General features: G+C 37.3%; 6 protein-coding genes across 11 annotated transcripts; 2 read left to right on the top strand and 4 right to left on the bottom strand.

The window, feature by feature from the left end:
- The first annotated feature begins 2,278 nt into the window (after positions 1-2,278).
- LOC105864564 (rho GTPase-activating protein 20-like) lies at positions 2,279-67,109 on the top strand. Of its 6 annotated transcripts, none has more exons than XR_012919011.1 (12): positions 36,660-36,740; positions 45,398-45,559; positions 49,296-49,405; positions 52,562-52,751; positions 53,340-53,454; positions 54,568-55,016; positions 55,201-55,332; positions 55,768-56,428; positions 56,783-56,923; positions 59,315-59,494; positions 62,368-62,491; positions 64,542-67,109. XR_012919011.1 is itself a non-coding variant. In XM_076002616.1 (9 exons), exons 2-9 carry the CDS (start codon positions 4,692-4,694, stop codon positions 45,418-45,420), a joined length of 786 nt encoding a protein of 261 aa, XP_075858731.1. In that variant the 5' UTR covers positions 2,279-2,837; positions 4,689-4,691; the 3' UTR covers positions 45,421-45,506. The 6 variants fall into 6 exon arrangements, 3 of the variants coding, with proteins under 3 accessions (XP_075858731.1, XP_075858730.1, XP_012607990.1); XR_012919010.1 differs by having other exon boundaries at positions 36,667-36,755; XR_001151091.2 differs by lacking the exon at positions 36,660-36,740 and adding an exon at positions 43,844-44,262.
- A 13,180-nt stretch (positions 67,110-80,289) lies between these two features.
- Positions 80,290-81,223, top strand: LOC105864539 (olfactory receptor 10D1B-like). The gene is given in 2 exon segments (XM_076001421.1): positions 80,290-80,847; positions 80,849-81,223. Coding segments are annotated over 2 exon segments (933 nt in total).
- A 5,403-nt stretch (positions 81,224-86,626) lies between these two features.
- Positions 86,627-87,574, bottom strand: LOC105864538 (olfactory receptor 8B3-like). The gene has a single exon (XM_076001333.1). The coding sequence runs from the start codon at positions 87,560-87,562 to the stop codon at positions 86,627-86,629; it is 936 nt and encodes a 311-aa protein (XP_075857448.1). The 5' UTR covers positions 87,563-87,574.
- Positions 87,575-104,174: 16,600 nt separating this feature from the next.
- LOC105864537 (olfactory receptor 8B8-like) lies at positions 104,175-105,110 on the bottom strand. The gene has a single exon (XM_012752470.2). It carries the CDS (start codon positions 105,108-105,110, stop codon positions 104,175-104,177), a length of 936 nt encoding a protein of 311 aa, XP_012607924.1.
- A 6,527-nt stretch (positions 105,111-111,637) lies between these two features.
- LOC105864528 (olfactory receptor 8B3-like) lies at positions 111,638-112,408 on the bottom strand. The gene has a single exon (XM_012752463.3). It carries the CDS (start codon positions 112,406-112,408, stop codon positions 111,638-111,640), a length of 771 nt encoding a protein of 256 aa, XP_012607917.3.
- A 10,259-nt stretch (positions 112,409-122,667) lies between these two features.
- On the bottom strand, positions 122,668-123,619 carry LOC105864529 (olfactory receptor 8B8-like). The gene has a single exon (XM_076001334.1). It carries the CDS (start codon positions 123,617-123,619, stop codon positions 122,672-122,674), a length of 948 nt encoding a protein of 315 aa, XP_075857449.1. The 3' UTR covers positions 122,668-122,671.
- Positions 123,620-135,061: the final 11,442 nt, after the last annotated feature.

Consider the following 135,061-nt stretch of genomic DNA (forward strand, 5'->3'; position numbering starts at 1 on the left):
AGCTTAGCTAAAATTTAATTAATTTTATTGATTTCTTAAAAGAGTCAGATTGTGTTTTTATTGATTTTTTCCTATTAATTGTTAATGTTCTATTTCATTCATTTATACTTCATCTGTATTACTTCTTTCCCTCTACTTACTTTTGGTTCAGTTTTCTATTTCTAGGCTTTTAGGGTAAGAATCATTGTTTATTGATTTTAAACTTCTCTAATATGAGCATTTAAAATTATAAATTTCTATCCAAAAACTGCTTTACCTAAATTTTATAATGCTCAGCATTTTTTTTCAGTTAAAAAATATTTTCTAATTTCCACCATGATTTATTTCTCACAACTGGTTTATTTAGAAGTGTGTAGTTCAATTTCCAAATATTTGGAGACTTGGCAGAGATCTGTTCTCAGTTTTTCATTTAATTCCACAATAGTCAGCGAACATATTCTGTGTTTTCAGTACTTCTAAAGTTATTGAAACTTGTTTAATGTCCCAACATATAGTCTATCTTGGTGAATTTTCCATGTGTATTTAGAAAAACAATCTGTATTCTATTGTTGAGTGAGATTTTCTACAAATGTCATTTTGTTCATGTAAATTGTTAATGTTATATAAGTCTTTTATGTTTGTAACAATTTTCTGTCTACTTGTTCTATCAATTACTAAAAGAGGAGTATTGACATCTCCAACCTGAGTTGTAAATTTTTCTATATCTTTTTTCAATTCTGTCAATATTTTTTAAAATTAAGATATTTTTAATTATTTGGTGCTGATACAGTATCTTTTTAATTAAAAATGAGACAAATCTCTTTGTACCTTTTGAGGTTTCCTTTTAATCTACATGCCTATATTATCTGTTTATATAGATACAGAATGTATACATAGGGACATAAAACTGCACCAACTGGATCCTAGCTCCTCTTTCCCCAAAGGCATCAATATTTCATTTATGTATTTAAAGTTCTGTTATTAGTTGGGTACACATTTTGAATTGCTTTGTGTTTAAAAAATCTCTAATGATCTTTGTTAATATTCTAAATCCTGAAATCTACTGTGTCAGAAGTTAATATATCTATTCAAGATTTCTCATGATTCAATTCTTATATGGTGAATCTTTTCCCATCCTTTTTAAAAAATCTATCTTATATTTAAAGTGTGATTTTATTTAAACTGCATAAAGTTGGGTTTTGATAATTTTTTATCTAGTGTAACTTTTTCTGTTTCTGATTGGCATGTTTAGACTATTTATATTCAAAGTAATTATTGAGTCACGTCTACATTTTTGGTATTTGCTTTCTACTCATCCCCTCTGGTCTGGTGTTTGTTATGTTTCTCCCCTCTTTTCCTGCCTTCTTTTGGATTGAGTACTTTCTAATATTCTCTTTCATATTCTCTGTTGGATTATTAACTGCATCTCATTTTGTTGGTGGTCGCTAATAGCATTGACAATACGTAACTGTATTTTATCAAAGTCTATCTTGAATTAATATTGTAACACTCTAGGCATGATATAAAGAGTGTACTTCCATTTCTTTTTCCATCCTTTTTGCCATCATTGTCACCTATTTTATTCCACCATGTTATACTCTCCATAATGTGTGGTTCTAATTTTTGCTTCAAACGACACATTTTATTTTAAGGAATTTTTAAATGAAATAAGCATTAGTGATTTATATTTAAGTTCCTTATGGTGATCATGAAAATGCATCTCTCAGATATACTACTTTAGGAAGTGCAAATGACTGATGACCCCTGCCGCTGCACTCTGAAATCAATTATGACCATATTTGTGCTGGTGTAAACGTGTGCAGAAGCCAGCCAGGGTTACCCGGACAGGCTAGCATTCAGGATTGCACCGGAGGTGAGGCGATGCTATGGGCTCACACATCTGCACAGTCACTTCAATGAGCAACTCTATCCCGAGGCCTGGGGGGTGGTGTTGGGAGGCTCCCCTTTGCAGTCCACTGTATGCGAGGCAGGAATCCTACAACTCCTCCGCTCAGGGTGTGCGCCCTCGCCCTCTTTCCGCCAACGCACACGGCCCAGGGGCGCCTTCCACAGAGGACATGGCGCGGAAACACCGTCGGTAGCTGGCAAGCTCCGACCGCTGCACTGAGGACAGAGACAAGAAGAGGGCTGCAGGGGGCGGGGCCCGGGGCGGGGCACCGAGGGGCGGGCCCAAGGTGGGGCGGGGCGTGGTGCTGTCTGGCTGTCCCTACTGTGATTGCCTCCAGCCAGCTTGCGGAGCGCGGGCTAGGCCCAGGGCGCCAGGGGGCGCGCGCCGCCTGCAGGCTGAGTCCTCTCCCTGCCTGAACGCGGCCGCCTCAGCCCGCGCGCCCTGGGAGTGTCGCCGGTGGCACGAGGCTCCCGCACCAGGAAGATACGGCCGTTAAGCTGGGCGCGTGCCTTCTGCTGCCGCGGCCCCCGCGCTCGCCACAGCCTCGCGCCAAGCGAAGGACGCGGGGGTTTAACGCTCACAGCTCGCGGCCGCGCGTTCGTTGCAGGACCTCCCGCATTCTCCCGCACTTACCCACCGCCGCGCCACGGTTTCCCGCGTCGCTCCGGTGCTTCTCGCGTTCCCTCGAGTTCTCCCTGTGGAGAGTTCGGATTGTTTTCTTCCTCTAGGAAAGACCCCGCAGCCTCCCAGCCGGCTTCCTTCAGCCGCGGGATCCGCAGCCCGGCTCCTCCCTGCGAGGGCACCCGGGCTGGGGCGGGACCCGGTTCCATCCGCGCTCGGCCCTCGGTCCCCGAGGTGGCCTGGGCGCCACTGCCCCTCGGCGGGGCCGGCACAGAGGTCGTCAGGGCCGGCGGCGTCCGCCCCTGAGGGACAGCCGGCGCTGACGCAGGTGGGCGGCCGGGCTGCGCCCCGGGTCAGCCCCTCGCCCGGCCTGAGGCGCCGCCGCTCCGCGTTAATTTGGCGGGGCGGGGGGATGTGAGGGTCCCGCGCCCGAGTACAAACGTCCGGATGACTCTGGGTCTCCCAGGTGGTGGTCAGGGTTGGAGGTGCGGACATGGGATGCTAACTGTGGTCACCATGGGAACACGGAGGCTTGACTCAACGTAGACCCAGGCTGGGCGGGGTCAGTGTGCTGTGGTGGGTGGCGGGTGGGACAGCTGAGGAGGGCGTGGGCCCTGGGGGCCCTGGCCCCGAGCTGCTCCTCTGGCCTTGGGGACTCAGCGGACCGGGAGGGATCCTGGCGTTGGCGTTGGCATGGCCTTGGGGCAGCACCCCTGCTCCCTGTCAAAGCTGGGAGGAGGGATGCAGCAACAACTGTTAGAGTTCCTTTGGGGTAAACAGCCAGAGAGCAGTGGGAGGATTCCAACCTTAGGTTTCTCTGGAAGGGTCGCTCTCTTGGGAATTGATTTTCATGTTTCCAGCCAAGTCCTCTCCCTCCCCACTTCCCAGCATAAGACATTCTGATATTTGGCCATTTTTTTCCTTGTGGTCCTGGTGGCATTTATATCCTATGGAAACTATTTGAATATTTCTTTTATATGGATTTTTATTCACTTTTCGGACATGCTACCAAACAGTGCCCCTCAGCTGCTGAGCAAGCATTTGTAGCTTGTACAATGGTTGAATGGGCCAAAGGCTTAGTGTTGTTTTTAAAAATAAAACAACACTAAGTGTTGTTTTAAAAATAAAAACAACAAAATAAAAGTGTTTTAAAAATAAAATATCTTGAATTAAAAAAATAAAATAAAGCACTGCCTTTATAAATCATGTAATGGAATAGAGACACTGAGCCAGCTAGTTAGTTTTATATGCTTCCTACTGATAGCAACGTCAACTTACCATGCATGGCTGGCTTAGGCTCCTAGACACTGGGTGAAACCTCTGGCCAGGGTAAGGTGAGAGGGTATAGCAGGAAGAATGGCTTTAGTGAGACATCCTATACTCCACTCATGGCTGTTTGTGATTATAGTGTTAGTTTGATCAGGTATCTCTAGTGTTTTTAGAGGTGTTAATTGCAGAAGATTGAATTTAGAGAGTAATTATCTGGATTATTCAAGTTGAATATAACCTTAATTTCACTGCAAATTGTAGGTCATTGGAAACAGAGAGTCTGAAATATATTTATATACCACCTACAAAAAGAAAACTATTCTTTTTTAAGGTATAGCAAAAAAAAAAAAATCTATTTGGAAGGAGGGATTCCCAAATGTGTGAACATTTAAATTTAAAACAAATGTGAAGATTCATTAATTTTTTATGTGAGAACTAGTGTCATGTCTTTGCTTTAAATGTTTTTTCCTCCCCTTTACTTGTCTTTCCTTGAAGGCCCGTTTGGGACCTCTCCTGCCTCTGAATTTGGATAATGCCTGCTCTGATGACACTTTGTGGTATAAATAAGAGAATCCATCTCCAGCCTTGAGCATAGGGCTGGACTCGTAATCAGCAATAATAATGGTTATGATAGTGTTTTTCCCAAATACTCTGATCAACATTTAACCTCTTTATTCTCTGACCATAAAAAAAAAATCACTGCCTATACTACTTTTTTACCCTTTGTATCCTATTTTTTTAAATTTATATTTTAGATGATGTACTTTTTTACCTGCACAATGAAATTGTAGGCCCCTTCAAAGGCTAAGATGGGCAATACAAAACTTGTTGAATTGGATTGAAAATCAACTTTTGCTTATCTTTTAATTATTTTACAAACCATATGGTTTTGTTTATTTTTCATCAACAGAAAATGAAAGGATCAGTGAAAAGGAAGAGTGTTTCATCTCTTCTCTTCCATAGAGCCCTGAAAGAACAGCCTAGTACCAGCATGTAAGTGCAAAGCTTTGTGCTACACATCTGATATGTGCATGGAACTTTATATTAGCTGAAGAGTTTTTCAGATCACATTTTTTATTTGTGGGGCTTTTTTGTTTGTTTTCCATGAGCACCAGCATTCTCTGTTTTTGTCATAGAAAACATGACTGCTGTCCTAAGGTTATTTAATGAGACGTCTTCTTTGTGAGAATCATACTGCCTTTTAGAGCTGGTGTGTAAGCTTGGTTGGTTTAAAACTGATTCAGTATCTCATATCACATAGTACATAAATATGCAGGTTCCATATTTTATCAAAGTATATTTATAGAAAAAATTAGAAATCAGAATACTGAAAAATGAATGTTGTTATACACAAAATATTGCTTATTTTTATCATAAGGTGATGCCTGTGCATGAATAAGGTAATTTTTTCATAATTTTAGATATTAAAAAAGATAACCAGATTGGGGTAATAAAAATAGAATATTGGTTTCTTTTAGATATTATTGGTTAAATTAATGAAATTTAGAGTGGAAAAACAGGCTAAATATGTAATAAAGTGGCCTTTTTACCTATTGTGGCTAATACTATTTCAATGGACATTGTAAGGGTCTTTTATAATGTGTAGTAATTTAATGGATATACAATTATTAATTTATTCATTCATTTTAAATGCCATTGTTAACTTGTAGCATTTTTTATGTTCAAATGAATCCTGTGATGACTTTCTTCTAAGCTGTGAATCCTTTCATGTAAAGTGAAGTCTTCATCTTTATTTGAAGTGAGAATATACCTAGAGCTATGATATTTTTGGGAACAATGTGCTAATTTAACATAAAATCTATATGAAGGCATGGAAGGTTTTTAGTGCCACAGGAGATTTTATATCCAAATTCCATTTAATGAAACTTATCAAAATACTTAGGTCACTTTCTTTCTAATACTCAGCAAGACCTCTCTGATCAGTACTCTTTTTGACTTGTCCCCAGAAAATATATTCTTTAGTCACTGAGTTGATTAGGAAATGTAAACTCCTTTTAATAAGTGCCTAATGAAAATTTAATTAGGAAGATAATTTCTTAGACATTTTCAAAGAAAGGTTACAGAAATTAAATACTACATGAAAAAAATCAATGAATTAAAATTCATGAAATTTTAAAGCTTTTGTCAAAAACACCATGAAGAAAATGTACCTGGCAAGCAGCAGATTAGGAGGAAATATTTTCCCAAATTCATACATGACAGAGCACTGTATACCATCACAACGTGCCCAGGATTCATAAAAAATTCCTGTAACATGGTAGATAACGTGCATAACGCATAACTCATTTTTGTAAAAATAATGAGCAAAATATTTGAAGACATTTTACTGATAAAAATGCACAAATGGCCAGGAAGGACATGACAAAAATTAGTCATCAGAGAACTATAAGTTGAAATCTTAATGAGACGCCACTAGACTCTAGACTAGCTAGAATTTAAAAGACTGAAAACATCAAATGTTTTTAAGGTTGTGGAACAACTGGGACTCTGCTATTGTGTTGTAGGGAATGTAGAAGGGTACAGCCACTTTGGAAAACTAACTAGAAGGTTTATTTTTTTTTTCTAAAATTAAACATACATGTATTTCTATGACCCAGCAATTCCACTCTGGGATATTTACCCAAGAGAAATGAAAACATAGGTTACAAAAAGACTAGTACAATGTTTAATAACAGTTAAAACTGGAAACATCCCAGGTGTCCATCACTAGAAGAATAGATAAACTCTGGTATAATTATACATTGAATACTGTTCGGTAATATAAAGGAATGGATTATTGATAAATGAATTCCAAAAACATGCTGAGTAAAAGCCATCTTACACAAAAGAGTACATACTCTGTAGTTCCATTTATATAAAATTCTGGAACAGGAACAACCTTCACCATCACTCAGTCATAAAGATACTTTCCTATGTGTTCTATTAAAATACTTATTATTTTGGTTTTCACATTTAAGTCTATGATCTATCTCAAATCATTTTTGGTTTATGGTACTGTGTTTCCCCAAAAATATGACCTACCCATAAAATAAGCCCTACCAGGATTTCTAAGCATTTGCACAATATAAACCCTACTCCGAAAACAAGACCTAGTGATGGGTGTGGCAACACAGCTTATCTGCACAACCCATGCATTTCTTCATGGGGCAGTAAAGAAGATGAGCAGCCCTTCTCATCTGCCCCATGAGAGCTCTATTGCTTGACATGAGTGATTGGGGCTAATGGTTCTAAAGGAAATAGAGTTGCAAGAAATTCAGGATGGAATTTGAGGTTTGGAGAGTTAGGATGATGTTCCAGAAGAAGACGACTTAACTATATTTGAATAAATGTAGATTATTGTACCGTACTTAAAAAAAAATAACACATCCAGTGAAAATAAGCCCTAGAGGTCTTCTTGAGGAAAAATAAATATAAGACCCTGTCTTATTTTCAGGGAAAAACGGTATAAGGTAGAGGCATAGGTTCATTTTGTTTGTCTAGATGGGAAAAACCTTCAGGGGGAAATAAATCAGAATAATGGTTCCTTCCAGGGTGTTGGAGTGGGGATTCACTAGTCTAAGGAATGTGAGGGATTTGGGCACTGATCAAGCAAAAAAGAGACGATGATGGTACAAGGTTGCATGAAAAAAGAAGTTCCTCATCACATGAGACTGTCCAGAGGCTTATAATAAGGGGCCACCATCTTAACAGGAAGAAGGGAAGAGAATTCTTGAAGAGAGGAGAATCAGAGAGGGTATCTCTGGAGATTACATGTCCAGGTGATGTTGCTCAGTAGTGAAGAATGTCTGGATCAGAAAGTAGTAAGGGGCAGTAGCAGCTTGGGGTCTCATAACCACAGGTTCTCTCTTATCAGTGGCCAGCAGATGCTGGATCTAGTTTTATGGAGTATGCAAAGCAGGCAGGCTGTTAGTGGATACAAATCTTCTTGTGTGGGCTGTTTCTCAAATGACTGGGTACGTAAAAATTTGAGTTTGGCACCAGTGAGCTTTTGAACTAACAGACCTCAGCCTGCAATGAAGAAAGAATTCAGGGGTCAATCCATAGAAACTACATTTTCTTAATTTAGGTAATGACCAGAAGGGGGAATTCTTTTGAGTGATGATAATTTCCTATATCTTGATAGGGGCTTAGATTACACAGGTGAATACATTTGTCAAAAGTCTGTGAATATCATGCTTTTAAAATGGCTTTGTAAAAACAGGTCAATAAATATACACCTAAGGCTTGTATGTTTGTGCATTTTGTATGTAAATTTTATATTAAAAGAAAAATCTAAATATTGAACTCTAGTTAATGATACACATACTGAAGTGTTTAGAGGGAGATATGTACTGCAGTATGCAGTTTACACTGAAATACCAGAAATAAAATAGATTGATAAATAGGCCAGGTGTGGTGGCCATGCCTGTAACCCCAGACCTTTGGGAGGCTGAGGCAGGAGGATATCTTGAGACCAGGAGTTCAAGACTGGTATGGTTAGCATAGCAAGACCCCATCTCTACAAAAAATATTTTTTTAAAAATAGCTGAGTGTGATGGCATATGCTCGTAGTCTCAACTACTCAGGCAGCTGAGGTAGGAGGATCCTTTGATCCCAGGAGTTAGAGGTTACTGTGAGCTATGATCACACTACTGCACTTCAGCCTGGGTGACACAGCAAGACCCTGTTTCTAAATAAATGAATGAATAGTAGGATACATAATTGGATATGTAAATAATAAACCAGCTACTATAAAATATTAATGTTAAAATCTATGTCGAGGTATACATACATGTGTTTATCATAAAACTATTTCAACTGTGCTTTATGTTTCAAAATTTTCATACTGAGGTGTTAAAGACTGCTGTGTGAAGAATACACTGGGGGACCAGTGAGGACACTGCCGTTGCATTAAAAAGCTAAAGTTTTATATTTCTTGACCAACTTTAAGCTATCATTTTATAAAAACTTGGTCCTATATTTTATCATTTGACTAATGATCTGTGGAATTTGATCTGTTACAGGGAAAGGCCTTCTACTGCCATGAACACCTGTGCATTTCTGTCAGCATTTGGCTGCTCCAGTAGGACTCTGCTGATTGATGGCCTGGTGGAGCTCAGAACAGGCCTGCAGAGGAAGGAGCGCCATCTTTTTCTCTTCAACGATCTGCTTGTTGTGGCCAAAAGCAAGTAAGTGGACTGCACAGTCTCTCCTGGTTATCATTATAAAATTTCATTCCCGCTAACAAAGATACCCTTTCTACTCTATGGTTATTGTAAGAATGGCCTCTGTTACTATACCTAATATGTGAAGTGAGTATTACATTTGTTTCTTTTTTTTAAAAAAAGTTTCCATTTTTTATTCATACAATAAATGTTCATGTAGGTCCTGTGCCATGCCCTGAACAAATGTAGGAAATATAATGAAGGATGTGATGGGTATAGTCCTGCTCTTTGGTAGCTTACATTCTAATATGGGAGCTTACCTTCGTGTGTGTGTGTGTCCGGGGGGGGGGGGGGTAGAGGACAGATTGTGATTAGTGCTATGAAGAAAATGGGGTGGTGGGTGAAGTGAAAGATGGGGTATATGGTAGGTATCTGTAGTCAGGGGGAAAAATCATTGAAGGATGAAAAGCAACCAGCCATTTAGATAGATAATGGGAGTATGAGCGTTCTAGGTTGAGAGAACAGGTACAAAGGTGATGGGGAAAGCTTGGCCCTTAGAGGACTTCAAGGAAGGCCTGTGTAACTGGGACCTAATGAGCAAAGGAAAGTGATAGGAATTATGATTAGTGAAGTAGACAAAGGTTAGCTCGTCAGGACCTTGTAGGCTGTATTAATTATCTATTGCTGTGTAACAAATTACCCCCAAACATAACAGCTTAAAACTAAACATCTATATTTTCTCTGAGTGAGGAATCTGTGGTGTTTCACTGGGTAGTTCTGGTTTATGATCCCTCATGAGGGGCCTCTAGCTTATTGGGCAGGGTACCAGTTATCTCAAGGCTCAACTAGAACCCAAGAAACCACTTCCAAGCTCACTCGTGTGGGTGTTGGCAGCTGTAGTTCCTCATGGCTGTTCTCCAAAAGCTTCCTCACCATCTGGATCTCTCCACAGGACTGCTCATAATGGCAGTTGCTTCCTTCAGAGTGAACAATACAACAGTGTGAAAGAGAGAATAGACCATTGAAATAGCACCCAAAATAGAAACCACAGTATTTTATAACCTGATTTTGGAAGTAGTGTACCATCATTTCTGACGTATGCGATTGGCCACACAGACCAACCTTGGCACAGCATGGAAGAGAACTACACACTGTATGAATATCAGGAATTAAGGATCATGGGAACCATGCTCCTTAGTATGCTTAGTACCACAAAGGCTATCATAAAGACTTGAGATTTTATTCTGAAGGCTTTTAGTTGGGGGAGTGGTAGAGTGTGATTCTTTTTTAAAAAATATGATTCTGGCTCATGCTAGTTAGATAATGCACCAGAAGGCAGGCAAGAGAGGAAGCAAGGAGACTAGATAGTAAGTTGTTAGTGGTCCTGATGGAGATAGCGAGGGCTCTGTCTGAGGAAATGACAGGTAAGAGGAAGGTACAGACATGTCTGGAACGTACTTTAGAGGTACCCAAGAGGATTCACTTGCTGCTTAACACTAAATACCAGTGCACTTAATACTCAGCCTAGAACATGGTGGCTGCCGCTGGCTCTGTTTCCCATTGTCCTTATGTATGAAACATCAGCAAAGATAAAGGTATTTTAACAAATCCAGTCTCATGAAGGAGATTTTTAGTCACTAGAGAAGAGTAAACATGTTTTTCTACTACCCACACTAAACTGGTAAATATTACACTAAATATGGTAATATTTATAGAATCTTTGCTGTTCTTTATTTTTTTATTTTAGTGTATTATGGGTTACAAGTGTTAAGGTAACATATATTGCCCATGTCCCCCCTCCCCCCTCGAGTCAGAGCTTCAAGCGTGTCCATTCCCCAAACGTTGCACATCTTACTCATTTTGGTTGTATATACCCATCCCCTCCTCCCCCCTCCCACCCTCCCGACACCCAATAAATGTTACTCCTATATGTCCACTTAGGTATCAATCCGTTAATACCAATTTGCTGGTGAGTACATGTGGTGCTGGTTTTTCCATTCTTGAGATACTTCAATTAGTAGAATGGGTTCCAGCTGTATCCAGGAATATACAAGAGGTACCATATCACCATTGTTTCCTAAAGCTGAGTAGTATTCCATGGTATACATATACCACATTTTATTAATCCATTCATTAATTGATGGGCACTTGAGTTGTTTCCACAGCTTTGTAATTGTGAATTGTGCTGCTATAAACATTCGAGTGCAGGTGTCTTTTTCATAAAGTGACTTTTGATCTTTGGGGTAGATGCCCAGTAGTGGAATTGCTGGATCAAATGGTAGATCTACTTGTGTCGCTTTGAGGTATCTCCATATTGCTTTCCACAGAGGTTGAACTAGTTTGCAGTCCCACCAGCAGTGTAGGAGTGTTCCTATCTCTCTGCATCCACACCAGCATTTGTTGTTTGGGGACTTTTTGATAAAGGCCATTCTCACTGGAGTTAAGTGATATCTCATTGTGGTTTTGATTTGCATTTCTCTGATAATTAGAGATGTTGAATATTTTTTCATATGTTTGTTGGCCATTATTCTTTCTTCTTTTGAGAAGTTTCTGTTCATGTCCTTTGCCCATTTTTTGATAGGGTTGTTTGATTTTTTCTTGCTGATTTTCCTGAGTTCTAAATAGATTCTAGTTATCAGCCCTTTATCAGATGTGTAGCATGCAAAAATTTTCTCCCATTCTGTGGGTTGTCTGTTTGCTATCTTGACAGTTTCTTCGGCTGTGCAGAAGCTTTTTAATTTGATCAGGTCCCATTTATTTATTTTTGTTGCCGCCATGATTGCCTTTGGGGTCTTCTTCATAAATTCTTTGCCTAGGCCAATGTCTAGAAAAGTATTTCCAACATTTTTGTCTAGAATTCTAATAGTTTCACACCTAAGGTTCAATTCTGTTACCCAGCATGAGTTGATTTTTGTGAGAGGTGAAAGGTGTGGGTCTTGTTTCAGTCTTCTACCTGTGGCTATCCAGTTTTCCCAGCACCATTTATTGAATAAGGATTCTTTTCCCCAGTGTATATTTTTGTCTGCTTTGTTGAAGATTAGTTGGCTATATGAGGATGGTTTTATATCTGGGTTCTCTGTTCTGTTTCACTGGTCAATGTCCCTGTTTTTGTGCCAGTCCCAAGCTGTTTTAATGACTATAGCCTTGTAGTACAGTTTGAAGTCTGGTAAATTGATACCTCCTATTTTGTTTTTATTGCTAGGATTGATTTTGTTATACATGGTCTTCTCTGGTTCCATACAAAGTGTAAAATTATTTTTTCTATATCTGTGAAAAATGATGATGGTATTTTGATAAGGATTGCGTTGACTCTGTAGGTCACTTTGGGTAGTATAGACATTTTAACAATGTTGATTCTACCGACCCATGAGCATAGTATATTCTTCCATCTGTTTACGTCATCTGCTATTTCCTTCTTTAGTGTTTCATAGTTCTCCCTGTAGAGGTCTTTTACCTCCTTAGTTAAGTATATTCCAAGGTACTTTATTTTCTTTGTTGCTATTTTGAAGGGAATTGAGTCTTTGATTTGGTTCTCACTTTTACTGTTGTTGGCGTATATGAATGCCTCTGATTTTTGTGTATTGATTTTGTATCCTGAGACTTTACCAAAGGATGCAACAAAAAAAGAAAACTACAGACCAATATCTCTTATGAATACAGATGCAAAAATTCTCAACAAAATCCTAGCCAATCGAATCCAGGTGCTTGTCAAGAAAATAATTCATCACAACCAAGTGAGCTTCATCCCAGGGATGCAGGGATGGTTCAACATACGCAAATCTATAAATGTAATTCACCATATAAACAGAAGCAAAAGCAAAGACCATATGATCCTCTCAATAGACATAGAGAAAGCATTTGACAAAGTTCAACACCTTTTATGGTAAGAACGTTATACAAAATAGTCATAGATGGGGCTTACCTAAAAATGATACAAGCCATATATGACAAACCAACAGCCAATATCATACTGAATGGGGAAAAACTGAAAGCATTCCCACTTATGGAAGAAGACAAGTTTGCCCAGTATCTCCACTTCTGTTCAACATAGTGCTGGAAGTCCTTGCTACAGCAGTCAGACAAGAGAGCAGAATTAAGGGTGTCCAAATGAGAGCAGAAGAAATCAAACTCTCACTCTTTGCTGATAACATGATATTATACCTAGAAAACCCTGAGGATTCAACCAAGAGAGTCCTTGATCTGATAAATGAATCTTTGTTTTTTTGCATTAAAGTTATTCAGTGCCATAAATAAGACATGGGCAAGGGTAAATAATTTTGCAAAGCGCTATATTTAATGTGATTGGTATTAATAACAAGAGAAACCAATTATTTATTGGTATCTTATTATATCTTAGATATTATTCTGGAGACTTTAACCCTTATAACTATTCTATGAGGTGGATATTTTCCTCATTTTAGAAAAGAAATTGATACTCTTCTCAATTCTGTACTTGACTAGTCTACAAAAAAAAAAAAAGATATTCATACTGAGAGAAATTAAGTGACTTCCTCAAGTTCACAAAGTAATTAGTTGAAACCACCATTGAACCTAGATTTATCTTATTACAAAGTCCATTCTTTTAACAAATATGTGTTCTGCTGCCTCTACTGCTGAACTCTTTTTTAATGGATTTCATAAAAGAGTCCTCAACCATGTCATTTTTCAACATTAATTGAGTCTTTATGATTAATAAAAGGTTCCAACTAAATACTCATTTAGTAAGAATTGGTATAGAATGCTTAGGAACTCTTCAGAGTTAAAGATGACATAAAGATAATAAAACAGTTTCAGAATATTTTCAATAGAAGTGATACATACAAATGTAGTTTTGCGAGTGGTTATGATATTTTGAGTAATACAGTGAAAGAAAATTGGTTTTTGTTTTTATCTAAGCTTTCGCACTTGAACAAGTCTACATGAAGATCTAAGTAGGGAGGCTGTTAGCAGAAGAACAAATCATTTTTAAAAAAGTTCTATATTTAAATATTATTGGATGGGTTCTATTATATATGCTTGGTGTTATAACAGGAAAATCAGAAAGGTCTCATTTAATTTTCCTAGCAACCCCCCAAGGTAAGAGTTGTTTTAGATGTTGAACACTGATGCTGAGGGAGGTTTGTCATAGACTAGCAAATGACAGAGCTGGGGCTTGAACATAGACCTTAATTCCAAATGCTGGCTCTTTCTGTCTTCCTTACCACACTGTACTCCTTAGGTGCAGAGCTTAGTCCGGAGGTAGATACGCAGACAACAACCAATTTCCTGAACTTTAGGACCTTAAAGGCTACTTACTTGTAACATACATTCAACTCTTAGGGAAGAAGATATTTTCCTTCTTTTTTGGATTTTTTTTTTCCTTAGCACTTATGGTAATATTTAGAGAACCTTTGTTTTTTTTTTTGTTTTTTTTTGCCTTAAATTATTTATTGTCCTGTATACTGTTCACGTCTAAGTGGTTTTTATGTAACCTACATTTTGGTAAAAACATTTTATAAAGACAATTGTTTTACCACTAGAAAATTGCTGTGTTTTAGATATATTGGCAAAATTTGTGCCCATTGTCTACTTTTATAGCTTTTTATTTTAATTGTCCCTCACATAGGGTTACATCATTTTTTCCCACATAACTCTGTGTCCACTCTAATGTTTTTATGAAATGACAAAATTTATATCAATTGATGTACATGCTGTTATTTATGAGATTCAATTCATGTAAGATTATTTTAAATACTTTCTACATCCATTGGGGATATTTATAAGTTTGGGTGATCTATGTTATTTTTTATGTTTTTGGCATAAACCCAGGACCCTTAAGATAGAAAGGAAGATGGATATTTGAGGAGATGATGATGATGGTGATGATTAAATCCTGCCACCTTACAACAATTTCGATAATGTTTTGGGAGTGTCTTACATGATCATTCTCATAGCAAATATTTAGGTATATTCACAGATCCTTCTTAATATGAAAGAACTTAATTTTTTTCCAAAATAAATAGCAACCAAAATGAAATAGGTTCTTGCAATACCAAAACTGTGTTAATCCTTACCCTTGGATAAAGAATCAAGTGGTATCCTAGATCAATTAATTTGTTGAAATAATCTGAGACCAGTGCTTGGTCTTCATACTCAGCCATGGAGAAAAGGGGAGACCTGAGTTCCTTATTATGTCAGCTCATCTTTAGACTTTATTTGGAAACTGATTTCAGTCCTTGGGTTGGGCCTACAGAAGTAAACTCAAATGGGATAGATAATTGACAAGCTGTCACATATTTATTTAGTCAAACTAAGGGAATTTTAGTAAGAGAATCATAGAAAGGGTGTTAAATGCTCTCTTTTATTGGCTAACGTATTATATTTGCTCTGCTTTGTGCTGGATTTTGACAATGTTTGCTGAAAATTGTTTTGAATTTATTATTATTTTCCATACTAAATTAGGAAAGTATTAAAGCTGGATAGGGCCTTGGGAAAAACTTTTATATTCATTAGGAAGATAAGTTATTTTTCCAATAAAGTTATGGCTTTCCTTTATAAAAATAAGATATATTTTACAAGCATTACTTTTTTTAGAAAGAAGTTAGTAGCTGATAGGGCACCTATATGGAATTTACAAAAAGGAAATAACTATAGTTACCTCACACCCTCTTAAGACATTACTATTTTAATATTTTCTGAGAATAACCAATTAGTAAATAATACTGAGTTCTTTAAGGTGAAAAAGATGAAGTTAAGTAAGCTCATTTACAATAGAATTACCATGAGATACTCATGGAATATACCATGATCTCTACCCGAAAACATATTTAATATGACATCTCTATCTCAGAATGGGAAAAAAGTCTCCCTAAAATCCTGTGTATTTCAATAATTTACTGGAATTCCTTCCAGTGTGCAGATTGGAGAATAGGAAAGGAAACTGTATCTGTCACATTAATAAATTTGTACTAAGGACTACTTTGTAGAAATAAAGGATTTATTTTTAAGTTTTTGAAAATGTTTTCAGTCAGTTCACATTAGATTTATATTTTTTTAATTTCTGTTGATCTAATATTATTGGAAATAGTAATAGTCATTCCATTGGAGCCAGTTCATATTAAAATTATTTTTTTTTAATTTCTATATTATAATACTATAGGAGATTGAGAGTGACAAATCTGAAGAAGTACACTATGACCCCAGGAAAGTACATTTCAAAATTCAGCCTTTGGAATACTTGTTTTATATATTTTCCAGGCTATCCTTCTGATTTTATGTATATAAATGCTCATAATTTTTATCCTCCAACCTCCAAACAAATAGCCCCATGAGAAAGCCTTGTAGCTCTGGAGAGATTTAAGAAAAAGTAGGCTAAAGAGAAAAGCCGAAGGGAACTTCATGGAAAGACACTTTCATCAAAATGCTTCATGGGAATGGCAACATTCAAGGCTTTTTATCGATGCACAGTGCTTTATGTTTATGCTTTATGTTAAGAGCATAAATAAGCTCAGGAGCCAACACTGCCCAAAGTCAGAGTCTAGCCCTGCCTCTGGCTGTTTGACTTTTGACAAATTAATCCCTCTGTGAATCCATTTCCTCATAAATAAAATGTTTGAGTTTTAAACTAAATAATATGTGTAAAGTATTTATAACAATGACTGGCACATGGTAAATTCTCAATAAATAGTAGCTATTACTTTTAGTATAGGAGAATGGAAGTCATTGTTCATACCTGTAGACAGTTCCTTGCTTTGGGCATCAGGGGTGGCACTTTATTGATCTAGGAAAAGGATCTTTGGGATGACTTTTTTGCCAGGTCAGTATATGGGGATGTTTCCACATGATATCTGAAGTATTCAATGTAGATAGAGATCTGCATTAGAAAACAAACACAAAGTGTGTGAAAACAAACATACCTTTCCTTCCAAAAAATTTCTAGTCTTAGTTTTATATTACCTAAATAATTGGCATAACAAAATAAGATTCACTCTGTAATTGAATCTGTTTCGTGAAAAATCTAATGATTTTTAGCAATAGGGTAAAATATATTAAAATAAAATACAGAAAGAAGCCATTTTGCCACAAGGCATTTTTCTATTACACTTAAATGTAATAATGGTAATTCCTGTGGGAATCACAGACGAGTCTTTGAATCTAGGTTGTCCTTCATGCGTATTTCCTGCAATATCTTTTTCATCTTATAAATCCCACTTAAGAGTTTTAGCCTTACTATTCCATGAATCAGAGGAGTATTAGGGATGCTTCTATACATGAGGTATCTTTGATTTTATTTTAGCTTTTCCACAAATGGTTCCAAATGGTAGGAATGACCTAAGTTTCCCTGGGCATTCTTTTTATCCTACTCAGTTCCTTCCATTAAATCTCAGTTCAGTATGAGCAAAAAATCTGTCAATTAGCTCAAGAGATATGATGGTCTCCATACCAGGAGTCTAAGGTATAGTAGGAAGAAATTGTCCAAAAGGAATTTCACTGCTGACTAAAAGCAGATCCCCTTCTGACTCCCCAGTGATAAACATTGATTGTGTCAAACCTACTCTCTCTCTTAGGTTCTTTTTTAGGCTACATTTTTTCAGTTTTAGCCAGAATATAAGGGAAAATGGTTGAACAGAATCTTAAGAAAGGAAATTTAAAATAATCTATGCTTCTAAACCCTAGAAAATCTCCTAATCACTCAGTTGAAAATGTATTATAAATTCCTCTAGTTAATTACAGGTTTTTTCAGTGTATCTTTCTTAAAGTGGAAATTTTATAAACATCTCAATAAATCATGTATACTTTTGTTTTGAGCCACTCCAGTCTTTTTGTAAATAAGCAAGTTATAAATAATAAATGAATTAATTTTTTATAACAGCAGTAAATTTAAAAGTAGGCTTTTGATCCAAATGCAACGCTCAATGTATAGAAAAGTAAAATGGCAGTTTATGGCTATCTGCTGCCATACATGCAGACATGAGGAATAAAAGCTTCACCAAATGTCTTAAAGGCCTTCTTGGTCCAAGGTAGTCTACTATGTTATAATTCACTGTGTTAGCCACTGAAGATAGAAACAATGAATAAGATGTTTATCACAAGCACAGAATCTTCCATACAATTTAAGAAACAAAGTAACAGGAGGTCCTTTTTGGTTTTTATCTTTCTAGGCATAAGAATAACTTGAAGATGAAATACAAGATTAAATTATCTGACATGTGGACAGCAAGCTGTGTCGATGAATTGGGAGATGGCAAGGGCAGTGCTATGAAATCCTTTGTCTTGGGCTGGCCCACTCAGAACTCTGTGGCCACTTTCAGGTAAGAATGACAGCTTGTCCTGTATTTACCTTGTTTAGCTACTATGGTGATTTCTGAGAAGAGAGAAAAAATTTAAGCAAATTTTGTTCCCCAAATTCTTAGGAGGAAAATATTTTATTCTAATGGTTTCTGAAGTCAGTGACTCATCTTTTGACACATACACGCAACCAAGATGCTCATGCACCTTATGTTTCTCCCAAAGAGCTTTTTGTTAAAACCTATGAAAATTAATAGTAACCTTTGGGAACTCTTGGAGTCATTTGCCTTGGTTTGACCACTGAGTTTTAGAAGGGCTCTACTGAAACAACTAGGGGGATGAGAACTTACAGGAATATGGAAGGAGAGTAGACTGGTGGTCACATTTTTTAGACTCCCTCTCCAACCTCCCCTTTCCTAATGTCTAGGGATGTGTTTGAAATATTGAGCTTTTGAGTCCTACCAGTCTTTTCAAACCACTGAAATGACCTTTACTGAAACAAATTTGATAAAATAGTCCAAGTAAGGTTGGATAAGTGGTTTATATCCAAAATTTTATAAAAAGTAATTTATCATCATACAAATAAAACTAATGTCATGAAATACTGGATTGCCTAAATTGTGTATCAGGTTTTGGTTTAGTATCTATGGAGTGTGACAATCAAGAGCATACTTAATATTTTAAGGAGTAAAAATTGGTTTCCCAAGAGTCACTTGTAGGTGGGGATGGGGTTGGAAAATGTATGAATAAAGAATTTTTGTCTTTTTATGCTGAACATGCTTAATTGGCACTTTACAGTTCAGGGAAAGCATACCAAATTCACCCCTGTGCTTTTGAGTAACTGTGCTCCAACTCCAGTACTAGTTTTATTCTGAAAGATTTAGTGTCCATTGCATGCACATGATGCATTTTCATTCTGCTTCTCTTCCTACCGACACGAAACTCTTCAGGCATCATCCTAAAGCCGGTTAGCTAAAATTTTCCAAGCTGTTAATCTCTATTAAAAGACAGGCATGTCATTAAACTCTGTAAACATGCCTGAGATTAATAACTACTGTAACATGCCTGTAGTAACTTCTGTAAACATGCCTGAGATTAATAACTACTAAAGAAATGGAGCCCTGGATTCTAGTATAGAGCAAGGGGAAGGGATAAATATAAGAAGATTACACAGATCAATCTCTATAAATTAACCTGACACATTTCATAATTTGTTTATTTTTTAAAGTAATGTATGCTATACGTTTAAACAACAGAACACCATATAGCAGTAAGTATGAAACTGCATGTGGTGATATTTATAACATAATGTTAAATGAAAGAACCCTTACTTAAAATATTATATACTGTATGATTACATTTACAGAAAGCACCCAAACAAGCAAAACAGTTCTATGGTCTTGGAAGTTAGGGTAGGGGGAACCCACTGGCTGAAAGGAACATCAGGTGACCTTCTAAGGTGATTACCTGTTTTATAATCTGGGTGGTGGTTATGCAGGTGTGTTCAATTTACAGAATTTCTTTAAGCGGTACAGTACAGCTTTGTGCAGTTTTCTGTATACAAATTATATGTCAATTACTAAGTGTCTTAAAGGGGTAGTTTTGTTTAACTAATTTGAAAACGTTAATGGGTCTGAAGAAAATGTCTCATCTATTTTCCACACAGGGCTTTGCTGAATAAATCCAAGATTTGACATAAACCTAGAAAATTTGAACCTAGAAAATCTTTTTTTAGAAAAGATAAGAAATGAAAGATGGAAGTTGCATGGTTAGTGGTAAAAAAGATGTAATGTGCTTTCTGATGGCCAATCCTGAGACATTGCTTATAGAGAAAATTGTTAAGCAACAAAGTTAGAAACAAATTGCAAATATTTATGAAGTGTATTTTGTTGGGAAAAGACAATAAGTAGGGTTTCCAATTTCTTTAAAGAGATTAGAAATACGGTTTTAAAAGCTTGTAAATGCCAAGACCATACAGGAATAAAGTTAATTTTATTTCTAATTTTCAGAATAAAATGCAGCTGTGACATCAGCAAAAAATATTAATTAATAGTAGTTTAGTTGTAAATGGATTAATCTTAATCAGGTTATTATAATTGAGAATAAGATTTCTATGAACTCATTTACTAAATTATAATTCTGCTGTACGTATTTAAAAAAATTCTCCTTAATCTCTTTAATCTCAATATTAAGCATACTTTCTGTTTATATGGCCCTTTATACTATAAAAACACTCTGAGAGAGATAATTAACCCAGTTTCACAGATGTGGAAAAACCAAATGCTGAATTCCAAATTAAGTACCCTTTCCACTATAAGAGCTACCACTTACTGGTATGATACCACTTGTAGAAATGCAATTGAGTACAAAAGAAGGTCTGTCTTGGATCCATCCAGGAGAATTTAATAAACCTACTCCTGACTCTGTAATTTTTCCAAAGGGGCATTATGACCATGGGGTTCTCAGAACAAAGTTATGCTGAGCTTGCATCTTACATGTGCAACTACATCAATAACAACAGGCTGTTTGTATTTTCATCTGGATTGACAACATTAAATATGTTAGCATGAGTAGCATATGTGATTTCTGTCTTCCATTTTCTTTGATTGCAGTTGTTTGGAGCAAAAAGACACATGGCTTTCTCTCCTTCAGAGGTATTTTTTTCAGTATATGTATTTTGAATTTGTAACCTGCAATAAATGAATTAAAACTTTTTCTGGCACCATCTGGGGGATAGACATGGTTCAAGCTCTGACTTGGGTGGGGCAAGGGCAATATATGTAACCTAAAACATTTGTACTTCTGTAATATGCTGAAATAAAACAACAACAACAACAACAACAACAAAACCTTTTCTGCAGAGATGGGCCCCAAGTCATTCCCCTCTCCTTAGTAAAAATTGTTCATTTGTCCTGAAAATAAGCTGCTGTTTAGATTGTTCACTATCTGCTACTTCCTATAAATAATGTTCTTTCATTACATGTATTTCTTACTTTCTAGGAAGGAGAGCACTGAGGTGTCATTAGATCATTTTAGGCAGAAATTAGTCAATAATATCTTCCACATCTTTCTGTTGTCTTCAGTTTATTAACTGGAGCTAACAATTTCCTCAAAGTATGTGTTAAGTTTCCATAATGCAGGGTTTTCTGCTGAGCACCTCAGAAATCAATTACTAACCCTACCATTGAGCATATGGAGTAAAATGATATACCAAGCCCTTTTTACTAGACCCATAGTTCTTCCCTCCTTCCTGAACTCTCCACCTCCCCAAACAATGGGATAGTCAAGATTTACACTCTATTGGAGAGAGATGAGAAGTAAAAGGTCATTGTTTTGGTTTGGCCTTGTAAAGTGTTTTATATGCTCCTGTTCTTATCAGCAAGGTGTTGGACGTGTCCAGAGAAGGCAGGGAAGTTTTTTTTGTTGTTGTTTTATTTTTATTTTAGGATATTATGGGGGTACAAACATTTTGGTTACATTTTATGTCTTTGCCTCACCCAAGTGAGGATCAGGCATGCCCTTCCCCTCTACAGTGCTCACCACGTCCATTAGTTGTGAGTTTACTACTCCCCCCAACTCCCTAATCCCAGTAGAATATTACTACCCTGTGTGCACCATAGTGTCGATCAGTTAGTGGAAGGCAAGGAAGTTTTAAGGGTAAAACATTACCTAGAGTTGCCTTCACCTGCTTGTGCTCCTCGAACCTCACTTGACATGGAGGTCCCATTCTTTTTTGTGCCCATGCCTACTGTCCTGCTGTGGTTTTTTTAAATTCCCTTTCAACCCATAGTGTAATTTGATTTTGCTGAGTCTTCTCATCTGTCTTTAAAAATAGCATATAAGTACATTGAAAATATTAGCAAAAGAGATTGATTTTAAAAATAAGCCATCAGCAAATTCCATCTGACTCAGTGTTTGCATTTGATTAGACACATCGATCTCGAGAAACAGAAGGATCACCTGAAGAGCATTCCCCTCAGAATCTTCACTGAGGACATGGGGAATTGTGTCCATGTAAGTGCTTGTAAGCAAGAAAATTAATTCCAAGTCCCTGCATTAAAGCAGAATACCATAGATAAAAAGAGAGAATGACAGGCAGACAGATAGACTGTGTATATGCTGTGCAAGGTAGGCATTTAGAAATGCCATAGGGGGAAAGTGCATTTTCCTAGGTATATATATGTCTTTGTATATATGAAAAGTAAACCCTAGAGAAAATGAAGCAATAGAAATTCATATTAACTATAATATTTGGCATGTATGCTTGGAAAGAACACTGCTTGTGAGATGTCTCTTTCCTCCCTCTGGCATGAATGTTTCTCTGAATCTCATTAGTAGCAGCTACAGAGACTTGTAGTAAAGCTGTCTCCATAATGAGGTATTTTTAATTATTATTAAGCATTTTTTCCAAGCTGTCACTACTTAAGGAAAAAATGGTTTTGAAAAGTTTATACTTTGGGTTTTTATGGATTGAATTTCTCAAGCTATAGGGGATGATCTGAGAAAGTTGACATTTTTAAGGGATCAATATTTTTCTGCCTCATAGTTTTATCACATTGGTCAAATAAACATTAAGAGTTTAACCTTATTTATTAGGTATAATGGATGACTGACTGATATTGTAGCACAAGATCCAATATGTTATTGATAATAAGATAGAACCTTATGGGTATTTTTATGATACTATGGACTGTCATACTTCACAGCAGCTCTAGATCACACAGAATAGATTTGTTTGTGCAAAAATATATAGTGCAAAATTTTTATGTTTTTACCAAAAGCAAAATTTATGGAAATATTCTGACAAATGCCTGAATGCCAGATAATCACTGTTTGAGGAAAATATTCAAATTTTGGTGGTATGAAACAAGAGAGGTCTTTTGTAGCAAAATGAAACATTGTTGTTTCTGCCTGCTTTGATTCAGTTGTGGTGGCAGTTGGTTACATTTAGGATTGTCATGGAAAACCCCCTGAATTTTTTTTAACACCTTCTCAGTGTATGGAAAATGTGTGCTTGAGAAAGGACTGATGTCCCACTCTCATTTTGGAAAAGACAAAAGATGTGATCAGGTTGGGTGCTCTGTTTTTATTATTAGTACCCTGGGTAAATCAAGGATGATGTGACACACTCTGTCCTTTGCTTGCTGAAGCAGATTTCGTGGCTAGAGTCTCTTTCCAGGAGCCCTGCTTCCAGAGATATTCCCCCGAAAAGATTGCATGTGTGGGAAGTATTATCTTCATCCTTTGGTTCTGCACAACCTGTCAGTGAATTCTGTTAATGTGCAACAGAATAGCCACATGTTCAGTTTTGTCTATTTATTTTGTTATTTTTATTAGCCAAAGATCATTATCTGCTGAAATTCATTTGTTTTGTCTACCAGAAAGGCATGAGGAAAAATATACTTAATAGAATTACAATTTTGAATGTATGTTCCCAGTGCTAAAAAAAATATTATCTTAGAAACTAGGTAATTGGGAGAATAGATTCTTCACTTTACAAAAGACTTCATGAGAGTGTTTCTTTAAATTAAATGGAAGTGTTTTTAAACTTTAAAGAAAATGAAGAAACCCTTATTGAAATTAAGTCTTAAGTTAAAGCCTAGTATGTAACATACCTCTGACACTGGTAGAAGACAGATACTGGGTTGGGTGGTCCAAACCTTCCCTAGTTGGGCTCTGAGACAATTTTGCATAATTCTTGTGGCTGTAAGGAGTACAATTTGAAATTAATGCATTTAGAATACTTTTTTAAAAGTTAAAATTCATTTAACAAACCATTTTTAGAGGCAATTTGTCATGTCAAGTAATTGTCTCATAGGGAAGAGATACTATTAATGGAAGGATAATTTATACATTTTCCAGTGGGATTTCACTTGGCTTTGTTTTATATTTTAAAAAATATTTCTTTTTTGATAACATAACATTGTTTTATATTTAAGTAATGTCTTTTGGAATAATTCAGCAGCCTATATAGATATCTAAGAATCTTGCTAACTCCTTTTCTGCTTTTTGCAAATTGTCTTCTTAAGTAGCAATTCTCACTGTAGTTTAACACAGAGCTGTCATAGGTAGATTATATAAGATTCTATGGCAGAGGTGGTAATAAAATTGAGCTTTCTGAAATTTTCAGTTCTTTATTCTAGACTTATTTTAAATCTTTTAAAGATTTCAGCAATGAAAATCTTAATAGCCACAGTATCTGACATGTAGAAAGTACTCAATAAATAGTGATTTTTAAAAATTCTAAGCTTTAAATATTAATTATAACCAATTACATTCAGTTTTACCTAAACAGACTTTATACCATACAAAGAGATAAAACAAACAGACTTTATACCATACAAAGAAATAAAACCCTGTACTGTGAAAACAATACTGAGGAAAAAAATAGAGATTCACCTTCTCCCTTCTTTTATTACCCATTACATTACAGAAATACAATTATTAAAATGAGGCAGTGGGCCAGCCTCAGTGATTCTTCTTTTTTTTTTTTTTCCACTTGATTGGAAGCTAGATCCCTATACTCTCTCTTTGAAATATATAATATATTTATATATTTAGCATATTACGTACTTGCTTAATCTCCTATATTTTGTGGCCCACATATCTTTTAATTTAAGAGAAATTTTTTATTCAAAGGCATAATTTATAAGGAAATAAATCTAAATTATAATCATTTGTGTTCTACTTAAGTCTTGTGATTTACTCTTTCCATAAGAAATTAAGACGTGTCTTTGGATAATCATTTGACAATAATTATTTCTTCACCTGATTTCAAAATCTTTTTTAGTAACTGTATTTCTTATTTCTTTTTTTCCTACAGTATAAAACTGTCACAGTAAAGAACACAGACAGAGCAAATGAAGTTATCCACAAGTTATTGTCAGTGCTAGGGGTAACTGTAAGTTACTCTGCTAGATAATCTTAATTAAAAACAAACATTGATACTTTAAATTCATGGAAATATTATCTCTTTCATCATAAGGCAGCTTCTATTAGAGATACCAGTCATATTTTATTCCCCAAAATGTAGAAATTAAGGGCAATGAGCTTTAATATTAGCTTAATATATGGGTGCTGTTCTTCTCTTATTTTAAAACATATGTTAACTGAAAACCATAATGAGATTGGACTATAATTTTAAATGATAATTGCATTTTTATTGTATATACTACATACCGATACAAAAGATGTTTTGGTTTAAGATTCTTAAGAAGAAAGTTTCAATCTCCTCTTTCCTTGCCACTTGACATTATTTGACTTCTCCTCTCCATCTAAATATCCTATTATTATCCCAAGACTCAATCAGTCTGAGAAGTATGGATTCTGAAGGATGTGCTTGGTAGTAGAATTTTTACATAAAATCACATTTGCTGGCTACAGGTCCTGAGAGTGCAATGGCTAGTACCTCTAATAAATTGGTAAATAAGAAAGACAAGCTTTGCAATTAGATGATGGATTTTAAAAGCTTTAGTATGAACACCACAGTCTTCCCTGTTTTGCTTTTAGCTTCTGTCCAATTCTATTTTCTGGGATAGAGGTGAGTTTTGTTGAAATTTTAGTAGTAGAGAAGATTGAAATGTTTGAGGATATGGTAGAGGAGAGAGAACTGGAAGGTTCTTTTCATTGCTTCCCTACCAGTTATATAAACACCATACAATGCGTATTTTTATTAAATGGACTGACTTTCAGAAGGATGGAAACTAAGGGAAGGACTTTAAAAACACTATTCCTTGAATGAGATTCTCTATAAATATTAAAATAAGTACACTATTAGTATTATGTGCCATGACACATATTTAAAACATTCCATAATATTATTAATTGTTTTTAGATTTGCTTGTACACGGTGCTGTGGTGAGCCCTTAAGAATTTAGGGCAATCAAAATTTCAAATAAAAAATCAAATTTCTTTATTACATTTAGTAACATTTCAAATGTAATTAGGTGTATATACACTGAGTAAAGCAGGCATGTCTGCATTGAATTCTAACCTATCTACATATATTTTGGAAGAGAGCAATAGTAGTTTTAGGGGCAGGGAGAGAGATTAATGATATGATTCATTTTCTTATCTATGTCTTTCCTTTGGATAAAATGATCAAACTTCCCAACTCCCCTCTGCCCCCCAAATTGTATTAATTAGTAATTGAGACTGTTTGGTTATACCTGTTCTGAGGGATTGTTATGATGTTTTCAGATAATACATAAAAATGAAACATTTTTATTAGATTACTCTTCCTATTTACCATAAAAATTTTGGCTAGGGGATGGGGCAAGGATGCAGTGACAAACTGGGAAGGGAAGGGGCGGTGGTTTGTATGGTATTCTTCCTAACTAGGACCCTGCATTATAATCATGGCAGGGCCATGAGTTTTAATCAGAAATTAAAAACTAGGATATGACATATTGCCAATAAATTTATTTGTTCTAGCTTCATTTAAAAGATTTTTGTTTGATCCCTCCTAGGGGATTCAGCAAAATCTGTATAATTTAGTGTTATTTCTTTTGAATGGGATGTAGCATGTCGCTAAGTTATAATTATGCTAGTGAACAATTTTATTGTTGTCCCTGATTGAGCCTATTCTCTAGATAGATCTCTTGTCCTTTCTGTCCCCAGGACTGGACTTACCCAAACTAAAGCCAATGCAAACTGTGCCAGCTACCTATCTCCTCAAAGCCTCTTGGTCATTCTTCTCCTGCTCAGAAGCAGCTGAGCTAATCATCAACCTTTGACATTTGACTTTTAAGTCATAGACACAGCAGTATTTGGGGCTTTCTAGATAATAAGGTTGTCTTTGTAGGGGCATGTTGGAAGTTAAGTCCAATATTCTCTGAGAAGTCTGGAGAAATAAGAGAAGTCAGGAATCTAAAGAAGAAATCAGCTTTGTAGAACCAGGGACTTTTTTCTTCCTTTGTAAAAGGGCCTATGATTTCACATTCCATGGGCTACCTATCTAGTGAAGGCTGATTTCATTGCAGATTGTGGATCCCTAGCCCTCACTGGAAGGAAAAAGGCAAGATTCCTCAGTTCCATATTGAGGAATGGGAGATTGGTTGCAGGAATCAGCACTTCCATCTTCAAACACCATAACCACCCTCATGAACCTGATTAACATTTATAGTCTCCAGGATTTTCTTTTGCAAAGCATAAACATGTCAAAATATGTCCTTATTCAAGCACCAACTGTGAAAGATTTTTTGAGACCTTTAATCCTTTTTATCTTCAAGGGTTCTGAGAGAGATTACCAGTTATGCATCAATTCAGGAAAAGAAGAAGCATCATACCCACTCATTGGTAAGGTTTCGCAAAAATTTAAGTAGCTTTGATTGTGTTTTAATTATAATTCTAATGACAATCTGTCATATGGTCCTAAGCTGAAGTACTATTAAATAATCTCATGATATTCCTTTAATAAATATATATCAAGTGTTTACTATGTGCTAGGCAAATAATATCTCTTCATTCAAGCAGTTCACGATATAGCTCAGAGGAGAAATGTAAATTTTCCTCCCTGCCTTTTCACTTTACCAAGCAAGACCTATCTTGCCAAACTTTTAAAAAAAATTTTCTGTAAGAAAGCAATATGTAGTGGTATTTCTTTTTCCTATTTTTCACATTACCTTTATACATTTATTTTTCATACTCAGTTCTTGAATAGCCTGCTCCCTTTCCTAACTACATGTTGCTTCTATGGAAGACAATCTCTAATCCAGTTATGCATGTTAATCCACCAATGGGTATGCAGCACCTGCTCTGTGCCCAAATGTGCCCAAATTTAGGCATCATAAAGGAAGTGAGATTAACCCATTTGCTATTTCTCTAGCCAAAATTTCCAGCATTTGTTTTGAGGAATTATTGGTAAGTAGGTTACACCTCACCTTATTTAAATAATGTATCTAAAAATGTATTTCTTGATCAGTATTTTATTCAGTGTGGTGAACAGAATTAGAACAATTACAATAAGGGACAGTATCTGTAGCAAATCTTGAGATGATGAAAATGATAATATTGATGGTGATGACAATTTCTGTTAACAATCTTAAAAGGCTTACTACCTGCCAGAGATTGTACAGAGCATATTATATGCATTATTTCATGTAATCCTTTCATTTATCTGTGAGGTCACTACTGTGTAATTTAGAGTGTTTCAAGTGATCTGAGAAATCTAAAACCAAACTTCTCTACAAAATGTATATGCTCAGACTTAGAATATAGAAATGCATTTAGTATATGCACAGGGCTGAGGACAAAGTCAATGTCATTTCAGGTTTGTTTTTTTTTTTCCCCTCTTCATACTTTATTAGAATAATCTGCTTATGCATTGATTTGTTGTTTTAGGTGTGTACATTATCATGGTACAAACATGCTGCAATTATGAATACCTCAACTGTGCATTTTATAATAGATGATAGAATAAAATTAAATGTTCTTTTTAGCTCTTGTATTTTAAAATATTGCAAAATAGTCAGTTAATCTACCAATATATAGGAACCTACATTAAGGACTATGTTATTTCTTTTTTTTTTTTTTTTTAATTATTTTTTTTATTTTGGTATATTATGGGGGTACAGATTTTAAGGTTTCAATAAATGCCCATTTCCCCCCCTCCCCCCAAAAGTCTGAGTCTCCATCATGACCATCCCCCAGATGGTGCACATCTCACTCACTATGTATGTATATACCCGCCCCCCTCCCCCCTCCCACCTGCCCAATACCCTATTACTGTAGCACCTATGTGTCCACTTAGGTGCTACTCAGTTAATACCAGTTTGCTGGAGAATATATCTGGTGCTTGTTTTTCCATTCTTGGGATACTTCACTTAGTAGTATGGGTTCCAGCTCTAACCAGGAAAATATAAGGTGTGCTATATCACCATTGTTTCTTAGAGCTGAATAGTACTCCATGGTGTACATATACCACATTTTATTAATCCATTCTTGGATTGATGGGCATTTGGGCTGTTTCCACAGCCTTGCAATTATGAATTGTGCTGCTATAAACATTCGAGTGCAGGTGTCTTTTTTGTAGAGTGTCACTGGATCATTTGGGTAGATGCCCAGCAATGGGATTGCTGGATCAAACGGTAGATTCACTTGTATCGCTTTAAGGTATCTCCATATTGCTTTCCACAGAGGTTGAACTAGTTTGCAGTCCCACCAGCAGTGTAGGAGTGTTCCTCTCTCTCCGCAACCACGCCAGCATTTATTGTTTGGAGATTTTTTGATAAAGGCCATTCTCACTGGGGTTAAGTGATATCTCATTGTGGTTTTGATTTGCATTTCCCTGATGATTAGAGATGTTGAGCATTTCTTCATATGTTTGTTGGCCATTCTTCTGTCTTCTTTAGAAAAATTTCTGTTCAAGTCCTTTGCCCACTTTTTAATGGGGTTATTTGATTTTTTCTTCCTAATTTTCGTGAGTTCTAAGTATATTCTAGTTATCAGTCCCTTATCGGATGCATAGGATGCAAAAATTTTCTCCCATTCTGTAGGTTGTCTGTTTACTTTCATGACTATTTCTTTGGCTGTGCAGAAGCTGTAGTTTGATCATGTCCCATTTATTTATTTTTGTTGCTGCTGTGATTGCCTTTGGGGACTTCTTCATAAACTCTTTGCCCAGGCCGATGTCTAGGAGAGTGTTTCCAACTTTTTCCTCTAGAGTTCTAATAGTTTCATATCTTAGGTTTAAGTCTGTTATCCAGCGTGAGTTGGTTTTTGTGAGGGGTGAAAGGTGTGGGTCCTGTTTTAGCCTTCTACAGGTGGCTATCCAGTTTTCCCAGCACCATTTATTGAAGAGGGATTCTTTTCCCCAGCGTATGTTTTTGTCTGCTTTGTCAAAGATGAGATGGCTATATGAGGATGGTTTTATATCAGGATTCTCACATCTGTTCCACTGGTCAATATTCCTGTTTTTGTGCCAATACCATATTGTTTTAATTACTACAGCTTTGTAGTATAGTTTGATATCTGGCATATTAATGCCTCCCATTTTGTTTTTGTTGCCTAGAATTGCTCTTGATATTCGGGGTCTTCTTTGGTTCCATACGAAGCGTAAAATTATTTTTTCTATATCTGTGAAGAATGCTGATGGGATTTTAATAGGTATTGCATTGAATCTGTAGATCAGTTTGGGTAGTATAGACATTTTGATGATATTGAGTCTGCCAATCCACGAGCATGGTATGGATTTCCATCTGTTTACATCCTCTGCTATTTCCTTCCTCAGTGTTTCATAGTTCTCCCTGTAGAGGTCTTTTACCTCTTTGGTTAAATATATTCCTAGGTACTTTAATTTCTTTGTTGCTATTGTGAAGGGAATTGAGTCTTTGATTTGGTTCTCAATTAGATTGTTGTTGGCGTATATGAATGCCTCTGATTTCTGTGTATTGATTTTGTATCCTGAGACTTTACTAAATTCATTGATCAGTTCCAGGAGTTTCTTGGTTGAATCTTTGGGGTTTTCTAGATACAATATCATATCATCAGCAAACAGTGAAAGTTTGTTTGATCTCTTCTGCCCCTATTTGGATACCTTTGATTCCATTTTCCTGTCTGATTGCTGTAGCCAAGACTTCCAGCACTATGTTGAACAGAAGTGGAGATAGTGGGCAGCCTTGTCTGGTTCCAGTTCTAAGTGGGAATGATTTCAATTTTTCCCCATTCAGTATGATGTTGGCTATGGGCTGTCATATATGGCTTGTATCATTTTTAGGTATGTCCCTTCTATGCCTATTTTCTTAAGTGTTCGTATCATGAAAGGGTGTTGAATTTTGTCAAAAGCTTTTTCTGCATCTATTGAAAGGATCATGTGGTCTTTGTTTTTGCTTCTGTTTATGTGGTGAATTGCATTTATAGATTTACGTATGTTGAACCATCCCTGCATCCCTGGGATGAAGCCCACTTGGTCGTGGTGGATTATTTTTTTGATAAGTGTCTGGATTCGGTTAGCTAAGATTTTGTTGAAAATTTTTGCATCTATATTCATTAGGGATATTGGTCTGTAGTTTTCTTTTTTTGTTGCATCCTTTCCTGGTTTTGGTATCAGAGTAATATTCGCTTCATAAAAGGTGTCGGGGAGGTTTCCATTCTTCTCGATGTTGTGGAATAGTTTCTGCAAGACAGGTACTAGTTCTTCTTTGTAAGTATGGTAAAATTCAGGTGTGAAGCCATCTGGACCGGGACTTTTCTTTTTAGGGAGATTTTTAATTGCTGTTTCTATTTCAGCTGTTGAGATTGGTCTGTTCAGGGAATCTATTTCTTCCTGGTTGAGCCTAGGGAGGCTGTGTGTTTCTAGAAATTTGTCCATTTCCTCCACATTTTCCAGTTTGTGTGCATAAAGATTTTTGTAGTATTCATAAATTGTATCTTGTATCTCTTTGGGATCAGTTGTGATATCTCCTTTTTTATTCCTGATGGAGCTTATTAGAGATTTCTCTTTTCTGCTTTTCGTTAGCTTAGCCAACGGCGTGTCAATCTTGTTTATTTTTTCAAAGAACCAACTTTTTGTTTTATTAATCTCCTGAATAGCTTTCCTGTTTTCAATTTCGTTTAGTTCTGATTTGATCTTGTTAATTTCACTTCTTCTGCTGGGTTTGGGGTTGGTCTGTTCTTCTTTTTCCAGCTCTTTGAGTCGTTTCATTAGATTGTCTATTTGTGATCTTCTTGCCTTTTGGTTATAGGCATTTATGGAGATAAACTTTCCTCTCAGAACTGCTTTAGCTGTGTCCCAGAGGAGTTGATAACTTGTCTCTCCATTGTCGTTTTCTTCATAGAAGTTTTTTATTTCCGTCTTGATTTCTTCATTTACGAAGTAATCATTTAGTAGGAGGTTGTTTAATTTCCACGTTTTTGTGTAGAAATGTGAGTTTCTGTAAGGGTTGATTTCTAGTTTTATTCCACTGTGATCTGAGAAGGTACATGGTATGATTTCTATTTTTTTAAATTTCTTGAGATTTTCTTTGTGTCCTAGGATATGGTCAATCTTAGAGAATGTCCCATGAGCTGATGAGAAGAACGTATATTCAGTGGATTTTGGGTAGAATGTTCTGTAGATGTCTGTCAGACCCAATTGTTCTAGAGTTTTGTTTAAGTCCATTATTTCTTTATTAATTTTCTGTTTGGAGGATCTGTCTTGTGCCGTCAGTGGGGTGTTGAAATCCCCGGCGATTATGGAGTTGGTATTAATCCATTTGCTTAGCTCCAGTAAGGTTTGCTTTATGAATCTGGGTGCACCTAAGTTGGGTGCATATATATTTAAAATTGTTATCTCTTCTTGTTGGACTGTGCCCTTCACCATTATATAATGACCCTCTTTGTCTTTTACTACTTTTGTTGGTTTAAAAACTAAATCGTCTGAAATTAGAACTGCCACACCAGCCTTCTTTTGGCTTCTATTTGCTTGGAATATTGATCTCCACCCTTTTATTTTTAGTCTATGTGCATCCTTGCAGGTTAAGTGTGTTTCCTGAAGACAGCATATACTTGGCCTGTATTTTCTTATCCATTCAGCCAGCCTATGTCTCTTGAGTGGAGAGTTTAAGCCATTCACATTTATTGAGAGAACTGATAGGTAAGGTAGATTACTGATCATTCTGTTGGGTTGGATGTTGTTGCTATGATTTCTGTCTTGAGCCATTGTAATATCTGGCATTTAATATCTTTGGGTTTTGGTTGTTTTTATATCCGTGGATTATTATTATGATGTTCCGTGCATAACGCTGTTTTAAGTACTTCTTGTAGGGCTGGTCTTGTCTTGGTGAATTCTCTGAGCCTTTGCTTGTCTGAGAATGTTTTTATTTCTCCTTCATATATGAAGCTTAGTTTTGCAGGGAATAATATTCTAGGCTGGGCATTGTTTTGTTTCAAAAGAGTGAGAATGGGGCCCCAGTCTCTCCTTGCTTGTAAAGTCTCATTAGAGAAGTCTGATGTTATTCGAATTGCCTTTCCCTTGTATGTCACTTGCTTCTTTTGTCTTACAGCTCTTAGAAGGGCCTCTTTAGTTGATACTTTGGTCAGTCTGATGACTGCATGACGTGACGTCTTCCTGTTTGCATTGAATCTCCCAGGGGTCCTCTGGGCTTCTTGAACTTGTATATCAAGATTTTGAGCAAGGCCTGGGAAATTTTCCTCTATTATATCTTCAAAAAGCTTGTCCAGCCCTTGAGTGTTGTCTTCCTCCCCTTCGGCTAAACCTATGACCCTCACGTTAGGTTTTTTCACATAATCCCACAGCTCTTGTAGACTTTGCTCTTTTCTCTTGTTTCTCTGCTCTATTTCTGTGACTGATTTATTTAATTGGAGGGTGTTATCTTCAAGCTCTGAGATTCTTTCTTCTGCTTCATCTACCCTGTTCTTGAGACTTTCCACTGTATTTTGTAGTTCCTTGAATTGATTCTTCATTTCCAGGAGTTCGGTTACACTTTTCTTCAATGTGTCTATTTCTTTTCTCATATCCTGGAGACTTTTTGTGGTTTCTTGGTGGTGGTTGTTGAGTTGTTGTTGCAGCTGGGTGAGTGTTCTTATGTTCCACATACGAAATTCCTCTTCTGTCATATTGGTTGCCTGATTTTGGTCGGTGTCCGTTTCTAGGGGGCTGGTGCTCCTCTTTGGGGGTGTGTTTTCCGTTTGGTTCTTCATATTTCCTGAGTTCTTTCGCTGATTTCTTCCCATGTCGATCAGTTGTTGTTTCTTTCCTTAGGTTATTGTTTGGGTATTCACACACCTTGTTTAGTTTCTGAGGCGTTAGGTGGTGCCTGTGGGTGAAATTGGACCACTCCCTGTATATTGAGTCAGTGGGTGCCGTGGAAAGGCTGTGCAAGATGCCGTCCCTGTCAGTAGGTGGCGTTTGCTTGGAGGAACAGGCTATGGTGTTGATTTTGAGTCCTGTTATCAGCTCTCGTTCTGGGCGGAGCTGGGTTGGGTAAGCCTGCCTTCAGGCCGTTAGCAGGGGTCAAAGTTCTGTTCTCTGCTGTCAGGGCAGGGCTGGAATGGTCCCGCTCAGCCAGAAAGTCTGGGTGTGGGGGTGGGGCTGTCTGAGACCCACAGTCTGCAGCAGGCCTCGCTTCTTTCCACCCTCCCCAACTCCGCAGCTACTCCTGGGCCTCTGCCAGCAGGCCAGACCACAAGCCACCAGGCCTCCCCGGACTGTGATGCCGGCGGGGAGGTTCCCTGCACAGGAACGCCACCTGGGTTGGGCGCACGGCCTCCTCCTGGGAGGCGGGTTGCCCTCTAGGACGCCGATCCGCCCCTGGAGGCACACAGACCTCAGTAGGCTGTTCACGTATAATCCTTCTGTGCCCCGGGCAATGCTAGCCCTCGGTGCAGGGGATCTGGTCTGCAGGTCCGACCTCTGGGTCCCAGAGTTCAAACTGTATTCCCACCAGGGAGAGGATTTCCGGTCCTAATTCACCCACAGGGAGCCCAAGCTGGGTCTATGTCTCTCAGCCTCTGAGTCGGCACCGTTTTCCTGGGAACACGGTGCCAGCAGCACCTGGGAGGGCGGGCGGGGTCCCAAACGGGAAGGTCCCGTTCCCTGGAGGTGCCTCCGGCTGGTGGCTGTATTGTCTCTCTGGGCAGCCGCGGGTAGGGTCGGCGGAGGGAGGGAGGAGGCAATATGGCGCCTGCCGCGCGGCTCGGGTCCGTGCACACGGAGGTGCCCGGAGGAAGTTGGGAACCTGGTGCCACGTCTGCTACAGGCTCACCGTTGGCAGGCGGCGGCAGTCTCTGGGCTGATGTCCGCAGGTCTCTCCACCCGCTGGGGAGCCCACCAGCAGTCCCGAATGCAGGGGAGGGGAAAAAGCAGATCCACCTACCCTTGCCGCTGGTCTCCGGGCTGCTCCGGTGGTCTCAGCCTCCAGTTCTCCTCCGCAGCCTCCTCCCGAGGAGTCTCCCGGGGTCTCAGGTACCCCTCCTTCCGGCCCTTGTCCGCTGTATGCTCGTCTTCTTGCTTCTTTCCTCTAGTTTCTGCTAGAATCGGTCTTTTCTGCAGAGACCCTCTGTCTGGCGGTGTTATTCGTCCGCCATCTTGCTCCGCCCCCCCAGGTTTGTTTTTAATGTCATTTTTGTAAGAGCCACTGAGCAACTAAGTCATCATTAAAAATCAAACACTTAACATAACTGTTTCAATAAAATATACTAACTTAATTAAAACTAGGTGGATGATAATTTTTAGGCTTAAAACAGCTCCAAGGTTAAAATTATCTATTACTAAAAAACAGTGGGTCTTGATTGTTGCATGAATTAGCAGCATTTCTTAATTGTACATTGTATTTTAATGTGCCTTGCAAACCTCAATTGTAGATCACCAGCTGGCTATTTTGATAAATAGATTTTGTATTATTGCCATTATAAATAGAAGCCTTTGTTTGCCCTAATCCCTGGAAGTTGCTGTAGTGATTGATATTAATGGAACATTGACATTGTATTCCTATGCCACATGCAAAAGAAGAGTAAGAATTCACGAAATTATACTCAGAAATAAATCAGAAATTGAAGGGAACTTATTCTCTGTACATATAAAAATCTATACCACAATGGTATTTCAGGATTACACGGAGAGAATGCAATTATTTAGAGTATTAAAAAGCAAAATCTCATTGCAGTCAGGTGTCCAGGGGTTAGTTTCTCTAGTTTGTGTATTTCTTTTTGGATCTGTTTCTGTGTTTCTGATGCCCTGCTGTCTTCCTTCTGATTATTGCCTGTGAACACCACCCTCAGAGGGTAGCAGTAGGAGGGAATCATAAATCAGATTAGTCCCAATGCTCTTGAGTAACTCTAATTATGTAACTCATAAAAGTAATGAAATGTCTTTACAGACAGACACCATGTGGTAGATAGTAGTAATGACAGGGATGCTTGACACATGTTCCTATTATTTTAATAATGTTAGCCACTAATGTTTACTTATTGATCCTTATAGTACTTGTATGATAGGTAGGATAATTGTTTTAAGTCATAGATTTGGGGCTGAGTGAGGACATAGATTTGCTTAAGATTTATAGATCTAGTTAATGTCAAAGAAAAAACTAGAATACCTTTAAATATTCTTAGATGCAAACATAAGAGGAGTCAACGTTGTGCAACTCACAAACTGATCTGTGCATTCACTCCGAGCAAGATAGTCTTTAAAGGTTTTTCCTTTTTTTCTCCTCCCTCTCTCCTTAAAACTACCTTGGTAGGAACACACCTGAGTTATGCAGGGGTCTCAAACTGTAAGCATGTACATGATTATTCAGTCAACAAAAGGATTCTTTATACCAAAAGTGCCAGGAGTAAATTGTAGTATATCCTGTTTGTAGCACACATGGTCATAGCACCGGTCAGTCTAAAGTCTACATTTACATTTTTTTATATAGGGCATGAATATCCCTATGGGATTAAAATGAAGCATCTGCGAGACACTGCACTCCTGAAAGCAGGCTCAAAGGACTCTACCACCATTTTTAACTCCCAAGAGGCCTTTCTCATCAAAACGCTACCAGGAGAGAAGCAGTGCCAATTTGTCCTAAAGCCCAGATTCCTGACTGCAGGTGAGCAACTGAGAGGTGAGTTGCTTTTCCTCCTTCATAGAATCTTATTTCAGAAAAAGTTTTGATTTCTGGACATTATTTTAATAGAAAGGCAAAGACTCAGACTTCCAGCCAGATAAGGCTTTTTTTTTTTTTAAAGGAAAGTTGAGATTTCAGAGGATGATTGTTTTATAAATTAGCAATAGGCATGACTGGTTTATAAATAGCAGCTAGTACCAATACACTCTGTCCCTTCTTTCTCCACCATTCTGTTCTCTTTAACCTTCTACCTACTACAGAGTCAAAGGCACCAGGCAATGCTGCAGGTGCCTCTATGATGATTTCTGTGGAAGTCTCTTCTTAGCCTACTAATCGAATATGAATTTCTCATGAACATAATAAAGTCTCTAGAATGCTAAAAGTGATGTACAGCATAATAGCATCATAATTTATCCTAACCTAAATTTGAGATAGTCATTATTTGTCTTGCTGTTCACATCCCTACTACTACTGTTTCTGCCCTCGATCTTTTAATTTGAAGGCAGCAGACCACTATGGAGATTGTTCTCAGTATTCTCGTAGCCTATCGTGTGACCATGTGAATATAAAGATGTAATGTTATTAAAAGTCCACAAATTTGTCACCTTTCCCACCTGCTGTGTGCCAAAGCATTCCTAACACAAATCAAAATTAAGAGACCCCTTATAAGGAAATCAGTATAAGAACAAGAGTCTCTTCATTCTTTTTCCCCTACCCTTGTTGCATACATAACAATATTAACCTGACTTCTAAAAGGGAAAATGAGTTAATACTTCTTTTTCTTCATATATTAAAAATGTATAATTTGACCCTTTTTACCAAGTGCCACTTGTCAGAGTTTATCACACTTTGTGGCCTACCTATTTTAAGTCCAGGGCTGGGCACAGTGGCTCACACCTGTAATCCTAACACTTTGGGAGACTGAAGCAGGAGGATCACTTGGTTCCAGGAGTTCAAGACCAGCCTGGGAAACAGCAAAACCCTGTATCTGCAAAATATATTGAACAAAAACAAAATAAGATCCTCAGAATTCAGAATTTCTTAAAGTGCTTACTCCTAGGAAGGTGTTTATTTGCCATATTTTCCTATGTAGAAAATCATATCTTGTTTCCAGTGTTAGCAGGAACATAAAAGAGGGTGATAATTTGTATTAGTGTATTGGTTGAGAACAATAGATAATTTCTATTAAAGTATTGGCTGAAAACAATTAATATTTTATTTTTAAACTACCTGAATAAGATAAGCCACAATTAGACAGTCAAAACTCCATATATCTGTTTCTTAGAGAGGCTTTCTCTAAATACCTTAAGGAAATTATCCCTGTGAACCATCATAAGCATAGGTAAGCATAGGCATCCCCAAACTGTTTTTTTAATTTCTGCCTCAGTATGCAGAAGACATACTACTAAATAGTCTTCAGTGAAAACATAATAGCAACAGGACACCCCTGAGACTTAGATCACCATAACTTGTTCTGAGCAGGGGGTGATTAGTCAGAGTCAGACATTTCTAGTGTGTATTGGGAGTTCAAGATCTAAATATTCAAAGATGTGACCTCAAGGCCCAACTCAAATGTCACTTCTAGGAAATCTTTCTTCCTTCAGACACGTTGTCAAAGCATTTACACATATCTCTAGTGTAACACATAAACAATTGTGTCATGTTTATTTCTGTATATATTTACATGTATCTTTAGACTACAAGCTTTTTAAGGGCTGGGAACTAATCCCAGAGTTTATTAGTTCAGAGTGTAGAACAAAGCAGAAAGTAAATGAAAAGTTGAATGACATAGTCACCCCTAGAATGAAAGTGGAAGAGTTCTAGACTTAAGTAGGATCTTTCTGAGTGTGGTCTGAAGTAGTGCTTGGAGTTCTAGCTTGTAGCTTGAACTGAATTTTATGGTAGATAGTAAAATATCAGAAGCATCTTTTTCTTTATTATTATTATTATTATTATGAGAATTTTTTTCCTTTTTTATTATTTCAAAATATTATAGGTTACCAATATTTTTGGTTACAAGGATAGATTTTGTGATGCTTGAATCAGGGTTATAAGTCTGGTCATCACCCAGATAGGGTTCATTGTATCCATTGGGTAGGTTTTCACCCATCCCTCCTTCCCCTCCACCCTGCTTGATTTCCACTGAGTTTTACTTTCCTCCGTGCACATGTGTGCTCATTGGTTAGTTCTAACTGAATAGCAAGTAAATATGGTATTCATTTTTCCATTCTTGAGATACTTCACTTAGGATAATGGTCACTAGTTCCATTCAAATTATTGCAAAAGGCATTGATTCATTTTTCCTAATGACTGAGTAATATGCTATGGTATATGTATACCACATTTTGTTAATTTTCTCATGACTGGTTGGCCACTTGGGTTGACTCCACATCTTTGAATTGTCCTGCAATATACTTTCAAGTGCAGGTGTCTTTTCAGTAAAATGACTTCTCCTTTGAGTAAATGCTCAGTAATGGGACTTCTGGATCAAATGGCAGGTCTACTTTTAGTTCTTTGAGGAATCTCCATCCTGTTTTAATTTGCAGTCCCACCACAGTGTATAAGTATTCCTTTCTCTCTGCATCCATGCCAGCATCTATTGTTTTGTCCTTTTTAATAAAAGCCATTTGAACAGGATTAAGGTGATATCTCATTGTGGTTTTGATTTGTATTTCCCTGATGATTAGTGATGTTGAGTGCTTTTTCTTATTTATTGGCCATTTGTCGATCTTGTTTTGAAAAGCTTCCATTCATGTCTTTTGCCCATTTCTTAATGGGGTTATTCATTTTTGCTTGCTGATTGGCTTGAGGTTTTTGTAGATTCTGGTTATTTTCCCTTTATCTTATGTATAGCTTACTGATATTTTCTCCCATTCTGTAGGTTGTCTGTTTGCTCTGTTGATTTATTTCCTTAGCTGTGCAGAAACCTTTCAGTTTAACCAAGTTCCATTTATTTATTTTTATTGTGGCTGCAATTGCCATTTGGGTCTTAGTCATAAATTCTTTGCCTAGACTGATATCCAGAAGAGATTTTCCTATATTTTCTTCTTCATTTCTTATGTTTTCCTGCCTTACATTTAAGGCTTTTATCTACCTGTAATTCATTTTTTGAGTGGTAAGAGATATGGATCCTATTTGATTGTTCTGAATGTGGCTATCAAGTTTTCCTAGCATCATGTACTGAATAGGGATTCTTTTCCCTAGTACCTATTGTCTACTTTGTCAAAGAGCAATTGCTAGACCAGGCGCGGTGGCTCACACCTATAAATCCTAGCACTCTGGGACGCAGGGGCTGGAGGATCATGCAAGGTCAGGAGTTTAAGACCAGCCTTAGCAAGAGTGAGACCCAGTCTCTACTAAAAATAAAAATAAATCAATTGGCCAACTAAAAAATATATAGAAAAAATTAGCCGGGCATGGTGGTGCATGCCTGTTAGTCACAGCTACTTGGGAGGCTGAGGCAGGAGGATCACTTGAGCACAGGAGTTTGAGGTTGCTGTGAGCTAGGCTGATGCCACAGCACTCTAGCTCAGGCAACAGAGTGAGACTGTGTCTCAAAAAGAAAAAAATAAATAAATAAATTTAAAAAAAAAGAAAAAAGAGCAATTGCCTGTATGTGGATGGTCCTAGCTAGAGCAATCAGGCAAGAGAAAGAAATAAAGAGTATCCAAATTGGGAAAGAGGAAGTCAAATTATTGCTTTTTGCTGACAATATAATCTTATATGTACAAAATCCAAAAAACTTCACCAAGAGACTTGGGGAATAAATAAATTCAGCAAAGTTTCACATTACAAAATAAACATACACAAATCAGTAGCACTCTTATACACCGATAACATTCAAGCTGAGACTCAAATCAAAGACTCAGCAATATTCACAATAGCTACAAAAAATAAAATATCTGGGAATATATGTGAATAAGGAGGTGAAAGATGTCTACAAAGAGATCAGTGAAACACTGAGGAAGGAAATCACAGATGACACAGACAAACAGAAAAATATATCATGCTCGTAGATTGGTGGAATCAACATTGCTAAATTGTCCATGCTACCCAAAGTGATGTACAGATTCAATGTAATTCCCATCTAAATGCGAAAATCATATTTCACAAATTGAGAAAAAATAATTCTGTGGTTTCTCTGGAACAAGAAAAGAGCCAGAATAGCCAAAGCAATCTTACACCATCAGAACAAATTTGGAGGCATCAAATTACCAGGCTTAAATATGCCTCAAGGCTGTACTAACTAAAACAGTATTGTATTAGCACAAAAGTAGAGACATAGACTGATGAAATAGGACAGAGAATTCAGATACAAACTAGTATTTTTCTTCTATCTGTTTTCTCTATCATTCCAGTGTTCTCCCCTGTGTGTTCCCTACTCTGACTACAGGGGAGGTATTCTTAATTTGGAGAGATATATGGGCAGAATAGAATTTGGTAAAATATGAGTAAACAAGACTGAATACAACTACTTAACATACATATTAATGTACATATGAAACAAACATTTGCACAGATTGACATTGCTAGACATGTAGGGACCCCTTCTTGGATTTAAGACAGGGTTTAGTTTTCTGTTTTTTATAACGGCAGAGGTTGGGAATGTCAGGACAGGAAGAAAGTGCTTGAGTTGAGCACACTATTGCTGATATTTCATGTCTGCAGACCTCCTGAGGGGGGTGACACCAATGGAGAGTGGATGCAGAGAGGTGGCCCTCTTTGTGAGGAGGAGATTGGTATCTTGGCAGCTTTAATCAAGATTGCTGTGACCTATGCCCTGGGCACTCTAGTAGTTTTCACACATTTTCCTACATAATTCTCTCAGTCAGCCTTCAAGAAAGAAGTAAGTTTTTCTTATTTTAAAGACTAGGAAAAGAAGGTAAGTAACTTGCCCAAATCAGTATGTGAACCAGGAGTCTATCTGGACTGCTGTTTCCAGAGGCAAACACCTTTACACACCTGAGTGTGTCTGGAGTGCATGTACGTGATGACGTACTTACTATATCCCAGGAAGTGAAGCACAGGTGATGGTTTATGGCCATTTGGTAAAATGTTGCTTACTTGCTTATCCTCTACAACTTGGCCTTTTTACTATTTGGTTTAAGTAGGTTATTCTGAGAAAATAAAATGCTAAGATATGTTATACTCAAACAATATGGAAGGCTTCTTTGAAATTAGCCTTTGACACCACTGACTGTGTCCTCCATGAAAAGCTGCTCTCCTGCAATGTTTCATTATCAGGGAATGCTGGGAGCTAACCATCATCTCTGGGTAGCTTTTTTGGGTGTCACAAGGAACAATGCCACACAGCCAGAGTTTAATGACTAATTCCCACGCCCTCTCACTGCAGAAAATGGGGTCCAACCACGACTGGGCACTATCTGGTCATTATAGTTCCTCAAATCCTGGTTGCATTAACCTTAACTGCAGGCTCTTTGGAATCTGCCCCACAAATGCATGCTTCAGGGGTCAGCAAGAGATTTGGGAAGAATGTACACACTATTTGCAGTTCCCACTATCAGGTTTTCTCCCTTCTTGGATTCCCCCTCACTTCCCAGCTGCTGTGGGTACCTCTATCTTGGTTCTCTAGTTGTTCAAGCCAGCCAGAGTACAGGTTTCTCTCTAAATTTCGGTCACTCCCCACTACTGTGGCACCTGCCTTTAGGCCAAATGCTCTGAGAATGAGAAACTCACCCAGTGCTCTGCCATTCCCTTCCTACAGGTGTCAAACTTACACCTCCACTTCTACCTTGTTTTGGTTACTCTTCAGTGCCTTCTGGTAGATTTCTTTTGGTTTGTTTCTGCAGAGTGCACAATTGTTACCTGTATGCATGTGTTGCAGGGAAGAGGCAGGGGTCATCTACTTTTAGAATTGGAACCTCAAAGAGCTTTTTATGTATCAAAACTTGTGCTCTTAACTCTCAAATATCTTAACTTTCATGTTAAAATTAGACAGATGATACCAAAAACATTCTTACACTATTGTATCATAATAATGTATCTTACTATTGAAGTTTCTTACTTCTGCCTATTTTGTTCATGCTTTTTCTACTAAAATCCCTTAACATTTTCAATTGTAGTTCACTAGTGATTTATTGAGTGCTTACTATATGCAAGACACTATGCTCTATCTGTTGAACTCTTATTCATTCCAAATATAAATTAAATGCCATTGCCTCCAAGATCATGCCCCTCCCTACTGCTGGATAGATGTGATTTACTTTCCTCTGAATGCCTTCAGTACTTTTTTCCTCCCTTATGACATTTTATTCCTTACTATGTTTGCTTCTATACCCACTATGAGAAGTCTCATTTCTCTTAGATTATAAACTTCATTTGCAAGGGCAAGTCTAACTGATATTTGCATCTATCCATGTTACCTTAAACATGCCTTTTAAAGTCAGGAACTGAAAAGAAACATGAAGGTGTTTGCATTAGGAAGGGAAAGAAAAAATTATAGGATATCAGCTTCCTGTCTCTGCTCTCAATAGTAGAGTGGGACATCAAGTAATGAAATATTATTTATTTCTAGGGAACATTTTAATACAGATAAATCCTCTCCTCCTTCCTCTTCTTCTGCCTCTTTCTCTTCATCCTCTTTCCATTCATCTTGGCCTTCTCTTTCTCCTAATTCCCCTTCCCCTTCATCTTGCCCTCCTATCCTCTCTTCTCTGTTTTTCTCACTATTTAAATATGACCAAATTCTAACTTTTTGTATGCCTATTCTCATCTTTAAAATGGGAAAATATGTGTGTTGGTATGCAACATTTTTATGCTTTAAGTTGTTATAGTGAAAAAGGAAGCCTTTCTTTCACCTTTAAAAATCTACTACCAAAACTCAATTAAACAGACCGATGATGTCCCCGAAATGGATGGGAGAACTCAAATATTTGATTTTTTCTTCATTGAGCGTCTTTCTTTTATAAAATATTATCGTGAAATCTCAATAACAAAAGACATCTATACTTACTTTTCTCTTTGAGGCATTGTAAGGAACATGTTATAAAATGGAAATTATAGAAATAAGGTGAAAATGAATTAAACTGATTTTGCTAATAATTCCACTCCTTTGTTAGATTCACATTAGAAGACATCTGAAAAGAGAAGATGTCTCATCAATTCGGCCTGTTGTTGGGCTTCTAGCACTGACCAGGACAACTCACTTGTGTCACTGCCAACATCTCCTCCTGTGGCAGGACAGCTCCTTGGACTTTCTTTGGAAAATACCTCTGAGAACAACACCCATGAGGTTGTTGATGCCCCATGTGTCAATACGGGAAAGACAGTTGGCCAGAGAACCAGAAACATGGCCTCTATTTTAAAGTTCACTGATGACATCCTCAGGCAGCCTGAGGTGCAAGAGGTTTTAAACAAAACTGACTGTGACTTGGATCACTGTAATGAAGAAGGTGCTCAAATAGAACATCCACTTGAGTCCAAACTTTTTGGAGTCTCTTTGAAAAGTATTTGTAAAAACGACTATCTGCCAAAACCTATCATGGTAAGGCTTATTTTGTCCTCTAAACTAATGGGACAGGGGGCATGGAAAGGGAGAGCTCTGGGAGATAGACCTATCTCCAAATGGAAAAACTATAGACACCCCTGGTTACTTCAAAGTATGAAAATCAGATATAGAATCAGAAGGAAGACTAAGAGATAATCTAGTCTACTGATTATAAGGAAGAGCCACATAAGCCTGCTCAGATAAATTAGGGTTTCCTCTGTAGACAGAGAATCTTCATTATCCCTCAGAAATCTGTTCTTGAACTCTGCATTGTTCTGAAAGTTTTCTTTTATAATGTTAGTGTCAGAGACTAGTGAATCTTATATTTAAGAATTATTTTATTTGTAGTTAAAGTGTTTAAGCATAAAGATACAGTCTCTGGCATTTATTCTTCTTTTGCATATACAGTGGGTCAGATCAAAGCCACTGAGTTTACATTCTCTGCAATTGATATAGCAATCACTTCTAAGCAGAATTTATTGAGTATCCTCTAAGCACTATGGTACATGTATGGCATTTCATTCTGTATTGTGCACCTATAAGTGCAGACACTAGGCCAGCCACTGTTGGTTATCCTTCACAACAAATTTCAGAAGTAGTTAATATCATATCATCCTCATTTCTTGACAAATTTTTTAAAGTTTCAGAACTTCATTCAAGGTTACAAAGTAAGTATGTAGAATAACTAGGTTTCAAATCCCATAGATTGCATGTCTACAAAACCCATCCTCCTTATATTGCAAGTAGAGGATGTAAAAACAGAAAAAAAAAAAAAACTGGAAAATACTTAAAATACACCATTAGCAACTTTTAGGTGTACAGTGCATTGTTGTGAACTGTAGTTTCCTTAGTATACAGTAGATCACCTGAACTTAATTCTCCTATCTAACTGAAATTGTTTATCCTTTGACCAAAATCTCCCAAACCCTAGTACCACCTCTACACCTTAGGAACCACCATTCTGCTCTACATAAAAATTGACTGTAATCTTTGTAGCCATCCACCCAGCTCCAATCCTTCAGTGCTTCTACACTAGTACATTGTAGCCTCTGGTGGCCAAAGAGGGCAAGTTCATGTTCCCTTGTTTCTGTGTCAAGTGCCATTTCGGTCTTTTTCCTTTGCTTCCCCATAGGATATTCTTTTGTTCCTGAATGAAAAAGGCCCTCTGAAGGAAGGCATCTTCTTTGTACCGGCCAATATGGAATACTGCCAACAACTAAAAGAAAAACTTAATTGTGGAGTACCAGTACAGCTGTACTGGGAAAATGCCTTCGTGCTGGCATCTATCTTAATGGTAGGAAAAGTTCTTCCTTTATCTACAGCATGTGTAGCTCTCAAGCACGATAACTGTTTTTTAATCGTGAGCATTATTTCTGTCTACAATGACCTATAATAGATTTAGAATTGAAATAGCATTAAAAAGCATTTCACAAATCAACATTGGATTTTAAACGCCATCACCACTGATATCACATATCAGATATGCTTTTAAAATAGTTTTTGTCTCACACACTAATCTTCATCTTCACTTCTGAAATCTCATGTAAAAGATAAAATTTAATTAAAATTTAAACTAATCAAAACACACTCTCAGAGATATTTACAAAAACAAACTTCCTGCTTATGATGATTTCCTCACTGTCTCACTACCTGCTTAATGAAGGCAAAGTTTTCAAAAACAAACATTTATTAAACTTTGGAAAATAGTTACAGAAGTTTATAATAATAGAATACATTTGCCTTATAACTGAAACAAAAATTTCTGAGACTGCTGAAAATTCCTTTTGTTTACATAATCATCATGCTACAGCTATTTCTTCCCTTGTCCCCTAACCCCTTTTACTTTAAAAGCTGAGGAGGAATGAATTTGACATCTAGGTTTTCTTTTACCTTTAACAGGTTTAGCTTTCTTTATAGTTCTTATGCTTCAACCATGGTTACGTAAGCCCCATCTGTAGTTACAAGGTTATAGAGTTCTAAAATGTTTCTGCCCCACATTCTTGGAAATGCCCTACAGTTTTGGAAAAGCTAGAGTCAAAACCATCTTTAAGCTGAAGTTTTTGTCCCTGGAAATCGCCTCTGCAGAACTGCCTTAAGCTCTTATCTCCCAAAGGATTGGAATAGACCAGAGCCAGGGGTAGACACAGGGCCCTAGCCTGCATTTCAAGGCCTAAAGCATAAAAACCAAATGAATAAAAACACGATGACAATGAATCTTGCATTTCTCTACTCCAGCTGAGTGGCCAGCAGCTTATACAATCTTACTTCATGACTATCTACAATCACGTGTTTCTTGGTACATGGTCCATGTCTATACTTCAACAAACCCTGCTATAGAATTTTGCTATTAAATGTCACTCAAGAAAATGGGAGAGTTTGAGCTAAGAACGTCTAATCTGTTTTGGACAGGGTTTGTATTCTGCAATCCTGGAATACAATAAATATATACATGCTATAGTACTCAATTATATATGCCAGGACATACATGTATGATGGATCTTTTTTTCATATAATTAGTTTTTCTTCCATCTCTTAATTTAAGAAGGTAAAGTCTGTCTCAGAAAACATTTTTTTTTCAGAAAACATTTTTGTACACTGCTAGTCTTCATAGCACTACACCCCTTAAAATTTTGTGCTAAATTTTTGAGGCTACCACAAAGAAGTATCATTTTAGAAGAGCTACATTGTTTCAAGTCACAGAAATAGTATTTGTCTGAAAACAGACTGTGAAAAATGGTCCCCATGATTGAAGAGTCTGGTTAATGGGTTCCAAGTAATTGAAGTTTTGTCATATAACTATGTTTTACTTACATTTCTTCCCAGTGGTTACAGGAAGGAGCATATTTTTTACCAAAACATTGTGTTTCTGTTTGTTTTCTTTTTTCGTTGTTGCTTATTTCTTATTGTCAAGTCTTTTGAAATGATACTTAAGATTTTCTTGAAGTTTTTACTTATGCTGGTTTGCTTACATATAAGTTTAACTCCTCAAGGTGTAATTGGACAAAAATTCTTGAGACACCATAACTTTGATGCCTCTGACCTTTGAGTAAAAGTTCATATTTAATTCTGTGGAATCTCAACTCAAATGAATCTGGGAGTTCTGCTGATGGCCTAGGCTCTGTTTTGGAAGGGAAGAGACTTTCAGTTAAGTGCCGTGAGTTGGTGACAATAATCCAGAACCACACCTCTCACGTCCTATTCATCTGTGATGGTGGTTGTATTTCACAACCTGTTATTCCAGCCATGGGAGAGCACTGAGTTGTTACTAGGTTATTATCTTTCAAGTGTAGATTTAAGATTTAACGATGTTTCTCTTCAAGACAGATGAGAAATTTCTTTTCCACTCATATTTTAAAGGAAATATTATCACTATCTGATTTTGAAATAATACATTTTTACCTCTTCTAAATCTGACTTTTAAAGTGGGTACAATCGCTAAAATTAGTTTGGAATTATGAAACCTAAATAGCTTTACCCTAGGACAGATAACTTTTGTAATGATATACCTGATTCACAGCTAAGCAGGTACATTTCTACTAGAAGATATGATAGAACAGAGAAAGACTTTGAATCAATCCATCTTCCTTCTTATTAACTACTCTAAAAAGAAATAAAGCATGGTAAAAGAGTGACATGATGAGAAAGAGTTTCTTAAAATGACCTTAGAAACTCATTTATAGTTGATTGGGCTTCTCTTGTCCATCATTAATGTTTGGCCATATGACACTAGCTGCAGTTTAATGGTGACCTCTGCTATGGATGCAACCTTGTTTGGCATTGATTTGTACAGAAATGGTGAAGGTCTGTCCCTACCCTGGAGGGGCTCAAAAGTAAGTTGGAATAATGCCCATGTAATCAGCTAACTGTAACAATAAGTTATCATAGCTTTCATATTAGTGAAATGAACATGATACATAAGTAACAGGTTTTGTGTTGCCTTCTATAAAGAACATAGATAAAATTATTGTTTTGGTGTTCCAGCAAAAGTTAAAATTATGCAGTTGCAGACTTTTGCCTTTCTATATGTTATAAGCAGGAAATTGCAAGAAAGTAGCCAACTATAGGTATAGTGCTTCCATGTGAAATTTAGTTTCCTTTGCCTAATGTTTGTTTAGTGGGAGATCAGAGTAAAAGCTTGGTGCTGCTTATAACCAAAAGCAACAATGAGAGACAGCATAGAATCAACTTTCTAGGACTAGGAATAAATTTAATTTACTTTTAAGTTTTTGTAAATAAAAGCAAAACAGCCAATGCCCTGGGTCATATCCTGTTTGTGTCATGGTTTGGTTTCAGCACACCCAGCCTCACCAGGAGTCGCAGCAGAATAATAGGGTCTCCAAGAAAGGATAATATACTGTGGACACGTTACTTACTGTATGTCAAGCACAGAGGTGCTGCCCCAAGCCCCCAGGTTTCAGCTTGTACCCAGAATACTTTATCTCCCCAAATATATGGAATTTGGGGAGACCCTTCTATATGGAATACTGGGGAAAATTCTAATTAGCTCTTGATGCAATTGTGCCCCAATAGCACTGGAATATAAATTTCTAAGTTTAATTCACTTCTGTCTCCCTAAAACCTCAAGAAGTGCTTGGCACCTATGAATAAGCACTTATACAATGATTGAATGAATGTTTATGAGCCTCACAGATATCTGGGTGCATTTCCTTGAGCTAGCCATTTAAGGGAAGGGGAAAAGAGGACTTAGAATGGTTTACTGCCAGATCCGGTCATGTTCTACTAGCTTCCTAAAGTGTGTGCAAACAAGAGGATCCACCCAAATGGGTTATCCTTTCTCTTTCCCATCATCATCCAGACTTTGGTTACTCCAATGGCTTGTGTTAGAAAAAAATCAAAGCCTCTGTTTCTTTGTCCCCAGTCTGTGGTGAATTGGCACAGAGATCTGTGTATTTCATAGAAGGGAGGGCTTAACTGAAGTTTTCAACAGCACATATTCTTTCTGGTTTCTCTTATTATATATTCGGCATGAGAATAATGATTTAAAATATTTGTTTTTTCATCTATGTAAGGATTTTCTAAAAGAAATTCCTGGAAGTATTTTGTCATCAGATCTTTATGATGAGTGGGTTGGTATCATGGATAATGGAGAGGATGAAGACAAAATAAATAAAATTCAAAGGTAATTATTCTATTTTGTTATATCTCAAAAATCCTTTCTAAAAACTTTAAAAACTATAAGTTTATCTGTTAAAAATCAAAGTCATATTCAGAGCGACCAGTTTAAAAACCTGGGTACCACGCTCACCAGCCACAAAACCTTGCCCACAGCCGGCACTCATAGTTCACACGATAGTTTGTGCTGTTCATTGATGATGAATCTGTTTTGCTCTTGTGTGGTGAGGAAAGCTTTAAAGCACTGAAAGCTTGTTTTACTTTACAGGCAGCTTTTACTTGTAATGTAAATCAGAATAGGTAACATATACATTTATGTTTTCATTATGTTATCTTTAAATATTCACTATTTTATTTTGATAAACGAAAAATTAGAAAACTCATATCACAGCTGTCGGGTAAAGTCGCTGTGCACGTTCATCTGTGGCTATCGACTATAGTCGACGCTGATCCTGAAGTGGTTAAAAATAGGTTTATGGTAGCTCGTCATAGTTATTGTGTTCTCCCTAATCCTGTTTACATGGAATACTTGAACACTGTACACATTCTGTATGTCTGAATTGATAAGAGGTGTAATTCAGTACTTGGCTAGCTAATACTGTAGGCCCAGTGAAAGGGTGACTGTTCCAAAGGACACATTTCACACACAGGCTATTTGGGAGCAACATGGCTGGTTTATTCACCCAGGTGCAGGTGGACTGAGTCTGAGAACAGAGTAGGCACAGAAGGGGGTTTTGTGAGGGTTTATAAATGGGGATAGCTGACCCCCTCCCACCTGCGTGTTCAGTTCTTTGTTTCTGGGCCAAATTGGCAGGTGAAGAATTGCTTCCTGCTACGTGCAGTTCACGTATGGCAGAGGATGGTAAGCAGAACAGGTGTTTGTAGTAAATTCTTCAAACAAACAACTCCTAGGACCCCTTTGCTCCAGTTGCATCCATCCTTCTGTTCTGGCATCATCCTTATCAGGAGAACTAGGGAGGGATAGCACCTTGGTCTCTATCAGGGAGGGCTGGGGAAGGAATGCTGGCTGCAGCTGTGTGTTAGATCTACTAAGTCTGGTGACTCCCCAGACTGCTGTGGATATTGTTTTACAAGCCTAAGTTTTGCATTAACCACATTCTGTCCTATACATACTTTTCGGGTTCCCACCTGGAACAAACCTCACACCCAGTCTACAGTTTGTGACCTTAATTTTGGTAACCAGATAACTCCTTATATAATTCTTTCAGGAACTGAAGTCATATAGAGAAAATGACCCATTTCTTCTACTCAAGTGATTTAGTTTGGTAGAGTAAGGATAGATAAACCAAGAATTACCATAACAATGCAGTATAATCCGTGCTGTAAAAGAGATACTTGGAGAGTACTGTGGGAGCACAGCAGAGAATCTGTTAACTCCTTGAGAAGTGTCAAGGAAAAGGGGGGTTGCAAAGTGTCAGTCTGATTACAGAGTATGCACTGTTTGTACTCATGCACAGGGCAATTATTTGGAGAACTCATCACCCCCATGCCTGGATATTTCTCACATTATAATAGACTAGGAAAGAAATATCTATTAACAAAAAGAAATACATTGAGTTCTGGAAAAACTCGAGAATCCCAAAATCATTTGCTTGCATATGCTTGTTTAGAACAGTTATTTTCTTAAGCAACTTTTAAATGTGAATAATCTACATACTGCTCTTGATAGACATCATTTATATGTGTAACATACTATACCTGTGGAATATAACAGAAACTAAACCAAGTGACATAATACTACCTCCACTTTCATTATTGTTTGGTGGAACTCATTGAGATAGCATCAAAGTTTATATTTGTTTGCCCTTGTCCAAAGCATTATGTATCTATCTATCCATCCAATAAGTTGTTAAAGGGTGTTTTTTGGTAAAAAGATAATATTATGATTGTCATGCAAATATAAAATAAATGCATGTGAAAATATTTTCTTTAAATTGTTAATAAGGGAACCAAGAGGTTGTTGTAGCCATCTTTGTAGATTTGAAATTACCAGAACTTTTGTGTTCAATCAAGTTGAGCCAGAAATATTGAAAATGAATTTACAAAAAGATTTTTTTAAACTGGCCTTTTCTACCAGGGTAAGGGTGCAGATAAATCAGTTGTCTCTCCAGCAGCCAGAATTTTCAAGTGTTTAGCCAAGTGTTATATACACTGCTATCAGTTATGTACAACTTACACAATTATAAAGGAGCTCTTGTAAAAATGCTTAGGGACCCCATAGTAGCCCAGTAGTGTTTTCTAGATGCCTTATTTTCTATTGAATACATCCAGAAATCTTTTGGTCTATCTCAAATCCTCCATAACTTACCCTTACAAAAACTGTACTCACTGTCAGTCTATTATAGTGAAGAAAGGCTTTTCTGCTACTTGGGCAACAGGAGTCAGACTACCTTGTTATCACCAGGTTGCAGATTCTTATAGAAAAAAGCAACAATCATGAATATCAGCTTATATATATTTTCTGGGTGGTAGTAATAATAATTTTTGATGAATAATCATTTAAAAATCCCTTATGAATTACCAAATGAGTACAGTAGAAAACATACTACTATAAATTTGACTTATATGTGAAAGTGATACTAATGAGGTGAGATTTGGGACAAAATCAACCTTAGGAGATGGAGGAGCAGAGCATAAACTCTCATAATCGACCTGGACGTCTTTATAGATGAGGTTTGGGTTCTCACCAATAAACAACATTCCTGAGTTGCTATGTGGAAATAAAGGAGAACTTTACAATTTAATTACTGTTTAATTTTATCAGAAAAGTTTTTTGTAGGTTTTGGTTGAGATTATTCTGCATTGTTATAGGATTTGCCTAAGTTTAAACACATTCTACTAGTTTCAGGGAAATATTTCAGAAAGGTTTTTATTTTTTAATGGTACTTTTTCTGCATTCTTTCTCATTTTTATTGGGTTGTGAAGACAGTGTAGAAATATACAAAAATAAATAAATAAATAAATCCCAAATGCTTATTTTCTCCTCTTCATCATCCTTACTTTGCTCAGTAAACGTTAAGTGAAGCCTGTGTATCTGAGTTGTGTTCTTGATTTGCCCTTTTCTTTATGCAAAGTTAAAGTTGCCTGTCTTTACAAGTTTAAAAAAAAGTCTTATGTGAAGAGTGCATTTTTCTGTCTTTAGGCTTTTAGAGAAGCTTCCAAGAGCAAATGTCATGCTCTTAAACTATCTATTTGCCTTGCTGTATAATATTGAGAAAAATTCTGCATCAAATCAGATGGATTCATCAAACCTGGCAGCATGTGTGGCTCCCACCATTCTTTGGCCTGATACTTCCTGCGGCTCAGAACCAGAAAATGAATTGGCAGGAAAGGTAATGAGTATTTTCTTGTCTACACTGGGGGACTGCATCACCATTTTGAAAATGTAATTTGAGGTATTAATTCTGATAGACAATTTCTTAAATATCTGAAATATACACCTAAATTAGAGTTTACTAACTATGGGATGTTTTAATCTATCAAGGTAGACTGTACAAAAGTGATTTGTCAAGAAGAAAAGTGATAACAATTGATTTACTTTTCTTTTCACTTTATAGAGGGTAAACAATTGACTAACGTAAACCACAGAGTGATAAGAAAGCAGGTGATATGATTGTAAAATTTAAATGAGGCAAAACAAACAAAAAGGATGCTGGAGTTAGGCAAGGCAAGATGCAGTTCTCATCCCCACCACTTGCCTGATGCATAATCTTGGGCAAATTCAGTGACACTGACCCACAGTGTCCTCATCTAAAAATGTGGAAGTGGTAATAATACAGTAGTTACTGAAAAATTTCACTCCTGTAGTGCCTGGCAGTTAATGGCGTGTTTGAAGATATCATATATATTCAGATATGAAATGGGATTTATAGACGTGTTATGTGAGAACTAGCACCTCATGTTTGTCTGTCTTTGTATAGGTTACACTGCTCTTTCAATTTATGCTAGAGAAATGTGAAACGGTATTTGGAGGAGAAGTCACATCCCTTTATGGAGAATCTTCAGGGACACATGGCGCTAGAGAAAATACCTCAGGTATTGCCAATAATTGGATTGTTTTTTGTGAAAAATGGACACGTGTTTGTGAAGATGCGTGAGCAACGGTTTTCCTGGAGCCCCTGGCAGCTGAGGTGAAGGGAGCCTCTGTCCTGGGTCAGTGGGCCCAAGGCTTCCGATCCTTTCCTAAAAGGCCTGCTAATAGGCCAGGGCATGATCCTATTGTGGTAGGGCTAAGAAATGTCTATAATGAGGTCACAGCTTTCAAGAAGTTATTGGTGGCAACATGCTATGGTATGATGGTTTGAACCTTTGTTTTTTAATAAAACTTTATGAGGATCCCTAATATATGCAGTAGGATGTGCTATGATTGAAACTGGAATAAAAAGCCCAGAGGTAGTAGAGGCAGGCCTGTTTCTTTTTCCTTCCTTTCCTTACTCTTACTGGTCCCTTAGATACTTTTCAGAATTCTAATGTGCTATGATATTGTTTGAAAACAACTCACATCACTTGGGGTAGGGAGATGCTGAATTTAAAGACAAACAACCTTCTAGAATATGAATTCCTGTACCAGTAGTTACTAGTTGTGTTTTCTTGGGCCAGTTATTCTATGCCACTGAAAATGAACATCTTCATTTATGAAATGTGAATAAAAATTTCTTTGTGGTTATTATAAATATTAAATAAGATAATGGGTGTTAAATAACATTGTAAAAGAGAAATTGATAAGGTTAGTGAATGGTTTCCCCAAGATTAGGTTCATTATGTATAACAACCAGCAATCCATGTTAGAACGCAGAGTCTTTTTTTCAGAATCTAGGTATATCTGGTATTACTTCCTTCATATTTTTCACCATTTCTTGGCCTTATGAAATGTTCATTATTTTAAGAACATCTTTATTAAGGAAAGCCCATTCATCAGGACCTGAGATAAATCTAGTATACCTTAACAGAAGTTTCTTCTTGTATTCTGTACTAGCATTTGGTAAGATGGTAAAAGATCTTTTCTTTCTTCAGAGTGTATTCAAGAAAGGAATTTGAATACTCGAGATGAAAAGAGAATTAAACTAAGCACCACAATTTGTTTCTCAGGCAGTATGGACTGTATTTGTGCTCAGTAAAAGTATTAATCATGGTTTGATTTTTTGACAGATGTTTCTCACTTTGAACTGAGTGACTCCTCCACAGCAGAGAGCCTTGAATGTGAGCTAAATGAGGATGACGTTTATGCCCCATTCCCTGATGTGGCAAAGGACCTTGGTCACTGGAAGACAAGCATACAGTCTATGCTAATGGACATTGAGAATCTTGATCCAGCCGAGGTGGCATACCTTTTATCACTCAATGACTTCCTCTTGGAGCATCCTGAATAGGAAGTTGCTCAAATGGATGGGCCTCTTAAAGCCACACCACATTTTCATTCTCACAAATAGTTTTGAGCTTGAGAACACAGGTGTTATTACTATCTCCATTATATAGCATGGAGACTAAGACTCAGAGAGTTAAAGTCACTTATCCAAGGACACTTAAAAAGTGAATGGCAGAATGAAGGCTCTCGGGCTGGTTTTCTGACTCTGGACCTGCGATCTCTTGAGGACAAGGTAGTGCTCAAGGTGGAGGGATGGGACTCTTCCCATGGACCTTCTGCTTCTCCATCTTTATTTTCTTCACCCTCCTCCATCCTCTTCTCCTCTCCCCACACCACACTGGCACTTCTTCCTCTTGGCTACATTATTGTATCTTCAAATGCCTGCACTGGATTAATCCTCATCATATTGTTCTCAGAGTTGTTGAAAAAGTGGGAGAAGTGCATCTTCATGGCTTCAAAGGAATTCTGTTACTTCTATACATAAAGTGCTGTAAGGAGAAGAACTTCTGGTCAGCTCCTGAGGCAGGTCTCTTACAGGCAAAGCAGAGGTACGTGTGCTGTGTCACTTCTAAACCCTGCCCATTGGGCTTAGACCTGGAAACAGGCCCTGGCCGTAAACAGGCAGCATGTGAATCAGAAGAGAATTTAGGTGGAGGAACTCATGTAATAGTGACTGTGCTGTGATTCTGTGTTAGAAAAGCGGGACTTGGCTTTGTCTTGCTTCACACCAACAGGGAAAAGCACTAGGTCCAAGCTGTCATTGTTATGTGTTCTTTGAGTCTCTGTCTACTAAAAGAGTTTGATATTCAAAACCCAAGCATAGGTGGATTCTGATTTCTTTTAAGTCTTCCTTGTTCTCCTCCAAAATTTCTGCAAAGTATCTCTGTATTCTCTAGTTGTCATTTATTTTAGCTCCTTTCTGAATGTATTACAAAGCACATGCCTCTTCTGGATTTCACTTATATGTTTTGCTTTACCGACAGTGCCTCCGGAGAGCAAAGCTACAATGAGGGCATCCAACGTGGGAACCTGTGATATGCATGCTAAACTCAAACTAAGGTGATGGCCAGTGACATGGCATTAAAAATGTTGTGAATTGGGGTTTTCAAAGGCCTGTCCACAGGGCTTAAGGGCTATTTTGTTTATTCCCTGCTCTCCAGGGGCCCTAATGATTTGTTCTAAATCAAATTGATTTAAATGAATAAGTAACCAGTCAGAAATAATGTTTTCAATCAGTCAATTTGTAATTTTTCTTTTTTGGTTAAGAATATTGGCTATACCTTTACAAAAATAAGTATCCAAGCTTAGAAAATAGTATTACAATCATTATTATATTTTTTGTTAGTTCACTTAGAGTAAGGGGGTAAATAATAGTGTAACTGGCTCCATAAGGTAGAAGATAGTTTCTCAATAGTATTTTTAGTTTCCTCACCTTTCAAATGAGTTTTCAACGTACACATTGTGACTGTGGCTGGCAGCTGTTTAGTAACTCTGACAGTAAGATTTATCTCGCCCTGGTAGCTTAGCAGCTACAGTCTCAAAATAGGCAGAAAATAGGCAGAGATACATTTTCTCTTGAGTTTCTTTACCAGGAATGGTGGAACCTTCTACAAAGCCTCACACCACCTGTTTGAAGAAGAAAAGGTAAGTTACTACACCACAGACCATGCCCAAACTGAAAGAATCACTAATATTAACCCCTAGCTTATTATGATACTGAAATCTCCACCCTGGGAGGGGCTTTTCTGCCATTTTTTGATGGTGGGACATATGTACTCACATGATTTCTCACTGGACTTGCATGCCCTGCACTCCACACTAAACAGCAATGATGCTCACACCCCTCCTGCATTATTCATTTCACCTCTAGGAAAAACATCTTGGTTGGGGAGGTTCATTTGAGGCAGTTCATAACCCTCTCCCAGTTGACATGTCCACTGAAATCCTTTCCTCCTTAACAATCCTTGCTATCTCACTAACTGGCTTTCTGTGTTGCAGGCAACATCGACACCCCCCCTTGTTGGTTTGTTACCCACTTGGGGACTCATCCAGGATCCATTGCTCGTGGATTGGTGGCCAGGGAATGGGGAGAGACTTTAAAATCTCCCTGGCAACTGCCTAGCTGAGTTTCTGTCGGAGGTTGGTTTTTTGGTTTCTTCTACTAATTTCCCTGTTGCCAGCCCCAAATGCATCCCTGAGAAGGGATGAATGGACCTTTGACTTTTTGATTTTGGCATTTGTATCTGGACAGGTGAGAGCTCTTTGAAGGTACTGCACATCAGAGAAACTCATCACTCCCTCTGGGAGGTTCTCTGGAATTTCCATTTGGGTGGGGAAGCGTCAGCCATTTGGGAGAGTAGAATCTAAAACTCCTCTCTCCATTTGGGGAATTCCTCTGGAGTCCTGTCTGGGTTAGAGGCCTCAATCATTTGGCAGGGCAGGACCTGTGACTGTTTCTATCGGGCACTCCTTAGGCTTATTTGTTGGAACTGCAGTCCCTCTGGTGTGTGTGATATGGAAAATAAGAATTCCATCTGTAAATGTCAAAGTTGTACACTAGGAATCTTCTGTTCCTGCCATTTGGACTTTTGTGCCATTTGGACCTAGAACAGGTTGTTTCTGGTAATGGTTTGAGGTGAGATTCTTGAAAAGTTCTCTCCAGTCTCCCTATATAAACATTTGTACAGTACTGAAAGTACTGTATTTGTTTTGGGTTTTGTTTTGTCTGATGTGTTTTTCCCGGGCTTTTGTTTGAAACCTTTTACATTTCTCTTTGTATTGAGTGTTTATCTGTATTAATATGTGGCATATAAATGCACTGTCTATAGAAAGTTTAAAGAGATGCCAGGTTTTCTAGGACTTCAGCTGGTCTCCACATATTATGTTCTATTATTGTGCACATGTTTAAACTGATGAGCAAATTACATCAAGAAAATTCAATGGAATATTACTCAATTAGAAACAACAGTGATCTAGCACTTCTTATATTTTCCTGAATTGAACTTGAGCCCATTATCCGAAGAGAGGTAACACAAGATCGGAAGAATGGGCTCCACTTGTACTCACCATCAAATTGGTACTGACTGATTAACACTATGGTGCTCACATGGTAGTCATATTCTCCAGGGATTAGGGGGTTGAGGTTAGTAAACTCACAACTAAAGGACATGGTGAGCATTGTAGAAGGGAAAGGCATGCTCTAACCCTCACTAGGGAGAGGCAAAGATATAAAATATAACCAAAATGTTTGTACACTTATAATACCCTGAAATTAATAAAAAGAAAAAGAAAATTTCAGAGCTCAGATGGTCGATCTGGCACTGTGGAGTTAAAATGCAAAGCTTGTTAAACTGTCTATCTTTTCCCTGCTGAAGCTGTGATTTCTAAGTTATAGATGTTGAGATGGAGCTCACTGAACTATGTTATCACAAATTCAAGGCCAGCTGGGAACAGCCAGTTACTCATCTGAAACTGAAGGAAAAAAAAATAAGGTTAAAGAGGCCTTTTAAAAAAACTCAAACTCTCACGAAAGCTGCTTTACCCAAAATTTTAGTCCATAGTTTTCATGACATTGCCTCTTGGGGCAACTAAAGTTTGGCCATGTGAACAAGACCTAACTTTGTCAAAAACAGTTTGATCTAACCATCTTTTACAAACTGGTCTGAAGATGGCTATGAGTCTATAAAGAAAAAATGGTATATTTGTGTAATACTGCCTGGCTTTAATACTCTTGTGGGTCTGGGAAAACATGGCCCATTAATGGTTCATTGAGCTACGGTCCTATTCTCCAATTAGATATGTTTTGTCACTGTGTTGTGAAATGTGATGAAATCCCTTATGTACAGTCTTTTATGCTTTTGTATCAAAAGAAGCAGATCCAATTAAATGTGAGATTCCAATACAGAGGACAGAAGCCTTCAAGAAAGTTGGGGAAGAGCAGCCAGATCTAAGAACCCTATATTGCCATGAGAAGAAAATGTCCATGTTGAAGTAGATCTTTGGGCAGCTATAGCAGTGGCTCCAGCTGTGCCTGTGCTGGCTGAGGCTCAAGCTGTGCCTGATTTGCTGGTTGCAGCTTTGGCCACAGAAGGGGCTCTGGCTGCAGCTCTAATTTCTTTTGAAGATTTCTCTCCTAACCCTCCTGTGCCCCACTTATGGCTCTGGCTCCCTTTCTTCCTTACCCCACACTCCACTGGCTCCTCCAGCCATCTATCCTTCACTTCCTTCCTTCTCTGAGAATAGTCATGGGAAACATGGGGGCATGGTCTGTCCTTCATACACCCAGCAGCGCACACAATTTGGTTGGGGTCCTCCCTCTTTCCCAGCAGGGCAATTTCTTTTGAGACAGGTCCCTATAGGAAGAGTGAATGAGAATGGACAACCAGCTGGATTAATGTTGGTTTATAACCCATTTTACTACTTCTGATTTGTACAGTTGGAAACCAAAGAACCCTGCCTACAGGGATGATCCAAAACCTATAACTGATCTGTTTGAATCTATTTTCCCCCTTCATCACCCTACATGGGCAGCTGTCCAGAGCCTGCTTAACATACTGTTAACCTCCGAGGAGCATTGCATTGTCCTGGAAAAGACTAAAGTAGAAGCTGAACGATTGCATGCAGAAGACCCAGATAACCATGTGAGAACTAGAGCTGATTTAGCCATCCCAACACATGACCCCATCTGGAACCCAAACAATGGAGAAGAAGGTAACAGTCAACATTTTTGAGACTGCATCCTGGTTGGGCTTATGAAAGGTGTCCCTAAAACTAAAATCTTGAGCAAGGTTCAGGAAATAAGACAGGAAACAGATGAAAATCCATCAGCTTTCCTAGAAAAGATTATGAAGGCATATCAGAAATATACTGATATAGATCCAGAAAGTCCTGCTAATTCAAAGTTAATTAAAATAGCCTATGTTGGCCAGAACATGCCTGACATCCAATAAAATTTATAGAAGTTAGAGGGGGTTCTTGCTTTGCCCATCTCTCATTTGATTGATATGGCTTATAAGGAATTTATAAACCATGAACAGACTAAAAAACAGCAAAAGATGGACAGGGAAGCTACTATAAAATTGTGGGTCTAAATACAGAAGATATGGAATCTGGGTCCCCAGGGCTCCCCAGAATCTATGAGAATTATAGCCAGTGATTAATATCTCCCACTAGGAGCCCAGGGTAACCATAAAAGTAGGAAAAAAAAATGATCGATTTCCTGATTGAAATGGTAAATACCTGATGAAATACCTGGTACAACCTACTCAGTTTTAAACTTAAATTAGCTAAGCTTACTAACCACTCAATGCTGGTGTTTGGGGGTATCTGGACAACCCACACAAAAAATATTCTTTCCAGCCACTGGATTGTGGTATTGGGAAGTCACACAAACTTCTGTATATGCTTGAGTACCTTCTTCCATTGCTGGGTGGAGACCTTCTCTCTAAATTACACTCTTAAATGACCTTTCATAATAAAATAGTGCATATTGCAGTTTTCCCAGAACATGCCTGTGGCTTCCAAGCAGCTCTGCTCACCTTCTTGGTTGTCCTTCAGAAGCTGCTCACTGAAGTCCTCAAGTCAACCCTGAGATCTGGGCTACCACACAACCTGGAAGGACACACGTGGACCCTGCTTATATCAACATAAAACCAGGAATTTTTCCCTCTCAACTCAAGCAGTATCCATTAAAGGTGCAAGCTAGGAAGGGTTTTGAACTCCTAGTTGTGGCCTTTTAAAATATGGACTTCTCTGGCCTTGTTACTCTCCTTATAACACTCCTATTTTGCTAGTTCAAAAACTTGGAACTCAGGAATATTGGTTTATTCAGGATCTGAGGGCAACAGTGAAAAACATTCATCTTGTGGTGCCTAATCCTTATACTCTTCTCACCTCTCCATCTGGAAATTTTGCCTGGTTTTCATTGATAGACTTAAAACATGGCTTGTTTTGCATTCCCCATGCTTCTCAGTCACAAGAACTTTTTGCTTTCGAATGGGAGGATTTAAGGACTAAAACCAAATGTCAGTACTGTTGGAATGTCCTCCCTCAGGGATTTAAAAATTCTCCAACTATCTGAAGAAATTCTAGCTAGAGATTTAAGAAAACTAATTTCAGAAAAGGGAGTAAGTTTGCAGTATATAGATGACATTTTGATTGCAAGAGAGACTGAAACTGTATTAAGACAACATGCTGTAATTGTATTGAATTTCTTGGCTGACAAAAGATATAAAACATCACTGCCAAAAGCCCAAATCCCACTGCCCATTTTCAAATACTTAGGATTTAAATTGTCTCCGGGGACTTGAAAGCTCCTCCCAGACCAGAGGGAGGCTGTAAACCATGTAGCTGTCCCCACCACTCACAAGCTGCTGCAAGTATTCCTGGGTATGGCACAATTTTGTCAGATTTGAATTCCTGCCTGTAGCCTAAAAGTCAAACCTCTATATGAAGCCTTACAAGAAGAGGAAAAGGAGCCCCTTAGTTGGATAGGAGAATGCTAAAAGGCTTTTTAAAATTATTTTTATTAAAGAAAAACTGATGACTGCCCCTGCACTGGGGCTTCCACATTTGCATAAGCCTTTGAATTTGTTCAAGTAAGACAAGGGGTTGGAGTACGCATATTAAATTAAATTTTGGGAGCTCATAAGTAACCTGTGGCAAAAAAAAAAAAAACCCCACTTTTTTCAGAGCAATTGACGCTACTTGTAATATTTAACAAGTGGAAAAGTTTACTCTGGACAGCCAGTGACTGTTTACACTGCACATTATGTGCTACCCCTAGTACAACAGAAAGGGGGCTATTGGTTGATAACTGGCTGGTGGGGCAAGTATCAAGCTACTCTGTTAGATAATCCTAATGTAACTTTAAAGACAGTGTCCACCTTGAATCCTGTCACCTTTGTGCCTATGGGCTCTCACTTCCTAGTTCAGGATTACATTCACATCATTGACCAAGTATATTCTAGCCACCTGGATATGACTGATAAGCCCTTGTCAGACCTGGATGAGGAATTGCTCATAGATGGCAATAGCTTCACGGAACATAGACAACACAAAGCTGGGTATGCTCTGGTTTCCAACCAACAGGATATGTTAAAGCTTAACCTGCCAGGACTGAATGGACATCAGAAGTCACTAAGGCCCTTTTAAAGAAAATTATTCATAGGTTTAGACTTCCATCAACTCTTAAAAGTGATAATGAAACCTGCTTTGTTGCCAAAATTATCCAAGAAATATCAAGAATTTTAGAACTCCATTGGAAACTGCATTCATCATGGATACCTCAATCTTTGGGGAAAACTGAATGGATAAGTAGAACCTTAAAAAGGACTCTCTCAAAGTTTGTCAAGAGACCAGTTTAACTTGGGACAAAGTGTTATGCCTTGCCCTGTTGAGAATTTAGGTGGTCCGCAGAGGTAAGCTGGCACTTAGCCTCTTTGAAATTTTATATGGGAGACCATTCCTAAGAGGTTCTAGCCAGGGCTCACCCAATGATTTTCTATTCCCAGAGAAGGCGTCTCATTCCTATATAAAACATTTTGGTAATACACTAACTACTATTTCTGCATTCCTTCCAACAGGTTCCAGTTTCTGACAGACATGCCCCTTCATTCCATAATGCCAGGAGACCAGGTGTTACTAAAAACCTGGAGAAACCGGCATCCTGAAGATCAACTACGGCCAGAGTGGATCAGCCCATTTGAGGTGCTCCTGAAAACTCACTCAATAGTTAAACTCAGAAGAGTTACCTTACCTTCTGAGGGATTGGAGAAGCAGTGGACTTGTGAGCCCTTAGAGGACCTAAAATTACTCCCCCATAAAAGAGATAAGTAACATGAAATTATATAACCTATACATCTTATTTGTTTCTTGGGAATTTTTGCTTGCCTGGCAAGACAATTCTTTAGTTAGAATTTCGCAAGCTATTGCCTCCTCTGCTAGCCTGTCTGACTGCTGGGTCCATCATCCAAAACCTCATTCAGTATAAGACCATTCTGACCCTATATTTGTCCCTATATGCAACTTCATTAATATACCCTCCTGCACTTGGAATTTACAGAAGCCTGTCTCTTGGATTACCTACAGAGTATGACTAATAACTCTCTACTCACAAGTCCCATGTTTCTTTCTTACCCAGCCCCTTATCAGACATATTATGTACAAAGTAACAGTAGGGTCCCATACTATCATAATTATACTTTCTACTGGACCATTGGTCTCTCTAGATTGACCACTGATTGTAAAATCCCAACTATTACAGTCTTTTTTACACCACCCTCTTTAGATTGTGTTATTAAGAAATGTTTTAACCCCTCAGACAAGGATCATGAGGCCCTTATCTGTACCCTAGTACATCAACAAAAGCTATATTCTCAAGACTTTGGGAAACTAGTAGTCTGTTAGCTCCCAGAGGGACAGGATCCATTACACAGGCCATTGGTTTAAAAATTTAACCCTAATGTTGCCTAAAAATGGTTGTATAAACCTTGAAACAGGAACAGCTACTGTTTGTGTACCCGTTGGGTATATTTTTGTCTATAAAGATAAGAAACGAACTCCTTGTGCTTGTGACTGTTTAAACAGCTGTTCAAACAGGGATACCTGTTTACTAGGACTCCTCACAACTCCCCTTTCAATCCATAACAGATTTGAAGTTGCTCATTGGACCAACTCCCTGAAATTGTTTTCACAGATAAGTAGGGGAATTTTAGATAGAGATTCCATCTGGGGAGCCCCAAGACAGTACCTCCCAGGGGAAATCTCCAATGGAGACAACTACTACTTTGAGTATACTCTTTTGCCCTGGTGGGGAGTGACAGCTCCCGGACATGTGCTTTGTAACCTATTTATAACTTAAAAATGATTGCTAATAAAACTGCATTAGCAATAGCTGCTCAACAAAAATCTTTAAACTCTTTAGCTCAAGTAGTTCTTGATAATCACATTACTCTTCGCTGTATTTTAGCAGAACAAGGGTATGTTTGTGTTATAGCTAATTCTTCATGTTTCACTGACATAGATACCTCCATAGAAGTGGAAACACATATTGATAAAATAGATAACAAACTTCATGGTTACAGTGGATTAGCAAAGATGATCTAGGACAGGGAGATTGGTTCTCAGAACTGTTCTATTGGATTCCTCAGAATATTCACTCTATTCCTTCAAAGATCTTAATATTTAGTCTTTCCTTCCTACTACTAATTTTCTTGATTTATCTCATCATAAATGTATTAATTAAATGTGGATTAAAGTGTTGTTTCAAAACAAGCAAAAACACTCAAGTAATGGTATTAGAGAGTTTCAATCATTTACCTGTGACTCATGAGCACTTTCAGCAACAGGCTAAAAACTTTCCATCCTCATGCCCCAACTACATCCTACTTCGGCAGAAAACAGCCAGCTTGATCAACACCCTGATTCCCCAAGATTGAGGAATGAACAATATTCTTTGTTCATTCCTCCATAGAAGGAATGGGGGGAAATTGTAACTGGTGCTCCATAGGTAGAAAATGTTTTCTCAATAACACTTTTAGTCCCCTCGTGTTTCAAGTGAGTTTTCAATGTTCACATTATGTCTGGGGCTGGAAGCTGTAAATGACTTTGACAGTAAGATTTATCTCAGCCCTGGTAGCTTAGCAGCATCAGTCTCAAAATTTGTAGAAAATAGAGAACTTTTAGTAAGATTTGCTGACCAGAACTTTATAACTTTCTGTTGCACTGATACATTCTCTTTCTCATTCTTATTTCTCAGGAATAGTGCAACCTCCTACAAAGCCTCACACCACTTATTTGTCTAGAGAAAACAAGATAAGTGATACTCCACCACAGACCGTACCCAAAGACCTACTGAGCCCAAGCATGAGGCTGCAACAATGACCAACCCCTTGCTCATTATAATACTAAATTCTCCACACTGGGAGGGACTTATATGCCATTTTTCGATCATGGGGGATGTGTCTATTAGCACATTTCATACCGCATAGAAATCTCTAAGACATATGCCGCGGACTGCACGTTTTTGGGCAAACTGCACATTATTTAAATCATCATAACTACAGATCATAATTCACTTTAGGTGTTGTTTTTCAATAATTATAATTTTTGTTTACAAAAACAATTAAGCAACTAATTAAACAATTAAAGTTCCTAGTACTTTTTTAATGTATGGTACTGCATAAAATATTTTCCTCTATGAAGAGGAACCAAACAAAATTTACAAAGGATTTAGATTCACTCCTTTTTCCATGGGTGGCACAAACTCTGCAGGCTCTCATAGAAAATTTTTTCTTTCCATTCGCTGGAATACACGTAGGTTCATGCTACTTCATATCACCTGACAACTTTTTGGGTGGATCTTTACGAAGTGCTCTCCTTGCACCCCTAGGGGAAGGGCTGGACAGATTTGTCTCTGGTTCCAGAGAGCCTTCATTATTGTCATCCATTATTCAGTCTCTTGCCACCAATAGCAGAAACTGTTTATACTTCATTTTTGCTTGTGGATTGAGGACATTGTACACTCTAAATGAATTGAAAAGTCCTCAGTTTATAAGGTACAGCACTAATTTTTTTGTCCATTTCATCATTTTCCTTAGAATGGAGCAACACGAAAGGAATTGATCCACACAATCAACACCTTTCATGTAGGCATTGTATTCCTTGATGCAGGCAGGTTTTACAATATTCTCTCCAGTTTTTCTATTTTTTTTTCCTGTTGTCGAGACAGAAGTGTCATGGATCATTGATATCATTCGGACAACCCGCTTGTCTTTCCATGCTAGGAGAAGAATATCACCTTTTCTGGAAAATATTATGTCACATTTTCTTCATTCTTGATGTTTTCATTTTCAAATCTGGCAGTAAACCAAATTTACCACCAGAGAGTAGAGGTTATTATTCTCATTAATGGACAAGACAGTGTGTTGACATCTAAGGTCCATAACAGATGGCACTCAAAACACGAGAAAACTTGTGAGCGGTCCTTAACAGATGGTGTATGAAACACAAGAAAACTCATGAGCAGTACGAAAGGTGTTAGCAGGATTTCTCATTGTGCTTTCCTGCTCTGCATGCCAAACTAAACACAAAATGATGCTCACACCCCTCATACATGAATGAATAATGATTCATTTCACCTTGAGAAACCCCCCCTGACCAACATGACAGATTTGAGGCAGTTCATAACCTCCCCCTCCCAGTTGATGTGTCCACTGAAATAAATGCTTTCCTCTATAACAATCCTCACTGTCTCAGTAATTGGCTTTCTTTGCTGGGCAACGTTAAACCCCCTTTGTGGGTTCATTAACAATATGAGTAATTATTGGAATCCTGAATTAGTGAGAAACAATCTATTATTTATCATTCTATATTTTTTATTATCTAAATATAAATTATTTGAATTCTTGTTTCAGTAATATCCTATAGTAAAGACACCATGAGAAAGCTATTTTTCATTGTCCTTTGGATGTCTTTTATACAAAAAGTTTTTTATGACATATTAAACATTTAGAAAATAATCTTAATTAGAAATATGTAAAGTATAAAGAACTATGATACATTGAACACATGTGTCCCATTACCCAGTTTAAGGAAAAGAATAATGACAGTGCCTTGTGAGTTCCCAGGATCCTGGCCTGACCCCAGTCCCTCCACTTTTCTTAGAAGTCCATCATTCTCCTGAATTTTTTATTTATTATTCCATTGTTTTTCTTTCAGTTTTACCTCATATGTTAGTGTCCCTAAGTACCATATTGCAAAGCTTTGAAATATTACAAATGTAATTCTGCTAAAATTGGCTTTTTTCACTAAAATATTACTTTTTTTATTTTTTTCTTTTATTTTTAGTTGACTTGTAATAATTGTATATGTTTATGGGATACAGAGGTATGTATGTGTCTATAAAGTGTAATAATCACATCAGGGTACTTAGCATATCCATCACCTTAAAGATTTATCATTTCTTTGTATTGGGAATATTCAAAATTCTGTCATCTAGCTTTGTGAAAATATACAATAAATTATTGTTAACCCCATTTACCCTACAGTGCTGTAGAACAGCAGAACTCATTCTTCCTATCTAGCTGTAATTTTGTATCTGTTGACCAATCTCTTCCCATCCTTCATTCTCTCCTACCCTTCCAAGCCTGTAAGAACCACAGTTATATGGTTCTCTGCTTCTATGAGCTCAAGTTTTTTTTAGCTCCCAAATGTGAGAATGTACAGTATTTATCTTTCTGTACCTGACTTCTTAAACTAACCTAATTATATATTGCATATTACCAAAATGTCGTACCACATTATATCAAAATATGAATGTTCAATTCCTGCTGTTGTTTTTATTAATTAATAAATACAAATTTCTAAAATGTAAGAACTTTTTTAAAAAAATAATTGAAATGTTTTCTTGAGTGAATTATACCTATCAATGTATATACATACAGCACAAAAATACCATCACTGGCCTTTGCTCAAAATTTCCCTCTACTAGAAAAAGAGAAAACAGAACATTTTTTTAGTTTAGATTTTCCCTATAGCAGACACTGAGACAAAGGTTTGGGTATAAGCAGTTTATTTGAAAGATGGTCCCAGGAAGCATGATAAGTTAGTGGGAAATATGTAACCTAAACATTTTTAGCCCCATAATATGCTGAAATTAAAAAAAAAAATGTTAGTGGCATAGTGAGATAGGAAAGGGCAGCCAATTAAGCAATTGTCTATGGTCTGCCACTATGGAGAACTGAGCCTCAAGCCCACTGGGAATCTTTTAGACAGTTGCTTTAGTGTATATCTTAAAAATATCCTGAAATTTTGCATTTTTAAATGTCTTGTCATGAAACACACTAGAGGTATAACAGTGTCTTTCACATTCTTGTTTCTAATCTATACTCGAACAAGAGCAATGAATCACATCTATGTGACAATATTAAACATTCTAGAACCAATGGAGGAAAAGGGAAATTCTTACTCTTTCTTTTCCCAAGAGTTGATACTTGTGGGATAAGATTCTTGTAGGAGGTCATTATCATTAAACAGACTATTATTTGTACCTAACATACAAAATCATCATATTAACCAACCTTTGCAGAGGGCCAGATGGTATAAGAAGACTTTTGGGCTATGACCTCCTCACATTATCAAAATTATTTTCCCTCCAGAGAAATGAGAAGAAAAATGAACAGCACTGAGCTCTCTGGCAAGAAGAAGGAGTTTGTCTGAATCCAGTCTTTATTTTTTACTTTTTTTAATTTCAGAGTATAAGGGGGGTACAAATGCTTTGGTTACATAAATTGCCTTTGCACCACCTGAGTCAGAGCTACATGCCCCTCCCCAGGATAGGGAACACCGCATCTGTTAGTTGTGAAGCCCACTCTATTACTTTACAAATCTTGGATTCTTCTATTCTAGCCTCTCTCCCAGTGCAAAGGGAGATGCACATGGCTATTTATATATTTCTACCTGTCCTCATTCTAAGATTCATATTCCCTGATGAGCACAGGTTTCCTTGTCATCTCCCTATTCCCTGCAGTATAAAACTATGGCAAACACTTCTTTGTTTACTCACTTGCTCAGGCAGTATTAGTACTTTGTTCAATTATTTTGAATCTATATTCACTTATCTCTAAACTTCTTTTAGCAATTTTATTGAAAACATGTTTATTGAGACTTGTTTTATGTAAGGTACTATGCCAAACACTATACTGAATTTATAGTCTAGTACAGAAGAAAAACCAATAATTAACTTGTAATAATACAGAATTAAGTAAGTGCTACATGTAAACATAAGCAGTGTATTCACAGGCACAGAAAAAAATGATCTTATTAACTGGAATTGCACAATTAAAGCCCTTAACTAAAGAGCCTGAACTATTAAATAGAATTTCAGAGGATAGAAGTGATAGAAGACAAAAACTAAAGGAATATTATGAGTTAAAACTGAGAGCCTACCAAATGTCCTTTTGTGGGAAATACAAATCTAACACTTGAACATTTGGATATAAACATAATGTGCCACATATATTTTTATTACATTAGCTAAATATCCTCAGGTATTTCAGTCATTTTTCAAGTGACAAGATTACTAGATCATTTTTAAATTATCCAGTTTTCTTATATCCTACATAAAATATTGCATCCCAACTGAAAACACTAATTCAACTGTTACTTGAGTGTTAAGACTATGATTTTACATTTTCTAGAATCTACTAATTTTTTTTACATAAATGTAAACTGAACTTTTTTTTTGAAAAACCACCTCATACTGTTGACTAGTATTTAATTTAGACTAAAATTGCTAATCACATTTTGTGTGTACTCTACTAATCCATATATCCATTATCTTTAAATTCTATAGAGAACACATGCACAATACATGATTATAAAAAGTAAACAGTATAGAAAATGTCTAGTGGAAGAGATTCCAGAAACCTTCTCATTTTGGAGGAATACGAATAGTTTTCTGACTTCTACCAATTGGGTCTGAAGTACAATTAACATAGACAAATCACAATCCTCTGCTCCCCTGGACAGAGTGGTGTAATACAGACCAAATTTAGGTCATAATATTGTTCTTGTGGGATTATTCAAATTAGAACAAGAGAGGCCAGTCCCTCACTATTGGAAAAGCTGTTAAGATCTAAGGATGCCAAGCAGCCATGCTCCTGCCTTGTGGGATACCAGACCCACAGAGCAGCAATTTCAGGCAGAAAGATACAAATTTTTGCCCAGTTGTTCAGCTATGTTTATCTGGAATTCTAGTAAGGAAAATAACTTAGACTAATATAAATACTTCTACAGATTTATGACTCCTATGTGAATAAATTTTTATTTATTTAATTATTTTTAGCAATAGCAAGTACATGCATTTATTTTTCAGAGCATCTGATCTTAAGAAAAATCAAAATACTCTGAGTTCAAATATTATAAACACAAGAAAATTCACATATGAGCAGATGGGGCTAAAACTTTCATCCCTTTCCTCCTCCCCACTCCTGCCTGCCACCACCAGCTAAAAAGTTTTTTGTTTTTTTTTTAACATTTTGGTTACATTGTATATCTTTGCCTCTCCCTAAGAAGGGTTAGAGTTATGCCCTCCCCCTCCAGAATGTTCGTCCCATCCCTAAGATTGGGTCCCCCCCCCCACCGAATCTCTGGTGGGTATTGCCACCATTTGAAAATCGAAGTTTAAATCAGTCAGTACCAATTTGATGGCGAGTAGATGTGGAGCCCATTTTTCATGTCTTGTGTTGCCTCACTTTGGATAACAGGCTTAAGCTTAATCCAGGATAGCATAAATGGTGCTAGCTCACTGTCATTTCTTAGGATTGAGTAATATTACATTGTGAGCATATACCACATTTTAATTCTCCACTCATGAATTGATGGGCACCTGGGCTGCTTCCATGATCGTGCAATAGTGAATTGTGCTGCTATAAACATTCGTGTGCAGATGTCTTTATAATAGAATGTCTTATGCTCTTTTGGATAGATGCCTAACAATGCTATTGCAGGGTCAAATGGTATTTCTATTTCTAGGTGTTTGAGGTATCTCCAAATTCTTTTCCACAAAGGTTGCACTAATTTGCAGTCCCACCAGCAGTGTAGGAGTGTTCCTGTCTCTCCGCATCCTAGCCAGCATTTGTTGTTTTGGGATTTCTTGATATAGGCCATTCTTACTGGGGTTAGGTGGTATCTCATTGTGGTTTTGAAATTTTAGGAAGCATTTGCTTCTTTTCCTTATTCTTAGTTAAATGCAAATTTAATCATTATACCATTTGACACGCATGATATTCATATAGTCTACAGAATATGGGAGGAAGGAAAGGAGTCCTGAGAAATAATATTTGTAAGCTTCCTTCTAACTGAGGTAACAATAACACAAAAAAACCCTTAAAAGTTGATGTATTCTCTTAAAAGTTTATGAACCTTTTAACTTGTAAGGTCTTTAATGCCTGTAATTCCTCCTTGGGTCAACCAGAATCACTGGTTGTCTCAGAGTAGCAGGAGACCCCTACATTCTGTATCTCCTCTGATGAGGGATAAAATAATGATTTTTGCAGAATTTCTGTCTCTCATTCTGGAAGCAAATCTAATTTATTCTTACTTAATTCAAGTATGCAGCATAACAGACTAAAAGATTTTTAAATATATTTGAAATCCAGTAGGTCAACATGACAAATCATGAGGAAGAGTGACGTCTGGGGCCCAAACAACACAGGTCTAGACCACCATTCCCAGCGCAGAAAATAACTTTACTCCTATTGGCATAGACGACGTTTTCTTGCAGTTTAGACTTAAAAAGAGAGGGCATTAAATATTGAAACATAAAGTCTTGTTTAATGCTTCCAGTGGATACATCTTTTTCATCCTGTTTTTACTTTTATCTTTCATCTCTTTTTTTTTTTCTTAATTGATGGACTAGGTTAAATTTCTCTGCTTGACTTTCAGATTATGCAGTGTGATTTATCTATAAGGTTAGTCACAGCTTTCGGCTTATCTAATCTGTAAACCAACCAATCCTTTAGCTGGAGGGAAGATGGAAGAATGAGCCAGAGCTCAAAAGGGCTGTCCCAGGGGAACTCTGAAAATGCCTAATATTTTACACTAATCATACCAAGTAGAGTTGGTCAGACTCTCCCTCAGTCATGGACTCTATTGTTTTGAGCCAACAGAATTTCTAGTGTGAATACATTTCTTCCACTTAAAGTTGATTTCCCCAAGCTAAACCAAACTATTGGTTTATTTGGTATTGCCCGTATACCTCAGGATAACCAATGTAACATATACCTGAATCTGACCAACAAAAACATACATTTTAAGGCTATAAGAACTTAATCATCATTTCCTCAGAGAACTCATCTTTGAAACTCCAACTAAATTATACACCATTCCTTTCTTCTTGCTCTCAGATACTAGCTCATTTTTATCTTAGCACCTATGGTTTGTGGTAATTGTATGATAGATTAATATTTATTCGTTTAATCTCCCTTTTTTGAAGTGACTTAAGCTCTAATAAGACATGGTGTAGACACTCAAACAATGTTGATTAACAATATTAGCAGACCCCTCAGTTTTCCCATGTTACATCCTCTGACTGCCTCTCACTTCAGTCTCCCATACATTTGTCAGTTCTTTGCAAACTCAAACTCAGCTTGCACTGATAACATTTCAATTTAGGTATGAACCATGATTTTTTCATATTTTTAAGTGAATATTATTTTGATACAGTTTTAAATTTGTCAAAGAATTTTGAAAATAGCAGAGTTCACACTTTTCTGTACCCAGTTTCCCCAATTACTAACATCCATATATTAGTATGCTACATTAGTTACAATTAATGAACCATTAGTGAAACAATTAATATCCAAATTTATTTCTTTGTTTGATTATTTAATTGAAAAATAAAAGTTATATGTATTTATGGTGTATGACATGATGCTTTGATATATGTATACATTGTGCAATGGCTAAATCAAGTCAAGTAACATACATTATTTTACATATTTACCTTTTTTGCATTGAGAACATTTAACACCTACTCCTTTAGCAATTTTAAAGTGTCAAATGTGTTGTTATTAGCTATAGTCACCTTGTTAAATAATAGGTCTCCTGAACTTATTCCTCTTGTGTGAGATTTTATCTTCATTTACCAACATTTATCTAATTGCCACTGCCCACCCCCAACCCCTGGTAAACACCCTTCTACTCTCTGCTTCTATGAGTTCTACTTTTTTAGATTCCACATATAAGTAAGATCATGACGAGTTTGTCTTTCTGTGCCTGGCTTATTCACTTAGCATAATGCCCTCCAGGTTCATTCATGCTGTCATAAATGGCGAGCTTTCATTTTTTAGGGCTGAATCATCCATTGTGCATATGTACCACATTTTCTTTATCCATTCATCTGTTGATGGACACTTAGGTTGATTCCATATCTTAGCTATTATAAATAGTGCTACAATAAACATGGGAATGTAGATATCTCCTGGACACACTGATTTCATTTCCTTTGGATGTATAACCAGTAGTGAGATGTCTGGATCATATGGTAGTTTTATTTTTAAATTTTTGTGGAAACTCCATAGTGGTTTTCATGATGGCTGTACTAATTTACATTCCCACCAACAGTATACTAGGGTTCTATTTTCTCCATATTTTCTCCAACAATTATGTTTCATCTTTTTGATAATAACCATGCTAAAAAGTATGCAGTGACATCTCATTGTGGATTTAATTTGAATTTCTCTGATGATTTGTAATTTCAGTATCTCTTCATATACCAGCTCATCATTTGTATGTGTTCTTCAGAAAAATGTCTATTTGGGTTCTTTACCCATTTTTTTTCTTTTTTCTTTCAGCATATTCTGGGGGTTCCAATGTTTAGGTTAAATATATTGCTCTTACCCCACCTGAGTCAGAGCTTCAAGTGTGTCCATCCCCCAGACAGTACACACAGCACTCATTAGGTGTGAATATACTCATCCCCTCCTACCCCCACCTATCTTCCCAACACCTGATAAATATTATTACTATATGTGCACTTAAGTGTTGATCAGTTAAAACCAATTTGATGGTAAGTACATGTGGTGCTTGTTTTTCCATTCTTGGGATACATCACTTAGTAGAATGGGTTCCAGCTCTATCCAGGATAATACAAGAGGTGCTATATCACCATTGTTTTTTGTGACTGAATAGAACTCTATGGTGTACATATACCACATTTTATTAATCCACTCATGTATTGATGGGCACTTGGGTTGTTGCCACATCTTTGCAATTGTGAATTATACTGCTATGAACATTCTAGTGCAGATGTCTTTTTTATAGAATGTCTTTTGTTCTTTTGGGTAGATGCCCAGTGATGGGATTGCTGGATTAAATGGTAATTGTACTTATAGCTCTTTGAGGTATCTCCATATTGCTTTCCACCGAGGTTGTACTAGTTTGCAGTCCCACCAGCAGTATATGAGTGTTCCTATCTCTCCGCAACCATGCCAACATCTATTGTTTTGGGACTTTTTGATAAAGGCCATTCTCACGGGAGATAAGTGATATCTCATTGTGGTTTTGATTTGCACTTCCCTGATGATTAGAAATGTGTAGCATTTTTTCATATGTTTGTTGGCCACTAGTCTATCTTCTTTTGGAAACTTTCTGTTCATGTCCTTTGCCCACTTTTTGATAGAGTTGTTGGATTTTTCTTGCTGATTTTCCTGAGTTCTATATGGATTCTAGTTATCAGCCCTTTATCGGACATGTAACATGCGAATATTTTCTCCCCTTCTGTAGGTTGTCTGTTTCCTCTCATGATAGTTTCCTTGGCTGTGCAGAAGCTTTTCAATGTAATGAGGTCCCATTTATTTATTTTTGTTGTTGCTGTGATTGCCTTTGGGGTCCTCTTCATAAATTCTTTGTTTAGACCAATGTTTATAAGAGTTTTCCCAACATTTTCTTCTAGAATTTTTATAGTTTCATGCCTTAGGTTTAAGTCTGTTATCTACCATGAGTTGATTTTTGTGAGAGGTGAAAAATGTGGATCCTATTTAATCTTTTACATGTGGCTATCCAATTTTCCCAGTACAATTTATTGATTAAGGTTTCTTTCCCCCTGTGTATATTTTTGTCTGATTTGTCAAAGATTATATGGCTATCTGAGGATAGTTATATATCTTGGTTTTCAGTTCTGTTCCATTGGTCTATGTCTGTGTTCTTCTGTCAGTAACATGCTTTTGTAGTTAGTATAGCCTTGTAGTATGGCTTGAAGTATGGTAAATTGATGCCTCCCAATTCGTTCTTTTTGCTTAAGATTGCTTTTGCTATATGGAATCTTTTCTGGTTCCATACAAAGTGTAGAATTATTTTTCTAGATCTGTCAAAAATGATGTTGGTATTTTCATAAGGATTATATTGCATCTGTAGATCACTTTGAGTAGTATAGACACTTTAACAATGTTGATTCTGCTGACCCATGAGCATGGTATTGTTTTCCACCTGTTTATCTCCTCTGCTATTTCCTTGCTGAGATATTTTAGATCATGAAATGTGTACAGAGTACAATTTTTAGATGGCAAATAGCAGCAGTTTCCCCTGAACCCATTTTAGTGAATGAAGTTAAATATTTATTACTAGATACTTATTTGTTATCATTCCAAAATAAGAGGCACTTAGGGGAGACAGCTATTATAATAAGCAGTAGAGTTTTATACTTAAGTTTTGGTTAAATTTCCCTTTTCTGGATTATTCAATAGACACTACATTTAACTGCTCTTATGATGCTGGTTGGAATCATAATGAAATAAAATGTTTTAAGATGATCAAGCCATATCAATTTCAGCCTTCTTTTTATTATTTAGGAATTCTTCATGTTCATAAACTCAAGTGGAAGAGAATTATTATAGTGTGAGTTCAACATCATGCCCTTTCAGAGGTTCAGTTCTTATCTTTTTCAGGATGACATAGAAATCTAGGATAAACCCTAACTCTTCTTTTAAAAAAGCTTATTCTCCAAAGGCAATCACAGCAGCAACAAAAATAAATGGGACATGATCAAGCTAAAAAGCTTCTGCACAGCCAGAGAAATAGTCATGAAAGTAAACAGACAACCTACAGAATGGGAGAAAATTTTCGCATCCTACACATCTGATAAGGGGCTGATAACTAGAATATACTTAGAACTCATGAAAAACAGCAAGAAAAAAATCAAACAATCCTATCAAGAAGTGGGCAAAGGATATGAACAGAAACTTTTCTAAATAAGACAGAAGAATGGCCAACAAACATATGAAAAAATGCTCAACATCTCTAATCATCAGGGAAATGCAAATCAAGACCACAATGAGATATCACTTATCTCCAGTGAGAATGGCCTTTATCAAAAAGTCCCCAAACAACAAATGCTGGCGTGGATGTGGAGAGATATGAATGCTCCTACACTGCTGGTGGGACTGCAAACTAGTTCAACCTCTTTGGAAAACAATATGGAGATACCTTAAAGCAATGCAAGTGAATCTACCATTTGATCCAGCAATCCCATTGCTGGGCATCTACCCAAAAGATCCAATGACACTCTACAAAAAAGACACCTGCACTCGAATGTTTATAGTAGCACAATTCATAATTGCAAAGCTGTGGAAACAACCCAAGTGCCCATCAATCCATGACTGGATTAATAAAATGTGGTACATGTATACCATGGAGTACTATTCAGATCTAAGAAACAATGGTGATATAGCACATCTTATATTTTCCTGGTTAGAGCTGGAACCCATACTACTAAGTGAAGTATCCCAAGAATGGAAAAACAAGCACCACATATACTCACCAGCAAACTGGTATTAACTGAGCAGCACCTAAGTGGACACATAGGAACTACAGTAATTGCATATTGGGCAGGTGGGAGGGGGGAGGGGGGTATATACATACATAATGAGTGAGATGTGCACCGTCTGAGGATCGTTACGCTGGAAGCTTAGACTTGTGGGGGGGAGGGGGGTAAAGTGCATTCTTTTAAACCTTAAAATTTATACCCCCATAATATGCTGAAATAAAAGAAAACTTATTGGGCCGTTTCTATATGTATACTCTGAATCACATGAAAAATTATCTTTCCTTCCTGACTTACATTCAATTCATCAATCTTGGAGGTACTGAGGTTCAAAGAGCCATGCTTGATTTTTTTTCCTCTTTGATTTTGTTGAGAGAATAACCATCTTCTATATCTCCCAAGACAGGCACAAAGAGTATGTGAATAGTTATTTTTATATGAATGTTTTTGTGTTACTATAAATACCTTAGCTTAAAAACTTTCATTTAAAGAGGTGAGAACAACCTCTATGGATGAGGTAATTTTAGGCCAGTTATGTTGGGGAAAAATATCTACAAGCTTACCAAATATTAGAACTTAGAAATGGGAGTCATAAAGATAACAGCCTGTTACATTTCTGAACAAAGCAAATAAGAGACAAATTTTCCTTTATGTTTCACCATAATCTGAGGCATGCTCTTGGGGAATCATCTTTAGTTAGCAAAGTTTCTCTATAGCTTTGGGACCTATTGACTCAGATATAATGTAATCTTGAGAGACTTATGTCCCTCTCCTGAGTTAGACTCTGGTGCCATAAACTATTCAGGGAATAGTAGATAAATACAGTTAATAATTGCAGACATGCCAGGAACAATTCTCCAAGTTTGTAGAATGAATCTGTGAATGATTTTTTTCCTTACACGGTGTTATTTCTCTCTGTATCAAGTCTTTGTGCAGGCAGTAAAGGTGTAGTAGAAAGAACACTAAATTTGGAGTCAGAAGATTTTGGTATGATTTGCTCTTCATTTTTAAGTTTTAGAAAAATTTTTAACTGTTTGAATTTCAGTGTCCTTATCTGGAAATTTGAGTTAATTAGTATTAGGGAGTCAGATTTGGTAACTGCTCAGGAAGGCATTCCTACTGTTCTGCGTGTGGGATCCAACTCTACCCACTAAGTGATGTAGACACTTGTTCAATTTTACTTAAATTCTTTGTGCCTCAGTTCCTGATATAAAATGGGAATTAACTCCACCTGTCTCATAGAACTTTGGTAAGGACTCAGAGCTAATTACATAAAGCATTCAGTACAATGCTTGTACATATTTAACACAACACAGGTTTTTGTTTGGTTTTTAACTATCTACCACACACAAAAGCATCCCAGTGAGATTCTACCATCCTAAGGGACTCTTCTTCAGTGGCATCCCAGCCTTCCCCATGGCATGTGCTTTTCTTCTTTTAAGATGCATTAAAAATGGCATTAAATTGTTATTACTATAACTACTACACCTATATCCATAACTCCTATTGTTTTAATGTGGATAAATCTCCACATTATCCTGATTTGGTTTAAACCAAAATCATCTGCTTACCAGGAGAATCCTTTGTTAAGCTTTATTGTACCTACTCAGGTGCATTTGAAAAGAGACTGTGTAATAAAATCAAAGAATCTTAAAGTTATAAGGGATATAAAGGTACATGTAGGATAATCTTGCATTCTAATTAAGAATCTTCCTTATCACATCCTAGAAAGAATGTCTTTTGATCCATATTGAAACTCTTCCAGTGATGGTGAGGTCACTCCTTCACAAAGCATCTTAACCTCACTAATTTTTCTTTTCTATCTACACTGAAATGAAATCAAAGTTTTTATTAGTTCCACACCTTTTTACTGTTCTGGAAAAGCACAGAACAAATCTACATAGAAGCTTTCCAAGAATTTGAAGTGTCATGTCTCTGCTTCTCTAAACAAAATACCCCATGGGAGCTCTCACAGTGGAAGGCTTAGGCCCACTGGCTTTGGAATCAGACCCGGAATTTATTGTTAACTTAGTCATGTCCAGTGTGTGGTCAAGCTATTAAATCTCTCTATGCTTTAGTTTCCTCTCCTAATTAGCAAGATTGTTTTCAGACTTAAGTAAAAAAAAAAAAAAAAAACAACCACTACTGAACTTAAAAACATCATAGTACCTTTGCAAATGCTCAGCCAATATTAACTGCTATTTATATTGAATAATTTTCATATGGGATGGCTTATAGCCACTTTACCAACTTATAATCATCCCTTGAATAAACTAAGTTTATTAATGTTGCTTTAAAGGTGCATTCGCTAGGAGCACACAGATAACAAATAAGTGATTGCTTATCATTTATTAAATCCTGTTTTAAATAGTGATGCTAATTGTAGATAGCAACATAGTTCCAGAAACACTTATATAATTGAAGTGGAAGTGTTGCAATGTTAGTACATGCAAAGACTTAAACAAGTAAGAAACAGGCAGAAAAAGAAGCCTTAAGGTCAGAATTGGAGTCCATTCTCCAGACAAACAGACTGCAAAGGGATGTCAGTATTTCCTTTTTCAAAGCATCTCATTATTATTTTATTTTGGATGGGAAATGTGGTTAACTTTGATAAAATTGTTCCCTTAGAGTTACCAATGACTGAATCCTGAGATATGCCCAAGGATATCTGAAGAAAGTGATCTAGGGGAATGGGTATGTTCAAGTCTTGAAAGTATATGCCCTTGGAACCTTCTTATATGAACACCAAATTTCAATTCCTAAGGTTGGGACACTCTACCCTTCTGGGAACTAGAGAATGTGAGCTGGATTATCTTTTATAATAATGCAGGAAATTCTACCATGGTCTCTGTAGAGAATGTGAGAGTTCAGAGGTATTATACTTTCTGATTTTGTATGTAAATCTATGATCCATTTAAGTATATTTTCATACTTGGAATGGGTTTAGTATCATTGTTTATTTGTTTCATTTTGTTTTTTATATGAATGGTCAATTGTTCCAGAATCATTTGTTAAAATGACTATTTATTCGCCATGTACTTGCCTTTGTACACTTTGTCAAAAATCAATTGATCATATGTGTGTGGTTCTGTTCTTGGGTTCTTTAGTCTATTCTATTGAGCTGTGAGTCCCTCTTCTTTCACCAACATGACATGATCGTGATAAATGTAGCATTACAGTAAGTTGTAAAATCCAGTTTGAGCCCTCAAACTTTGCTGTTTTTCTATTATAATTATTTTGCTTTCCATATAAAGTGTAGTATCATCTTATTAATATAAAAAATTATGTTGGGATTAAGATTATGATGGCCTTGGTTATATAGATTAGTTTGGGAAAAATTGATTTTTTAACAACATTGAGTCTTCCAATCCATGAACACTGTTTCTCCACCTATATGTATCTTCTTTGATTGCTTTCATTAATGTTTTGTTTTCAATGTATTGATCCTGCACATATTTTTTATTTGAAACTATGTATTTTAGTGCTGTTATAAATAGTACTATTTGTTTTACTTTTGATTTCCAATTTTTGGTTGCTAACATATGAAAATATAACACAGTTTTGTATATTGATTTTACATCTAGTTACCTTGCTAAATTCACTTATTAGTTCTAGAAGTTTTATTGAAGATTACTTGGGATTTATTGTGTAGATAAAAATGATGTTTGTAAACATAAGCAGTTTGCTTGCTTTCTTTTTATCCTCTTGCCTTTAGTTGTTTTTTATTTTTCCCCATATTGCACTGGCTAGGACTCACAGTATGAATTTAAATGTTTCTAATTCCTTAAGCACCAATTGTATTTTTCAGTTCTAAAATTTTTATCTGCTTCATTTTTATACTTTATATTTGCTTGCTGAAAATGCCTATGCTCCCATTTATTTTAAATGAGTTTACATCTCAAAGAGGATAGTTATAATAGACAGTTAAATATATTTGATAATTCCAACATCGGGTCTGGAGAAAAATAGTCTGTGGTATACAAAACCAAAAGTTTCAAAACATTGTCAAGAATTTTTATGGTTCTTATGTTTTTATGTAGATCTGCCCCTACATTAGAGAGCTGATTGTTGATTGTTAAAACAGGAAACCAAGACATCCCTCAGAGAGCATCTTAGTTTGACATCAGTGTTCATATTTTGGAATCCTGTGTGGTCTTTTTTGAAGTCTAGCATTCTGAAAAAGATGAGGAATGTCTCGGCTGTGACTGAATTTATCCTGCTGGGCATCCCACACACAGAGGGGCTCCAGACAATGCTCTTTGTTTTGTTTTTGTCCTTCTACATCTTCACCCTTATGGGGAACCTGCTGATCCTACTTGCTATTGTCTCCTCCACTCGGCTTCATACTCCCATGTACTTCTTCCTGTGCAAGCTGTCTGTTTTTGACATATTCTTCCCTTCTGTCAGTTCCCCCAAGATGCTGTTCTACCTCTCAGGGAACAGCCGCACCATCTCCTATGCAGGCTGCGTGTCCCAGCTCTTCTTCTACCATTTCCTGGGCTGTACTGAGTGTTTCCTCTACACGGTGATGGCCTATGACCGCTTTGTGGCCATATGTTACCCTCTGCGCTACACCATCATCATGAGCCACAGAGTGTGCACCATCCTAGCCATGGGGACCTCATTTTTTGGCTGCATTCAGGCCACCTTTCTCACCACTCTCACCTTCCAATTGCCCTACTGTGGCCCCAATGAGGTGGACTATTACTTCTGCGATATCCCAGTGATGCTGAAGCTGGCCTTGTGCAGACACCTCAGCCCTGGAGATGGTGGGGTTCATCAGTGTGGGCCTCATGCCTCTCAGCTGTTTCCTTCTCATTCTGACCTCCTACACCTGCATTGTTTGCTCCATTCTTCAAATTCAATCTACAGAGGGCCGACGCCGTGCCTTCTCCACCTGCAGTGCCCACCTTACTGCCATTCTCCTTTCCTTCATGCCAGTGGTCCTCATCTACCTGCAGCCCACTCCCAATCCCTGGCTTAATGCAACTGTTCAGGTACTGAACAACCTGGTCACCCCCATGCTGAATCCTTTGATCTATAGCCTGAGAAATAAGGAAGTTAAATATTCCCTGAGGAAGGTGCTACAGCAGGTGGCCTTCTTTCCTGAGAAATGATAGAGAAAGATCAGTAGCTTAACACTTTAATAACACCACACTGCTTAAAAAAGATATTCGTCTTGTGCACACAGATATTATCACTGCCATTTTTTATTACAGATGAAGAAGCTAAGACTTAAATACATAAAGCAAATTATTTAAGGTGAAGTAACTAATAAATTATCCTGCCCGGGAAGAATTATTTCTTCCCAGTTGGCAAAACATCCTGGACCTTCTCTTCAATTTTCTCTTCTGTTTTCCTGCTCCTGTATCCTCTTCTCTTCTTTTCTTCCCTACTCTATCACTTCTTCACCTACACTGGTATTATTAACTAATTATCCCCTCAAATGTCTGCGTTGGATAAGCCATCATCTGATAGTCTAGGAGTTGCTGAAAAAATTGGAGAGTTTCAATAACATGGCTCAGGTGATATCCTGTGACTTCTGAAATATGAGGAAATTGTGTTTTTTTGGTTTTTTCTTTTTTTAAAAAAGGACTTCTAGATGGAACTTTAAGGCAGGTCTCTTGTGAATGAATCAGAAGTACTAGTGTGCTGTATCATCTACAAAGCCTGTCTGTTGGTCTCAGACCTGAAAACAGGTGTTGGCCTGGTGCTGGGGCAGTGAGTGAAAGAGAATGTGGAGCACGTAGATACATAGAGTCTATGAAGAGGTGACAGATTCTGTTATTTTTCAGCATTAGAAAATTTGAGTTTGGCTTCATAATCCCTGGCACAGATGGGGCAATGAGAAGTCCAAGCTGCTATTATTTAATGGTTTTGGATACTCTGCATATACAAAGGCTTGTCTTTAGTTCCTTCCCCTTTATATTTCTTTGTTATTTTTCCTAGTGGGCTTATCACAAGAAATGTGCTATTACAGTCCATACAGCAATTTGATGAAAAGAAAGAACAGTGAGAAGGGAATGATGGGAAGGGAAAGGTGTGATGGGTAAAGAAGGGACTGATGGGAAAAGAAGAGGATAATGGGAAGAGGGGGTGATGGGAAGAGAAGGAGCAAAGGCAGAGGCAAGTCTTCCCACTTTTGGTTCTTTTCAGGATGAGATCAGTGAAAGAATCTGCCAGACTGAACTAGACACAACATTATATTTGGGCCTCATATCTGGGTAGTGAGTCAATGCATGCATTTGAAGGGGAGAACTCTTTTACTGATCACTTCTCTTAAGCTCTGTGCCTTTTATTTGCTCTACTTATAATGATCTTCAACTGGACAAGCTCATTCTTACCATTCAAAACCCAGTTCGAATTCCACTTTGTATGTGAATTCTTTCTTATCTCACAGAGTCAGATTTCCACTTTTCTATGTTGTGAATAAGACTTGACAAAGTCATCTTTACATTGCGTCACAAAGTATTAACAAAACATTTTCCAAGAGTAAAAAGATAGGTAGGGTCAGGGAGAGAAAGAACAAAAAAGAGCCAGTTGTTGGTGACTGATAATTGTTGAACAGATGAAGGTCTGAATCCCAGATGGTCTTTTGTTGTGGTTGACGAAGCAGAGCCTCAATCTCCCCACATCTGTCAGTTATGTTGTTCCTATTAAGTGTCTCCAGAGTACTGAGAACATATTCTTTTTCTAGTCTTTGGGAGGAAGCTTCAATGATAGTCGCAAACCTTGTCTTTTAAAGAGCTTTATCAAGTTGAAGGAACATGATAGCAGTCATGTTCTGTATTCATTCAACAAATAAATATTTCTGGAGCCCTAACTTAGGCCAAGTGCAGTCCAGAGAGGGAGGCAGGGAAACAAAGCACCAAACAGTGAAGTGCAATAAGTGAACTATTGGATATAGACATTCAATAGTTCATGAGAATACCAACTCTCTCCATATAATTCCTTCTCTTAGTTACTTAAAGTTTGTCCCAAAAGAAAGTGAGTTATTAGGGTGAAGAAATCCTTGGTAATATGGAAATGGTAACACCTTTCTTGCATTGCTGTTGTAAAGACTAAATAATAAAAAAGCAAAATGTTCATCCAACTTATTGAAGATACTACAAAAACTTGATAATTGTATTCTTGTTTGTATTGTATTTTTCTTGATATTTTCATAGCTTACCTTCTCATTTTATTCAGGTTTTTAATGCTGAAATGCCACAAAGGATACTTTCATGTTCATACTATTAAAATACCCATCTGCTTTATCACACTTTTACTACTTACCTTGCTATATATTTTGATTCACAACATACATCACTAATGGTCAATTTATTATCTATTTCAAATTGTTTATTTTTTCTCTTCCTAAGTAAAACATAAATTCCACAATAGGAGTTTTTCCTATCTTGTTTATAACTGTACCTCCAGAACCTAAAGTGATACTTTTCATGTGGAATGCCCTGAAGACATATGAATTTCTGTAATCACATTCATTTTTCTTTAAAATTTGTTTCTATTGCATAAAATTTCAAATATATATGGACACACAGAGAATAGTATGGTAAGCCCAAACATGTTATCAGTCTTTTTATTTTAAAATATTAAGGGGGTAAAAATGTTTTATGTTACATGGATCACTTTTGTAATGCTTGAGTCCCAGCTAATGGTGTGTCCATCCATTTGATCCAGCAATCCCACTACTGGGTATTTACCCAAAGGGGAAAAAAAAACGACTTTTCATCAAAGACACCTGCACTTGAATGCTTATTGCAGCACAATTCACAATTGCAAAGATGTGCAATGAACCCAAGTGCCCATCAATTCATGAGTATACACTATGCAATTCTACTAATCCACAAATAAGAATGAAATAATGCCTTTTGCAGCAACTTTGATGGAATTGGAGGTCATTATCCTAATTGAAGTATCTCAAGAATGGAAAAACAAACACTACATGTACTCTCTAATAATTCTGAGCTAACAGATGGGCATATACCATGTTTCCCCGAAAATAAGACCTACCCATAAAATAAGCCCTATCAGGATTTCTAAGCATTTGCGCAATATAAGCCCTACCCCGAAAATAAGACCTAGTGATGGGCGTGGCTACGCAGCGTATCTGCGCAACCCACGCATTTCGTGGTGGAGCAGTAAAGAAGAGGAGCAGCCCTTCTCATCTGCCCCATCCTGACAGCTACTATCCCAGAGGTGACTGGAAAGGCGGGGACAGCCCCACCAACAAGGTCGGCTCCCCCTGTCAGGTCCCGGCCATCCCGTGCGTGCTGCAAGCTGAGGCTTTGAAGGGAAAATAACACATCCCCTGAAAATAAGCCCTACGGTGTCTTCTTGAGGAAAAATAAATATAAGATCCTGTCTTATTTTCGGGGAAACACGGTATGTGCACAAAGAAATGTAAAGGTCATTGGAAATCAAGAAGAGGGAAGCAGGGCAGGGTAAAAACCTACCTATTGGCTATAGTGAACACTATTCATGTGATGGGCACAATAAAAGCCCCGATTTAAGCATTACAAAAAGTTTCCATGTTACAAAAGAGTATTTGTACCTGCTTAATACTTTGAAATAAAAAAAGGAAAAAAAGCAGCCAAACAAAATTAATTGTTGTTTTACACACACACACACACACACACACACATACAATTGTTTTGATACTAAAAGTCAGCACAGGACTATGATGCCTGAAAGAAGTAAAACAAATAAGATGATTGATCCCTATGATCACTCTGGCTTTCTGCTTTGACACAATTTCTGAAATTTGGCACAGCAGAAGGGATTCCAAATGTAGCATAGAATTTTGCTACATTGGTAAGCCAGAGGTCAGAATTCAGAGATGTCAAGGTGGCTAGAATTTATCAGACAGAGCATTAGAGAGGAGGGGGCTAATCAGAGAACATACTCCAGATATCTGCATTATGTCCCCTTGAATAAATGTCTAAATACTAATTTGTGAAAGCACAGGGTAAAATACCACGTGGTTCAGCAAAGAAAATAATTATAACAACAAGGAAGCTATAAACAAAACTTTTTCAAGAATTCGTTTAAAACTGGGTATCATTTGAGTTCTGGCCTGCCTAAGTAGAGATGATATGGAACATGTAGTAGAGGTGCAAGAAGGGTCACACTCTAGGAACAGTGCTAAATTAGACCAAAATTAAGATACCCTAGACACACAATTAAGAAGTCTAAAAACAAGGCTTTGAATCATCAAGCTGGTTCGGAAGTAATATAACTGCCTGCCAAAACAAAATCCAACCCTCTAAAGAAATGCATCAAAATACAGCACTTCCACTGAGAATAGTTTGATATTGCCACAATCCAGTGTGGGAAACCTTTGTTACAAAGGGCATCGGGTAGAGTATTTATGAACACTTGGACTCATTAGTGGAAAAACTATCCCTACATGAAAGGCTGATTAGGTCCCATGTGAGAAACCTTAAAAGCAATGCTCAAAAGAATCAGACTTTTCCAAATAATTGCTGACTTTCTGAAAATTTAAAATAAAAAGAAACTTCATATTAGATGCAAGGATAGACATTGCAGGCATTTTATAAATATTTTAATTATTTCTTTACTTTTTTATATTAATTTGAGCATCTTTATCATACTGCATTTTGCAAAGAGAAAAAAACCCAATGTTTATGTTGTAGAAAATGAGAAATACTACATACAGCTTGCTTTACCCTACAATATTCAGAACATCAAATATTGAATGAATTCAAAACAAAAATTGTGTCAAACACCAGGGATACAAAGGTGATAAAAAGAAAATCTGTGCTCGCCAGGAGCTCCTGATCTATTAGTGGTGGCAGACAAATCTTATTCAAGAGAAACTGTGTCAAGTGGTACACTAGACCTAACAAAACATGGTTATAACTATAGAGTAAGAATAATTTGATGCTAAAGAAGTTGATAGAAAAGCAGTATTCACAACAGCGTTTATTTTCAATACATGCATGCATTGGCTGCCATTGTGTATTTTCCCCTCTCACAATTTCTAAAGACTAACAGAAGTTGGTATAGATTTTGAAACTGTTAACAAAACCAGGAAACCAGGAAAGAAGCAAATCTCAAAAGGCCATGTTCACTGTTTTCACTTTTGTGAGGAATCCTGGAACAGTGTTTGTGTCATACGAATTCTACGCTAACACCAAAGACATCTAGCAAAGCAGAGTCCTCGGGCTCTCATAGCCATGTCACTTTGCTGTGCAGATAGATGTTTTGTGATGTTATTCAATTGTTCAATCACAGCATCAACAATATGTGTCCAAAAGATGTTATTTCTAATAGCAAAAGACAAAATTGTATAATTACAACATTTTTCTTAATGTTGTAATTATAAAATTATATTTTTAAAAGATAAGAAGAGTGGAGGAAGGAAGAATTAAGGAATTTCTTTAAGAAAGAAAGGCCCTGAATTAAGTGAGAAAATGCATTCTATTTTATTGTGAAGAAGTACCAACAAAACCGAATAAACCAGTGCTAAAAATTGCTTGTACAAGCTCTGTTGCTGCTTAGGAAAATACTTTTCGTCTTAAAGTTTTCTTCAGAGCAAGTTTGACATCCTTATTCCTCAAGCTGTAGATCAAGGGGTTCAGCATGGGCCCAACGTTTGTATAAAAGACTGAGGCCACTTTTCCCTGGTCCATAGACTCTGCATCAGAAGGTTGGAGATACATGAATGCTGCTGCCCCGAAGAAAAGCGAAACAGTCATTAAGTGGGAGCTGCAGGTGCTGAAGGCTTTAGCTCTGCCCTCCGTGGAGCTGATGCGGAGGATGCTGGAGATGATGAAAGCATAGGAGATGAACGTGGTGCTGGTAGACACCAGAATGTTCATGCCAACCAGAACAAAGACCACGATCTCATTGTTGTAGGTGCTGGTGCAGGAAAGCTGCAGCACTGGGAGTATATCACACAGATAATGGTTGACAATATTGGCATCACAGAAGGTCAGTCTTGCCATACACAGAGTGTGGGCTAGGGAACCCCAACACCCCATCACATATGCCCCAAACACAAACAAAGTGCAGATCCGAGGAGACAGTATAACATTATATAGCAGTGGCTTGCAAATGGCAACATAGCGATCATATGCCATTGCTGTCAATATATAACATTCAGCAATGACAAAGAAACAGAAGAAATAGAGCTGAGTCAGGCACCCTGTATAGGAGATGGTGTTTTTCTCCAATACAAAATTCATGAGCATTTTGGGGGTAAAGACAGAAGAGTAACAGATATCTATGAAAGACAGATTAAAGAGGAAATAATACATGGGTGTGTGAAGGTGAGAGTTTAGTGAAATTAATGTAATCAAGCCCAAATTGGCCACCACTGTAACCAGATAGATTCCTAGGAATAGGAAGAAGAGGGGGAGTTGAAGTTCTGGCCGGTCAGTCAAACCTTCAAGGATAAACTCTGTCACCAAGGAGGCATTTCTATGTGTCATTCTTTTGTAGGAGCTGATCTATGGAGATGAAAGAAAAGCCAATTAGAGGGAAATGAGCTCTTTTGAATCATTTCTCACCCTGGAAATGGCATTCTCTAGACTCTTGAGATGCCCTTTCACACTCCAGGATGTGCAGCAACATCCCCTGACTTGTAGAAGCTCTGCAGTGTCAGATTTTCCAGGTTTCCTTAAGAGAGATGACTGGTGCAGCTGGAGCCTACGTAGACCTGCAGGTCGTGTTAAGATACAAGGATGGGAAAACATGAAGTCCATGATAATTTGACAGAACACTTTTAAAAGAGTTGACATTATGACATACATATGTGTCTCATGATGCTCAAATATTGAAGTTTCCACTTTTTTTTAAACCATGTGTTGTTTCACATTTCACTGAATCTCATCCAATCCCTAGCTTTCACTCAGAAAGAGGTGTGGGCATCACAGATGGTGTGGGTCAGATTCTCAGAGTGAGTGAGGGTCAGCATTGTGTGAGGTACACAGGTGAAGTGAGGAAAGAAGTAAGGTTTAAGGATGGAGTCAGTCTGATAGATATGGTCCTTTATAGAATGAGATCCAAAGACGGAGAGAAGGCCAGCAATGCAGGAAGGTTAAATGGATATGATGAGGAATAGAGTGAAGGTTGAATATTGCCTAAAGCTCAGGGGATGGGATCATGTTCATTGGTGCAGAGAAGAATTGTGGCAGATTGAGAATGAATGGGTGAGGGTGCAATAAAAGTCAAGAAGATGAGCGGGGCAGGGAAGGGTTTGAATCTGGAATATGATATTAGAGGTGGAATAAGGCTCTGAGGTAGAGTGAGGGATGAAGAGAGACTAAGGAATGAAGCAAAGTATAGGGAGCAAAGTCAGGGCTAAGGTGAGAAATAGAGAGCAACTCATGGAAGTACAGTCAGACAGGTAGAGTTGAGGGACAGATAAGGTTTCAGGGGGGCAGCTGAGACTTACAAATGGGATGAGAGATAGACTAGGACTCATTGATGAAAACGGAGTTAGCAATGTGGTAGCATTTATGTAATTGATTAGTTAGTGCCTTGTGTCCTGCTAGACTATAACTATATTCATGAAGACCAGGACTTTGCCTGCCTTATTTATTATGTATTCATTCTCCATGTGGTCCTGACATAGCAGGCACTCAATACATAGATCGTGGTAGTTGTGGAATAAAAGCCAACTCAAAATGACCCTTTTTTGGATATTACTCATGTATGATTCTTTTTCTGCTCTTAGTGTCTTTTTCTGTGCTCTTCCCTTACTAGTCTGGACTGTGCAAAAATTCTGTCCCTATTTCAAAGATGGCTATGCAATATTTTAACATAGGAATCGGACATTGCCCAAGACCAAATAACTAGAAGACCATGGAGTTTCGATCTTCTCACTGAGGAAAGCCTTAAGAGACCAAGGTCTACCTGATGCCACAGTGACCCTCATTTTGTGTCTACATTGTCTGTGTCCCCACTTCTAGATCCTAGATCCTGCAATAAGAAGCCCCGCACACTTAGAGCTGTCTCCAGTAAAAAGACAGATGATTCTGACAGAGCCTTTTGCTCCATTGGCTGTGAGGTTAGAGAAAGAATTCTTCAAAGAGATTTTGAATTAGGATACTCACAGGTTTTTCTTCTAGAGAACCCAATGCTGGTCCTTAATTTCTCTCTTCCACAAGTGTTTTGACTGAAAATGGTTCCAATAACATAGATGGGAAGAGCCCTGTCACAGACTTCTCAGCTGCCTAAAATGCAGAGTGTGTCAGAACACAGACCTCCATCTCTGAATCACCCTGGGACTCCTCCAGAGCTAAAAGTCAAGCATCTATTTCATTGGACTTCTACCAAGTTCACTCCAGTGGCAGCAAAGTAAAACGTCCTCCTAGTTGATAGAGCACAAAGGATTTTATTTTATGTTTGGGGGTTACTACCCAGACACAGAGCCTCTCTCAGGAAACCTTGACATCTCTGTATTTATATCCAAGTTAGATGCTCACAATGTCTCCTTAGAGACTCTATCTTCTGCTCAAATTGTATCTCTAGGGATTTCCTACTCCCCAGTTCAATTGAGGATATAAGCTGTGTCCTGACTCCCTGCATCAGATATCCTCAAACTACGGCCCGCAGGCCACATGTGGGTGTTTTTGCCCATTTGTTTTTTTACTTCAAAATAAGATATGTGCAGTGTGCATAGGAATTTGTTCATAGTTTTTTTTAAAACTATAGTCCGGCCCTCCAACGGTTTGAGGGACAGTGAACTGGCCCCCTGTTTAAAAAGTTTGAGGATCCCTGCCCTAGATACTTCTAGCCCCTGATCTGGACATTAAATAATATTCTGCTGCCCCAATACTAGTCATTTACTCAGCAATTATCTCTAGTGTTCTACAACAAGGTGAAAATTGTGAGGTCATGGGTATAGAAATTATAGTTCCTAAAGACAGGTACATGTGGATCAGGCCTAGGCTGCTCAAGGGTTGCTCCCTTATAACAGCATCCAATAGGTAGAGCCTCTGCCAATTTCATTGAAATCAAAGTTTCTGTCTCCAAAGCTTTTATAAGTTGTAGCCTCAATATTCCAAATGCTGCCCCATTTGTGACTCTTGCTAAGTCCACCAAAACCAAAATTTAGTAAAACTTCTTCCTCTGCACTAACTCCAAAAAGCATCCTAATATTCTCCTAAAGTTTCTGAGCGTTCTTTTTGTTAAGCAATGTCTTATATATGTATATTATTTTATATAGACAGATAAAATTGTATGCATTCATTGTGACATGATGTTTTGAAGTATATATCTGTTGTAAATTACTAAATCTAGCTAGTTTACATATGTATGATCTCACATGGTTGTCATTTTGTGGTGAGAATACTTTACAACCACTTTCTTAGTGTTTTTCAAGAATACAATTTATTGTTAACTATAGTCACCAGGTTGTTCAATAAACCTCTTGAATTTATTCCTTCTATCTGAAATTTTGTATTTGTTGACCAACATCTCCCAACGACCCCTCCAACCACCCTAGTCCCTGGTAACCACAATTCTACTCTCTATTTCTATGAGATCAACTTTTTTAGATTCCATATATGAGTGAGATCATGCAGTATTTGTCTTCCTGTACCTAGCTTATTGCACCTACTATAATGTCCTCCAGGTTCATCCATGTTGTGCAACTGACAAGCTTTCCTTCATTTTTATGGCTGAATAGTATTCTACTGGGTATATATACCATATTTTCTTTATCCATTTATTCATGGGTAGACACAGGTTGATTCGGTATCTTGGCTATTTGTGAATAATTCTGCAATAAACAGAAAAGTACAGATCTCTCTTCAACACACTAATTTCATTTCCTTTGGATATATGCCCAGTAGGGGTATTGCTGGATTATGTAGTATGTCTATTTTTAATTTTTTTATAAACTTCTATACTGTTTTCCATAATGGCTGTATTAATTAATATTCCTACTAACAGTGCTCAAGGGTTCTTTTTCTCCACATCCTTGCCAACACTCATTATCTGTTGTCTTTTTGATAATAGTCATTTCAACAGGTGTGAGGTGGTATATCACTGTGGTTTTGATTTGCATTTTTCTGATGATTAGTGACATTGAGCATTTTTCTTATATGTGTTGGATATTTATATGTCTTCTTTAGAGAAATGTTTATTCAGTTTCTCTGCCTGTAGTTTAATTGGGTTATTCGTTTCCTTCCTATTATGTTATTCTTTTTAGAAAGAGGCCATAAATGTTTCCTTAATGGGCATAAATTATGGTTTAAATGCAAGAAGCATATAGAACAGTTGTTCCCCCCAATTCAATGCTCCTTAAAGCAGTACTGTCCAATATAAATATAATATGAGCCACAAATATGAGCCAAATATGAGGTAATTTTAAATTTTCTAGGAGCCACTTTTCTAGCCAATTTTCTAGTAAAAAGAAACAGTTGAAACTAATTTTAATAGCATATTTCATCTAACCCAAGATATCCAAAATATTATCTCAATTTATAAGTATTGTAAAAAATATTGACACATTTTACTTTTTCTCATTTTCTCATTAAGTCTGCAAAATCTGATGTGTGTTTTATACTTACAGAGCATCTCCATTTGAATTATCAATATTTTAAGGCCTCTGTAGTGAGCACAGTGGCTACTATAATGGATGCTAAGCTCTACAGACAGCTTGGTAAAATGATAGGAATTACAGTAACCTTTCCATATGTTAAATAAATATCATGTCTTACATTATATCTATTTGCAAAACAATACATAGAACTTTTTTCTGAGATTTATTCATATTTTTTAGCTTTATTAAAGTATAGTAGTTATACAAAAAACAGCACATAATTAATGTATATAATTTGATGAGTTGGCACATACACATACACTCTTGTTACCAACATCACAATATATCTATCACCTTTGGAAGTTTCCTTATATCTCTTTGGATTTTGTTTTTCTTTTCTTTCTTTTTTTTTCTTTTTGATAAGAACACATAACATGAGATATACTCTCTTAGGGCGCACCACTTGAAGACTGGACACGCTTGAAGCTCTGGCAGATCGGGGTGGGGAGGGGGGCAGGGGCAAGATATGTAACCCTAACAATATTTTTACCCACAGAATTTGGGAAAAAATAAATCAATTAATTAAAAAAAATAAAGTGAAATCTCATTTTTTGAAAAAAAGAAATTTTTAAGTGCATAATACCATATTGTTAACTGTAGGCACTATGATATATAGCAGATCTCTGGAATTTACTTATCTTCTATAACTGTAACTTTACATTCATTGAAAAACTGCCCTATCCCCTTCTCCCAACCCCTGGCAACCACCATTCTATTGTCTATTTCTAGTCCTTTGATTATTTTAGATGACTCATATAGGAAGAATCATTTGGTATTTGTCTTTCTGTGACTGACTTATTTCACTCAGCATAATGTCTTCCAGGTCCATCCAGGTATAAATAGTAGGATTTTCTTCTTTTTTAAGGCTAAATGATATTCCATTTATGTATTAATATATGCTACATTTTGTTTATCTATTCCTCCATGGATGGACATTCGTGCTGCTTATAGCTCTTAGCTATTGTGAATACTACTTCAATGAACATGGGAGTGTAAATATCTCTTTGAGATACTGATTTCAATTCCTTTGGAAATATTCTCAGAAATGAGATCACTGGATCACATGATAGTTCTATTTTTCATTTTTTGAGGAACTTCCATGCTGTTTTCCTGTGTTCATTTAATGCAGGCCTATAACATATTAACCCGACAGAGGCATTGTCACCCTGTGTACTGAAAAAAATACAAAAAAGCATATTTGTCTCTGGAAAAAAAAATTATTAATGAATTGCAAAGTTTGAAGAAAGAAACCTTGAAGTCGGTGATTTGACCAGTGGAATTATCAGAAGAAATTAGTTCTGAGAACTAAAGTGGTTTGGAGGTAGAAAAACACAAAATGTATTGGGAAAAGAATGACCACTCCATTTTAATTGAGGCCAAGAGTACATTTTGGGAAAGCTAAAAATCAATTCATAAATCTAAGATCAATTTTTCAAAGATTTGAGTAATTTTTTTAGAAATAGACCTATTACTATGAGGAGTCATTAAAGGATGTTGAATGGCAGAATGGTATGATTAAACCACTGTTTTAGAAAATGAACTCAGAAGTGATAGACTAATAATAATCAAAGGAAGAATCCTGGAACAGGGTTAAGCAGGAGGCCTATGCAGTAATAAAAATGAATGTGATTTGAGAGACACAAGAAGACTTCACATGACATGGAAAATATAGGATAAAGATCATGAGGAACAAGTACAAAATGACTGTGCTTTTGCACCTTGGAAAATGGGAGAATGGCATCATCATTAACAAGAATGGGAAGAAACTAGTTTGGGGTGAAATGTTGATGAGTTCATCGTTGTTAATGTGAAGAATGAGGACAAAACTCAACTTGCATTCTGGTATGTTCCAGCAAGCACATTGCGATGCAAGTCTAGAATGCTTACCCCACCACCACCACCACTAAGACTGCTCCCTTGCTAAGCAAACAAGCTCCTACTTCAGTAGATCTCCATTCTTCATATCATCTTCTCCAAGAAGACTTCACTGCTTTCCCCATGACTGAATTGGGTTCTTCTCCCTGTACCTCCATGTGTTTTCACCCCATCATAGAATTTACAAGAGTATTGAATTTGCCTGTGTCTTTACTGTCTCCCCTTTTAGAATGTAAGTTCCTTAAAGGAAGGATTTGTGCTTTGTTCAAAGAACCTTACAAACTATTTGCCACATCATAGAACCCTATTAAAAGACTATGATGGTGGTGGTTGCAGTGATAGAGCTGGCAGTCATGGTGAGTTGAATAAGACAAAGCCAGCAAAATAAAGGGGAAAGTTACCTTAATAGAGGTGATTATTGAAGTGACATGGGGCGAATGAGATCTTTTCAGGAGGTAGAGAAAGAAGGACAAATGGAAAGCGGAGGGTTGGATATACCTATATTTGCTGAGACTACCACAATACCTAACAATGTGTACTCCATCCCTTCTTCTTCCTTGGCCTGTCAAACTTGCAAGCCCAATTTCTCTTCCTCATGTACAGTCTTATCAGTTGCATCGTTGTCAGATCTATTTTAGATTCTATATACTTGATATTCGATTTGAGAGATGGAAACAAACCCTAACAAGAGAAACAAACCAACTATTACAAATTAAACAAGATAAGTAAAATTTGTGCTCAGAAGATGTCCTCCCTAACTAGGTAGTAGGATTGGCAGGAGTTGCCTATAAAATATGTGCAGTTTGAAAATACATATTGAAAAGATCAATTGTTTTCATAATAAAGATTTCAAAATTTTTAATTTTCTTGAGTACAAGCAGAATAATTAAAAACACTTTAGGGGGCAGAGCTTTGAAAAAATTGAGAAACACTGACTAGCTGGTAAGTCTGTAAAGGCCAGTGTTATTTATATCTCTTGTTAACCTCTGCATCCCAGTGGCTGGAGCACTGGGATAGTGTTACACAGAGATACACAACGAGAAGTGCTGAGGAATTCCTCTGACTAAATATTAGGTCATTAAATATGAAATGTCCAAATTCAAACCAAAAGTTTACTTTATTATATCTCAAACAAGAAGTAGTAAAATTAATCAAAGTATACACCTAAATTATCGACACAGCTTTGCCATCTTAACGGTAGCTTGCTTATGCCAGCAATGAAGAAGCCTGGAGAGTAAGTGGCCATGAAACAGTGCAAGGTGTTTTTCCACAGCTGATTGAGAATTGAATATTTTTCCTTGAAACAAGTGGTCCAAAGCCTGGAAGAAGTGGTAGTCAGTTGGGGTGCAAGGTCTGGTGAATACAGTGGACGACGGAGAGTTTCCAAGTCCAGTTCTATAGTTTGAGCAACTTTATTTGACATGTGGTCTTACAAGAGGATTGGCCTGTCTCTATTGAACAATCTCGGCTCCTTGATCAGAAGCATCCTCATCATTTCATCCAATTGGTTGCAGTAGACATCCGCTGTAATCGATTGACCAGGTTTCATGAAGCTGTACCACTACCAGCACTAATGCCAGCACTAATACTAATACCAGCACTGGACCATCAAACAGACACCATTAGATTTTTTTGATGAATTTTCAGTTTTGGACTGTGTTTTGGCACTTGATCTCTATCCAACCATTGTGCCAAATACTTGCAATCATCAAAAAGAATTCATCTTTCATCACACGTAACAATATGGTGTAGAAATGATTTGCCTTTATGTCGTGACAGCAAAGAAAGGCAAGCTTCAAGATGATTTTTCTTCTGATGCTCGTTTAATTCATGCAGAACCCATCTATCCAGCTTCTTTACTTTGCCCATTTGTTTCACACGGGCCAATATTGTTGCAATAGTAGTGTCAAACCTTGCTGCTACTAATGCATAGGTTGAGATGGATTCGCTTCCACTACAGCTTTCAGTTCCTCATTATCTACCTTAGTCTCAGGTCACCCACATGTCTCATTTTCAAGATTAAAATCACTGGAGTGGAAACTCTCAAACCATCAAGTACTCTGTGTTCATTAGCCACTTCTGTCCCAAATACTTCATTGATATTTTGAGCTGTCTGTGCTGCACTGATTCCATGATGGAACTCATATTCAAAAATAACACAATTTTTTGACTTATCCATGGTTTCACAAAAATTGCTCTAAAAAAAATTTAAAAGATAATCACAAGCCAAACCATACACTTGAAAGAATGAGCATGTACCTTCACAATAAAAATAAAACAAGAAGTGTTAAAGTGAAATATCAACTGTCAAACTTAGTACTTAAGGAAAATGAGAAGTTCCATACTTAATAACCTAATAAATGAATATATTAAAGGATGTTAATTTAGCATAGTTTTCTCTGAATCTTAGTTTGTAAATGTAATCATGGTTTAATTATCCCTTATGTGCATTTCTTTGAACAAAGTATTCTGCTTTCTAACTTTATCTGGGGTAGACATTCGTAGTCATAAAATTCCAGGAATAGCTAGTATGCAGTCTGGTTACATTTTGTTAGAGTTTAGGTTCAATAACTAAGGTGAAAAGATCAATTTTAACTATGAAATATATTTTAGGCAATAACAGATTTAAAGACAAGATGGGGGGAGGGCAAAAAAGAGTAATATGCTCTCCAGCACCCAACATTTAACTGTGTAACCTGTGTAACTTTGGTTCAGAATTCCCTCCAAAACTGCAGTTAGTCTAATGAGTCCCAAAGCTTATTCCCAACCGCCCATGTACATAATTCCTCAGTAGAAAAAAAAATGAACTTCACAAGGTCCTCTTGTGTCCTGAAGGAGATGAATATCTTATGGATTTATTAAAAGATTTTTAACCCCTTTGGGAATATTTTGAAGCCTCATCTCTAATGATGCAAGATGCAGAGTAATTCCTTTTCTGCCTCAACTTCTGAAGGGATTTCATCTCAAATTAAATTCAGATTGTAAAAAATTGCAAATTCCAATATTCAAATGGAATGGGTTTGATAAATACTCTGCTTTCTAGTGAGAAATTCCTTTTGCAATTATTATATATTTTCTTTACCAAACTCTTCCTCTGTCTCCGTTCCTTTTGCTCTGTACAAGGATCATCAGCTAAGACAGTGTGAACGCCTGGAAGGTGGGATGAGCCTCCCTGTCTTCAAGAGGTTTCACTGTGGAGTATTTCCATGGCAAACAAGATTTCAAAGTCTGTCCATCAATTTCTAGGCCGAATATATTTTTTTTTGTCAGTACACATACACACAAAATAATAGGGAAAGATGCACAGTTACTGAGATCATGAGAAACTAACAAATTAAAGTGAATGACAACTTATTATTTTTATTGACAAATGTAGCTACTAGGACAGAACCTCATGCTACAAATGATGATAACAATATGGACTCAGACAAATAATATGACTCGCCAAGTCCATACAGCTAATAAGAGACACACAGCTGGACTTTCAGATCATGCAGAACTCCTTCCATCATATAAAATTTCTTCTCCCACCCCCCCCACCCTGGTTCCTTGACCTCTTTTACCAGTCCTCTATTGTCATTGACTTGAAAATGAGATTAATATGTTATGTTTTAGACCAAAAATGGTCAAGAGTTAATGCTGCCCTGAAATAAAATGCCGGTGTACTATCACACAAAAATACCAATTATAACACAATGGGAGTTGTACATTTAGTGCTGTAAATATAGTTTATTGTTCACTAATGTATATGGTATACATTGGGCTCATTTTCAGTCTTAGAGTACAATGTTTATATCTGAAATAATTATCATATAATAACTATTTAGTTCATTTTATATCATTTTATACTTGTCTTGTTTATTTAAAATTGAATTTTATATGCTTGTTTATTTTCTCAATCTCTTATCCCTGTGCTTCAGACTTGGGAAAGTAACTTCCTATTTATCTTCTTTTAGTACTTACTTATATAATTTTACTAGACACACTCAAATCCAAAGTTAATTTCTTTACTCCCATCTTCGAAAAACCAAGGAACTTAAAATATTAATCTGACACCCCCATCTTAACATGCATACTGATGTCATACAGTATTTTAGTTCTTTTCTTTGTGTCTCATTCATTTGTTCATAATATTTTAGTTCTAACTAAAATAAATACTCATATTTGACTCTATTAGTACAAGGAATGTATTAAGCAAACAATTCTTTAGATTTAATTATATATTTGTGAATTTTCTTGCTCATACTTCAGACTGTTCTTTCAGATTATTTTTATTCTCCTTTAAGGGTATCCTTTCAAAATGCCTTGAACATAAATCTGTACTAAAAAAACAGATTTGCTTTTATTTAATCAAAAATTAGACTTCATGGAAGATAATTATACAAATTACACTATTCTGGATTTTGATGCTTATTGTCTTTCAGTTCCTTGAAAATATTATCAAGGTCATCAGTGACATAACTGAGTTACTAAATTCATCCCTGTATTTTTCAGTCATCTTCTTATTCTGCTCTCAGGGGCAGGTGACACTTTATTCACTTCCTTCCTCAAATACGTTCCTCTCTTGGCTTCCAGGACCCTTCACAGTCTCCTGGCTTTCCTCCTCACTCTCAGTCTCCTTTGCTTGCTCATTGTCTTCTCCCAACACTGGAATGTGCCTGGACTTTGCTCCTGGACCTCTTCTTTACATGCACTCACCTGTGAGGATCTCCTTCAGTGAGAAGGACCAAAATTCATTTTTACACCTTCACGACTCCCAAATTTATACCTCTGGCTTAACCTTCCTTCTAAGTTTTATACAATTATATCCAATTCTCTCCTCAAGATTCCTGCTGTGTCCAACAACTCTCTCAAACGCTTCTTGTGCTACATTGAAATTCTGATTTTGCCCCCCACTCTGCCCCTCCAGCAATATTTTCAATTCAAAGTAATGAAAATTGATTTTTTTTTTTTTTTTTAGTTAGGCCAAAAACCTCATAGTCACCGCGGGTCCTGCATTTCTCTTTTATACCAAATCCAATCAATAGCAAATCCCTTGACATCTAGCTTCAAAACTATCCACACACAGCTGTGTCTCGCCAGCGCCACTGCAATCCTGGTACAATGTCTCATCATCTCTTGCCCACATTACTACAACAGCCTCAAACTAGTTCTCCCTGCTTTCACCTTCACCACACTATACACTACACACACTACACACACTAGCCAGACTGGTCCTGTTATAATGTAGGCCATATTATGTCACTGCTGTGCCCCACACCCTCCAGTGACCTCCCATCTCACTGGATAAAAGCTGAAAATTTCATTGCTTATCTTTTGGTTTTCCTTAGCTATTCCTCTCCCCTTACTCTGTTCCTTCTTGCCGTTCCTCCAAATGCTCAGACACCACCTTCATGCCTCGGGACCTTTACACCTACTAATTCTACTTTCTAGAATATTCTTTCCCCAGATGTCTATGTGGCTTACTTCCTCACTATCTTCAAGTTTTTATTCAAAAACAAAACGAAACTTAGCAAGACATTCCTTGACCATACAATTTAAAGATGTATGCTGACATTTCCTATGCTCTTCTCTGATTTATTTTTCCCATTATTACCACCTTGTATCATACCCTATATATGACTTATTTTGATCATGATAGCTACATGAAGGCAGGGATTTTGGCTTATTGGCCTATTTATAGTGCCTGGAACACTGTGTGGAGTAGTGATAAATATTTTTCATATAAATATATGAATGAATTATTTCACTCTCTATGGGTTTTTTGTTGCTGTTAGATGTCTTTACACCTTTATCATTCATTAAGAAGTGATTCATCTCTTCTCTCTGTCCATTTTAGATTATTTTCGTGGTCTTTTTTGTTCCATAATATCAATAAGTGTCTGGGAAAGGGCTTGTGTTTATTTGCTCTGCTTCATATATGTTGCATGTGTGTCCTGTATCCCCACATTGTGGACCTCTTACTTTCCCCTCCTTAACTCTGCTCCAGACACTCCAGCCTGTATCTATGGGTTCAAGTCTTTCGTTAACCTTCAAAAAATGTATCTATTTATTTTTTAATTATTTCACTTATTATAATTTATTATCATGTACCAAATAGTTCCAATATTTAAAATCCATGAAGGTCTAAATATTTTATTTGTTCCTTCTGATGACTCCCTAGAGATTGTTCTTTTCTCCCATTGCACATTTGGTGATCTTTGATTATAAAATTTTATTTGGTTTATCTTAAACTTTTGAAAACATAGGGACTTAAATTGAGGATGCTAATGACACTTCCCTTCAGTGAGTGTTTACATTTGTTTGGGTTTTGTCTCCAAAAGCCCAGGGCATTGCCTCTTTAGGACTTGTCCCCTTTCTATCCTTCTGGCTTCCCAGGTTTAATTTTAGAGACCCAGATTTAAGCCCTGGACTTTATTTCTGGCCTTAATGGCTAATAAAATCCTCTTCCCTCATGTGAGCTCTTATGTATACTCATAGATCACTACTCCAGTTTCAGTGATTTAATTTTTTTAATTGGCATTTTTTCTTTGCCTTCTTCCTTTCTTTCTTCTCCCCTCCCTCTCTTCCTTCTTCTCTTCCTTCTTTTATTCCTCCCTCCCTTTTATTTTTTGTTCTCTCAGGCAATTCTCAATCTATCCCATGTATTCCACAATTTAGTGAGTTTTATGCAGGACTTAGTTATTTTGTAACAAGGCATAGTATCTATTTCACCATAGAGCAGAAAGTGAAAGTTAATGACTTGTGTTTGTTATTATTGTATTTAAAGAATTTTTTCACTGTTTGGTTTTTTATTTCAGGAATCAGTTTTCTTTTATTCATTCCATCAACATTTATTGAGAATCTATGCCAGACCAACTGCTAGCTTTCAAGATACATTACATGGATAAAGTAGAAGATTCCTATCCTTCACAAGATAAGGGCTACAGTAGAGAAATGGGCCATGTGCTAGATAGAGGAACACAGGGGAGGAAACATCATTTATGCCAGGGGATACTGCGAGAACTTCACAGAATAGGATAGCATTGCAGCTCAGTCCTCTGGAGTGAGTAGGAGGTAAGAGTAACCAGCAGAAAGGGAAAAAAGCCTTTTTGGACTGAAAATAGCATGTGCAAAGGCACTTAGCTCTAAAATGACACAGTTTGTCAAGATGATAAGAAATGTCTTATCACCAAGGTTTAGGGATGGGACCATTGAGGTGAAGCTGGAGATCTGATTAAATTAGGCCATACCATAAAGGTCTTCAAAAGCCACATTTTACAGAGAAATTGTTCCTGGAAGTATTGCAGAACAAACAAAAACATTTCAGTACACAACTACACTACAGGGATTTAAAAACAAATTTTTTTCTTATGATTGCTTCTGCTTTTGCACTGATATTAAATGAATATTCACATATATTTCCATTGGCACTATTATAGTTTAAAAGTTTGCTAAATTTTAATGCCAAATACACATGGAATTTATTTTGGTATGTGGAATAATGTAACTATCTAGCTGTATTTTTTCTCTAAATAGCAAATACATTGTTTTACCATTATTTATTTAAAATCTACCATTTTATTATTGATTTGAAATGCCATCTTTATTGTTTTCCAAATACTTACACATATGAGATTATTTCTAGTTCTATGTTTTTCCATTGATCTATTATTCTAACATATTTTGATTAAGCTATGCATATTTTTGCACTTCCTCCTTCTCTTCGAGTTTTTAATCAATTATAATTAGATTTCAGTTTCTATCACTTTCATAAAACTTCTGCCAAGTTTGTGAAATTCCAACATTAAAGACATGATCTCATGTTTATCTCACCTAGTCTCTACAGTATTTAGCAGGACCAACACCTCTCTCCTTGAAGATGTTTAGTAACTTTCTTGACACCAGGAAATCTCCTTTTCAGTAAAGTTTATAACATTCCCCCACATAGCCCTCTGTGAATTAGAAACTGTGAATAGAAAGTTTTAGAATCACAAAATGTTCGGGGTGGAAAGTTCTAAATCACCAGTCATCCAAACTGTAAATAACATAATAATTTGAAAAACGTTTTAAACGTACAGATACCTGAGCTCTGCTCATAGATATTTTTGATTGAGTAGATCTGAGATGCAAATACGGGATCATAATTTTTAATGTTTTGTGGATGATGTAGATGCATATCCAGGCTCTGATTCATTGATCCAGCCCAACCCTATTATTGTGTAAATGATGGAGTTGAGACACAATTATCACAAGATTGTAAAAATAGATGAAATGCTGGGCATAATCCAGCCAAACCTCTCATTTTGCAAGCTCTTAATCTGAGATTCAGAAAGGGAAATGACACTGCTATATGGTGACAAAGCCAGAATCATATCCTATTTATTGTATCTTGAATTCCAAGCAAGTGGAAAGCAATCTTCATAAAAACTCTTTGAAGTAGATAGTATTATTATTTTCATTTTAAAGATGAGAAAACTGACATCCAGAAAGGTTAAGTAACTCTTTCATAGTCACACAATTAGCAAATGAGAGAGCCACAATTCAAACCCAGGAAGTCCCCCACCAGACTGTGAGCTCACTCACTCTACTTGGCTTCTAGAAGTCTGTCTGACTCATGCCTTCCTCCCCTGACTCCTGAATATACACAGAAACTTTGATAAAACTAAAGCTTTGCTTCCCATCACTGTGTTATAAGAGAGGATAGAAAAGAAAATCCCTGATGAAAGTAAATTATTACAAAAATTATTTCTTGACAGAGAAATGGTAATAATTCTTTGAGTCATTCTTCTTTTCCCCAAACATCCTCTCTTTTCAAGTACAAAATTAAAGTCACAACAGCAAGCATAAATATAAGTATATATGAATTAATAATAATTCATAATAATATTATTATATAAATATTAATAGTAATTTATAAAAATAAATAAATAAATATTTCACCAATATTTATTGAGTTCTTACTAAGTGCCAGAAACTGTGCTAAGCACTCAATAATGAATAAGATACACATGGTGCCTGCCCTCAAAGTACTCAGTCTAGGAGGGAATTACCAAATAATTAGGTAATTGAAAAGAATGTGAAAAATGCTATTATTGAGGTTCTTATTTTATATTGCAGTCTGTAAAACACAAAACAGGAGCACTCAAACCTGGCAAGATGATTTAGACAGGGATTTGTCTTCAGCTGATAGATAATAGAAGTGCTCTAACAAAGAAAAAGCAAATATAACCATAGAGGAAGCAGTAGTGTTCAATGAGCACAATTTATCTTTAAAGAAGGTAGGCAAAAAATAAAGAGATAAATAAATAGATAACCACCAATCCCCTATGTACTCTATAAATTCTCAAGTGATTTTTTTATTATTTTTGAAAAGCCAAGTTTTGCTATGTCTTTTTTACATAACACGCTCCCTTGTATTAAATGAAAACCTTTCTGCAACGAGTTTCTTAGAGTTTTCTTATAATTAAGTAAATAAAATCAGATTGTAAATGCAAATATCATGCTGAGTAACAGAGATGCAATAGAGAACAGGATTCAGTTTCTGCCTATAGTCTGGGGGAGGGCGCATTTAAGAGGAAAAGGAATTCCAATACAATGGGACCTGCATCACAATAAGGTAAGCATAGAATGCTGTGAGAATATACCCTAGAGTCATCTAGCCTTGGCTTTTTGTATTTTCCAGAGGTTTCAGGTAACCTCATACCTGACAGATAGGTAGGTTGAGCAAGGCAAAGAAGATATACAAGAGTTCCAGGCAGAGGGGAGAGTGTGTGCAAAAGTGTTCAAGGGAACAGGAATGTATTATATTCTATTTGGGAAAGTACAATGGGTCACAGCTGGACCTAGTTCTGCTCGTTCAAGGAAGACAGGAACATGGGAGGCATAACTATTGCATCAAGTGATACTGGGAGTAATGGGTCCAAATGGGAAATAGGAGGGGGTTCTCTATAACTGCAGCACTAAGTATGGGAAAGAAGGGATGAGAGGTGATGAGTAGAGAGAGGAACCAGGGAAGACACTTGTCTAGGGTTGAGCAACTAAGTAGATGGTGCCATTCACTGTGACAGTGATCATGGGAGTACAAGGGAGTCTGGTGGGTTGGAGCTCCTGCTATGACAAAGTTCATTGTCACATGTTGAGTTCAGATGCCTATGAAGAATTCAAATGGAGATATTAGGAAAGGTCTGAAGTTCAGATGTGTATCTGAAGTTATCTGTAAAGAGATTCTTTCCATAATCAGAAAATTTTCATCTATAATAAACTAGTAAATCTATTTGTAAAAGGTGTAAAAATTCCCTATAACAGTGGAAAACATTGGGACAGATGAGAGAGAAAGAGAAAGGAGAGGAAGAAGGAAAGGGGAGAGGAAGGAATCATTTTCACAACTAGTAAGCTCCGCTACTGTACTAATTTAATTTACATTATCTTATTTTCCCATTATCTTATTAACCCTATGAAATTATATCATGCCCTTATTTTTCAGAGCGTTCAGCCCAGGCTTTGTATTCCAAATCTGATGCTCTTTATGTTGTACCTAACTTCTTTCTTTGTAAAGGAACTCTGGAGTAGTGTGTGGGAGAGGGAACATTTCAAGGGAACCCTGTATTCTCATAATAATTAATACTGCTCTCAGTTCAAGAAAATGTTTTTCTTCTCAAGCTTTTTCTCAGTGCAACCTTAACCTCCTTGTTCCTGAAGCTGTAGATCAGAGGATTAAGCATGGGCACCACAATGGTATAGAACACTGTGGACACTTTCCCCTGGTCCATGGACAAAACAGAAGAAGGATGAAGATACATGAATGCCCCTGACCCAAAGAAAACAGAAACAACAATTATATGTGAGCTACAAGTGCTAAAGGCTTTGGACCTTCCTTCCGTGGAATGAATGCGGAGGATGCTGGAGAGGATGAAAGCATAAGAGACAATGATGGTGAGACTGGGCACACCAACATCAAAGCCCACAACAACAAAAACCACCAATTCATTGATGTGAGTGCTGGTGCAGGAGAGCTCCAGGAGGGGGAGGATGTCACACATGTAGTGGTTGATGGTGTTGGCCTCACAGAAGATCAACCTCAGCATGCAGCCTGTATGGGCCCAAGCACCAATAAACGCCCCCACATATACAATCACAGACAGCAGAGAACAGACCTTGGGGGACATGGTGACCGTGTACAGCAGGGGCTTACAGATGGCCACATAGCGATCATAGGCCATCACTGTCAACACATAGCACTCTGCACTGACAAAGAGGCAGTAGAAAAAGAGCTGAGTCATGCACCCTCCGTAGGAGATGGTGTTCATCTTTGACACGAAGTTTACCAACAGTTTTGGGGTAATGACAGAAGAGTAACAGAGATCAATAAAGGACAAATTAAAGAGGAAGTAGTACATGGGAGTGTGAAGGTGAGAATTCAGTCCAATTAGAGTGACCAAGCCCAGGTTTCCTGCTACAGTGACAACATAGATTCCTAGGAAGAGGAAGAAGAGGGGGAGCTGGATCCCTGCATATTCTGTTAAACCCACGAGGATAAACTCAGCGACAAAGGAACTGTTTCCAATGTCCATTCTCTTTCAGTGAGACCTGAAAAATAGGGGAGTAGAGTCATATTTAAGGCCCAGAATTACCATGCAATGCCATGCCCAATCCCTTCTGGAACCAAAAATCCCAGAGACTCTGCAGAGGTTTAACTATTATATGGAAAGCTGAATCTGGCGCTGCTTGTACAAAGACAACAGGTACACGGGAGGCATAATAAGCACAGTATAAGCACGTGGGAGGAAAGTATCAAGGAGAAGTGCAAGGAGTTCTGATCTTTTCTCTGCTTCAGGGTGTCATCTACACTAACTCCAGTTTATGCTTGTTAAACTTTACTCACCACACTCTGGATACCCTCTGCCTGCCACCAGTCCAGACTGCATGCAGTGTAGGGTGGAGACCATGAGCACCATGTCCATAGCAGAGTTAGGGAAACATGCTCCCAGAGATGCTTTAGCTTCCCAAACATGCACAGCATGACAATCCTAAGTCATAAATGGAACCCTGGCCTCCTTCATAGGAAATTCTCTAAGGGGTAGAAAGATTGGAGGCACTGCAGACTTTATCATATAAGCACTACTTCTGGTCTCATGTGTACCTCAGGGTCAAAGCTGGGAAAAGTGGAAAAATCCGTGGAAGCAACTGAAAACAAAGGTTCAGTCTCACCCTCCTTCTGCCTAGAGGCATCAGAATTATCCTTGAAGTTTCCGCTCCACCTTTGTTCTCCACCCTCCTGCTGCTGTAGGAAGTGGAAGTTGTAACTAAAATGCTCCTCCTCCTTTTTTGTGGAGAGTCTGAGGGCATTGACAAATCTCAGTCTTTGACTTGCTCTGAGAGTCGATCAGATAAAGATCATGATTTTTAATTATGATTTTTCCCAGTGATAATCATTAAACTACAAGAAAAGAATTGAATAGCACTCATTTTTTCCAACATAATGATAGGTAGCATCAGGTATTTATTTTAAAAAGTCTGAGCTTCAAGTTCTCAGGGATTTGATATAGAGGCTTTCCCAAGAGCCCCTTTAGGAAACAAAGATTTTTAAAAAAAATTGTTTATACACACATGAAGATGTTTTTACTCTAGTGTCTCTAGAGACAATATTCAACTCAAAATATCACATTAGGGATTGCACATTCCCTGGGGCAGATGAGGTAGAAAATTTCCTCCTCATTCTCCTAATGTTTCTTTCATTTTTAGATAAAATTGCTAACACATAGCTAATGACATTTAAAACATCTCTCAAACACTACCTGCACATACACATTGGCCCATGCATACATAATTTTACCAAAGCATACATGATCCTTTGGTGTATAATACTTTATGTGTTTTATGACAAATCACTTCCTTTTCCTTCTTACTCAGCACTCCCCTTCACAGCTCCCCTCTGACTCATCAGCCCCAGTTATTCATGTGATAACCTAGCACACACCTTTTTCCTATTTTCCTCCCTGCTAATATAAGCAAATACATTTATAGGAGATTTATACTTGATTTACAAAGTAAATATTTTGAACTATCTCTTTTGTCATTTAACAATACTTTTTGAAATATCTCTAATATTCTATGTTGTGGCTATCTCATAAATTAACCAACCACCCCATATTGATACAAACTATTTACCAGTCTTCTTAGTAGTAAAAGTAATGCTACAATAATCATCATGGTGCATACATCTTGATATACCAGTACTTTTATTTCAATGGGATAAATTCCACAATATTGTGTTTCTGTTAAATATCAGGTGGTTTTTGCAAAGGCCACAATCATATTTCCACAGGCTATGAATGAAATGGCCTTTCTTATTCCCAGTTCTTCTATCAGCGGAAACGTTATTGGTGTTTTATAAGACTGACAGTCTGGACAGTTACAGGAGGAAGAAAAATGGAGTAAAGGTGACTTCCTGAATCCCAGTACCCAGAGAAAAAGGTGAAGAACAAAATCTGCTACGCACGAGTGAATCGCTCCCATGCAAGAACAGCATTGTGAAACTAAAATGAAACAGCATGGGACACATAACACAGGGAAAAAAGGTGAAACAGAGATAGGATTCCGAAGTCTGGAGAGTGCGAGATAAACAAGAGAACAGCATGGGATGACTGTGCCTGCCAGGCCAGCGAGTGCAGTGAGATCTGACCCAAGGATAAGGTCCTGCTTCCCCACTGACCTCCACACCCACTCAGACAGGGACCTGCCTGAAGTTGGTGCAAAATGTCTGCAGGAGAGGTTGGGCTCTGTGGAGAGGAGACAATAGTAGGAAGCATCTTGAACTCGGGGGGCTCTGTTCTAGGACTGCACTAGGTGGGACAGGGACTGGTCTGAGCTATCGCTTGAGGGAGTTAGGAGACAGGCACTTTGCCCCTAGCGGTCAGTGGGTCCAGAACAACAGAAGTGAACACTGAAAAGGGGACTCTATCCTGGAAACCACTATGGGAGAATAGGCTGATTCAGAGTGGTCAGAAAGAGCAAGATCTCCTGCCAAACAGGCATGAGATTGCTGAAGGGCGACACAAAAGAGACAACATAGTGCCCTGATGACTCAGGTCCCCAGTCTGGCATCTGCCAGCCCCTGAGAGTCACCTCCAGTGATAGTGCTCTGCAGACAGGCAGCCACCATTTTTGAGATCCGCAACTCAGATCATGTGGTTCATTATGGTGTAGAGGCAGCACCCCTTCTCCAGCCTGGGGACTCTCACAACAAGCTCTGCCCTTCCAAGATCTATTGTCAACTAGCCAGGCCTATTTTGATGGGTGAATTTTGATTACTTCCCCAATCATGGGAGGCTAACATCTGAAGGATTCACAAGTACTGGGGCACTGAGTGGACTGGGGCATCACTCCTCCCCCAGCACAGAAATTTTCGCTCGAAAAGTGGTAGGCTCCACCCCTGGAGGTAGGGAGAGACAAGAAAAGTCACTTTCCCTTTGTGACTCAGGTGAATCTGTGGGGTCTTGGGGAAAATCAACAGTTGACAGCCCAGTGACTCAGCTTGTCAGACTGCCTTAGGTCATCCAGTAGGATCATAACTCTAGGGCCTGATCTCTGCATCTAGTCAGCTGCCAATAGTGGAGTTAGTAGTCAGGGAAGGAAAATCCTGACCAGAGGCCATAGCAGGTGCCCAAGTAACCCCTCCCATCAGGAGCAACCTCTCAAGTGTGGTAGAAGTACTCTGTACAATATATTGGCCACTCCCCTTAGTGGCAGATCAAACAAACATATAAGCACACACATCCAGGCTGGTAGGCAACAGCTGAAATCTGCCTATTTCCTAAACAGCACCTACTGACACATAGTCTTTTTTTTTTTTTTTTTTTTGAGACAGAGTCTCACTTTGTTGCCCGGGCTAGAGTGAGTGCCGTGGCGTCAGCCTAGCTCACAGCAACCTCAAACTCCTGGGCTCCAGTGATCCTTCTGCCTCAGCCTCCCGGGTAGCTGGGACTACAGGCATGCGCCACCATGCCCGGCTAATTTTTTTTTTTTATATATATATCAGTTGGCCAATTAATTTCTTTCTATTTATAGTAGAGACGGAGTCTCGCTCTTGCTCAGGCTGGTTTTGAACTCCTGACCTTGAGCAATCCGCCCGCCTCGGCCTCCCAAGAGCTAGGATTACAGGCGTGAGCCACAGCGCCCGGCCTGACACATAGTCTTAACAAGGCATGTCATTTTCCAAATCAAAATGGAAAGGTGGGAAGCAACAGCTAATCCAGATGGGAAGGAATCAATGAAAGAACTCTAGAAGTATGAAGAATCAAACAGAAAGCATACCCCCAAGGGGGAAAACCAGCTCTCTAGCAATGGACATCAACCAAATTCAGAACACTAAAATGACAGAAAAAGAATTTCAAACATGGATTGTAAGAAAACTCAATGATATGCAAGAAAAAATGGATAACCAACACAAAGACACTGCACACAAAAAATCCAAAACTTGGAAGAAAACTTCACAAAAGAAATTGAAAGAATAAAGAAAAGTCAGATTGAACACCTAGAAATGAAGAATTTATTGAAGGAATTACAAAACACAGTGGAAAGGCTCAAGATCAGGATAGATCAAACAGAAGACAAAATCTCAGGGACTGAAGATAACGTCCTTCAATTATATAAGTCAGTCACAGAGTTAGAGCAAAGAAATAAGAAAAAAGAGCAAAGACTACAAGAAATGTGGAAATATGTGAGAAAGCTTAACTTGACAATCATAGGCATCCCTGGGGCTGAAGAAGAAAATACACAAGAGTTAGACAATCTACTTGAGGCTATAATAGAGGAAAATTGCCCAGGCCTTGCTAAAAACGAGATGTCCAGATAGAAGAAGCTCAAAGGTATCCTCGGAGATTCATCACAAACAGAAAGACACACAACAGACAGTCATCAGACTGACTAAAATAACCACCAAAGAGGTCCTCCTACAAGCTGAAAGGTGAAAGAAGCAGGCAACCTACAAAGGAAAACCCATCCGAATAACAGTAGACTTCTCAACTGCAACCTTACAAACGAAAAGAGACTGCAGCCTCATTCTCATTCTTCTTACACAGAATAATGCCCAGTTTAGAATCTTGTACCCTGAAAAACTAAGTTTTGTATACCAAGGAGAAATAAAGACCTTCTCATATAAGCAAAGACTGACAGAATTCACCAGGACAAGACAAACTACAGAATGGGAGAAAATATTCACATGTTGCACATCTGATAAAGGGCTGATAACTAATATCTATATAGAACTCAGGAAAGTCAAAAACAAAAAATTATAAACCCTATCAATAAATGGGAAAAGGAGATGAACAGAAACTTTTCAAAAGAAGACAGACTAATGGCCAGAAAATGTATAACAAAGTGCTCAACATCTCTAATCATTAGGAAAATGCAAATAAAAACTATAATGAGATATCACCTAACTCCAGTGAGAATGGTGTCTATTGAAAAGGCAGTGTGTGAGGTTTTTTAAAATTATCATAGCTATCCAACTGCAATTTGGAGTTTTTATAGCTTAAAATCCATATGAAAGATGTATATGGAAACCAAGAAAAACAAGTGTAATTTGGTTGTTCCCAGACTGTCCAGACCTCTGAAATTAACTTTTTTCAATATCAAATAACTTAAGCTTTATTCCTGCTTTAATAAATTTTCTGATCTCCATAATTTCGTAGGGCCTTCCAGAAAGAAGAAGTGAGTCATAGCCAGGGAATTTGATTTTCTCATCATTTTACTTTGTATAGTCTTTCTTCCTAAGTTGAGTTTCAAAAACCATACACTATTTTTTATTCAGAAGTCAGTGTTCCATCTCTATCAGATTTCCCACAAATGTGACCATGGTTTTTTGCCTTCATTCCCCAAATAATAATACTGTATGGCCATTACATATTGTAATATTTATCAAAGCTTAATGGACAGTGCAGGATAAATACAGTGCTCCACACAACAGGATACAAATTCAGATCAAAATGTGGTTTGTACAACCTCATTTACCAGTTCCTACCGAAGGCCCCCTTAATTACTGGCTGTGTGTCTCTTTGAGGCATGGCCTGATGACATGTTTCTGGGATCCTTTTATATTTTTGCCTTGATCTCTGAAATACATGTCCCTGATAACATTTCACACTCATTGTTTTCAATTTGCTGAAAAAGTCACCCCCAGTTGGAGCCAATGATCTCCCTACTACCCTAGCTTCAAAGGCCTCCTCCTTCCAAATGAAAAGAACCATCAAGTTGCTTTCCTAAATAAACAGACAACAAGGATACAAGAAGCAATACTCACCTGGTCAGAAATTCATGTACCAATCTGTAACAAAGCATAATCAACTTCCAAGTCAGAAACGTTTTCTCCTATTACATATTTACTGAAATATAAATAGTAAATCAGAAGCAAAATATACTACAAAGAGTAGTAGCTTGAAATCAAAAGGTGAAGAGTTTAGTTTACACTTTTTTCATGAAGAAACTGTGTGGCTTTAAGTAAGTCATTACTATTCAGGCTTCACTTGCCCATGTAAGCAATAAATAATATTATCCTTCTGTTATGCACTAGTCTGAGTGCAAAAAGAAATAAGAAACTTTGTGCCAAAAGAAACCTAACCCATAGTGTTTATACCTGCAAAATAGATGTCTTTATGAAACCTCCCATCTCTATTTAAAGGAGACATATCCTTGTTCAGTGTTTGATGGACAGATAGGAGTGAAAACAGATTCATGCTACCAGTGGAAAGTATCAGATAACAATTCCCACCCCACTAATGATACAATGATTCACAAAGTTTTTACTTTGCTTGATTATCTGCATATTATTTATCTATTTCTAGAGGAAAAGTAATGCTACAAATGACAACCTAAAAAAACAAAAATAGAATTTTTTTCCTTAATGTTATTACTATACAGTAAAATTTTGTAGAGAAAGGAATTATTCACATGAACAAAAAAGAAAAAAGACATACTGTATAGGAAGTGGAAATAAATTATTGAGAGAAGTCTCAAATTTTCTTCACAATAGTAAAAAATAGGTTAAGAAAAGTATCATAAAAATACTATAATTAAACAACAGAATATCTCTGTCCTATATCTAAATGCACAGATCATAACTTTCTTCTACAGCAATTATGTGGGAACTGCAAGTGCTAAAGGCTTTGGACCTGCCCTCCTTGGAGCTAATTTTAAGGATGTTGGAAAGGATGCAACTATAAGAAATAAAGATGGTAAGGCTTGCTACAATGATGGTGATGCCTACCAAAATGAAAACCACCAGCTCATTAACATAGGTGCTGGTGCAGGAGAGCTGGAGCACAGGGAGGATGTCACAGAAATAGTGGTTGATGGTGTTTGCATCACAGAAGGTCAGTCTCAGCATGCATCCAGTGTGGGCCATGGCACCAGAGAAGGCCACCAAGTATGACCCAAACATAAGGGTAGGACATACCTTAGGAGACATGACAATGTTATACAAAAGTGGGTTACAGATGGCCACATAGCAGTCATAGGCCATTGACATCAGCACATAACATTCAGAAATGACAAAAAAACAGTAAAAGTATAGCTGGGTCATACACCCCATGTAGGATATAATGTTCTTCTCTAATGTGAAGTTCAACAACATTTTAGGTGTAAACACAGAAGAATAACAGAGGTCTATGAAGGACAAATTAAAGAGGAAAAAGTACATGGGGGTGTGAAGGTGTGAACTCAGCCCAATTAGAGTTACCAAGCCCAAATTCCCCAACACAGTGACCACATACATTGCTAGAAACAGAAAGAACAGGGGCATTTGGAGATCTGGCTGCTGTGTTAATCCCACCAGAATGAATTTAGCCACAAAAGAGCCATTTCCAGGAGCCATTCTTCTCAAAGGGGATCTGTGGACACAGGAAAAAAACGGTGGCATTAGAGGTCAACCCAGATCTTACCACAAAGCTGCTCCATAAGACCTTGTATATGCTGGGGTTGTGTGAGTAGCCCAACCTGGAGCCCCACAATCTGCCATTACCACCACCATGATGCTGAGTGGTACCAACTGCCTCTTATAAGAGACTTACTAAGCAACATACAGCCAACAGGACCACCAACGTAGCCTACAGCATGAAGGCTGAGGTTACCAGAAGCAAAAATGACTGCTGGAAATAAGAGGGGATAACGGGGAAGAAGGGAGGACCAGGACAGAATCACCCTCCTCTCGTCTCATCATTTCTTCATTCACTTCATCCCTCCCCTCACCAATGAAATTGGAGGCAGAGCCTTAAGCAACCTTGCGCTTGCCTCTAATACAGATTAGACTCTGGAGCCAAAACATTGTTTCTAATCTAGAAATACGGAACCAGAGTCCAGGACAGGTTAAATTATGGCCCCATGTGATCGAATGACAGCCCTACATCTAGAACAGAGAGTGTTCTGTCTGTGGAGAGGGAACTCACTGATTAGATGCTGCAACCACTGCGTCCACTAATGTCTGGACGTTCTCTGCTCCCCCTTCAACAGATTCTTCCCACACCTTCGTTTGAGTCTCAGGACTGCATAATATAGGAAAAAATTGGTATAACTTAGATTGCAGAATGTATATCTCAAAAAAGGAGGACATTTATATGCATGAAATTCAGAAACTCACCCTCTTCACACCAGATATCCTTAGTGCTTCCGTATTCTTGTCATTTACCACCATGGTCCTGGAAGGGAAATCTCAGGTTCTGAGGCTTTGGTTGCTTTGGTACTAACAGGGTGCCATCCACATTTACTTTTCAACATGCCCTGTAAATTGCTATGAACTATAGATCATGATTTCTGTCTATGACTTTGAGCCCTCTCACTCAAGAAAGACAAAGTCAGTATTATCACCACATTTGCCACTAGATAAGACACAGTTCTCATGTGAGTTTGCTGGTATAGTGCACTGGTTATAAACAGGATAGAAGCTTACAAGGTCCCTTCACCAGAGAACAAATTCTAGGAGTAAAAGGGAAATAAGGAGATTGTATTTACACCCTGGACCTTGATCTGCAGTTCCTCAGGGACTCACAATTTTACGCAAGTCTTCTCTTCACCCTTGGGTTTGTACATCCCCAAAGACAACAATATAAACTCCCATCTCACCATTATCTTATTATCTGATGGGAATATATTGCTCTGGATACTTCTCTCCTTTTTCTTACCTCCTAAATGTACATTTTCCACAGGTTCTATGTTCTATGCTTCCTTCATTTTTTATCTTAAATTTTGCATGAATTGTAGTAACGCACTTGAATTGGGACTTCTCATGGGCTATATCAGTTTCCTTCTGAATTTCTTTCTTTTGTCTAATATATTGTACTTCTAAACACATACTGTAAATTTCTACCTGAGGATCCTGCTGGGAGTTTAAATGTAACAACTAACTTAAAAGTTACTGAAATTGTCTATGCTTCACATTCAAAACTGCTGAAATAGGGACAGTAATAACAGCATCTCTTTCCTTTGGTTCTTAATGACAATTAGATAAGCAACTAAAAGTTAAATGGTTAGAACACTGTGTGGCAAATGGCAAACAGTCAATAAATGTCAGGTGTCATTATTTATATTCCCATAATCTTGGAAGCTCTTCCACTCATATTATGTCCCTTTAATCCCTCTTTTCCTCCTAAAAACAATAAGTTCTGTAAGGACAAAGATCACTTTTGATTTGCTTACTGCTCTGCTCCTGGTGCTAAGTACAGAGCAGGGCATATAATATAGTAGGAACTCCTTAAATGTTTATGGAAATTATGTTCCTTGGCTCAAAACCTTCAGAATCTTTTCCATATTTCTCACATGCTAAGAATAGAATCTGCAAACACAGTGTCCTCCATCCCTTTCCTACACTACCACACAAGCTCTGGTACTCTTCAGGTTTTAACTAAACTGTATTGCTGAAATGTAGTGACTCCTAACTCTCATTCTAGCATTTTCCCACATACTCCCTCTTACTTAGGCATCTGCACTGCTGCTACAATCAGATCTGAAAGTGAAGCTTGTCCCTCCCCAAATTTAGAACATTCAATGGTTCTCCATTACCCACTCATACTACCCGTATCCTGGAAATGTACATGTATGCTATGGTCATTTGAGGCTATGTAATAAAAATATGAGTTTCAAAACTATGATTCAGTTCGATTTAAAATTAAAGAAGTTGAGGTGTAGTTGATTTGGAGACATAAAAGAACTATTCCAATTATTTACTTGTTTTAAGCACATGCTCATTTAAAAACCCATTTTAATTAGGAGAATGTAACAATAAAGCTGGAGATAGAGTGTTCTAGGTAGGTTCAGAAACTGAGCACTCTAATCGAGGACCAGGCTCTTCCATTCCCCTGTGCTCAGTCTGTTTGTCTCAGTCCTCAGGCTTGTCACCTCATGGTCACAAAATAGCTGCTGTAGCTCTAAAATTTGCATGTAAACATAACTGTATCCAAAGAAGAAAGCCAGATTAAAAGGCAAGAGAACTCCCTTCATGTATCTCCCTATATATTATGAAGTACGTCTTCTCCTGAAGCCAGTAGATAACTGCCCTTGATTTCTCTTCTGTTATAGGCTATGTAATACAGCCACCCTAACTGCAAGGAAAACTAGCAGAATGAATTTTTCCCATTTTCATCATCTATCGTGAAAGGAAGTTTCTGGCATTAAAGAAAAATACAAAATAAATGTCTATTGGGGAGGGCATCAACATTGTCCTCACAAACGAAAAGCTTATGAAAAATGTAATAGGAAATCATGTTTATTCAATGTAGCTAAAAATATACTTACTATTTTTAGGTGATTATGCTTGTTATTTTTAAAGTTAAAAAGTGTTCTTAATTATTTTTAAAGAATGTACTTTTTATTTGTTTACTCTTTTAAACTTTTAATCAATGCATGCCTTAGAATAATAAACACATATAGGTGGATTTTTTTAATTGTTTAAAACTTAAAAACTTCATTACCTGTACTTTCCAAATTTCCTCAAAGATTTCCAAATAAGTCCCAAATTCTGGCCTGTATCAGCTGCTTTTCTTCATTAAGTTTCAAGAATTCTACATAATTGTCATTAGATACCTGGCAAGATTTGGGAAGTGGGGAAGGTGGGCTTTCTGCATGACAGGAATCAATATATCAGAGGTTTCAGACATTGTGGAGTGGTGAATTCAAAAACTTAACAATCTACTGATTGACAGCCTATGTAAGTTGCCTGAGCAGTTTTCCCAGGCAGAAGTAATTCCACTTGAAAGTTAGGATACATAATAATGCTCTATGAACAATTTTATTCTAAAGGGCATTCTCTGTTTTCCAGATGACATACTAGGCAATTCCAAGTAACACTAACTAATGGCTACACATAGTGGATCTGGCCTGTATATCCTAGCCACTCTGAGGCCAGGCATTCGAGAGCAGACTAGGCAACATACTAAGAATATCATCTCAAAAAAACTAAAAAAAAAAATACTAGCTGGGCAAGGTGGGTGCATGCCTATAGTCCTAGCTACTCAGAAAACTAAGGTGTAGGATATCTTGAGCCCAGGAATTCAAGGCTGCAGTGAGCTATAATGGAGCCACTGCACTCCAGGATAGGTGACAGAGGGAGCCTCATCTCTTAAAAAAAAAAACAACAAAAAACTGCACACATATCTTAGCTTACTAGCACACCACTGCAGAGTGAAAATAGTGTATATGTTACCATACATGAGATTAAGTAATACCTCTGAAACATATTTCATTAAAACTCCACCTTAAATTTAAAACCATTCTTCTTCAATTATAATTGAAAGTTTACACATCTCCACAAAATGAGTTCTTAAGAGAATAATATAATTTATAATTACAATTTCCAAAGAACCAAAATAAAATTTTGAAAATATGTCCATATTATAGCACACATCTTCTGTTTAGATTTGAAAAGGGTTAGGGGGTTGGGAACAGAGGATGTGGCTCCAAATGGGAGGATGAGGGGGCAGGACGCGCGAACACTCCTGTCGAGGCCCGGTAGGCTAGGGAGGGATGAAGAGCGAGCAGAGGGACAAGGGCGCGAGGAGCGGCTGGAGAGGGATGGGCAGCGGGCCTGGGAAGGGGAGCGGGCGAGGTGAGAGGAGGCCTAAGGCAGGGTGGAGGCAGGCGCCCGGTGGGCAGGAGGGTCAGCCCGCGGGGAGGGGCCACGTGAAGCCGCGCAGGCCGGACCTGGCGGACAGGGGGCAGGCCCGAGCCCCGCGCACTTACCCCAGTCGAGGATCTCGGCCACGCGCTTGTCGCGGCGCGGGGCCCAGTGGCCGCTCTCTGTGCACAGGCAGAGGAGCACGGCGAGCGGCGTCTCCACCCGCAGGGCGCTCTCCTTGCGCCAGGGCGGCTGCAGGATCAGCGGCTCCCGCTTCTTGAGCCGCACCTTGGCAGGCGTGGTGCTGCGAGGCCAGCTCCCAACACTCCGTCCTCTCGCCACCTGCCACCCGCTCCGCCAGGCCATCAGGGTAAGCCCTCAGGAGCCCAGAGGCCTCGAATCCCGGCAGCAGCGGCGCCTCATCGCCTCCCTGTCCGCGTCCTGGAGCCCCAGCCTAGGCCCACATCTTGGGCTCAGTCCTGGTGGCGCTGAGTCTGGGGCGCCGGCCCCGCGAGTCCCTGGGCAGGTCCAAGTATGTGAATTGGGTTAATGATATGGATCCTCATGCCTTTCCTTCATATATATTTAAACATAAACATATATATAATAAAACTCACACAAAATTATCTGTGCATGAAAAATATTTTTACATCAATAAGTAATATGCACACTCTTCTTGTAAGTGTTGTGGTGGGGAGGAAAGGAATCATTCTATTCTTAGATACAGAGGATTCCTTTATCAGTCAAAAAGCATAAAAGTGCAATATATGTAAACTATTTGTACACCCGTAATATTCTGAAATTAACATATATATATATATATAAGCAAAAAAGGAGGGTTCTCTTATTAGTCAAAAAGACTCTGTCTTCTAACTGCTCAAAATAAGTAGTGCCTCCAAACACAATTTAATGACTTGTACTACCATAGTGTCAGTGGTGAGTGAGTTCTTATCCTTGGCCTTAATTTTATTTTATTGTCTCTTGCTCATTCTAGCCCATTATGTTTCTTTAATTTCATCATCACAAGCAATATCCAGCAAAATGTTTATTTTCTACACATTTATAAATCAAATCATTTATTCTGAAATCCCTGGCAAGATCCTAATGTTGCAACATATTTATAGACATTTAAAACTCATGATGTGTGCATCGTGAGTAGGGATAGTCAAGAGCAAAAGACAACTGTTTACCTCGTCTTCGTTTTTCTTAGCTGAATTGACCTGATTTCCACCTTCAAATTCAGGTATATCCTAATCTCCTGGTCAATGCTTATCATCTCCTCTAAAGAGATGAGACACAAAATGCTCTAACTCAATATTCAGAGACTGAACACAAAGTTACTGAAGAATAACCTCTGAACATGAATTATAATTGTGATACCACATTCTCATTCAACCAGTGTGCTTTATAACAATTCTAGATTTGAAGCACAGCCTATTTTCTATGTCTAAGTTCAAGCACATTTTTATATTCCTAATTTTTTTCATCATAGGGTTATCAAAAATAATGCATTAATAAATTCAGTAATGAAATATTAACAATGTAGAACGAGTTGAGAAAATGTAAAAGCATGACATATAACATACTACAAATCTATACAAGGAGATTTCACATTGACTTTCATCCTCCCACAGACACTAGTGGAAATTCTTCATTAGGTTGGTAAAGAAAATAGTTTCTGTCCTGGTCTGGATTTCTCAGCTGTGTTGCCATATCTTGGCTGGTCGTCTTCCATATAAGGCATTTTGTACTAGGAAGGCTGTTCCCATATACTTGCACATTAATCTCAGGGTTTGCTTATGGATAGTTAGGGCAGTTTAAGTAGTACATCCTAAATTAAGACAACAGAGCTATGTAATTTGAAATGTGAAGTTTGCTCTCTGGACATTTTTCTTATTTTAGTATTATGCTGTTATTTGTGATCAGAGACACTTTCCCTAAATTCACTAAAAATACTATTCATGTTTCCCTGATTTTTTTACAAGTAGGGAAATTTTGTATAATTTAAAAAAAATCCTTTATATATGTGTGTGTGTGTGTGTGTATATATATTTTTTTTTATTATTATTTTTTTGAGACAGAATCTCACTTTCTTGCCTGGGATAGAGTGCTGTGGCGTCAGCCTAGCTCACAGCAACCTCAAACTCCTGGGCTCAAGAGATCCTTCTGCCTCAGCCTCCTGGGTACCTGGGACTACAGGCACACGCCACTGTGCCTGGCTAATTTTTTCTATTTTTAGTTGTTTGGCTAATTTCTTTCTATTTATAGTAGAGAAGAAGTCTTGCTCTTGGTCTCAACTCCTGAGCTCAAGCAATCCTCCTGCCTCAGCCTCCTAGAGTGCTAGGATCATAGGCGTGAGCCACTGCGCCCGGCCAGTCCTTAATATATTTAGAATCAAAACACCCAAGTCCCAGTACTAGCTCTACCACTTATAATTTTATATTTGGAACAAGTCATGAACATCTCTGAGCAGCAGCTCCATCATCTAGAAATGGGAGCTTGGATTCCCTCCTGGATGTGCCCACTAGTTCTTCCCTGAGGAGCACAGAGACTGGAAGACAGGATAGTGCAGAGAAGAGCAATTGTCACACTTGTACAAGTCTCTATATTGATGTTTGCAGTGTATTGATTCAATTTTATGCCACAAAGGGACTTTAAATGCTGCAGGTGATTCCACCAGCCTCCCCATCACTGAGGAAGACATTAGGCTCTGCCTCAGTTGTAAAACTTCCTCACTTTTAGTGAGAATTTAATGTTTAAAGGTACATATTTGTACAAGATGGCCTCTGAATATAAATTACTTCATTTGATGCTCAGCTGAATTAATAGTAAAATACCCCAATGCTAGAGAGAAACCAACTGTGCCAGATTTATGGAAAACACCCTTTGCTTCCCAACATGGACATGATGCCAACAAAATCAACTTCAGAGTAATTTTGACCATTTAATACTCTTTTAGGATTTTATTTTTTTCAGATGCAACTACAATGTTGTCTTGTGAAAATCTACAATTAACTCTTCTTCTTTGTCTTGCTTTCTATATGTTGGTGACATTCAGTATGTTGCAACAAGTTACTAGGCACCTAGCAATTTAAAAATGCTGGTGTGTGTGTGTGTGTGTGTGTGTGTGTGTGTGTGTGTGTGTGAGTGTGTGCGCTATAGTGTAGGAAGTCAGTTTAAAGAAGATTGCAGAATGGGCTTCAATCAATACTGGGATTTGAGGCAATAAGGTAATGTAGAACTCAAACCCCATTTCCTTCTGGCTTTCATTAGCTTTTAACCAAAGTGCACCCTGATCTTGCTCATTCCAAACTCAATCCTGTACTTGCTTAGAGAAAGATCACATAAAACAAATTCAGCATATAATCAACAAACTTTCTTTCTGGGCTATACCTATGAGAGCCATTGTCTGTAATCACACAGAAATTCTAAGCTTTCCCACTGACTTGGAAACATCTTGTTCCTTGTTGGAAACATCCACATAGGAAAATCTCATGCTTTGCCTGTTTAATTCTCAGCTGTGACAACCTCAGTAGAATTATACTTTGTCTCATAACTTCTTCACATTTAAAGATACCTGCAAAGGACAATTCATTGTTACATACACAAAACACTAAGAATTGATTTCCTGCATTTAAAAGAAAACCACATAAATGCATAATGCTAAAAGTTACGAACTAAAATCTATCAACTAAGTTGCATCCTAAAAATTTTCCACTATTAACTTCTATATCTTTTTATTTTTTTAAAGTATCTTTCTCCAAAATATCGTAAACAATAAAACCTAACTTGAAACTGTATCTTTTCTGAAATTGAAACAGATTTAGTTTTATTTTGAGGCTTCTCAAATGAAAAATTAGTGACCCAGATTAATCCATTCTTTGGGCCAACTCAAGTAGTAATAAAATATATAACAGTGTGGATGTACTTTTGCAATGACTACAAATATCTGTGCTCAAATAGCACAGATATTATTTGTCTATTTAGAAGCACTGTTCAACAAAAGAGCAATTCTATCAAAAGGTAAATGAAAAATCAAAAGAAAACTCCAACTAAGATCAACTATTTTATAATAATATAACATTTTGAGTGGAAATAAAGCAAGTTGATAATGGGGTTGGAGGTTGGGATATTAGTGGTCATTTCAAATCATAACTCAAAGATTTAGCAAAGCCAAATATCTGAAAACAAATAAACCAGCAAACCATTTGTGCTAAATTTCACAATATCTAACAATTGAGTGAAGATTAGAAAAATGATAAAATAGCAAATATTATTACAATTATTTAGAAAATATTTAAATTGTTACTTGATTCAGGATAAGGAATTTAAAATTTTAAGGACCATCACCTTTTTCACTGTTTTCTCAAAGGGGAAAATAAGACAACATCTGGTTCTAGAAAATAAATCATCATGATTTAGTTTATTCACCAAACATTTCTTTCAAATGATCATTTATCTCTTAAATTCAATGTGAGATGTTAGTATCTTAAAATCCACATAGAAATAGCAAATGACAACCAACATAAACAGGAGTGATTTGGTTCTTCCCAGGGCCTCCAGCCCTCTGGGTCTATCCTGTCTTTAATATCAAGTGGCTGAAGTCTTCGTCCTGCTCAGGAAAACCCTGTGATCACCATAATATTTGTAGGGTCTTCAAATGTGGAGAAGAGTATCATAGACAGGACCTTTAATTTTTTGTCTTTTTACTTTTGAAATTCCTTCTTCCTGACTTTCAGTTACTACTCATGATGTTGCCTCCTGAAGATGCTCCCTTTTCTCCTCTTCTTCTCCAAAAATGTGGCCGCGGGTACTTCACATTCACTCCCTGAAACATTATTAATGTATACCCATTGTGGATTATAAGTTTTATCAAGTCTTTATGACAGTGAAGGATAGTTACAGTACTCAACAGAACAGGTACAAATTCAATTTGAAATGTGGTTTCTAAATCCTCATTGGCCATTCGGTACAGAGGCACCTCGAATTTATTGGCTGTGTGTCTCCCTGGGTCCTGGCCTAGTGACATGTCCTGCGCTCCTTTCTCTCCCAGGCCCTGTCTGTGAATTACAAGCAATGGAAAACATTTCAATGTGTTTTTCAGTTTTGTAAAAAAGTCAGTTCCAGACTTGACCCAATTATTTCTCAATTATCCTAACTAACAGACCTCCTCTTTCATGACAGAAACAACCATCAAAGTGTTTATGGAAAAAAAACCATACAAAGCAACAGCCATTCTGAGAAAACTTTATGTATCATATAGACATAAAGCATACTCAATTTTCCAGAAGTAATGATTCCTCATACAGTGTGTAATGCTTATTGAATAAAAACAATAAAATGACGTGACAATGTATACCAGAAAGAGAAATATATTTAAAATCAGAATGTTATAAGTTTATTAAAGGCTTCTTCATTAAGAAGCTATGTGACTTCATGCAATAAATATACATTGGTGGTCTACCGTGACCTATTTGAATGTACAAAATTAAATGTGAAATTTATGCGAAAAGAAATGGTATGCAAACTGTTTAAAATGACAAAATGTGTTATCTATAGTAAGCCTTTTGGAACCTTGTATATCTGTGAATCAGTGGCCTTTGAGGAGGACAAGATGATGCCAGTGGGGAATGGAAAGACCAGAGCAGAGACAGGCTGTCTGATTCATGTGTGCACTGGCATACTACAAGTCAAATAAAAGAAACCCACAGCCTGCAACAACACATTGCCATCCTAGTTTTGCTTCACTTGATCATTTGCAGAAACACTCATCTTTTCCAGGAGAAAAAATGAGAGCTCATAATGACAATGGAAAATACAGAGATTAAAACTTGCTTAACTTCATCATAAATCAGGAAAAATAATGAAAAACAGAAAACTGTGCAAACAATGGGGGGAAAAGACAACCTATTATAAAAATACTGGAGACATAATTGAGAGGACACTCAACTATCAACACGATTAGAAACTATAGGGAAACAATATTTCCTCCTGAACAGTTGTAATAAAATACAGAGTCTCCTTGCCTTGTAACTACATGCACTGAGAGATCTTATTTCTCCTACTCAGGGCTTTTCTCAGGGCAAATTTAACATCTTTGTTCCTCAAGCTGTAAATTAAGGGGTTCATCATGGGAACCACATTGGTGTAAAAGACAGAAGAGATTTTTCCCTCATTCATAGTCCCAGCAGAAGATGGTTTGAGATACATAAATGCACCTGATCCAAAGAAGAAAGAAACAGCAGCTATATGGGAACTGCATGTGCTGAAGGCTTTGGACCTCCCTTCCTTGGAGCTAATTTGAAGGATGTTGGAAAGGATACAACTATACGAAATAAAGATGGTGACACTGGGCACAATGATGTTGATGCCAGCCACAATGAAAACCTCCAGCTCATTAACATAGGTGCTGGTGCAGGAGAGCTGGAGCACAGGGAGGATGTCACAGAAATAGTGGTTGATGGTGTTTGCATCACAGAAGGTCAGTCTCAGCATGCACCCAGTGTGGGCCATGGCACCAGAGAAGGCCATCAAGTATGAACCAAGCATAAGGTTGCAACACACTTTAGGGGACATGGCAATGTTATACAACAGTGGGTTACAGATGGCCACATAGCGATCATAGGCCATTGACATCAGCACATAACATTCAGAAATGACAAAAAAACAGTAAAAGTACAGCTGGGTCATACACTGCTTGTAGGAGATAATGTTCTTCTCTAATGTGAAGTTCAACAACATTTTAGGTGTAAACACAGAAGAATAACAGAGGTCTATGAAGGACAAATTAAAGAGGAAAAAGTACATGGGGGTGTGAAGGTGTGAACTCAGCCCAATTAGAGTTACCAAGCCCAAATTCCCCAATACAGTGACCACATACATTGCTAGAAACAGAAAGAACAGGGGCATTTGGAGATCTGGCTGCTGTGTTAATCCCGCCAGAATGAATTCAGACACAAAAGAGCCATTTCCAGGAGCCATTCTTCTCTAAGGGGGTCTGTGGACACAGGAAAAAGGGGTCACTTTAGAGGAAAACCCAGCTCTTACCACAAAGCTGGTCCCATAAGAGTTGTGTATATGCTGAGGTTGTGTGAGACTAACCCAACCTGGAGCCCCACAATCTGCCATTACCACCACCATGATGCTCAGTGGCACCAACTGCCTCTTATAAGAGACTTACTAAGTAATAACATACAGCCAACAGGACCACCAACTTAGTCTACAGCATGAAGGCTGGGGCTGCCAGAGGCAAACATGACTACTGGAAATAAGAGGGGATAAGAGGAAAGAAGGGTGGGCCAGAACAGAATCATCCTTCTCTCATCTCATCATTTCTTCATTCACTTCATCCCTCCTCTCACCCATGAAATTGGAGGCAAAACCATAGCAACCTTGTGCTGGCCTCTAATGCAGACTAGGCTCTGGTGGGAGGTTGCCAAAATATTATTTCTATCCAGGAATATGGAACCAGAGTCTAGGACAGGTTAAATTATGGCCCCATGTGATCGAATGACAGCCCTACATCTAGAACAGAGAGTGTTCTGTCTGTGGAGAGGGAACTCACTGATTAGATGCTGCAACCACTGCGTCCACTAATGTCTGGACATTCTCTGCTCCACTTCAACAGATTCTTCCCACACCTTCGTTTGAGTCTCAGGACTGCATAATATAGGAAAAAATTGGTATAACTTAGATTCCAGGATGTACATCTCAAAAAAGGAAGACATTTATATGCATGGAATTCAGAAACTCACCCTCTTCAGACCAGATATCCTTGGTGCTTTCTTATTCTTGTCATTTGACACCATGGTCCTGGAAGGGAAATCTCAGGTTCTGAGGCTTTGGTTGCTTGATACTAACAAGGTGCAGTCCACCTTTAATTTTCAATATGCCCTGGAAATTGCTATGAGCTATAGATCATGATTTCTGTCTATGACTTTGAGCCCTCTCACGCAAGAAAAACAAAGTCAGTATTATCACCACATTTGCCACTAGATAAGACACAGTTTTCATGTGAGTTTAATGATATAGTGCACTGGTTATAAACAGGATAGAAGCTTACTAGGTCCCCTCACCAGAGAACAAATTCTAGGAGTGAAAGGGAAATAAGGAGATTGTATTTACACCCTGGACCTTGATCTGCAGTTCCTCAGGGACTCACAATTTTACTCAAGTCTTCTCTTCACCCTTGGGTTTGTACATCCCAAATGACAACAAATATAAACTCTCATCTCACCATTATCTTAATATCTAATGGGAATATATTGCTCTGGATATTTCTCTCATTTTTCCCACTTCCTAAATGGACATTTTCCACAGGTTCTATGTTCTATGCTTCCTTCATTTTTTTATCTTAAATTTTGCACGGATTGTAGTAACGCACTTGAATTGGGACTTCTCATGGGCTATATCAGTTTCCTTCTGAATTTCTTTCTTTTGTCTAATATATTGTACTTCTAAACACATACTGTAAATTTCTACCTGAGGATCCTGCTGGGAGTTTAAATGTAACAACTAACTTAAAAGTTACTGAAATTGTCTATGCTTCACATTCAAAACTGCTGAAATAGGGACAGTAATAACAGCATCTCTTTCCTTTGGTTCTTAATGATAATTAAATAAGCTACTAAAAGTTAAATGGTTAGAACACTGTGTGGCACATGGCAAACAGTCAATAAATGTCAGCTCTCATTATTTATATTCCCATAACTTTGGTAGCTCCTCCACTCATTTCATTTCCTCTTTTCCCCTAAAAACTAAATTCTGTAAGGTCAAAGATCATTTTTGCTTTGCTACTACTTTGCTCCTGGTGCTATGTACAGAGCAGAGCACATATTATACTAGGACTTAAATGTTTATGGAAATTATGTTCCTTGGCTCAAAATCTTCAGAATCTTTTCCATATTTCTCACATGCTAAGAGTAGAGTACACAAACACACTGTCCTCCACCCCTTTCCCTACACTACCACACAAGCTCAGGTACTCTTCAGGTTTTAGCTAAACTTTACTACTGAAATGTAGGGGCTCCTAACTCTCATTCTAGCATTTTTCCACGTGCTCCCTCTTATTTATCCATCTGTACTGATGCTACAATCAGATCTGAAAGTGGAGCTCTGTCCCTCCCTGGATTTAGAACATTCCATAGTTCTCCATTACCCACTCACACCACCCGTATCCTGCAAATGTACATGTATGCAATGGGTAATTGAGGCTATGTAATAAAAATATGAGTCTCAAAACTATGATTCAGCCAGATTTAATATTAAAGAAGAAATTGTGGTATAGTTGGAGGAGCCATTAAAGAACTATTCTGAGTATTTACATATTTTAAGCACATGCTCATTTAAAAACCCATTTTAATTAGGAGAATGTAACAATAAAGCTGGAGATAGAGTGCTCTAGGTAGGTTCAGAAACTAAACATTCTAATCAAGGACCAGTCTCTTCCATTCCCCTGTCCTCAGTCTGTTGGTCTTAGTCGCCAGACTTATTACCTCATGGTCACAAAATAGCTGCAGTAGCTCTAAAAATGGCATGCAAACACAACTACATCCAAAGAATAAAGACAGATTAAAAGGCAAGAAAACTCCCCCCATGTATCTCCCTATGTATTATGAAGTACATCTTCTCCTGAAGCCAGAAGATGACTGCCCATGATTTCTCTTTAGTTATCGCGTATGTATTATAATATGGCCATCCTAACTGCAAGGAAAACTAGCAAAATGAATTTTTCTCATTTTCATCATCTATCATGAAAGGAAGTTTCTGCCATTAGAGAAAAATATAAAAGAATTATCTACTGGGGAGGGCAACAACATTGCCCTCACAAACAAAAAGCTTGTGAAAACTGTATAAAATAGGATATTTTATTTATTCAAGTTAGCTAAAAATATACTTATTATTTTTAGGTTGATTATGCTTGTGATTTTTAAAGTAAAAAGGTGTTATTTTTTAACTATTTTTAAAGAATATACTTGTATTTGTTTACTCTCTTAAGCTTTAACTGATTGTATGCCTTGGGATAATCAACCTAAGATATTTGAATTGGGTTAATCACATATGTTCTCATTCCTTTCCTTTATATGTTTACATATATAAATATAGATATATTTGTACATATACATATATAATGAAACACACAGAATTATCTGTGTAAGAAAAATATTTTTATATAAATAATTATACACATTTTTCTTATATGTGTTATGGTAGGGAGGAAGGGCATCATTCTATTCTTATATACAGAAGATTCCACTTTCCTTCATTTCTTTATTAATCAAAAGCAAAAAAGCACAATATATGTAACCTTGATGTTTATTCCCCCATAATATTCTGAAATTAAAATATATATTTAAAAAGCAAAAAAGGAGGGTTCTCTTATTAGTCAAAAAGACTCTGAATGTCTTCAAACTGCTCAAATAAGTAGTGCCTCCAAAAACAATTTAATGACTTGTACTACCACAATTATGGGAATTTTTTTTTATTTCAACATATTATGGGGGTACCGATTTTAAGGTTTCAATAAATGCCCCTTTCCCCCCTCCCCCCAAAAGTCTGAGTCTCCATCATGACCATCCCCTAGACGGTGCACATCTCACTCATTATGTATGTATATACCCGCGGGAATTTTTTTAATATGGCCTCTCTTAAGCAGAAGAGATGAAACAGGTCAATTAGGCACAGAACCTTTAATGTACTGAGATTAAGATTATTTCCTTTACATGTTGGTTTGGTGTTTCAGCTTGAAGCTTCCTCTTTGTTGTCTGTCTCTTGTTTAGTTTCTTACCAATATATCACATACGATTTTGTAATTGTTGGACTCACTAATTTAGGTAAGAAAAGAGAAATTCATGATGTAGCACTATGGAAGAGGATCCCAGATTAAAAGATAATTGTTAGTGACACCAACTAAGGTTAGGTATCCCCCTAGGAAACTCCACATCGCCCTGAAGAGCAGCTGGACTCCACTTTTTGCTTCTGCAGGGGAGGGCGGGGGTGCGGTGAGAGAAGTTGTCTGAAGTTGGAAACCTGGCAAGTACTGCGCTGGGTTCAGACTGCAGCCAGGCTAGGCCTTCTGCTGCTCTCCCAGCCTTTGTTCCGTGTGAGGGTGCAGAGCTGTCGCCTGTTTCCTGTACTTTCCCATTTCTCACCTGGGATTCCTTCATCCACTCTCCAGTGGTAAGACAGCACTCAGAATAAGCAAGAAACAAAGTAGAACGGTACTGCTAGGGCAACAAAAAAACATTTCATCTGGGTATTAACCTGAAGATGACTACTACTTTTGAGGAAAATGGTAGGAAAATCTATACGTAGAGCAGTTGCAGAACATTTGCAGAAAGCTGCCTGTTAGGGCAAAGTGCTCCGTCGCAATGCGAGTATCAGGAATTTACTTGGGATTTGCACTGAATCAGGAGCGATCGATTTTCCTTACGTTTTGCTTTCTCATTCTGTTCTAGTTAACCACGTTTATAGCTAGTTTTTAATTCATAAAGTTTTTGTCTGGTCTTCCTTTTGTTTGTTCAGACCACTTTCACTTTTTAAAATATTTTTAGACCTTCTGTTTAGTGAGAGTTATTCAGGAAACCATTTTTCATTCAACTCTACGATGCACTTGAAGTTTCAAATTTAACACACTTCCTTGGCTTTTAACCTGGTTTTGTACCACTTGGTGAGAGCAAGTGAGGTTTCTGTGGATTCGTGCTATTGTACAAGATGTACACTTATATTTTTAAAGTTTAACCATAATCTAAATTAGTTTTAGATGGATCTACTTATTCGTAACCTAGATTAATTCCCAAGTTGGTATGGGGATGGCATTATAACTAGATAGTTGTTTACTTGGTTACTAGGGTTAGGAAAGGATAGATGTAAAAGTTTCATCAGCCTTTTGTTTTGACGCTCAGAAATATCTAGGAAACATTTTCAAATTTAGTATGATGAAAGAGCAATATACAGAAAGAATTATAAAATAAACTGTAGAATTTATTGCTCCAGTTGGAAGTTAGGTCATTTAAGAGATAACATGAAAGAATAAAAGACAGAGGACACAAACAGATTTTTTTTCAGCGGGTCTATAAGGACAAACTATTTTCATGTTCATACGAGGACATTATTTACCTTTTCACTCTCAACACTTTCATGAATGTTCAGTGGAGTTTTCTAGAAACTAATATGAACTATGATATCACACCAAATTGAAATGTGGAAGCAGATGTGAAAAGCTAGCTGTTTTTATTAAGCCAGACATTAAAGAAATTTGCAAAAAGTGTAAAACAGTGCCACTTTTCTCATTACTTTTGTTTTGAAAAATACTTTAATAAAAACACACATTAGCATACAAAAAAAGAAGTGATGCAAGTGTTGTAAAGAACTCATATACAAATGATATGTGAAGGAAAACCAAAGATCAAGATTCAGAGCATAGACACAGACTGCATTTAAATACATGACAAGTGGGTATATGTATGTATGTGTGTGTGTGTGTGTGTGTGTGCATATGAAACATGTATTCCAATGAAATAGAATTGGAAGTCCAAAAATAAAGCCTCACATTATGGTCACTGTGTTTTCAATAAAGATGCTAGAATGATTCATGAAGAGAAAATAGACTTTTCTACAAATGGCGCTAGAATGACGTGATGTCCACATTCACGAATGATTTGAATGCGTACCTCACAACATAAACAAAATTAGCTCAAATCATAAGATTTAAATGTAAGAATTATTATTTTAAAACTTCAAGGAAAAACTTTGGAGTAAATCTATGTGAGCTTGGGTTAGGCAATGGTTTCTCAAATATGATACCTAAAACACATGTGACAAAAGAAAACAAATACATAAATTGGACTTCATCAAAATTAAAAACATTTGCAATTGAATTGATATCATCAAGAAAGGAAAAGACAATACACAGAATGGGAGAAACATTTGCGAATTATATATTTGATAGGGATGTAAGAAATCTTTCTCATCCCTCCTTTTTCTATTAGTTGTTTCTTGACTTTTAGGTACAATCACTCTTATATAGTTAGTGACTTATTTGGAATTCCTTGTTAAAATATATTGCATGCACATACACAGTCTCCTACATGTCTATAATGTTAATATCATGACCCAAATTATCACATGGTGCATAATAATTTATAATCTTTTAAAACAAATCACTTTGTTTTCTCTTTGCTGAGCATTGCCTTTCCCTTCTCAACTCCCCTCAATTCGTTATCCAGTTATTCATGTTTATAACCTCCACACACCTTCTCATGTATTATTACTTGCTCATAAAACCATATACATTTATAGGGCCTTTTAGAAATACTTTTGATCTCTTGTTTCTCTCATTTCACAATATTACATTGCAATACCTGCAATACTCTATGTTGTAGATGTACTATGATTTAGCCAAACACTCTGCAATGCTAGAAACCCTGTATTTCCCCAGTTTTTTAATCAACAAAAACAATGCTAAAATAATCATCATTATGCCTACATCTTCACATTCCAATTGTTTTTTTTTTAATGAGACAAATTCCCAGAAAGTTGTCTTTCAATTTACTCTATATGGTCAGATAGTTTTCTCAAAGCCTGTAATAATTCACATTCTCCCAGGCAATGTCTGAAACTATCTTTCCTTCTCCAAGCATTTCCACATAACATTCCCTTGACTGTTAAGGAGCTTTCACATCTTTTCAGATTTGTAAGATGTTTGATTTGCTTTTCTGTGCTTGTTTGTTTATGTCTTTTTCCCATTTTTTGTGGAGTTGTTTTCTCAATTCTTATAAAATTGTAGAACAAGATGGATGGATATCAATCCTCTTTCACTTGCAATTAAACTATATTTTTTTTCTAATCCACTATTAGTCAACTGATTTGTATAATGTATCTTTTGCCAAAAAAGCCTTATAATTTTATACAAATATGTCTAATTTATGTAGTATGTACACAATTACCCTAAATGTCACTGTTCTGATACAACCACCTTGACCCGAGAGAACCCATCCTTTGTAGTACTTGCATTACTACAAACCCCTCTAAACTACATTCCTGCTTCACACATTGTCTCACGTTGTTTATTTGAAACACAGCAGCCAAGATCACCTTTTAAAAACATAAGTCAGATTGCATTTAAATCACCAATACTTCATTTCATTGAGAGAAAATGCCTAAATTTTATAGATCCAGGATGACCTCCTAACCCCTTGTTATATCTCTATCTTTGTCACTTCTCTCTCTCTCTTTCTCTTTCTCTCTCTCTCTCTCTCTCTCTCCTTTCATTCACTGCAATAGCACTGTTTTTAAACTTGCCAAAACTATCACCCTAGGGGTTTTGCATTAGCCATTATACATGTCTAAAAGGATATCAGATAGCTTGATATCTACTTTGTATGTCAACTTCTCAATAAATTAGTCACCATGTTTGATTCATCTTGATAGCCTCAACATGTAGCTTGTTTCCTGACATATGGTTGTCTTTCTTTGGATTGCTTCTCATTCTTGGATGCCATGGAGCTGGAGTGAAGCTGCTATTAAGCTGTGTCTTAACATGCAAGATTAATTTGGTCAACTTTAAAACAGTCAAATCGTGGAGTTTGCTTAAGAGCTATATAAATAAATACTGTATTTTTATTTTAAAATGAAAGAAAATATATGGTCATGTGAGGTGGTATGTTAGTGAACACGACACATCTTCTGATTCATGTCACATAATACCTAGTACCATCACATTTTCTTTCATTAAATTTTTATTTTTTTGTTTCAAAATATTAAGGGCATTCAAATGGTTTTGTTACATGGATACTGTGTGTACTACTAAGTTGGGGCTTTTAGTATGCTCATCACCAGAATAGTGTTCATTTTACCCAACAGCTAAGTTTTTACCCCAACCCCCTCCCAACCTCACCTCTTCTTGGTTTCCAATGTCCTTTGCATCTCTTTGTGCCCATGTTGCCCACCATTTAGTTCCTAATCATTAGATAGTACATGTAGTGTTTGTTTTCCATTCCTGAGATACTTTGCTTAGGATAATGCTCCCCAGTTCCATCCAAGTTGTTGCAAAAGTCATTATTTCATTCCTTTTGGTGGCTGAGTAATACTCCATGGTATATATCAATATTTACCACATTTTCTTTATCTACTCATGAGTTGATGTGGGTTGATTGCATATATTTGTAATTGTGAATTGTGCTGTGATAATCATTCAAGTGCAAGTGTCCTATTGTATAAAATGACTTATTTTCCACTGGGTAAACAAACAGTAGTGCGATTGTTGGATCAAGTGGTAGGTCTACATTTATTTCTTTAAGAAATCTCCATACTATTTTCTATAGAGATTTTACTAATCTGTAGTTTCACCAACAGCATATAAGCATTCCTTTCTCTCTGTCTTCATGCCAGGATCTATTGTTTTTTGGGTTCTTAATAAAGACCACTATGACATGGGTAAGGTGGTATTTGCATTTCCCTGCTGGGTAGTGATGCTGAACACTTTTTCATATGTTTGTTGGCCATTAGTATATCTTCTTTTGAGAAACTTCTGTTCATTTGTTTTACCCACTTTTTGATGAAGTTGTTTGGAGATTTTTTTTTTTTTTTTTTTTTTTTTTCTGATTTGTTTGAGTTCTTGGAAGATTCTGTATATTAGCCCTTTGTATAGTTTGAGAATATTTTCTACCATTTTGTCTACTTTGTTGATTATTTCCTTTCCTGTGCAGAAGCTTTTTAATTTACTTAAGCTTCATTTATTTTTGTTGTTCTTGTAGCTGTCTTTTGAGTCTTAGTCATAAATTCTTTGCCTAAGCCAATGACTAAAAGAGTTTTTCCTATAGTTTCTTTTAGAATTTTTATGGCTTCATGTCTTCCATTTAAGTGTTTTATCCATCTTGAATTAATTTGTGTATATGGCGAGAAGTAGGGGTAGTGTTTCATTATTCTACATATTGCTATCTAGTTTTTCCTGTATCGTTTATTGAATAGGGCTTCCTTTCCCCCATGTATGTTGTTATCTGCTTTGTCAAAGATCAGTAGATTGTAGGTAGATGGTTTTATTTCTGAGTTCTCTGTTCTGTTCCATTGGTCTGTGTCTCTACCCTCATAGCAGTACAATGCTGTTTTGGTTACTATAGCCTTGCAGTGTAAGTGGAAGTCAGCTAACATGATGCGTCCAGATTTGTTCTTTTTGCTTAAGATTGCTTTGGCTATTCAGGCTCTTTTTTGGTTCCAAATGCAATATAGAATTATTTTTTCTAGATTGGTTACAAATGACATTGCTATTTTCATGAGGATTGGATTGAATCTGTAAATCACATTGGGAAGTATGAACATTTTAATGATGTTTACCAATCCATGAGCATCAGATATTTTTCCATTTGTTTGTATCATCTATTATGTCTTTTATCAGTGTTTTGTAGTTCTCCTTGTAGAGATCGTTAACCTCCTTGATCCAGTATATTCTTAGGTATTTGATTTTCTTATTAGATATTGTGAATGATATTGAGTCCTTGATCTGACTCTGAGCTTGTCTGTTTTTAGTATATAGAAATGTTACTGATTTGTGCACATTGAGTTTGTAACCTGAGAATTTGCTGAATCTATTTATCAATTCCAGAAGTCTTTTGGTGGAGTCTTTAAGGTTTTCTAGATGTAAGATTATATTTTCAGCAAACGGGGCTAGTTTGACCTCCTCTTTCCTGATTTAGATGCCCTTTATTTTTTTTTTTCTCTTGCCCGATTGCTCTAGCTAGAACTTTCAGTACTATGTTGAATAGAAGTGTTTACAGTGAGCACCCTGTGCTTTTCCAGTTCTTAGGGGGAATGCTTTCAATTGTTCTGCATTCAGCATGAAGTTGGCTGTGGGTCTGTCATATATGGCTTTTATGATTTTTAGGTATTTTACTTCTATACCTAGTGTGTTGAGGGTTTTTTTTATCATGAAAGGGCACTGGATTTGATCAAATGCTTTTTCTGAATCTATTGAGATGATCTTATAGTCTTTGGTTTTGCTTCTGTTTATGGAGTGAATCACATTTATTAATTCACATAAGTTAAATCATCTTTGTATCCCTGGGATGAAACCCATTTAATCATCAATTATCTTTTTGATGTGCTGTTGAATTCAGTTTGCTAGCATTTAGTTGAGGATTTTTGCATATGTGTTCATAAGTGATATTGGCTTATAGTTTTTTTTGTTGTTTTATTTTCCAGCTTTGGTAACAAGGTGATATTGGCTGCATAGAATTATTAGGGAGGATTCCCTCCTTCTTGATTTTATGGAATAATTTCTGTAAGATAGACACCAGTTCTCCAATAAATATCTAGTAGAATTCTGTTGTCAATCTGTCTGGGCTTTTGTTGTTGTTGTTAGTAGTAGAGGTTTTATTAATGCTTCAATCTCACTGCTTGTTATTAGTCTGTTAAGGATTTCTGTTTCTTCCTGATGCAGGCTTGAGAGGTTGTGTGTTTCCAGGAATTTATCCATTTCCTCTGTGTTTTCTAGTTTGTGTACATAGAGGTTTTGGTAGTATTCACAGATGTTATTTTATATTTCTGTGATATCAGTTGTAATGTCTCCTTTTTCATGTCTGATTTAGCTTATTTTAGTCCTTTATCTTCTACTTCTGGTTAATCTAGCTGGTGGTCTATTGATTTTATTTATATTTTCAAAGAGCCAACTTTTTGTTTCATTGATATTTTATATTTGTTTTAATTTCCATTTTGTTTAGTTCTGCTCTGGGCGTTGTTATTTCTTTTTGGCTGTTGGCTTTGGGTTTGGTTTGTTCTTCTTTTTCTAGTTCCTTGAGAAATGACATTTGCTTGTTAATTTGTGATCTTTATATCTTTTTCATATAGGCATTTAAGACTAGGAACCTTCCCTTTATGGCTGCTTTTTCTGTATCTAATAGATTTTGAAAGCCTTTTCCCCATTCATCCTTCAGTTTGAGGAATCTTTTGATATCTGGCTTACTTTCATCATTGACCTTGGGATCGCTCACAACAGATTGTTTAATTTCCATGACTTTCTATAGATTTGAATTTTTCTCTTGGAATTGATCTTTAGTTATATTCCACTCTGGCCTCAGGAGAGACATGGTATGATGTCAATTTTTTAAAAATTTTCTGAGTTTGTTATGTGATCTAAGATATAATGAATTTTGGAAAATGTCCAATGTGCTGATGAGATGAATGTGTATTCAGTAGTTTGGTGGGAAAATGTTCCTGTAGGTATCTGTTTAGTCCTGTTGTTCTAAAGCCCCATTTGAGATCTGTGTTTCTTTGTGATTTTCTGTGCCCTGACCTGTCCAGCTTTGTAAGTGTTTTGCATATGTGTTCATAAGTGATATTGGCCTATAGTTTTCTTTTTTTGTTGTTTCTTTTTCCAGCTTTGGTAACGAGGTGACAACTCCCAGCAACAGTTGTATGATGACAATATTT

This window comes from Microcebus murinus, chromosome 4 (assembly GCF_040939455.1).
Source record: "Microcebus murinus isolate Inina chromosome 4, M.murinus_Inina_mat1.0, whole genome shotgun sequence".
NCBI lineage: Eukaryota > Metazoa > Chordata > Mammalia > Primates > Cheirogaleidae > Microcebus > Microcebus murinus.

Excerpts from the sequence above, each read along its gene's own strand:
- LOC105864564 (XM_012752536.3), top strand. The coding sequence starts at position 4,692 with ATGAAAGGATCAGTGAAAAGGAAGAGTGTTTCATCTCTTCTCTTCCAT. Across the intron at positions 8,968-18,083 it reads CTTGTTGTGGCCAAAAGCAA|GCATAAGAATAACTTGAAGA; the intron begins GTAAGTGGACTG and ends TTATCTTTCTAG. Across the intron at positions 22,225-27,440 it reads ACATGGGGAATTGTGTCCAT|GGTTCTGAGAGAGATTACCA; the intron begins GTAAGTGCTTGT and ends TTTATCTTCAAG.
- LOC105864538 (XM_076001333.1), bottom strand. The coding sequence starts at position 87,562 with ATGACACATAGAAATGCCTCCTTGGTGACAGAGTTTATCCTTGAAGGT.
- LOC105864537 (XM_012752470.2), bottom strand. The coding sequence starts at position 105,110 with ATGGACATTGGAAACAGTTCCTTTGTCGCTGAGTTTATCCTCGTGGGT.
- LOC105864528 (XM_012752463.3), bottom strand. The coding sequence starts at position 112,408 with ATGGCTCCTGGAAATGGCTCTTTTGTGGCTAAATTCATTCTGGTGGGA.
- LOC105864529 (XM_076001334.1), bottom strand. The coding sequence starts at position 123,619 with ATGGCTCCTGGAAATGGCTCTTTTGTGTCTGAATTCATTCTGGCGGGA.